At 44.7% G+C, this 134,017-nt stretch overlaps 3 protein-coding genes and 2 long non-coding RNA genes across 13 annotated transcripts; 1 reads left to right on the top strand and 4 right to left on the bottom strand.

The window, feature by feature from the left end:
- Positions 1-44,722: 44,722 nt before the first annotated feature.
- Positions 44,723-56,001, bottom strand: LOC114852588 (retinoblastoma-like protein 2). Its single transcript, XM_055507542.1, has 12 exons — positions 55,963-56,001; positions 55,848-55,859; positions 48,029-48,166; positions 47,853-47,936; positions 47,652-47,762; positions 47,390-47,566; positions 47,243-47,314; positions 47,097-47,154; positions 46,846-47,006; positions 46,600-46,771; positions 45,109-46,520; positions 44,723-44,919 (listed from the first exon to the last, which is right to left on the bottom strand). Exons 1-11 carry the CDS (start codon positions 55,999-56,001, stop codon positions 46,510-46,512), a joined length of 1,035 nt encoding a protein of 344 aa, XP_055363517.1. The 3' UTR covers positions 44,723-44,919; positions 45,109-46,509.
- Positions 55,684-58,370, bottom strand: LOC114852702 (uncharacterized). The gene is made up of 4 exons (XR_003785428.3): positions 58,355-58,370; positions 56,648-56,766; positions 55,963-56,154; positions 55,684-55,859 (listed from the first exon to the last, which is right to left on the bottom strand). It is a non-coding gene; the product is annotated as an uncharacterized LOC114852702 (long non-coding RNA).
- A 6,738-nt stretch (positions 58,371-65,108) lies between these two features.
- chd9 (chromodomain helicase DNA binding protein 9) lies at positions 65,109-118,176 on the bottom strand. 8 transcript variants are annotated; one of them, XM_029145265.3, is made up of 39 exons: positions 118,018-118,176; positions 113,261-114,904; positions 100,264-100,673; positions 91,414-91,522; positions 89,437-89,580; positions 88,914-88,982; positions 88,714-88,769; positions 87,723-87,840; positions 87,284-87,370; positions 86,871-87,008; positions 86,242-86,363; positions 85,230-85,473; positions 83,752-83,928; positions 83,454-83,597; positions 82,623-82,878; positions 82,259-82,469; positions 81,169-81,364; positions 80,741-80,923; positions 79,927-80,112; positions 79,739-79,849; positions 79,380-79,579; positions 79,082-79,281; positions 78,835-78,994; positions 76,386-76,475; positions 75,244-75,347; positions 74,919-75,036; positions 74,772-74,829; positions 74,572-74,620; positions 74,126-74,378; positions 73,821-74,026; positions 72,546-73,418; positions 71,875-72,044; positions 71,492-71,722; positions 70,471-70,648; positions 70,177-70,319; positions 69,864-70,094; positions 69,593-69,742; positions 69,386-69,490; positions 65,109-68,885 (listed from the first exon to the last, which is right to left on the bottom strand). In XM_029145265.3, exons 2-39 carry the CDS (start codon positions 114,794-114,796, stop codon positions 67,902-67,904), a joined length of 9,000 nt encoding a protein of 2,999 aa, XP_029001098.1. In that variant the 5' UTR covers positions 114,797-114,904; positions 118,018-118,176; the 3' UTR covers positions 65,109-67,901. The 8 variants fall into 8 exon arrangements, with proteins under 8 accessions (XP_029001098.1, XP_029001102.1, XP_029001101.1 ...); XM_029145269.3 differs by having other exon boundaries at positions 70,177-70,316; XM_029145268.3 differs by having other exon boundaries at positions 70,471-70,645.
- LOC121202134 (uncharacterized) lies at positions 103,138-104,564 on the top strand. The gene is made up of 2 exons (XR_005897486.2): positions 103,138-103,275; positions 104,373-104,564. It is a non-coding gene; the product is annotated as an uncharacterized LOC121202134 (long non-coding RNA).
- A 712-nt stretch (positions 118,177-118,888) lies between the features above and the next one.
- aktip (akt interacting protein) lies at positions 118,889-123,638 on the bottom strand. 2 transcript variants are annotated; one of them, XM_029145135.3, is made up of 10 exons: positions 123,468-123,638; positions 122,674-122,787; positions 121,856-122,076; positions 121,718-121,782; positions 121,478-121,578; positions 121,227-121,315; positions 121,012-121,110; positions 120,699-120,806; positions 120,495-120,555; positions 118,889-120,368 (listed from the first exon to the last, which is right to left on the bottom strand). In XM_029145135.3, the coding sequence occupies exons 2-10, from the start codon at positions 122,713-122,715 to the stop codon at positions 120,261-120,263; spliced, it is 894 nt and encodes a 297-aa protein (XP_029000968.1). In that variant the 5' UTR covers positions 122,716-122,787; positions 123,468-123,638; the 3' UTR covers positions 118,889-120,260. The 2 variants fall into 2 exon arrangements, with proteins under 2 accessions (XP_029000968.1, XP_029000969.1); XM_029145136.3 differs by having other exon boundaries at positions 122,674-122,784.
- Between the last annotated feature and the right edge of the window lie 10,379 nt (positions 123,639-134,017).

Below are 134,017 nucleotides of genomic sequence, written 5' to 3'. Positions count from 1 at the left end.
CAGATCACTTTTTTCCCCCTTAACTTTATGTTTATCCCACAGCACTGCAGGGCAATACATTTTCCTCTACCAAGTAAATAAAGAAGAGGTTATGTAATCAATCTTTTGGGGGTTTGAAATCATAATATTGAACACAACTGTCAGCCATGCCATTAGCATGATTCATTTCTGCTGTTTTACATTTACAATTTTCCTACAAGAACAACATTGATTCCCCGTGTGTGTGTGTGTGTGTGTGTGTGTGTGTGTGTGTGTGTGTGTCTACAGTATGTGAGCGTGTGTTTGAGCGTGTGCTTTTCCGTCCATTTGTTTGCCTTTGAGTGTGTCCCCGAGTGTATTGTATGTGCATGCGTCTGACACAATTTCCTTCCTATTTTCTTCCATAATTTGAATGAAAGAAAATGTATTAATTTTGCAGGGGTGAGAGGAGCCTCCACAGAGCTAGTAAATAAATCTCTCTTATTATTACCCACAATGCCCTGTCAGGTCCATACATCATCGCAGGACATCATAATTAATTGCACACTAAACTATTCTGTTCAATTAACCATGAGGGAATGGGGAAGAAGGTAAGAGGAGGGTTACACCGCGCTGAGGTTTGTATTAAAGCAGCAATATAGTGATGATCCATTTATTTAGCATTTAGTGTGTTCTGCTCGTCCTGGTGCACATTTCCTTATTTTCCAGAGGACAGGAGACTTGTTCAAATTCCACTTGCCCTTCAGTGCTGTTCTAATGGGAAATGTGCTTATGCAAGGCGATCTCCCCCTGGAGGCTTCACATTTTCCACCAAGGCTCTGTCAGGTCAACAGTCTCATAAAAAAAAAAAAAAAAAAAAAAAAAGTGGAATAACATTATGAGAGACGATAACAGCGAAGAGGGTTTGTTGCGAACACATTCCCAGCGTTGCCTCGGGAACGAAACGCACTTACAGTAAATGCAACTCTTTAAAACCTCAGAAACACTTCCAGTGCAGGTTGCATCAACTCTTCTTCCCGCGGTGAAACGCTGAGGTGGTGAAGTGCTGGGCACATCTGGGGAACGTGCATTGTTTGTCAGTTGATTTGGCCCAGCTCGCCTGCCTGTCAAGAGACAATAACTTCAACATACAGAGAAAGGCGTGAGTCTAAAAAGCGGCATGTCCTGGTTCCTTCGACGGAGGCCTAATTTTGGCTGATAGAAAGCAAGCTGAATGTACAGCTACCCCCCCCCCCCCCCCACCCCCCCCGCCATAACGCAAACCTAACGCAAGCATATAGGTCAGCTCGCCCCCTCTGACTCACCAGCCTGAAATACCCAAGGCTGCAAAGCGGAGCGCGGAGCCTCAGCTCGGACGGGATTTTCTCAGGAACACACAGATGTTATGAGCACTGCAAATATGTAAAAGCAGCGAACAAGTATAAAAGGGAGGATTATAGCTGTGCTGCAGTGAGGACGGGTTTAAGAGTTACATGCTTCAGCAGAACTGGGTCAGCGGCGGATGCTGACGCGCCGTTACTGAGCAGAGGACACTTCATCAATGAAACATGCAGTTCACGTGTTTGTCAAACCTGCCAGATGCTCAGTTTATCTCAGAAAAGTGTTAACGACACAGTAAAGTCTTTCTGTGTTGCTTAAGAATGGCTTGAAATCAGCCAGCTGCTATTAAATAATCATTTTCAGGCAGCTCCTTGTAGTTAGATTCTTAGATTTTGTCCTTCTTGCACCCATTCCCACCTGCCACCTTTTTCAGTTAGCAGGATAAATACTTGTTTCACGTAGAAAGCATTTCTGGAAAAGGATGAAAGTCCCAAAGGAAATTTCATATCTGATGTTCCATTTATCACTGCTGCATGCAAGTCAGAATTTATGGTACCTATTACAGGATCAGTAAATCCAATGTTCTGTTGCCAAAAGCTCTTTTGTTGCTTGATTTAGTTTATCTGAAAAAATACATCTCACAATAAAGTGAGAATATGTCTGAAAAGGCAATTTATCACCGGAGTATCAAAATAAAAGCTACTTGTATGAATTCATAGCATTCTGGGGCGGGAAAATTACAGAGTGTGACCACGGGAGATGGCTAAATTATGTGTTGTTTATGCAATAACTCCAGGAGTTAATAGCATTTCACCGGTGAAATTAAGTTGGCGAAACACCATTACTGTAGAGTATAAACACTATCACTGCTGGCTGAGAGGCCTTCTAATGAATTTTTGTGAAGACAAACGGGTCATTTGGAGCTTCTTCCGCGTATATACTGTGCTCTATAATACAAATACTTCTACTTCTGTTCTTGTACAGAGCCCGCTGTTTCAAAGCATTTACAGGTTCTTTACTGTAAGTACAGGCACATTTGTGGGGGTGCGGGCAGGAATGTCTACAAAGGATCAAACAAAACCTTGCTCGGTGAGCTCAGAGGGCAGAGGGAGCGAGGGTTATGCAAATGTTCCCATTCAGCTCGGCTCCAGATGATTTTCAGTGTGAAAAAAAAACAATAAATTCACCGCAAGTAGGTTGAAAATGAAATAATTAAAGGGAATCACTCCCATGTTGTATTTGCACTGTAAGAGGTGGGGGGGTTGGGGTCTATGTTGGGGCTGGTGTCCACCGTGTCAGCCCACATCTTGATTCACCCACTTAAATTGATTCCTCTATTTAAATTCAATATAGGTTTCAGGGGCCATTTTCCACATTAGCACTAAAAACCTCCATCACGTGTGCGGCGGCTGACATGCAATACAGTGGAAACTCTCTCCCCCTTAAAGATACTGTACAGCTCAGAGCCACCATCTCCACGCAACAACGGTGAGCAGTGGGAGGAGAGGATGTGATTATTATGATGGATCACATGCGCTGTATGGTCCCCTTATCGTGCCAACAGCAGCGTTTCACGTACCAGTGGCACATGGAGTCCAGTGGCAATTCAACTTTGATCATGCTACATTTCTGATTTACATTTGAATCACACTTTGATTGCATCAGATGAATTTTCAAAAAAAAAAAAAAAAAAATCAAGGTCAGAATACATTTCAGCTGAACTTGAAAGTTCCTCCTCTCTTAGCCTGCCAAGCTCTTCAATTTACCATCTCATTATTCAAAGTGAAAATGAAAATTGGAGCCTGAAGCATTTGTATCTGAACAAAGAGAGGGAAGCAGATTATGAATTTTCAAAATGTAATTTCTATTACACTTCCATTATTCTTCCATTAATCACAGATTCATTCTCTCTGTGCTCTTCAAGTAAAACACGCTCATACAGTATTCATGTGAATGCAGGGACAGAGAGAAATTGGCGGTGCTATTTGAAATGTTTAATTTATGGAAGACACAGACCAGTGCTAAAGGAAAGGAGAATGAAAGTGTACATTTTCATCACAGCTTGTGAAAACTCTCTCTCTCTCTTTGACAAACACTCTGTAACTACAACAGATCACAACAAGAGCCTTTAACTCGCAACAATCGATTTTTCCCTTTATTATTAAATCACAGTATTTTTGAAAGGCGTGCGTCTTGTTTTGTTCTCAACGCCGCCTATAGAAAGGTTAATATTCACAAAGAGAGATGAGATTTAATGCATACTGATTACTCCGGGGACCCATAATTCAACTGTGAGAGAAAGCGTCAATTAAAGAGTTTTAAGCCTCCATAAAGTGCACCTTAAACAGCTGATCAACAGCGCACGCCTGCCTCCTGGATTGGAGCGGAGTTTTGTTTAAATGGAGCAAATTCATCTCTGGAGAGAAACCTTGTAATCCCCTTTTAAATCTCTAAGCAGTTGAATAAGTATGCTATTCATACACAATGATTTTTCCCCCTCTCTCGCTCATTCACACACACACACACACACACACACACACACACACACACACACACACACACACACACACACACACACACACACACACACACACACACACACACACACACACACACACAAGCAAAGCAGCGCTGCTTTCCCAGAACAGTGGTACCACAAATACAAATCACACACAGTGACTGTAGTGTTTAAGGAATATTAAACTCCTAGCAGTGAAATATGTCAGCTTGTATACAAATACAGGGAGCGTGCGTTAAAGGAATGCTATCAACGGAGCACAAACCCTCTCGTGGGATATATCTGTTTAGATTTATTTGTCTTATTTATGTATGTATTCATAAGCACTGGGGCATGAATGCATGGAGATATTTTCATTTGTGTGCAATGAGGCTTTGACATTGACCTCGCATTTAAAAAGAAACACACCACAATGGGCGTACAAGCAACAATAACACTTGGCCACGGTTCAACACTGAAGCCAGTGGTTTATTGATACTGGCACAAACAGACCTGTATAAACTGTCCTCATTATTGAGCGGTCGTTAGTTTGATTAAGAGCGCCGTCGTCCCCGGGGGCCCAACCTTGGCCCGGCCCACCAGCGCGCCTCGTCTGCGCACCCTCAACTCTGTTGTGGTCCGACACGGCAAGAACACAAAACCCGCATTCACAGAGCCTCCGAGCGTCGCGCAACAATAACACAGCGGGCTGTTTTTTGTTTTTTTTTACGGTGCTCAATTTTGATCCGGACCAAACGAGGCGTGGGGGGTGGAGGTGGGGGGGGTGAAGCGTTTGGTATCCAGCAGGAGAAGGAGATGTTTAAGACATTGATTCACCTTGGGTTCAGAGCTACACTATCTAATTATAGCCATGGGAATCTAGTCAAGGCCGTGGTATTTCAGGGCCGGAGCGAGACAACGTTCTGCCGTAACTATGCTCTGCTCTACATGAATCATATCCCCTATGTGGTTTGGCCATTAAAACAGAAAAGATGCCCTTTTTCAATCAGAAGCCACGGGCTAGCGCACCTCCATTGCACCCGAAAGGTTAACATTTTCTTGACAATGTCTGAGTGACCAACACAACCCAGTCTCCGACTGGATCAGGGGGAGTAAAACAGACTGAGCTCCTTCACCAGCAATTATGGCCAAAAAGCTAAACGCCAATAAGCTTGTGTTTCATGTGGAAATAATATGATATAAGTAATCACAGCGTTAGGAATGGAGCAGCGAGCGTCGAACCCAGCAATGCCTGGCACCCCATGAAAGTGTTGCTTATGCATATATCAGCTCCATCAAAGAGCAGAGGAGGTTGGGGGGATGGTGTCTTTGTGAGAGTGAGGGGGAGGGGGGTTTCGCTCTGTGAAGCACACAACCTCATTATTTAGTCTATAGAACAGACATCCACTTCATTGTTCTTCAAATCAGCCCGAACTCACTGAGCTCATCCGAAGCCCTCAGAATAGAACAGAGCGGCTTTATGCTTTAAAAGGAGCCGCCGATGACATCTCCAAAATGATCAGTCAAGAGCGCCGCCGCTGCCTTTTCTGACGCTCTTCATCGCGGAGGGCGTTGATATGGTTTCTCTCAAGATCGTTGTTTGTCGTTAGCGACTCAGTAGCTGAGACCCGGCCGGGAGCAGCGTCCAAAGGGCCTCTAGCACTGATGCTAGCTGATGCTAACTAATGCTAGCTGATGCTAACTGATGCTAGCTCATGCTAGCTCTTGCTAGCACACGCGGAGCCGCGGGGCGGGGGGTGCAGGGCGACACTCCGCGGCCTGCTCGCGCTGGTCCTCCCACCGGCGTTTCATGTAAATATGTCCTAACTATTCTCTTTCAGACACATCAATCACGGCAGATATGACACGGCCCCTTTGTTCCGCACAAAGGGCGCAAACACAGCTGGAGCGTGCTGCAGGAACCTTTCCCTCCCCTATCTTGCCACTACACCTGTCAGACACACTGCATCAAAACCTCATTTAGGGCTCTGATTATCCTAATGACGCCCGTGTCTCCTCTCACTCTGGACATTATCAGCTGAATCCACCCTCCCCTAATTAAAGACACGCAGTCAACACATGGTCAAGCACGAAAAGCCCCGTCCTTCCCCCAACACACGAGGGAATCCATCAGCCGCTCGTTCATCATTGGCTTCGTTTTTTTCTCATGTATTTATCAAGGTGCTCACTGTGGTGTGTGGTTTTTAATAACTAGGTAATTTATGTTGTGGAATTAAGCAGAATTAAATATTTATACTCCAGATTTGCATAAATTGCACAGACTTCAAAATATACTCATGGTCACATAAGGAATTATAGCTGTTTAACCCAGTTAAACCCCAGTGATAGTGCAGAGCGATGTGCGGTAGTTAGAGCCATTTCCAATACAATGCTTGTGTGATTATCTTACAGAATGTCAAAGAGCCAGAACAAGTTAACAACCAGATGTGCTCGGGATGCTAAACGTGTAAACAACAAGTCAAATAATTAATAAAGTCTTCAGAATTCATCATTTGCAGACACAAACGTCATGACAATCCATTTTACATAAACATGTATGAATCCAGGTCCTCACGTGGTGACAGAGGCGTGTGCACTGATCACTACTCCACCTCCTCTTCCTTCAGACAACAGCTACACTCACTGCCGAAGCCAAAGGCTTTGTTTTTTGCAAGCAGGCTCCAAATTCAGTTCAGAAAAACTGTGTATTCAGCTAAACGCTGGGCAAATGAAACGGAAAAAGCGATGGACAGGCAGAAGTCCCGCTAACTAGGGTTTAATGGCGTTTGGTGTTTAACATTTAGCCAGTCGCTGCAGTCATCCAATCAGCTCAGCCCAAATAAAGGCGCTGTGAAGTCAATGGTCGCAAGCCTGAGCAACGTGACCCAGTTGACCTTGCAGGGATAATGTACTGTTGCTGATATTGAGAGTATGAGAGTGGAGAAAATTCAATTTTGATTCAGCAGAGTGGTTCAAGTGTTTTTGGTCTAATGGAATGGTGGACTGTTACATACAGAGGTCACCCCGCGCCGACTTTTCCCCTCCGTTGGCGGCAGTCACATTGTTCTTGATGGGATTTGTTCTGTGCTCTCAAAATACCGACGTTTCCTTTGCCGCTCAGCTGCCTCAGGACGGTCTTAACTGTAGAAGTGAGTCCACGTCTGTCAGCATTCTTCTTCTCTCACATCACATCTATATTTAACATAAAGTATACACAGCCCGGTGTTATGACATTCCTAAACTCGTGGTGAAAAAGCAGTAATCCAATAAGGGCAATCACATCACAGCCTTGTATAAATAACCTCTCTGAAACACACATGCCCAAACTGACAGCGGCTTTCCAAGAGTATCTGGCCAGATGTTGAACCGTTTAATCCGCCCTCGATCCAGTCTAGCGTGTATATTTTTGCATGTACTCCAGCGAGGTAGCATTGCATGTCTAATTTATTGTTTCACGCATTCTTCTTCCTTGTCCAAGAAGTTGTTAGCTCTACACTAAGATGCCACATTACAGATCGTTTCGCTTTCATACTGTTATTCAACATTTTTGGATTTTGCTGAAATATTTTTGGATGACTTACAGTACAAGTCCAAAACCTTATTTATTTAGAATCGTATTATAGATTTTCACACAGTACTTTGTTCCTCTGCTGATTGCTTTATCATAAATCCATCAGTATTATATCAAACAAAGCAATATATGCATATTATACATACTGTACGCTGCAGTTTGCAATGATAATTAGCAGATGGTGTAATGGACAGTAAATCGCTGACTGTACCAGTGATGATGAAGGAAGAGTATGAAACTAAAGCCTCCAAAATAAGCCCAACATTGAGCTGACACCTCTCTAATAGTCTACTTTATCACTCCAATATAAGATTTATTGCAGTCTATTATATTAAAATGCTTTTTTTATTTCAACTGGATGTTCTTAATAAACTGTCAGCTTAGTAATGAGCTGCAAAACAAACCTACCAATGAACAGCAATGTAATCTTTCATGCAAATGTTGACATAACTCTGCATTCAATTCACAACTCACAATCCTAAATGTGAAGTGTAGATAAACCACCGCATTGTTTAATCACACACTAGATCTTGTTTTGACGTACAAACACTATTAACTGAATGGTTAATAGTGTTTCACAAAACTCTTTCTAACAACATTTGGATTTACTATAATAGATCTTACTCACTAAATATATAAATGGCAGCACAGTCTGTGTTACAGTAAATGAAAATGCTGTTACCATATTCAAGGCAATGATCCCATTAACTTTTATTTCAGTGGTTTATGCCAATGCAGAGAAGCCGCCATATTAAGTAACTAACCTGCTATTGTACTGTACTACAACAGGCCTCAACCTAAACTCCATGATGATAAGCGTTAGTTATGGAGTTCCACAGGATTCTTTACTTGGACCTCTCCCTTAATAAATGTCTGACCATTAGGAATCACTGAGCTTCTCCTGTACAGTACTTCCTCTTCCTATTTATAAGCCATCACTGCATTTTATTAACTTTGTGTTCTCTCTCTGAGGTCAGAGAAACCTGAAGAAAGGTAGAATCTATTTTCAATGTGCAGTTTTGCTCGACTCTTTCAGTACTTTCCAGCGGCTGCCCTTCCTGACCTGGTTCAGCTGAAGGGTTTCTTATATTAAAGAAAGTTTTTTTCTCTCCACTTCAGTTCAGTCGGTTCGATAAAAGATGCACAATTGCAACACTTCTCCCACAAGTTGCACAAACGTAGTATTTGCCACTGTTAAGTGAACTCTAACACGCTTATTCAAAATATATAAACAAGCAATTAAGGAACGTTTTTATGCTGGAAAACTTACACTTAAGTCTTATTTTCTGACCCCATGAATCATTCCTTAGAGTTTTACAGCAAGTCCCGAGATTCAGAGCTAAGCTGTTAAACATTTCTGGCGCAGTGACCAGGCTGTGAAATTTCAACTTTCACATTTATTATATAACTCACATGGGTCCAAAAACCATTTTGCTTCAGAGCATCACTGCAGTAGGTTTTATCTACACAATATAAAACATTTAGTTAAATTAGTTGGAACATTTATACAATAATAAAATTATTTTAATACGCAACATATAAAGATAGTGGTACAATGATTAGAATGATTACACGCTTCATAAAAGATCACTATCCAGACTTTAAGATGCATTATTTGACTTTGGACCAGCGATGGTATTCACTAGTCAACCTTGCCATTCTTTGTTGTCCATCGCGCTGCAAGCAAAACACAATCAAGCAAAACCACGATCCAGTTGATTGCCATGTGTATCATAAGATGAGCAATACGTGTCAGTACGAAGCCAAGGTCTCAACACACCGGCTGCCATTTCCACATTTCCACCCAGTAGCTCAAAAACAGCCACTGCTCTGATGCTTATACCTCAAGGCCTCTAGACTCACCTCAGCGAGACCTCATCGAACTCTGCAGCTCTATTTACAAATTCTGTTAGGAGACAGAAAGAAAAATCCAATTTTCCACTGAGGAATAGTACAGTAGTTTTTTTTCTTTCTTCATATATTATTGGAAATATGGCAGGAACAAAACTCAGAAAGTCAGAGAAAGAAACTCTCAGCAATGCATACCTGACCACGCTTTGTGAATTATTTACCTTCAGCAGCTCCTTTGAAGGAGGCTGAGAGTGTAGTGTACTGTATGTCCCTTCACATGACAGCTGTGAAGCAATACCCCCAGTTTGCTTTTCACAGCTCTTCTTTAATGCTCTGCTGGTTTGCCCTTTAATTTCACCTCTACTGTGCGTCTGCCTCAGTTCCCATATGAAATACAACTTGACCTGTGACAACTTTGTCAGGGGAAGCAGTGACATTTTTTCAAAGGCAAAGTTTGTAGACAAAAGGTGGCTTTTGATTTATTGAAGCTGAATGTTTATGTTGTCTGTGTCATGATGTGGGACAGGGTGAACTCCAGCATCACTGACGCAGATAGAAAGAGACAAACTACTGTACTGCACATCTATTTTCTGCAGTTGGTTTAACTAAGCATTTATTTTTTACACATTTGCAATTAAATGAACCAACAACACAAGACTTTGATATATTAGAATATAATTAGATGAAAGATTTCTCAAAATGTATTTTTTCATCCTTTCAACATCTGTAAGGTTTGTGGTACGTTGTAACATACTGTACCAGCTCCATGATAACTAGCTAAGAGCAAACGCAGCAACCATCTGCTCATCTGCGTGAGTGTTTTTCCCCAAACAAGCAGTCGGGGATTAGGAGTTATTGCAATTCATTGAGGATTGTGAAACTAATTCTAACACAATCCATCCAAATGTTGCACAGACACCTCGAAGCACAAGCCCGTCAACGCGTCGGTGCCAATAAGGCCAAAGTCATGCAACCGCCAAAGACAGTGGATTTGCTGGGATTTCTCAGTCAGAGCTGGTGATCAACCAACAGGTCATCAGACAAAACTACAGCATGTAGTTGATGTACTTCTATCAGCGTCTGTCTGACTCACGTTGATCCTCTGCTACATTTACCAGCATCCAGCATCATCATGGAATAGGTTACAGCTCCTATGGGGGAAGCTTTGAATCTAACATCCTGCATGCATTCCTTTTTTATTATGACCATCTCAGAGGCCCCGCGCTGCCAAATAAACTGCGGACACACTATTGGCATGTCTGCCTGCACACCATGTAATGAAGTGCAACCTTGCAACCTCTATATAAAATGCTCACTGTGTCCCTTTATTGCCTGGAAGGAGTTGAAAGCATCCCGGTGTTTCGCTTTGAGAAGGGCTTTCTGTTGGGCTGTGTGATTGGGCGGGTGTTGTGGGGCTGATGGCGGCTATCTTTAACCCCGGCCGACAGACACAGGTAAGGACAGAGCAGAGTTCAGCCGAGGAAAAACCAAGTCTGCAAGCAATTTTCATCAAGCGGCCCTGTTTTATCAGCAACTGCTCGTCCTCTCAGTCAAATAAACAACGGCGAAGCCGCGGCGGGTGGGCTTTTCCTGGCGCTTCCTGTGGAAGGACACAATGGAATTTTATTACGTTTGCTCCATCAAAAAATTGAAAAACATGCAACCAGTAAAAACCATAAGTTAATCAGTTGTTTTAAGCCACGTTTGGCTTCTTTAAACGAAGCACAGGCTTTGGAACAGCACACGTCTCTGTAAAATACTTTTGTCGAATTTAATTCCAATTGTGAAATCCTTAAGCTCAGTTGCTTCCTCTAATTCAGAGGCATGAAGAAGCCTTTAAAGTAGAGTGATGGAATTCAGGAGCATAAGGCTGGAGATACCAATATTATTCAAATGAGTACCACAGCCTGCCTGCGCCGATAACATATGGCGCTTCAGACGAGCAGCGCCATATGGACCCATATGGCTGTCGTCGCAGACATAATGACAACACAACCGAATTTAGGGTCATTTCTGAGTGCGTTTGCTTGTGATGGAGAGACGAGCTCAGAACCTGGCTCGGTGTCACGCGGCCCAGCCAATCTGCGACGGCTGGCAGCGAAGGCAGCGGAGATTGTCTCGGGCCGATCAAAGCGACGGAACAATGACAAGCTGGAGTCGCCGAGGGGAGCGGCGGCGTACAGTGGGGATGCTCGGCTCCCAGGAAGGCAAATAAAGCGCCGCTTTCACAATCAAGTACAGAGGAGTGAGAGGGATGGATGACAAATTCAATCAGGTCCTGGGCCCAAACATGACCACATAAATGCAGCCTTTGATTGCCCATCATCTAGAAGTTGGAACCAATTGGACCCTGGCAGAGTCAAGTGTGCAGATTTCTCCCCTAAGCCGTGTAATTGTGGGCCGCTCAAATCACCTTCCGTCGAACGAGCGGCTCTCGTCCTGATGGAGAAAATAACACAGTTTGTAACCTGCCCAGTAGTCGGTGCTCTGCGTGTGGAGGAAGGCTCCACGGGATGACGAACCTCTGGGCTCTGACACAAGCTTGTGTCACATGAACATGTGTTGCACCTGTTGCAGACACGCTGAGTCGGGCTTTGTGCCTCCCGCCCTCCTCCCCCGCTCCCCTCCTCCCCCGACGCTGGCAGCCCTTCAGGCTCGAAACTCAATTTCTCAGCCATTGAATAGACAGCAATTGTACGGAGCTAACTCGATTGTGCGGATAGTGCAGCGAAGGCTCTTGAATAGATTGAGGCCTCAACTTTAATTTAGCAACACTCATGTTGCACAAACAAACACAAAGCTGCACAAAGCCCTTGGAGTCCGACTGTAACACGTCAAACAAACAAATGCAAACATGTTTTAACATTGGATGCTTTAAAAATAACCACACTGTGGTAGCGTTCTTGTTTGTAGCAGCTCAGTTGGGCCACGTTTTGTTCACGGCATCTTTGACCTTTGACCTCTGACCCAGTCATCAAGCCTACACTTGCCTCCTCCTGCTTTAAGAGGCCAGTGCTCACCTGCTGCCTATTATACTGCATCTCACTCCATCATCCCATCACACGCACAATTTCTCCTGAATTTCAGCTAATAACTGACAGAACAATCGATACAAACTAATCAATAGGCACACGCATCACTTTTCATACACAATCAATCCAGGTAGAAGACGAAGAAGCTCACTTGCAAGTCCAAACACACAAACCACGTCACTATTATATCATCACAGTCAATCGGCCTAAAACAACACAACCTCATTTCTCACACTCTCAGACATCCCCAAAATCTTCAGACAGCCTGCGTTGGCAAATCAACACAATGGCAGATTGCAAAGTGTGTTGATAAGCGACGCACAGCAGCCCAGTATCTGCCTTGACATATTGAAAGGATAGATGACGGCACTTGATCACGCAGTCGGTTGCATTTGTTGAATTCCTCATTTACTATCAGCGGCGCAGCAGACAGGCAGCAACAGGCAACATGTCCACAGGTCACAGCAGCAAGGCTTTTATTCTCTCAAAGCATAATTATCTACAGTGGAACAGAATCTGATATTACATCTGTCGTTTCACAAGAGCAGTTGTTTTATTCTTGAATCAAAACTCAGGACTAATCAATAGTCAGCAGCAGTTTGGAGTGGAAATAACTGTATTTTATATAATATTTCTTTTTGATAAGTTGGGTCATAAGACAGTGAAACATCACAGAAGGCAGAAAATAACTTAAACATTGCCTGTTGCTGTAGGAGCTTGTAACTCTCTCAGAGCGTCGGCTGAGGAGCCCAGACAACATATCAAACTTAATTACCTTTCAGGTCACCTCATCAAGTCAGAGCTTCAATGAAGACAGATTATTCGTGTTCCCGCGGAACCTTTTAAAGCCACAAGCAGCACACGGCCCCTTCTCTTATCTCAGCAGCCTTTTTTTGAGCGATTCCCCCACCGCCATCATGGACCCTTAACAGCAACACCTGCTTGATTGAATAACATTTCCATGAGCCGCGTGCCTCATCTTAATATACAGATGAGACTGTCTAACTCTTAAGTTAAAGCAGCCCCGCAAGGTTGTGATTTGGATCACAGCTGAGGAATAACAACATGTTTACCATGTACTAGCAGGGCCATCCTTCAGTTTTATGTTGGAAGTGTCAGTTGCTTTCCTGTTTTATTGGGTATTACTTTTGTTTTATGGAGCAATTTCCACATCCTGCCCTTGATGATAGTGGCCTCGCTCTCCGTTAGCGCCGGCAGAGCAGGCCTACTGATGAACACACAGCATGAAGGGGTGATTATGGAGTGCTAAACTAATGATTGCAGATGAGAAGCTGTTCTCACCACAGAGCAAATTCATTTCTCTGTCACTGGGAGTTAATGGCTCCTTTTAAGGAGATGAAATCTGGTCACCGGGGAAAGAACGGCTGCAGGTAGCTTATTCCATTTGTCCAGAGCCTTGTTTCTGTGACATTAGAGCACACACGCCGTGGATTCTAAGTGGCTGCGTGCAAAAGTCCAGTATCGGCCAGGATTTGACCCCATGCTGGGTTGGAGGCCCCACTATTAGGCCTGCGTAGGACGCGCTCCCCACTCACAGCTGTTACACCAGCGACTGCACATCATGACGAGAAGCTGCACGCGGCCCGGCTGTGGTCAGAGCTCGGTGGACGGCGGCGGCGCTGGTCGGCTGAGCGGCCAATCAGAGGCGTCTGCCTCGCAGATGGCGCTCGCTGCACATTAAACATGCTTAATCAGGTAAAAAGCCGCCGACGGGGCCTCCCACCTCCTGTTTGTTACTTTTCATTATTAATGCAGCACTGGAGTCTTGACTAATGTTGTGGAGGAAGACGTCTTTGCACAACGGCAGTGAATTATACATAAAGATGGATCAAAATGTAATATCATTAACTCGCTGTTAGAATTTGAGTTAACCTGGAATGTAAGACTATTTATTGCATGCTGTTACTAGGCAACGGTGACTACTACAGTAGGGTTGGGAACCAAAACCGGGTTCTAATGCCCACTTATGGTACAGTGTCGAATTCTTTCTTTACTGTACAGACTGGCACTATTCCATATTACTGCTAGAGCTGTAAATATCACTTACTGTAAGAACTTATTGAACTGCCAGAAATCATTATTGGATCCAGTTTCCCTTCTTATTCCCTTATTTCCTCTCAAGGTCCACATACACAGAACAGCAGTGACACAAGCCGGGCGCTGGTGGGGGCAGTGTTTGTGCTTTACTCTATGAGTGTAATACTTTCAGTAAAGAAGTGTGTCAGTACAACTGTGTTTGCTCGCTGCCTGTTTTTATTGCAACCTCCAGAAACACCACCGCTGCTGTGACACTTATGAGATGAAGGCTTCAGCTGCAGCCTGGACCTCCGCCGTAGCTCGCTCCCATATTTCCTTTTTATCACAACCACAGCTTATGACCCCAGCTCTGATTTGCGCTTCGGGGTGCCCTTACGGAAGCCTCAGTAAGCATCGCTCTCCGTCATACTGCCTGTATCCATCTGTGGTAATATGGCAGAGATCATATTTTCATGGCAGATGGATTTCATATAGAGGCATCTTTATGGTTAAACTAGTTTTGGAGCAACAACACATAGGAAATTTACATGTGTTGTTCTGATCACCCATGAAACTGTTCAACAACTAAATTGCTTAATGCACTGGTTCAGATGATGGAACTAATTATCACCCTTAGATGAGCTGCACATCATCAAAGATTTCCAAACTTCTAATGGCCTCCAGTTCATGCGCAAAAATGCACCTGTTGGTAAATGTTTGATAATTGCACCACGTTCTTTCTACACAAACCCCCACTTTTAAGTAGTCCCTATCCATAATTGATACCTTCCATACTGTACTGTATGTTCTGAGAGCTCTGTCCAGATTCATTAGAGTGAGACGCACCTCTCTTCAAGAGAAGAGAGGTGGGTGAAGAGCCAACTAACGCTCAGATCGCGAAACAGAGAAACAAGATACGCTGCATTATTTAGGACGATCGACCACTTTTATCAAATCGATGCGATGGCTGGATGAAAATAAATAAATAAAATATAGCTAATCGCATGAAAGTCACGCTCGGCTCATGGTCCTTTCTGTTTGAAGTGTTTCAGACTTTCAAAAGAACATGAGCGGATCAAAGAGCAGCCAGAGTTGCTAAGATAGAAGGGGAGGTGTGTGTGGATGAACGGAGGAGTTCCTCCTAAAGGGAACGGCCTGGGTCCTCAACACACGCCCCACGGACTGATGGGTAGAAACCAGCAGCACTTACAGCACACTGTGCATAAACAACCGTGGCGTCTGCATTACAACAGCAGAATATGCACTTAGCGTATGTAGAGACCACATGTTAGAAGTTGAGGGGTTGCACTATTAAAGGAAACTGACACCAACAGCTTCAAGAAAATGAAAACTCAAGCTGACGTCGAAGATCATGTTCAACAGGTGTGTGCAGTCGTTTCCTCAGGTTCTGTGGAGTGACATCTACAAATCCACAGATCCAGCAAAGTGTAAAGTAAAGCCTGGAGCAAACTGAATGTTGCCGACAAACAACAAGGCATCAGCTTGACATCACCTTGATTCTACCTGTGATTCGCTGCAACATAAACAATGTCATATATTCTTCAATTAAAGTGTTTTTTGTAAAGAATAGCATTTGGATTGTTGTACTGTTCATGTATCAGTGAACAGAATTACTACACTATAGAACTGCACACAGCTTGGTAAATTTAAGTGCTACAAACCTGTTGTGTGATCAACAATCAAACAATAACCACATACATTCTAGAAATACAGGAAATTCGTCAGCCTAGACAAAACTGTCCACCTTATAATAATATAGTTTTTCTCTATCTAAGGTTTAGATACACTAGAATTATTGCATATTTATATAATCAAGCACCCATTTTTACAAGAGACAGTAATAATTTATTTCTGCCTCTAATAGCCTATACATCACTGGAAGGGTGTATATTTCATTTTCCTAAAGCATGGAGGCGAATAGAAATCTTAATGATTTGCCCCTGCTAGCATAATTTTAATTATGGATTTTCCTCTGCATGATCGATTCGGAGAAAGCCATAGTAATACAAGTTGTACATTCTACTGTATTAAATATTTGATATCAATAAAAAATTTATGATTAATGTTCTGGAAAGAATCAGTTTCTCTAAGCCCCTTGGTTTTATTGCAGACTAAATTAGGGGTTTTACTCCCTTAGTAAGAGATATAGCCACATATTTTACCAAAGCTTTGCGTGTCATGAGAAATGGAGCAATTTGATATTGATTATAAGAGAATTTTAAACCGAGCGAAATGGGACGCCTTAAAGTTGTTTAATGGTTCATATGGTGGGGAATCAGATTTCACCATCATATGTCTGCGACTGCTCTTTTTTTTATTGAACCGACATTTACTTTTAAATTCAATGTCAAAGATTACACACACCAAGAAGTGCCTCCACTTATCCCTTCAAATGAACTGAAAATCCACATTTTGTTAGATATTAGATCAAAAATACACAACTAAGAGAAATTGTGTTGTTTGATGTTTTTTCACTTATTTCAAATCTAATAATGTTCATATTTCCGGTGGTTAACAAACTTTTGTGCACCGACTCCACAGTCATATTTCATTTACAGAGCAGCTACAGTGGCACATCTAGTTTAACAGACTATGCTGATTGTGTATCTGAGCAGGGACGACGGCAGCGCCCGCCTATCTGTGAACGCGGAGGTGTTGCAGAGGAGATACGGGTGGAGGCAACAACAGGAGAATAATGACCCACCAAACCCCGATGCCCGAGTTTTGTAAATCCTAACGATTCCGGCTCCAATTCCAAGGAGAAGCTTGAAGCCAACTTTCATTTCCCACCATAGAATGGTGTGAATCCCATCTTCTAAAAGACTTACCAGCATCACACTCTCCACTGATTGCTTTGCACACCTCTGTCAGTCAAAAGGCAGCAGGAGAAAGCACCTTGTGTATATTATATTCAAAGGAGACACAATATCCTCCAGGTTCAGGACTGTGCATACAGTACATTTGTATATTATCTATTGCAAAGATTAGAATCTGCTCTGTTCAGATAACCACAGGATCACTTGAGAAAGACAGAGGATGCTGTTCATCAAACCACCGTCTGCATCACAACACATACAGTGTGAATGTCATGCGTTCGGTTGGTAAATTCACCTTTCGGGGGAATTCAGGCCTTTGTGCTCCGGAGCTGAACTCACAACAAGCTCCGGCGCCTTGTGTTCGCTTTTTGTGTTCACGTTGGACGAGATTCTGATTCCAAGTGTCACCGAGAGGCAGCGACGCCTCCTCCCGCTGATCTTAGGCGTAACTTAGTCACAACACCCACGACAACGAGGAGAGTAATTGTCACTTCATCTTTGGGCCCTCAGCATCTCTGACAAAATATTTATCTGGCTGTGGCACAAGCAACGTTTTGGGCCGGGCGCAGACGTAAATTGCATTTTTATGTTGCGCTGGAAGGGGCGGGGAGGGACTAAAATGCTATTTCAGAAAATCTTACTCTGCTACATTTACTGCTTACTTGGGATTTCTCTCCAGCTGCCCCTCTTAATATTAGTCCCACGTGACACCTTCCATGCAGTGTTCTTCTGTCTGCAAGTTCATTATCATCAATAAGTCAACTATATTCCATCTTTCATCACCATATCATGCATTCCAACCACAGCACCTTTTTTTGCACTGTAAACCAATTTTTCACCCCTTATTGCAGATAGTATTAAACAATGCCCTAAGAGTAGAGGCTGTCTGAGTGGGAATGATTTATTACAAAGAGAGAAGTCCGTTCGTCGGTTTGCGGAGCTCTGCAGTGTAAAATAACCTCATTTATATTCTATATTGCTCAGGCTGCCTCACTTAATATTCCTGTCAGCGCTCGTATGCCATGCCTTCTGCCAGCTTCGCCTGCAATGAAGCCGCCGCCTTTGAAAAGTGTACAAACAATATTAAACACATTTCATCAGATTAGCGCGGCGCGGTCGGAGCTCCTTCTAATCCAGAACAAGGTCAAGTGAGCCCAAGAGCTCGTTCTGTGACGGGAGATTTCCATCATCGTCGTCATCATCATCATCATCGTCACGCGTGTGAGTATCCTCACATGGTCACAAAGCTTAAGCAACTTCCTGTCTTATAATAAAAAGCATGTAATGTAATACTTGTTTCCTGCTTCATGCTTAATGTAGTACATTTTAGTTAAACTGTGGTCTGATGTTTGGTCTTACATCATCAGATCGACGCACAGAATAATTCTTGTTTTCTCCCCCTTGTCATCGTTTGTCTTCTTTAATTAGCTAAGCCAGATTGGGCTAATTGCTCTTTATGAACCACAAGCCTGTCACTGAGTGCTCCCCTCCCACAACATCATCTCTCACTTCCACACAAATGGATAATTATGACCACAGCTAAATGGCCTGTGAATTGATTTCCTGTGGCAAAGAAGATGTGAAGGAGCATTAGCACAAAGCCAGAATCAAACAGGGGACGTACAGTGCAGACGCTGCAGCAGCAACGTGCAGCTCCACCAAGCCAACGCTGGGAGTCTGCCGTAACCAAGGGTTCCATGATGTGCCTGGCTCATGGGCAGTTTTCATCCACAAGCACGGCGAAAGGCACATGTTGCGTTAAAAATCAAATGTGGTTTGATAAAGCAGTTACCAGAAGGCGCTGTTCTCAGTGTTTTCAGCAGCAGCAGCACAAAGTGGCCGCATTTTCATTTCAGATGACGCGACAACGACACGGCATTCTTTCTGCCACGACGAGGGCCCTGTTGACCTGCTTTCCAGGTGATGAGAGGCAGCTGTGCCATCGGCAACACAATGCCACACCTTTGGGCTGCACAAGAGACTTTTATTCAGCCGCGCACTTTGCTCAAGCCACTCAAGACGAGCGAAGCGGTGCGCGGCCATTAAAACTGGGTCGATTCCCAGTTCCTGCCCTCTTCACAAAGTGTTTAAGAAGGCCAAGCCCAGCGCGTGATTCCAGTTCAGGCCTTCTGCTGGAGACCTCTTAGAACCGAGACAAAGGAGCAATACAGTAGCGGGCCGTGAGTGGTCTCACAGTTAGCATCATAATAAAGGCTTTTAAAGTGACGTAAATAAGGATATGAGGAGAAAACCAAGTGCAACCCAGGTTCTTGTGTTTGCCTGGACCCGATGCAGTGAATGTGTTTTGTTAATGGCATGCGGACGCACGGCCAATGAGTGGGACCCCCGTGCTAATTGGCAGCGTTGGAGCGCTGCTGGTGATGTTCTTCAAGGACCCAGCGGCATCCCACTGGTATTCAAGGTGCTGCTTTTGTGATCCCAGTAGCGACGCCGCACCATTACAGAGAGAGGGACCCGGGGCCCTTCCTTTCACCCAACAGGGACGGTCTCAAGCCCCTCACCAGGCTCCACACGGCCCACTAGCAGCTCTTTCACTGGGGACAAGCAGGCGAATTCCTGCCTGATTGTCATTATTAACACTATATTTTGTGTTTTATTAACACAACAGAAGTTTTCATTGTTCTTATTTATGGTTTTCTTATCAACACTAGGAAAGTGTCTGTGTCTATGTGCACATACTGCAGCATGCTGTGAATGGTTCGGATCTATAATTAAAACTCCATATGACAAATGAAATGCATTTCTTGTAAATCACCGTCTGTTTTTGCGAGTTGTGAAACATCAAACGCTTAAAACATGACGGGTTGAAGCACAATTACGAAATTAGAAAGCTTCTCAATGCGAGTGTTAAGGACTGGTAATCATTAGGTAATTAAGGTTAGTCAGACACAAACAGCACAGAAATCTATGAAAATCAAAATTTTATAGAACGTCTTTTCTTCTTATCTGTTACTGCAAACATCACAATAATTAAACTGAACATAAAATGCACACAAAAGAAAGAAATTGTTATTATTGCTGTTATTCCTGTCATAATGTTGTTATTGCTCCTCGAGCTGCTCGTTCTAAAACTATCCCTACGCTCTCAGCTTGTGATAGAGCAACAACCCTTATCCAGGTCATCGGATCTGGAACTGGAACTCGAATCAGATCCATGTTGTCAGATCAGAGATGAGTTTCAGACGTTACTTGTTTCTTGCTACAACCCAGTTTGTGTTCATTCCGAGGGACAGGACAACATTGTGTAACCTTTGTCGTCCCTTGATACGCACGCGACCCCCACGAGAGGGAGTTTTACCCCAACGTCACAGCCGGTTTTCTGCTGGAGCATCATCCATTTTTGACCTTAAGACTGCTACAAATATGAATATTTTTACGTTGAAGTTTGGTTTTTAACCGGTTTCCATAAAGGTCACGTTTTTTATATAAAAATTCAAAAGGCGGAGTAGAGGTTACTGTAGGACGGAGGAAAGAATGCTCTCTATACATGTGAAATCAACGCATGGGCAACAAGCGTAAAAGCTTTCACACCACAAAAACATCAACAGCGTCTTTTCAGATCCTCTGCTCTTCAGACTGATGCTGGTTAAATGAAACCATCAGCACCTTGTGCGTTTACCACAGGCATTTTGTAAGTAATTCATTTAGAAAGATTTAAAATCCATTGACACAACATTGGTGCAGTCGTACTTGTTACATGTGCTCTCTCCTTATCTCGCTTTTCTTTATTCCAGGTATAAATGTTATTTAACTCTAGAAAAACTTTTCGCACATTAGCTAATTTTCCAAAAACCCTAAAAATAACAAAAGAATTAAGGGAATAGAGAAAATTAGAGCCAGAGAAGGTGTTCGACTCTGGTTTTCTTTGTTGTGAGGTCATTTATTTCTTTTAAAGGCGTGGCATCAACACATGCTACACCATGTCCATACACATGCCTGCACACACAAAAGGGAGATCAATTAAGAAGTCATGTTTGCGTTCAAATCCAAAGCAAGCAGAGGAATCAGCAGGTCCCATAGAGCGAGCGTAAATGCAGCCAACGGGGGACAGAGATGCTTTTGGTGGCATTTTTTATAATCAGACCTACTGCAGGTGAGATCAATCACAGTCAAAAGCCTCACTGGAACAAAGATTGTTAGATTAACATTATTATACATAATGTAAGTGCATGGATTATACATTTTTAAGGGTCTTTCTCTTCATACATGAGTGTGATGTTTTCCCCCTCAGTGAAGAAACAGGCTGCCTGCACTTCTCTTCCATTGTGTAAAAATAATGAACAATAATACACAAAAGGAAAAGAGAGAGAGTGAGATGAAGGAGAAGCCGAAACAACCTGATATCTCTGGAGCGCTACTGGGAACCGTCCTTGTTGTCTTTGCTTTGCTTTGCCTTTTCCATTATGTTTGTGTTCAGAGAAGATTTCAGCGTTGGCTAGAAATGAGAAATAGAACGCACGTACACATCCTTGGGGTAGGTGTTGATTTGAAAGGGGAAGCAAAAAGAAAAGCCTTTGATGTGAAAATAAAGCCATCCGCTTTGCAGCTTTGATGGAAGAATGTCAGGAAACGGCATCTAATTGGTGTCGTGATCACTGAGCGAGAGAAGGTGGAGGTAAATATGAGGCTTTGTGGCCTGTAGCCCCTGACTGGACACACGATTTCATTAAAGTACATGTGAGCTACTGTATACAGCAAATCTATGTATATGCCATTCAGCATTAGCAAAAAGCTACAGGCAAAACAGGATAACTACAAATGCTGTGAGTGGGTTGAGTCAAATATTAACAACTGTGGATCAGGAATCAGGACACTTGATTTTAATGTCAAATAGGACGAACCAGTTGTCTGGACATGACACTAGTCATGGTTCAACTTGATAAAGTTCTTGCAAAGCCCTCGAAAATGTTTCCACCATAAACCATTTGGCTGAAAGCGCCCTGTTGGCTCTTTGTAGTCAGTGATGGCAGCTCTGTAAATTTCACTCATTACAAAACCACACGATGAAAACATGGTCAGTGGTCATTGAAAATGACTCGTGAACGTTTGCGCAGCTTTTTGGGTCAGCTGTTCACGTGAGCAGCTGCACTGGACTAATTCCTGGTCCAGCGGCTTTTTTTTTTTGGATTCCACATTGTGGAAGCAGCTCTTGCTCTCTTCAGCATAAATCCATCTTCTGTTATTTAAATCTTCCCGATGCAGTATTCAAATGGAGTGGGAGACTCTGTGCAACCATTATAACCATTGCAACTGTGATAATTGCCAGATTTTGCAGACGCCAACATCACCAACAGCCTGGGTCTGTGCCCAGTGTGAGCAAATAGGATGAGCATGCAGAACAGAATCGCAGCGAGGAGGCAGAGAAGCTTTGAAGCTTCTTCCTCTGCAACAATAGAGGCAGACATAGTAATTAAGTGAGTCCAGTGAAAACACTGATAGTACAGTAATGAAATCAACCATGTTATGATTGAGGATTCAGAGTTTAGGACAACGCTGTTGTAATTGAAGAGCAGTTGAGTTATCCCGAGCTCCATTAAAATTTCATCACCCTTGCACATTTCCATGAATGGCATTATTCAAATTATGCTAAATCACATCAGCTCGCCTGCTTGGCAATGCAACGTTGCCCATTACAATGGCCGAGGCGAAATTCCCAAAGTCTAAGAGGAGGTCTGCATGTGCTTTAACGGCACGCTTCATATTCTAAACAGATGCCGAACAGCCACTGAGTACTGGCCCTTGGCCTCTGAATATCTGCAAGACCGAGAAATACGAATCCCGAAGCCGGCACATTTGAGAAAAGCCTCTGCTTTATTCAAACAAATATCCGCGATGCGTTTGTGAAATAAAGATGACAAGTATGAAGCGAACCGACCGGGGGAGGCAGCTAGCCATGTTATTTCCAGCATAAATATTCTTTGAACATTTTCATTATGTCAGGTATTTTGTATTCTGTACAATTTTCTGCAATAGAAATATTTAGCATTTGCCTTCTGCATTCATTACATGACTGCATCCATATTTAGTAGCATATCTTAGACTCATGTATGATTAATGTTTAACTTAGTGTCAACAACAGAGTAACGTGTTGTTGACACGGTGACGTAGGTCACTGCGTACACATATCAGTCCAACATTACTTGACCCTCATTTCTCATTGCATGTAACTTGGTTTGCAGTGAAATATTCATCAGGTGGACGGAGCGTCTCCATTCGCTACCATAATAATTCACCTGCTAAGTCTCAGCCCAGGCCACCGTGACTCCATGATACCTGGGTTGTTGTTAACGCACAATAAATAAGTGAATGGCTGGAACAGAGAGAAGCATGTAATAATATGTGACCTGCATTATTAGCACTGAGAGGAACCATTAGGAAGGTACTGTAACCTGGGTTAATGAGGTCTCCCAGCACTGGGAGTGGAGGGAACCCCTGGTGAAGGCAACAAGGGGTGAGTGGGGCCTGGCTTTTGTGTTTGCTGGCTGAAAGACAAGTCTTCAGTTTTCTTAACTGACCGCTGGCTCTCAGTGATGTGCTGCTTTGCAGGTTGGGATTTTGGATTTCACTCAAGCGTCTAACTGGAACTTGAAGCTGCTGAAGCTAAAGTGCACTTGAAAATGACACACAATGTAAAACATACAATAAAACATTTGGCAAGAGAAAGATTGTTTTTGTATAGTATGCATGTCTGACCATCATAATACCATCATATTCTTATTCTCAAATACTGACTCTACACTTTAGGTTTGTCCCAGTGTGTTTAGAGTGAGCACTGTGTGCTTGTAATGGATGCAGAACAGGAGGGGTGCAACATGACAGCAAGACACTGACGCATCCCCACACTTTTCTAGGGATGAGCTCAATTAGTTTTTGGCTTAGACCAACATGGCACCTCCACATTACAGCTCACTCAGCACAATATAAGGAACGCCTTTGTCCCACGTTAAAGGCAAAGTGTGCAGTAAAGCACCTGCAGTATTATAGTTATGTTGTGATATTAAAATCACCCCGTGGAACGAAGGAAGCGAATATAAAAGTGTAATAGCATCAAAGAAGAAGAACAATCGCTGGCGGGAGTTAAGACCAATGCTACGAGCTCCTGCAGCTTTAAAGCAGGATGCATGGGGGGCGCATGCCGGGCCGGTGACGTAATGTCTTAAATATATGAAGCTAATTAAGCAAGTCAAATTAATTACAAGTAGTGTAGCGTCTTGTTAAAGCACTGGTTAAATGAGGAGGGGGGTGTAGGAGGCCTTGTACTGTAGTACACGGTAAAGGGGAGTGAATGATGAGCCCAACTGTTTCAGCCAGGCGTAATATGCTACGCTGCCGAACCTCCAGAGATACTGTAAATGAATATGAAATTGAAACGTGAGCATAAGCACTGGAGTATTTCAGCGTATACTGTATCTTCAGACACACAAACTATGTGACGTGTAGTGATGAACAGCTGCAGCTCTTGCTACAGCCCCCGCTTACACAACGCTCACAGACAACACTCTCGTCTTATTTGCCGCTGTCTGTATCTAGTTCTCCATTACCCATAATGATTTACAATGTGCGCCATGTTTATTTTTACCATCAGTGTGTGAAAAGAAATTAACAGCTGTCTCCCATAACAAAAACAGCATAAATAAGACGACACGGATGTGTCAAGTTTGTAAAGTGACATGTTGAAGTATTGGTATTGTTTGAGGCATTATTTTCTGGCAGAGGCTTCCATTTCGCCCGTAGCTGTCAGGTGATTGACGGTAAGCACACCGTGAAATAAATGTGCCCACCGAGATAAAAAAACCCCGAACCCAAGCACAAAGAAAAATACAACAAATCAATGACACATAACCAATCAAATTGGAAATGAAGTCTTCAAAGAGACACGGTTTGGATTAATTTCAAGACCAAAAAATATTAATATTTCTATATTAGTATTATGGGTAACACCTTAAGGTAATAATATGTTTGGTAATAACAGCTCTGTGAAATACAATTACGTACGTCATTGCATGCTAATTTCATGTTAAATGCTGTAAATGTAAATATATTATGTTAAAGCAACAACATGACAGAAAGATGAATTGCGACATAAGTAAATCTAAATAGCTTCCGTTAGCTTGTTAGCATCAGTACATGCACAGTGATGAATAAGCCTTCGATGATTTGGACTGAACTGTGCGTTTGAAGTCCAGTTTTGTAAAGACCGTTTTACTATTTGTTTTGCCTTATGGTCAAAGCATGTACAACACATTCCGAACTGCAGTAGTTCTGTGTCTGCAACAGGATACTATCCGTTGTGTAAAATGCTTAGAGCCAGAACCGTAATATCCTGTTCAGGCCCATGCTTTTGTTTTGAAGTGCTACTTCCTGTATGTAGAACTAGCTTTTTGCTTAGTGGCAGACAAAACACAAAATAACAGTGCAAACGCTGGTTCCCTGCTTTTTTCCACCAACCTGCCTCTGACGTGTTCTAAGCAGCTGAACACGCCTGGTCCAGACAGTCAGAACCAAGCAGGCCCTGGAGAACCATGGTTAGCGGGTTCTAACGTCCGCAGCAGAGTGCAGTACGATGGAAATTACAGAGCCCTTACCAGGTTATTCCACATGATATTACCTATATTACACTAATACCTTGTTATATCCAGTCCAGTTATGGGACCTATTATCATGGAGGTGTACATTGATATGATGATATGTTAATAACTGTCAGAACCTACAGCGGTAATGGGCTTCCTGTACGGCACAGGATGGACATGCTCTCGATACGAATCGGAATAAAAGAAGAGGCAAAATCCCGACATGTCAGTCATGTGACAAAACCCCATTACATCCACACATCAGCGAAGCTGAGACCCCCCTCATGTGTTTATTACCCGGGGCTTCAGGGAGGAATCGATCTGAAATGTCAGCTGCCAGGTTTGTTCCTGTGGAGAGCGGAGTTGACCTGTACACAGTGGACGCCTCGGCGCCGGCTGTACCTGAAGTGATCCCATCACAGGCTCACTGCACTGCTGCGGTACGGGCTTCGCCAGTGCTGAGGTCCAACAGGAGCCAACGCTCCGCGTCGCCGGCGGAACCGGATCCAGAGACAAAACAAACGGAGACGCCGCATGTGTTTGCGTTGGAGGCGAGAGGCGACGGCGGAGGCAGGGACTGAACATCGACTGCCACAGAGATATTGGCTGTTCATCGAAATACAACACAGGAGTAGGGCAGAAAAGAAGTGTCACAGTGACTCCAGTCACTGCGCTGTGAGCAAATGTTTCAGAAGTCAAATTATCAGCGTAACGCTTGGTGATAAAAACACACGGCTGCTCTCTTACAGCGAAAGCTGCGCCTTAAACGCGTAATTACACTGTAGCTTTCACTGGGGTGGAGAACCCGGCGACTGCACGCAGCCACACTTCCGAGTGCGTTCCACTGTTGCCGGTCTGTGGGGAACGAGCAGCGTCGCACAGCTGTTAAGTACTTTTAGCGGCGCCATTGTTCGGTGAAACAAAACAGCCCATTCAGCTCGGCCGGCTTCCAGAGCGCTCCTATAGCGGCCAAGTGTTTATCATTGTTTTGACACCGCATAGTATGGGACAGCGTGGGGTGTGCCTATAGATAGCTCTGTGTGTGTGTGTGTGTGTGTGTGTGTGTGTGTGTGTGTGTGCGTGTGTGTGTGTGCGTGTGCGCGTGTGCGTGTGGTGTGAAAAAAGGGTGCATTTCTGCACCAGGATCAAATTAGTAGAGTTTTCGTTGGACATTGATGTAACGTATGGAAAGAAGGAGTGGGGGCGAAGCGCTGACTTGGTCATCATTGCAGTAAAATGATATATTTATTATATAAGTATGTTCATGAGCTTGTTTGTATTAGTTCTAAGTCATGCCTCTGCTGTTTCTAAGGGCCCGCCGCCCCCTGTCCTTGAAGTGTCCAGGACCCCGTCGGTCTGTGGCGTGACGGCGTGGGACACGAATGAAAGGTGCTCCATTATCTGCTCCGACTGCAGTCGGATTGCGCCTCCCCTCTCTCCTTATGCATTTAATCTCCCCGCTCTGGCAGCGCGCGCAGCCAGGACAGTTCTGCTTTATTCTAATTGCATACTTTCGATTAAAAAAGCTTGTTTTCCTTGATTACTTTGATGTTGAAATGGGAGCAGGGGAGCAATTCGCATTCATTCGTCTGTATGAACCCCCCCCCCCCCCCCCACACACACACACACACACACACCCCTGCTCTTTTGTGCTAACAGCAGAATTCCTATTTATATATTGGCAATGGAACTAAATTACTGCAAACATCTCTGTGGGCCAGCCAGGCATAACAGATTGGCAGGGTCCTGTATAATGTCAGTGCCCCCTACTGGCCGGCTGTGGGACTGCACCATTGTTCATTCCAGGCACGTATGGCATCAGGGCTCTGCATGGTAGTAACACTGCGGAATGAGACTCTTTGCTGAATGGCTGGAATATTTGCTCAATTAATTCCTCAGGACTGAGATTCCTCCGCTGCAACATGCACGTACCAGGAACTGGTCCAGTTTACCTCCGTGTTTTACCAACATTTTGGGGGGGAGTTCGCCAACACTGAAAAACCTACAGTGCTTTTAGGGTTCTTTTGCTTTTGTTGCAAAGACAAAGGGCTTTTACAGTATTTCTGAGATATGAAGCGAAGCGAAGCGACTGACGGAGGACAGAGACTGAAGCCTGTGGATTCCCTGTCTGTGTTTTGATGTTGCACGCTGCACGTTTACCTGAAGACAGGGGGGTTTCAGCAGAACGCCGCGTACGACCGTCTCAGTGGAGCCTCCTCATACATCTGCAGGCTTGCACCCAGAAGCATGGGCTGACCTTCCCAGCGGGATGCGAGAGCCTCTCCCTAGAGTCCCATCACACACCAGCAACTGCTTTCACAGTGCACCCCGTCTCCATGTCTGCTCAGTGGGAAAAGTTAGCGACGCACGAAGGAGCGAAACGGAGAAACGCCGCCTCATTGGTCTGTGAGCGCTCACTCACAGGTCACTAAAACGGTTGGAACAAGGAACAACAGACACAAATGTAAGAGCCACAAATCTATTTTAAAGAAACGGCGTCATTAGTCGTAAAACCTGCGCATAATTGAAATCATTACAGCAAATGCCAACTAAAACAAAATGTCACAGGAGGTGTGTGACGTCTGAATGATGTCTTCAAACTCCACGCTTCCAACAAACGCATCACAATAATATAACATTGTTTGGAAAACGTTCAAGACACCTGGATTTCTAGCATTCACAGTTCTTCATAGAACCTTTTGATTCGGTGCGACCCGTTGGTGAACACCTTGCTTCGCCGTCACGTTGGGATGAGGGTGTTTGTCTTCATTAGCGTCCAGTGTTCCTTCAGTGTTTTCATTAGCAGGGTCCCGTCCTGTATTTGACGGCCGCAGTGAAAGGCCAGAGACACAACAGAATGTGGGTCACGCCCTAATCGTTTTCACGCTATCGCTATCGCTCGCCGAGGTGTTTGTCTTCCATCAGCTGCTGGGGGGGGGGGCATATTCCCACACAGCGGGGGTTCTCGTGCAGCTGGTCCCGACCCGGTCCAGGTCCAGGAAACAAACAAAGCTCCAGGTTTTTCCGAGCATTCTGTAGCAAAGCGACAGCGATCCAGGCGACGGTTGCTCAACAGACCTAAAGGTCAACTGTACAGTACACACACACACACACACACACACGGGGACCTGTATTCAATAATAATAGTAAAGATGCAAGTGATTTATTTTTTAAAGGCCAAGCAACTGGTAGAGAGGCGTCGCTTTAATGTGAATTGCTTTTATCGTGACCACAAAGGTCATTTTGTCTGACTGTAAACGTGTCTCATCAAAGACTAATTACGCTTTTGCCTCCAACAAGACATTAGGGAGCAGAAAGACTCCAGCGCCCTCACGCTGCTCAACACAACAGCCCTGATGCATAATCATCACACATCGTTACCTCTGATTAAACTATGAGTAACTCTGAGGAGGAAGCGGGCCGCCAGCTACAACCGCGAGTTACCGTCAGCACTTTGAGCCTCTCACCTCCTGTTTGCAGCACTTTCCCGCGGAACCACGCGTCTGGTTTCTCGCGCGAGCTGCGGTGATTAGCAGCTGCGATTTAAGCTCTTTCTTAATTAACCTCCTTCTTTAATTCCCTCCCCCACTAATTTCCAGGAGAGACAATGGAGATGCAGCACGGCTGCTCCTGGGACCGAGCACGTTCTGATGACAGGATGATAAAGATGTGACGTTTCTGACTGTGTGTGCGTTAAGAAAGTCGATTTGACAAAGAAGCAGAGGATTTTTGAAACGATTCAACTTTTATATGCCATTAATTATGGAGCTCTGTGTTGGTTGGTTTTATTTTACATGGCTCTGTTACAGGCACTAACACAAACACAGATCAACATTACAGAGTCAGTCATTGGTTTGTCTAATTAAAGGAATTAGTTTTCTACTTTTTCAAAGCGAGTGTTGCCATCAACTCTATTTTAATGGATGCTGGTTGTAAACAGCAGTTTTTAACGATAAGAGACTTTGATAAGCTTTGATAAGACTTCACCCACTTAGAGGGAATGTGAGCTGGTAATAGAGTTAAACACGTAGCTCTATTGCAATTCAGTAATTAGGAAAGTAACAAAATATAGTGATTTAAGTCTGAACGTATGTGTTTCGTGGACTTGTGGTTCATTAAGTGCTGAGCACTCATATTATTTTGAGACTCGCTGCCTATGAGCTAATGCTATTGATCACTGCCCTGCTGTTCCGTGTTTGAGTGTTTCCAGGCCATGGTGAATTGTTATGATAAACTGATTGAGGCCCATCTTCGTACCAGAACCAGTTTTGTCGTTGTTGAATTAACAATAATTAGTTGCAGCTGATCTGATCACACTTGGCGCCTCTGAGGTAGATTAAAGAAGAAAATGGGCCTGCACTGACGCAATAACATCTAAAGGAGGTCCAGGCTGTTACACAACTGAATAACACAGAGATGCAGCGGACTTAGTTGAGTCTGTGTCTACTGCACAGCTTGATGTAGAAGTGGAGTAGTCCATACAATGGGTGTGATGGAGTAGCCAGCTGAACATGAAGAGCAGGGCGCAGTGAGGGTTCATGAGACGAGCTCTGTGCTCCACAGTTCTGGCTGGAGGCAGCGCATCAGAATCAGGCCAGTGTGTTTACTGATCATCCACCGGGCTAACGGGGGGCTGTGCAGCGGTGTGGGGGGCAGGTAGCCCGGGCCCTGGGCCACAGGCAGCAGCAGCGCCTCACAACCCCCGAAGTTGGTGTTCACAGCTAAAAGCGGCAGCGTCGTATATTCATTGTGCAAGATACTGTATATAGTGTGTGTGTGTGTGTGTGTGTGTGTGTGTGTGTGTGTGTGTGTGTGTGTGTGTGTGTGTGTGTGTGTGTGTGTGTGTGTCCCATCCATGCACTTTCCAAGCCACTTAGTCACCTGAAAACCAGTTACCTACACATTTTTGAATCCAAATTGCATCACGATAGACAAATTAAGAAGATGCAGAAACCCTCCACTGCAGCTTTCACAAATCTCCATTTAAAGCTGCGATGCAGCTGCAGTGAGCTGCCAACATAGGTCTCATGTTGTAACGCGTATATGAGCAGTAAACTGTGGCTTTACTGTATCTTCAGACACCTGCTGTGTGTCATTAGCTCTGATTGCTGGTTAAGCGGAGAAGAGACGACTTGTTTTTCTCAGGATGTAAATGGAAAATTAGACATTTTTCTTTAAGACCGTTTGGTGATGAATTCAGACAATAACAGGTGCTCCGTGTGTGTGTGTGTGTGTGTGTGTGTGTGTGTGTGTGTGTGTGTGTGTCCTCTCTGCATGGAGGTGCTGATTATTCCTATTAGAATCTTGTTGTGTTTCAGGCACAGTAACAGCAGTGTCATCTGCCAATGTTATTTCATGCTCGGTTGGGTGTGAATCAATTTCATTCCCGGGAACAATTACTGAAGATTGCCGATTTTTTTTTCTCCCCCCCTCATCCTTCCAATCATAACATTTGAATCGAATCATTGTGCGCTGCTCAACCTACAGTGCCAAAAATCCAAACACATCAGCTGCTCCGCGCGGCGATCATGTAATATCTGTGACAGGCGCTTTCTAAGAGAAAACAGCTGTCTGCAAATCCCTTCTGCTGCCTCCTATTTAAAACTGCAGCTTCAGTGCCCCTCGTGCTTTTCCCTTCGTTTCTGTGGATCAGTAAGAACCACACGTGACCCGGGTGAACCCTGACTGGGAGTGTTTACACACCGGGGCAGGATGGTCAAGCGGTGCCCTGGATGGATGGGCGATAAGCCTCATCAGCGCACGGAGAGCCCGGTTCCTGGAGCCCGGCCGCCCCGGCGTCTGACACTTATCCCCGGCCTCAGAATTGGAATGAGGCCGGCTGGACGGAGGGAGAAGCCATGCTTCAGCGGGCAAAGAGGCTGATCAGTTTGAGGCGGTGCAGCTTTCGCCGACGTGGAGGTGTCATTCAAGCCCAACTACCTCCAACTGGAGGAGGAGGTTCATCCATGGATCACTAAACAACACAGACGGACAGGTCCTTTCCAATTAGATGGGAGTGCAACGCGTCCGCCCGCTCTTCCACTGGCTTTTAGTCAGACATGGGTAGGTGCAGTGCAGGGTTCGGATCAAGGTGAAAATAATTAAACTGGCAGAGCCGCGAGGACCCACCAGCGCTTAGAGTTAGTTTGTTAGTTTCATTTGGTTCTGAAATGAGACGTCCACCTGCTGCTGACGGGGCCGAATTAAAGCACCGGGCAGCTTCCTCCGAGTTTCAGGCCCACGCTGACACACTGAACTCTAATGAGACGTTCGAGCTATAGTAAATGTTGCTTCAGTCGGGCTGCGTTAAATTTTACAGTTGGGGGATAAAACGCCTACGGTGAAATGTTATCTGAGATCGAGTGAGGAGCCAATAATTGTCGCGCTCGCCGCCAGGGAGATAATCTGTTCTCGTCGCGCGTCTCCATTGTGGGAGAACACCCGGCGGACGCTTCTGCCTTGTGAAGCACTCGCGCCACAGGCCGGGGCCGGGCCCGATCCCTCGCTCAGCCACGCACAACGAGGGATCGACAAAAGACGCAGCTATTCCTGAGCGAGAGCGCGCGAGCGGTGGAACGAGAATGGACGGAGGCTGTGTTTTTGCGGCGCTTGAAGGTGCTCCACGCGGCACATTGTGCGGCGCGTGAACCCTCCGCCCACTCTTCGCAGATCTAAACAGACACCGGGCTTGTTGTTCGTCGTGTTGCCACAGCAATATTTCTATTTATTCTGCGAGACAGCTATACAAATAGATGAAGTGCAACAACATGACATTTTCTGTACTTCAATTACTTCGCGGGGCCCGGCCACGTGGGTTAAAAGCCAACAAACCATAACTTTCCCTGACATTTCCTCCCCCCACCGTGACCGTTGATGGATTCCTCCTGACAAAGCATTCATTATCGCAGAGAACACAGAGTGCACTAAAATCCCTTCTCCTTTCTTCTCCCCTCCATCCTCCTGCCTCCCTGTCCAAAACGAGACGAGCTCGGCCGCAGAGGCAGAATGGGCTCCGACCGCCGCGCGCCGTCAGCGGCGAGAGCCGCCGGATCCGCTGCGGGACGCGCGCCGGCAATCAGGAAGAGTAGATCCTTATTACGGGGCGGCCATTGCGGTGCAGCGGGCAGAAACAACTGTTCGGTGCCAGATCGGATTTAATCCTGCTACAGCGAGGAAGGCTGCCATGGAAATGAGCTATGACGGCATGCCGTTGGAGATTAGCTCCCTTTTATCATTTCAATGCACTGGAGCTCACTGGTCCAGGATGCATCAAGTCACTCTGTGTGACAAGCAGTTCCCCCAGAATCCCTTAGGACGGATGGATGTGTAACGCCGCGACGCCAGGTCTGGGTCAAACATGCGAATCTATTACGTGGCCAACAAGCGCACGGCACCTGTTTACCTGCGTGACACCCCGTCCTAATCACATCCATCTGACAGCAAATGTATGCGTCCGCCCACAGACGGGGGGAGCGACGGTCTGACGGCGTTAGCCTTCCCGGCCCCACCCGCAGAGGAGCAAGGCAGGAATCAGGCTCACTTCAAGACGTGCACGTCACAGACAGCAACACATCCATTCACGGCGGACAGGCTAATAAATAAGAAAGTAACCCGGTGGCAGTAACAAGCCCGTAAAGTATGGCTATGTTTTACAAGTGAGTAAGACAGGCAGCCGAGAAAGATGGCCGCCCGGCCAGAACCGGGCACTTTACAGGGCTCCGATCGACTCAGCTCCATCACAATATGAGGATCCCGGTGTCCTGAGGTGAGTTATGGTGTTTACACTGCAGGGAGAATGAACTAACTGTCCTCTTAGGGTGACGCGCATTTTATATGAAACAGGCTTGAAATACGGTCGGAAGCCGCAAACAAACATCCCAATCCGTCAGCTGCTCCTTCGTGGCGCGTGGTGCACGGGGCCGATATGACATGCGGCTCATTGATTCGTTTTTATTGAAATAGGACTTGGAGTGTTGGGTTGGAGCGTGACACAAACCTGCTCTTTAACAGACTCTAACTGACTTCACAACCAGCTTTCTGCTAAAAAATCTGAAAGGACCAATGAGGGAAACTTGCAAACTAGCAAAAACATAATTACCTGATGTGAGGCATTGACCTAGATCCATTCAGTGACATTAGCCAATAGATGATCGATGACATGCTGCAGTAGCACATGCTGCTCTAATCTGCTCTTTGTGTCTTATCTGGACACGAGAAACACGGACAGACAGAACTAAAGCAGATGGATCAGGGATAAGAGGAATGGCCAAGAGGCACCTGTCTGGCTGTCACAGCACATCCACGCCTGCCGGCCAGAGCGCCCCTGGGTCGGACCGCTCCACGTGGGCTGCAGCGTGCAGATGTCTCATGCCGGTTTGGAGTCGTGTCCGGCAGACGCCGGCCTCTTTGTGTTTCCGAGTTAAACCGGCAGCCTCGATTACAGGGGAAGGTCTGGGCAGCCAAAACAAACCTCCAGCCCCGCTGCAGTCCACCGAGACTGCAATCGGCAGCACACAACACAAACATAAACACATTAGCTTTAATTAGATTGTGGCCAGTGCTTTGACTCCATCAAATCTAATACAGTACATATTATGCTGGATGCGATCCAGCTGGTTCCACTGCAGGAGGGGAGGGGGAGCCGTGTGCTGCTGGGGAAACAGTGATTTGTTTAAGTGGGGTGGGGAGCCTGGGTTTGTCTGGTCCCTGTGTGTGTGTGTGTGTGTGTGTGTGTGTGTGTGTGTGTGTGTGTGTGTGTGTGTGTGTGTGTGTGTGTGTGTGTGTCTATAGGTTGGTTAAGTGTCTTAAATGTTGCCGTGCTTGCAGCCATGTGTGTTAGTGCTTATTTCCAGGTGGTTTAGTGTGTGTGTGTGTGTGCGTGTGTGTGTGTGTGTGTGTGTGTGTGTGTGTGTGTGGAGGCAGGGGGTTGCTGTTTGCACAGATGCATGGCCACGCACAAGTGTGTCGGTGCAACCATGTGTCACATCCAACATATGCTCCCCAGCAGCTCTGCAGGCTGAGCCGAGGCGCGCAGCACAGCGCTCCATGAAGTGATCCGGCGGGACAACATGCTTCTTGGTCCCTGGAGCCGCGCCGCTCAGCCTGGGGCTGGAGAGCGCTGGAGATGGGCTTGTGTCTCGCACACACACTGCTGCAAATATACACATTACTACATAAATACTCAGAATCACTGGTACAAACTGTAGTGGTTCTGAGGTTACACAGACTCTTATATTTGTCATTTTACACCAACACAAGCATTTATTCAAAAATGATGAATTTTCCATCTGCATTATTGATGAGATCAGCTGATTATTCCATCATTTAAGATGAAAAGTGTAAAAATGCTGACTCCTGTAGACGAGCAGGTCTGGCCTTCACGCACATGCACAATCAGTAAACGCTCACATCTGAGAAGCCGGCGGCAGGAAATCCATGGTCCTTTTCCTTGAAAAATGACTTGCACAAAACTTACTAATTAATCCGCTAAGAGTGGGACTTGGATGGATGTGGACGCATTGCGGGACTGATCCATGTCAAGCGTGGCGTTGCCTCTGACGGCGCCCACATCCTTCACCCTCTCGTTGCTCTAACGTGAGCGGGGAGCGACGGGGCAGCAGCAGCTCCTCCTCACAGACGTCTCAGTTCCCCGTCTGGTTCTATTAAGACACCTCAGGCCGGCTCGTCCACAGTTTGGACCGTCCTTCGTATCCATTAGGACCTCCAGGATGAAACCTGTGTCAGGTTTAAAGGGTACGTGTCCTCACTGTCACCTCCATTCTGCTTGTGCGCTTGTGATTTAAACTACATTTTCTGTTGGTTTGGGTCGGCTGCTTTAATCGGGGGTGAGCGTCATACAGGCCTCTAAGCCTTGGACTAGTTCAGCTGCCTCATATTCTGTGTACAAGGGAAAATTTGACATTATAACAGCAAAACAGTTCCCAAATATAAGTATTTGCATTTAGTTTAACCAATTGGACCCCATAAAATCTGGTCTCTGATTGGCTGAACTTTTCATTGTGATCTAGAACGCTCACATGATTCAGCCCAACATTTAGTTTCGCCTTCCTGCGTCACTGTTCGTACTCGTTATTTAACTCCATGTAGTTCTTAACCAACCCAGCTGCACTGGGAGCGTTGGAAGGCGGAGACCTTGAGGCTTCGGATGATCTTTTTGTAGCACGGCACCAACCCTCGAGGAGCAAACCCTCAAATGTCGCCGCCGCAGCCTCAGCAGATCTGTGGCCAACGGGCACAATGAGTGACGCGCAGCGCTGGTGCTGCTGTAATGTGCAAACATCACTGTTTTAGCTGTTCTGGCTCTGACCCACGCTGGTCTCTGTGCCTCCACAAACTTGGAGCGCGGCACCCAAAGCTGTGTGCAGTTACACGTCTCTAATCCTGTAATTACTGGCCCATCAGCGCCTAGTAAAACCATAATTGGAAGCAGCTGTCTATTGGTTTTGTCTTCATCCTGCACCGTGACCAATTTGACATTTGCAAATGCATCTCAGGACCTGCAGCGGAGCCAGGTTTTTTTAACAAGTGGGGACGAATTAGGTCCAAGTTACATTTACCCAGCGCTGTGAGCCAGAGAAGTGTGTGTGTGTGTGTGTGTGTGTGTGTATGTGTGTGTGTGTGTGTGTGTGTGTGTGTGTGTGTGTGTGTGTGTGTGTGTGTGTGTGTGTTGGGGGGGTGTCAAACACGACAACCTTGTCTCAAACATCCCATGATTCCTCTGTTTGGCAAAGTATGAGTCAGGCCTGAGGTCCAGCTGTGCAGTGAGTCAAACAACAGGCCTGGCTTAAAAAATGAATAAAAACATATTGAAATGATGATCAGACAAACACACGCTTAGAGGGAAAAGTAAAGGTTACTAGATTCCTGTTAAGCGAAAACAGAGACAATGAGTAAACAAGTTCTGTGGCAGAGGGAGATGGGAGGTGGGTTCATGTGAGCGTTTCCCAGAAGCAGCTGCTCTCTGGGCAAAAACACGCCAGAGTTCCTGGCTGCTTTTATTTACATTACTTTATATTCTACTTATTCAGCCATGTGAGTTTCTACATCAAAGCTGCAATAACAATTTTCTGCTCAGCAGAAATGACCTTTAGAAACAACTCTGGACTCAGGCCATTTTAAGTGGACGTAGCAAACACAAAGCTGCACAAAGGACATAAGAAAAAATGAATAAAACCATTAGTGACTTACGTCCTTCAAGGCTATACAATGTTTCACATACAGCAAACACAGATCCATAAACAACTATAAACATATAAAAAGATCAAATCCCATCTACTGTACTCACGCAAAACCAACAAGCTGTAGTTCCAATAATATGCACCAGCCCATAAGAGACAACAGCACCACAGGCACATGCAGCTAAATGAACACCACTGCTTTTTATGCCTTACACCAAATAAAACTCTGGAGTCTGCACTAAATGGCTTAATAAAACCTTTCATATGCTCCATGACATGTGGTAGCTCCTGCCCTGTAGACAGTAAGGTGTTCCACTCCGAGACCACCAAACTAGTGCGTATTTAGGGAAGAAATAGTAGTGTTCTAATTGATTATTGCCTGTATTGTGAGGACTCCAAGTTGTTTTACTTTTCACCAGCAACACGTCACCTCACAGGTTAAAACAGCAGCAGCCCACAGAGTATTTTGGTAGTCTCTGCTTGACGTGGATAAGGGTCAGTGCTTCATCAAACCTTCATCTTCACTCTGTTTTCCTTGTGAAGGTCATTGTCTGTATACGTTACATTTCACAGTCTATTGCTTTATTCTCATCTAATGACTCACAGGCTGCTCTGCCTGAGCTGCCAGAAATAAAAGCAGACAAGACAGAGTACTCTGGAGCAGTGCCACACACACACACACACACACACACACACACACACACACACACACACACACACACACACACACACACACACACACACACACACACACACACACACACACACACAATCATGATGCAGTAAAGCTGCACAACAAAACTACATGATTAAAGCTGTTCATGGAATCAAAGGAGAAAATGTCGGTAACTTAATGGGATTATAAAATCTGGTTCTGTAGAGAAGATTCACCAAATTAGGTTCTGATACACTGACAAATTACACATAGCAAGCGTAATGTCGCACAGATCGTGGTTTTATACTTTCTTTTCTCTGCACTGGACTTTCATCATCGTCATCATCATCATCATCATCATCATCATCATCATGCTTTCAAGTGTTTGCTTCCATAAACAGTGAGTGTCTACTGCAATAGAAGCATTTTACTTCATTTAAACCATTTTAATATCTTGAGAGTGGTCACACGTGTGATCCAAATCTATTATCAGTGATCCTTTAGTGAGTTGTTAGGTAAATCTAGTTGTTTTGACCCTACTTAACCTAAGGAAGCTAATAAAACTTTTTAAGAAATTATATTTATATAGTTAAATTACATATATATTTTGGATTTCTTATGCCGTGTCAGATATTTATTGTGGTATAACTGTCACTTGATGCTAATTCAATAACGGTGTTATGCACAAAGTTTGCAGGCTGCTCTTTGTGGCGTGTGACGCGGTACCTGTAGCCAACGGCGCCTGTGGGCTCATATTTGAAATGCTACAAATGCTGTAGACACAGCGGATAATTTAATAGCTTTCTGACTGCCAATCCCCAGGAGCCGACACAAGACAGGGGAGAACGGCGGCTATTCTAATGCGCGCTTGGCTCCGTTCCTTGACTTCCCCGCGACGAGCACTGATAGGAGTGATGGCTTTTATATGTATCGCTCTCTGAGTGGCGGCAGATGTTCCGCGTTCTCCAGCAGCGCTCTGTTCCGGGGGGAAATCAGGGAAACTACGCACTATAAAATTAAACCACTGACACTTCACCGGCCCTGAAACCAAATAGGGCTTGCAGCATCGGCAAGCTGGAGCGAATCCATCATTTCTCATTTTTACAGAGTTCCATCTGTGCTAAGTTTCATTAACACTGGCTGTATCTACAGTGAACTGCTTCATAATAGATAAACACCACACTACTTATTCACCAGGGCCCAGAGTGTTTGAAATCCCATAAAAACATGCAGACTGTACCGGATTATGAAATTCCCATTTGAGTAAAAACCCAATATTGTCTGATCTCATTAAGTGCAACACAGTAATAATTATTTGCATTGGTGTCTGCTGCCGTACGCTTGTTTTAGTGTGTTCAAATGTGTGCGTTCCACTTTGAATAACACATTTCTCGCTGTGAATGGTGCACTTAGATAGAACAGTTTCCTGGCTGCGTCTCTGGAGTTTAATAATAAGCCCACATCCCAGAAATGATTTGTCCTCTTCATAACAGAGGCCCCATTCAAACGTGTTCTGTTTATGCGCTTTTTTATTGCGTTTTAGAAATGTGGTTAATTTGAGTTTGGTCTACATGAAAATGTCCAGCGTGACATGAATAAACATACTGGTTCTCTTGTAGATGCAAGAAAAGGAAGCAGCGGCTGGAATCATTGAAAACAGTAAAACGTGACTTTGTTAATGTTGCTCTAAGATATATATTTCACAAAATATGTTATGAATTCGTTTAAAAACGATATTCGAGAGACATTACTCTGCATCAATGCCATTACCCAGAATTCATTGGGGCACCAATAACATAAATATACAGCTATGTCAGGAAATGCTTTTCCTGAGTGTGTAACTATAACTGGAGACCAGTGTTAAACCCTATCCACCATTTCTTTCTTATCTGGTTTCACGTGTCAGTGTATTCTATCACATTTTGGTATTTTGAGACCTTTAAATTGTGACGTTTCAGCCTCCAGAGCTCCTCCCACCGCAGCCAGTGACTCCCAGTTGAACCTGGATCAGACCTTAGGCATTCTGGAAATAGTGCAGATCAAAAGAGGACCAGCAATGGTCAGCCTGCTCATGCAGGTAGACGGGTGGAACAAAGCCTTTTTAATTACCCTTTTAATTGCCCCTTTAACAGTATGAATTAGCATTTTAATGATGGGTGTGTAATTAGGGTTGAAAAGGCCACTGGAGCTCCAGGCTGCTAATAATGCCTCTCAGCTCAGAGATCACAGCAACAGGAGACAAGAGCAGCTGCACCTGAGCGCCGACACACACTGCGCCACTCAGCCAACAATCAGCAGATGCTACAGACACGCGCGCGCACGCGCCGGACATTGTTTCAGACGTACGGGTGCAGCGATTTAGCGGCCATTGGGGTGAATGTTTGGTGGACAGCCAAACAGGGGAGCGAACACGTTGACGAACATTTTCATATATACACCAGTTCGTGCCAAGTCTGCCTCAGAGGCTAATCAACTCATTAAACGCATTAAATGTCCGCGCGCCTGCGTCATCCGTCACAGCTGCGCGTTGGCGCGTTTGTCGTTTGTTGTTCGTACAGTACGGCGACGACAGGCTGACGCGCGTGCGCACAGCACGGCGCGTAGCCGCGCAGCCGCACAGCGTACAGTGGGTGAGCGCGCGCAGAGCTGGCGAAGCGGCCTCGCGGAAGGAGAGGCGAGCCGCGCGGATGTTTAATTACACCATATGTAACGGCCTCCCGCGGCAGCTCGCGCGTGGAGACTGAAGGATGGTAAAGGATGAGAGCGGTTCGGCTAAAGGCTTTCCAGCTAATTAAAAGACTAACGCGGCTTCCAAACGCCCATTAGGATTCATCAGGCTTGTGTGCAGAGGAGGCAGAGACGTATATCGCCACGCAGATCATTCGGCGCAGTACCTTTATGTGTTTATTTTCAGTGAACATGCAGCTTTTCTGTCTGCATATGTAATAACTTAAATCTGCCTGAATGAAGCAGTAGTTATGTCACATAATGGCGCTATGAGTAAAACAACAGCACATATTATTTCCCTGTGATGAATTCTGCTGCGTAATAACGGCCTCGTGCCGCCGTCCGAACGCTCCCGAGCGGCGTTTTCATTTGTTCTGTGCCCGATCGAACATTAACGCTCTCCTCCGCGTTGACCTTGGTTAGCGTTGGGACGACGGGCGTTCGGAGGCTCGTGCGCCTGCGCGCTAATGGCGGGCCGCAAAACAAGGAAACGAGCGTCAAAGAGATTCAAGGGGACGTTATTCCCGTAATTATCCATGCAGTTCTTGCTGAAACCTGCTCCTCCTCTGGCTCGTCTCGCTCGTAAGTGGCGCTGCCTTGAGATTATTTAGCCAGGGCCTGCTGAGGAAACACGTGGGGGTAAACAAATAGAAAATAATCACAATATCTTTATTTTAACTGGGAGCAAACAGATGTTTTTTCTGTCTGGAGGCATGACTCTTAGTTACTGGATGTGTGCTGAGGCCTTTCTGCAGATAGGTTTGTAATGTTCAGGGGCATTAGGCCTGTTCAGCAAACAGCTGGGGAGATTTAATGTGATCGGAAGCCTTCCTTGCACCAATGTGTTGGTTCCAAGCGGAACGGAACCGAACCAGTGGTCAGCCGGGCCGGTTCTGTCCCAGTGACTGCGTCAGAATCTCTGAACAAGGCTTCAAACCCGGAGCCCAGTCTTTCCAACAGGTGTGTTCAGTTGGTCCTGTATGAACAAACATCCAGCCGCTCCATCGAATAAAACAGTGTATTGTATCGATTGTGAATGTATTCATGAAGGTTATCAACTGAAAACAATGCCTCTAACGCACAACAGTGCGCTTCAGTGCCGATAAGTGTCACCCCGAACCCGAGCCGGCGACGCCGACTTTCTGCTTATCAAACGTGATATTTGACAGAGCCACTCGTCCCGCCATCACAATAGGAGGGGCCGATCCCGCTGAAGGTCGCCTCGACATCCGAGCTGAATGAATGACATTTAGAGTACGATTTCCTCTTTTCCCCCGTTTTCTTTGAAGGACCCTAGTCTGCATGAAGGCACATGTATGTTCACACACACGGAGGTGAAGACACTGCAACATTTACAGATATCAAAACAAACAAAATTCAATTGAAGAGAATCAACATAATGCATAATTATAAAAATAGACATAAAAAAAGACATAAAAAGGATTTAAAAAGGAAGTGTGTGCGTCTTTTGTGTGTGTTTTTTTCCTTTATTTCCAGTATATCAGCGCTGTTATTAAAGGATGGTATTTCTTCTAACCCTGTTGCAAAAGGACATGTCTCTTTGTGCTCCCATCCAGGATAATCAAGTCATTCCTGTCCACATGTCTCCCTGTATCTCTCCTCCAGCGCCCTGACCTTTATCTGCAGCTAAATCTTATTTGCCTTCGGGACTTTATAGTTGTTTCCACTCGTTCATAATCTATTTGCAGCGTCCCGCCGACGTTTCATCGCTATGACATTTGACGAGAAAACTTAATGGTAAGATATTATTATTATTCAGCCTTTTTACTCATTTGCGGTCGACTTTGGGTGAATTCTTTGTGAAGCACTCGGTGGATGGATTGGGAGCAGCTTCGCTCGAGGGATATTTTCCTCAATAGTTCAAAGAGATGACGTTTTTGAACGTGCGCTCCATTAAACTGCTCTTCAAAGCACGAGAACCCTCTAAAGCTACACATACAGTAAATATAGTGATACTACTGTTTATTGACGGAGCAACAAACTCAAATCAGTTTGTGCTGCTGGACTTTTTCCTTTACTCTAAATTAGATAAAGGCTTTTACTTTTTAAGCGGGAGACTGAGGTCCACAGTTCAAAGGCTTCAGGATGGATCATCGTGTGCTTCATCCTGCTGCACAATAACAACATGTTGGGTCGTGGTGATGTTCAGAGAAAAATCATGGAATGGACTGAAAACTAGTTGAATAACATTTAGAGATGGTGGTGATGGGTTGGACACAGGAAGTTAAAGCGTTTAGCTAGTTAGGGGCCTCTGAAGGACACCATTTCCCATGAGCCCCGTGTGTTGGAAGACTAGTTCAGACTGAGCCCTGCAGATGGTTTGTTTGCTGGTGAGTTTCACGAACACGGAAAAAAAACATGCGATGGTTCAAAGATTATTGCATCCACGAGAGGACAAGAATCGGAACATGGAGTAGTTGACACTGATAAAGACGGATGTCATTACTTTGGAGGTGAGCGTGTCCAGGTGTGGCTAATGTGAAGTGATCACGGAGTGAATATTGACGCTAGAAAAGCAATCTGTGAGTGACTGAGGCACTGAGTGGACGCAGCGCTGATCCAATTAGTGACATTCTGCTCCGTCAGAGATCCGCTGACGCGACGCAAGGAGGCGATTGCGTCACACCGACGAGCCTCGCGAGCGCTCTCCTGCCGACGCGTCGCGTGCTTTTTGTTGCCTCTTCATAAATATCTGCTGATTGGATTTTGAAACCCAGAAGAAGACGGAGCGGCCTCTGAAGTGGTGGCGGTGGAGGAGGAGGAGGAGGAGGAAGAGGACGGGGTGGTTGGAATCAGTGACATTCTTCAAGGCCAGTGTAAGATTAAAGACTGGGGCTGTCGTGCCTCTGATCATATATTCACAAAAGATGTGAAGAACATATCTTTAAAGAGAGGCCGGCTGGAAATAAGGCCACTACTTGTGAATATTTGTGGCAGCCCATTATACACATCATATAAATGGCCTATTACTATAAGGAGATTACACCCAAGAGACTTTTTTAGTTGCCTTTCTCATTTTCAGTTTGCCTTTATTTTGTACAAGCGTTCGATCCTTTCTGTGCGGAAAACTCCAGACTCCTCACTTTGGAGTTTCACTGGCAGCGCCGTGCTCTTCATCATACAGAATCACTCCGGCGCCGCAGCATTACGGCACAAAGATCACAGATTTGAGAGGGGGAAAAAGTGCACAGCCTTGGGCGTAATGTGAAACCAGGAGCATTTATGTAGAAATGAAGAATGTCAATAGTGCTTCCTTCCATAATATTGCCTATTTCACTGGCACATAACCGCGGCCGGTGACTCAAGAACATAAATTTAGCGCACAGGCTACAGTAAAACGAATAATGATTAATATAACTTTCATGGTGAGTCCGCTGCGCTTGGTGTGGCCTTGGTCCTTTAATAGTTGTGGCACAGTGGGAAAAAATGAATAGCTCGCTATTCTGCATGTCCTTCAAATAAAACGTTTCCATAATGGATTCTTACTGGAAGACATATAAATATAACATAGACGCATGTTGCTCAATAAGTTGGGTTTCGTGTCTTTGCACAAAAACTCCCAGGATTAGGGCCCCACGGACGCGCTTAAACTGCTTAGATGCATTAATATAATAATCAGGTGTTTCGGGCTGCTCTTAATTCAATTGTCTCTCTTAACATTTCCCGGCTGTGTCAATCAATGCGGCTGCCTCGTCTTTATAGCAACGGAGGAGCTATCCATTCTGACGCCATTAAAACATCAATGTCTCATTTCTGCTAAATGGCAGAGGAAAGATAATTGGCATGTGCGCATGCATATTAATTAACTGATAATGAGACGATAAGGCCTCCTCTCTGTCTGCAGGTGTGGAGCCACTAATCAATTGGCAGTGAAATGGGGTAAAAATGTGCTTCTTTTATCCCACTACTGAAATTAAAAACCTATTTAGTACCACATTTTCCAACAAAGTGCTTTTCATTTATCTTCTCCAGCACATTATTCAATCACACTTTCCATTTGTATAATGGTAATATTTTCATGTAATTTCCCACTGCCTCTGAGATGGGTATTTTTGATATGGCTTTGTGAAATGGCTATTCCATTCCAGCTCCATTCACTAGCTGGTAATAAACTTACAACCTATATTTCAGATTAAATGTCTTGAGCAAATGGAGCCAGCCTCAGATGTTTCCCAGCCGCTTGTGAAGATCACTACTGCGCCCTGGTGGCCGCAGAGGGAACTGCGTCTGCGCTCTCCGTCGCCCCCTGGTGGCGCAGCCTGGAAAGCGCTCCATCTTGGCCTCATTGCATTATTTGCAATATAAAGCATAATTAAACAACAGCAAGAGCCTCTATGTAACCTGCAGTCTACCTGGAGCATAAGCGGACTATCCTGTGTGAGGATCCAAATAAAGGTACAGAGCACAACAGCATACACAGCATTTATTATAAAAAAGCTTCTGGGTTATGAACATGTGAGCTGGAGCTTTTTGACAAGGGCATGTGTTTCATTATTGTGAGTGTGTGAGTGTGTGAGTGTGAGTGCAGCCGGTCCGGGTTGACGGACAGTAGTGCAGCGTCGCCTCCTCCTGACAGGCCCTCCTTCAGCGAGGACAGGCCAATCTGCACACACAGACACACAGAGGCCGGCTCCATCACCACACAGGCCATTTGTCATGTGGAACAGCCGCACTCAGACGCGGCGGTCAACTTATACAGGTGATTGTATCAAAGTGACCTCAATGCGATGCTCATAAATTGCCCGCTCTACTGTACCATGCTCTGGTAAAACTGGCTGGTGGTGAAGCAAACCTGAATGTAGGGAAGGAGTTTGGATGAATCCTGCTTCTTTCTCTCAGCTGGAGTCGTCCGCCTCCCGGACGCTCCCCGCGTCTTTGCTCGCGAATCCGTCGGTTTCCTCCACCGGCGTCTCCTGGGCGGAAGCAGCACTTTTCGGCCTCTCCTCCGGCCTCTCGGACGTGTCCACCGCCGTGGTGTCCCGACTCGTGCTGCAGCCCATGTCTTGATAGAGTCTACTGAGTCCAGCGGGGTGCAGAGCCTTTAAGCGCCTCAAAGCCCGTTCCGTACCTGCGCTCGGACCTCACTCGCCCCAGGTCTCCGTGGCAACGCTCAGACTTCCTGGTGCGTCCGGGCCCTTTAGTAATGATCGCCTGAGCAACGATGGTGGAGGATTAACCACAACATGGTTACTGATAAACACCAACGGGAGGCTGTGTGTCACTCACACGGTTGCTATGGTGACCAACATCTACACAATGGATGTGCTGGAACTTTGTTTTTATGATTCATACTTACTGTACAGGAAATTGTACTTCAATAGCCACCAACAGTAAAAGAGGAGGCGTTAACTAGCAAAGCTTGTTTTATTAAAAGAGAAAATGAGAAAAAACAAGAAAGACACAAAAAAAGACATTTTAAGATAAATGTTTATTGTAAATGTGTCCTGATTTTTTAGTATTTTAATTTAATAAATCCTTTAGATTTCACAAAAAGTTAAACCGGGTAAAAATAAGTCATGATCTGACGAATATGTTCATACTAATGCTTATACATAGTGTAATAAAGAGAAATTACAGCAAGAGCTTAAAGTCCTAACGCGCTTAGACATGTTTAAAATATTTGAAATGTCAGGATTATTACATAAGAAAATGAATACATCCACAGTTTTAGAATGCGTAACAAAATACTGTCAGAATCCAGTCAATCAGAACTAACTCATCACACAGTAAGTGCTGGAGTAACAGACATCACACAACCTCTAGCTGAGGTTCAGTCAGACTCACTTCAGACTTTCTCTTTGTCTGGTACCGTCCTTTTTAAGGACACTTGGTGTCAAAGCCAAGAGCAAAAACACACATAAATCTGGTCTGACTGTAGACGAGCCTTTGAGCGGATGGTTCAAAGAACTTGGCCCAAAGGAATTCCTGACACACTCTCCTCCATCGGCCGACGCCGTTGTCCTGGTTTCAGAAACAGGAGCAGAGTGAGACCTCGCCTCATCGCTACAGCTCTGTGTCTGGAGGCGCCTGCTCGCGGTTGCGCCCGGCGACGCGCTCGCTGGCGACGCCGGCGAGCCGCCGGTGCCGCGCAGAGCGCCGGTCCAGACGAGGCCTCCGGGCCGGCGGGCCGGCGCCGTCCGGGCCCGCGCGGCTCCTCCTCCGGGCGCCGCTCGCTCTGATCATGCGGTTGATCTCACGCAGGCGCTGCGGGAACACGTGACACGCGACATGTGACGCGGGACTCAACTCACGCTGACGCCTCGAGGAGCCGCCGATCACAGACCTCTGATGGAGTGGAGCTGAAGACGTAGCTCAGGCCGGCGGCGGCGCGGCGCGGCGGCGTCTCGCGCCCGGTCAGCGACGTCACGAAGACGCGGCGGCTGCCGGACAGCCGGTGCCTGCGCGGGGACGGCCTCGGCTGGGGGTACGGGGACAGGGGGGGGGGGGGTGTCGCCCTGTGGAGGCGACGTGTTAGAAGGCAGACGCACGCGCGCTGCTGTCGATCGGAACGTCAAAGAGCGGAACTGACCCCCGAGGCCGGAACGAAGAGCGTGGCGAAGTCCCGCATCTTGGCCGTGTAGTCGTGGTTGTAAAAGTGGATCAGGTCGGACCTCTGCTGCGGGGACGGTACCGGGTAACGGGCCGACGGGGTGTTGGGGGTGAGGAACTCAGAGCTGTGGCCTCCGCCGTCTGTAACCAACGAGGCCACGACATGATAATAAGTCGGAATTAAAACCTAATTATTGCATTGGATAAAGGTAAAGGTCTGTCCGGTCCTACTGTGATTCTCAGTCTGTGATTTGTCCTCATCTCCTGAAATCAGCACGTTCTTGCAGACCTGAAGGCAGAAGCAGTTTAAGTCCATCAGACTGTCATTAACACAACACTGTCACAGCAACTATAAATGACTATTTAGCAGAACTTACACCCTTGTCGGCGTGCGGCTGAGACTTGTAGCACTTCATTATGTCCTTGAAGGGAATTTCCTTCTTGGTGATCTGGAAGACGGACGTCGGTTAAAATGCCTGTTCTGTTCTTGGTGGTTCTTGGTTCTTCTCGTTTTGGGGACCCACCTTCGCCATGATGTAGATGGAGCACATCATCATCTGGTCCAGGTGGCGGTCCCTCATCAGGGCGGTGCAGTGGACCAGCGCGTGCTCGAGGCAGGTCCAGATCTGCAGGCGCAGCTCGTCGCCGATGCGCAGCGCGGAGCACAGCTCCCGGAGACGCCGCCCCATCAGGCTGTAGACCTGGAGGGGGGGGCAGGAAGCGCGTGACACCCCACGCGGGGTGGGGCGGAACCCAGCGCGGCGCCGACGCGAGGCTCGGACCGACCTTGCGGGCGAACAGGTGCAGCGGTTTGCTCCCGCGAGGAGGCGCTCGAGCGGCTCCGCCTCCCGGTGGGTTCCCGTCAGCGTTCACTTCCAGCCGCGAGGGAGGGACCACCTGCGGCCGACAGGATGTTTAGAGACGCCCCACGCGGTCGCGGTTCCGACTCACCCCGCCACGGAACCGCCGCGCGCTGGGTGGACCGACCTGCTGGCACGTGGGCAGACGGCCCTCGGCTCGGACGTCCTCCCACAGCGCCGAGTCGCCGGTCCAGGCCACGCTCTCCACAACCTTCTCGCACGACCAGCTCGATCACCTGCGGGGGCGGAAACCACGCCCCCCGCCGCGCGTCGGGATAGTGAGCGCCGAGCGGGCGAACGCACCCTCCAGAAGTGGTACGGCGCCAGGCGGAAGACGCGCAGCAGCGCGGGGAAGTCGCTCGGGAGGCGCGTCGAGCACGTGGCGACCTCCAGGCAACACGCCGCCAGGCAGCGCTGGACCAGGTCGTTCTCCAGGAGGCTCTGCGATATGGCAAGCCAAGAGGGTCAAAAGAACGGCGTTTTTAAAACGCGTTTTGTCAGGTTGAGACGCGTCTCGTAACGCGTTTTGTCATGTTGTGACGCGTCATGTCAGGTTGTGACGCGTCACGAGACGCGTCTTGGTTGTTTTCGAGACGCGTCACGAGACGCGTCTTGTTGGGTCAAGACGCGTCACGAGACGCGTCTCGTTTGGTCTATGCAAATTTTTCCCCACCCATGTTTTCCCACCACCAATACATTCAAAGTGACTTCAGCCAATCACTGATGACTTGGAACAGTCAAAAGTAGTAGATGACTGATACTCACTGACAATGTGTAAACAGTAAAATAGAACTGAAAATAGCCCCTTCCTTGGCTATGTAAGAACATATTCACCAAGTGCTGTAGATAATAAACAAGATAATAAAATAAAGCTAAAAGTTTTAAGAACATGCTTATATTAAGCACATGCATGCTTAAAATATGAGTTTATAATTTTTATTTTTATTTTAGAGCATTCAGTGATTAAAAATAACATTCAAATATAAAAATTTGGTAAGTAAACGCAAAGATTAGTCTCTAATGTCAACAAGAAGAGCCTCATCAAAAATTGTTCATCATTAGGGGTCACTCCTATTCTTCTGTTTTGTGTGGTACACGGCGAGTTAGGGGATTGTGTGTGGGAATGACCATCAATGAGCAGTGCTTTGTGGGGTTTGTGAAGAGTAAGTTGTGCTTGCTTTCTACAAAGGAAGTGCACCAAGAGGTGCTGTTATTTTGTGTCTCTTTACCTGCACAGTGTAATCTGAGCAGCAGACACATGAATGATATTGCCTGTAAATAAGTACAGGATTTAATCGGGCATTCAGTTATTTGGACTTGCTTGCAAGAAGAACTCTTAAAATAATTTAATGTATGTTCCTATAAAGTCTTCACCTTAGCCAAATGTGCATAGTTCAATAAAGAATGAAAATGCATCGGCCATCCTGTACGGTGTGGTCCGCTGGAGCAGCAGCATCACAGTGAGGGACAGGAAGAGACTGGACAGGATCAAGTCCAGCTCTGTCCTGGGCTGCACTCTGGACACGGTGCAGGAGGTGTGTGAGAGAAGGGTCCTGGCTAAACTGACATCCATCATGGACCAGGACTCTGACCCACTGGAAGACTCACTGTCTGCTCTGGAGAGCAGCTTCAGTAGCAGACTGATCCACCCTCGCTGTGAAGGAGAGATATCGTAGATCCTTCCTACCTGCTGCTGTCAGACTGTACAATCAGTACTGTATCAGTGGTTTATGTACCTGCTCTGCACAATATTTGTGTAAATCTGTGAACGATCATGTATATTGTTACCGGTACAAATCTTATACCCATTACTGTGCAATAACCCTGCAATGACCTCATACTCACTCAACTGTACTGCTTTGTACTGTGCCAACACAAACTGTTCTGTAGCTGTACTCTCGCTTATCTGTACTGCTGTTGTGAGAAGTAATTTCCCAACTGCAGGACTATTAAAGGTTTTCTTATTCTTATTAAACTTTCGCCCCGGGGAAGTTACCTGCAAGTTCCCTCGTGGTAACTGGGCCAGATGTCAACCGTTCTGGACAGCAGCAGGTGACAGCAAAGGGCACAGGGACTTGAGTGGACCTACCTGAATCCATGGCTTGAACTTTCTTCACCGTTTTCATAAGTATCACTATGAATCTCTTATGTATCACATGCATGTCATAGCGCGCAAATAAAGTGACAATGACAGTATCATAAATTAGCTGTATGCTTTGATAATATAGAAAATGACAAACATAAGCGATTGCTTCGGAGCAGTAGATTGTGTGTTTTTTGCAACCATCAACCTCTCCTGAATTTTCAGACATGTAGCTTTTAACATAATAAATACACTGCACTAGAACAGTTGTGTGGCTTTACTAACAGGACCAAAATATTTCCTGATGAACCATGTGTAATTCAAACCCACCAGATGTGCAAACCATCAAGAAGAAAAGCTTTAAAGTGAACTGAACTCTCTCATTAGTATTGACCTTAATGGTCTGACCAAAAGTTGAATGATTTATCCACACACTCTTTGGTCCCTTATGGTAATATGTTACAAAATTAAGACAAATGTTCTCAAAAGCAAATCTACAGGAAGGATCACAGTAGGAGCACAAAGCTGCAGTTGTAGCTGTTTAATGGAAGGGACCGCAATCAGAACAAGACTCCTGTTGAATAGTCATCTGCCATGGCCAGTTGTGGTGAGTGGAGAGGTGGGGGGTTGGAAGAGGAGAACAGGTTGGAAACGTCCCGGTCCAGGAATGGAGTCATCTGCAGACAGGCAGAATTTAGGAAAAAAAAATGCACAAGAGAAATCACAAAGTCATGACCGAACAGCATCTATGTAATTGTGGTGGAAATTTCCCATAAAGAAGCAGATGAGAGAGTTGTCCTTTTGTGCGATATATGAAATAAAGAAAATAAAAATAATGGGGAAAGCAAACAAAAAGCATGGATGTTGATCGTGCACATCAACAAACCAAAAACCAGCTGGGGAGATCAGTGCACACACCACGAAGGTGTGATGCAAAGAGCCCACGATCCGCAAGTTGCTTCTGCCTTTTAACCCCTTTCTCTGGCTCTGGTGGAATGTCTCTCTGCAGCAATGGAATTGTTCGTGCCACTTTATCTCGCTGTGAGTGAGAATATTTGCTTTCTCACTTCTGCATCATCATATCTTGTTATCCAAAGGAAGGAACACCGAGCTTCCAAGACAAGATGCATTCGCTTTAACAGCCTTGGGTCTGGTGGGGAGTCAGAGTCCGGGTGTAAAAGACAAACATATCATAAATTACTAGTCAGTCAAATGGAACATCAGATGTTTAGAATTGATGTACGACAGGGCGCAAGAGATTAGTTGTTTGTGCGAGAATGTTCAGTTCAGTATTGCACCTAACCAGCACATGACGACTGTGTTGGATAAGAAATAGCACAAAGGCAAAAATTTTCCAGTACAGTAATATAAACATGTAGGGGAAGGTTTCACATGTGTGACATAAATCTGTTTTATTTCATTGCCCTTAATAAACAAACAAAAGAAGTTTATATACCAAAAACATACGATTTTCAAAAGGTTTTAAGTTTTCAAACGGGTCAATTTGAGTGGTAACCTAAAAGGATGGTTAAGCAAAGCTCTGTGTATCAAGGTGTCTATCAAACCTATAGCAGCATACATAGGACAATGTTCAAAGCGATCTGTATTGCAGGAGATCTCACTACCCTTGCCACAGCTTGTTTAGTCTGCTACCATCAGGAAGGAGAATTAGGAATCCACTACAGACTATAACCAGCAGTCCAGCATCACATACATGCATACGTACCTATTCTTTGATGTTTTGACAATGCAGCAGCATCACTGAGAGGCTGGACAGGGTCATCATGAAGTCCAGCAGGGTCCTGGTTTATGCTCCGGATACTATGCATGCGGTGGGAGAGAGAAGGGTCCTCTTGCTGAAACAGACAACAAATGACAGTCACACGGTTAGAAAACAGGTTATGGGAGAAGATGAGCCATGAAAGAACAAGCAAATCCCTGTCATGAAATGTGCTGGACTATTATATTATATTATATTATATTATATATATAAATAAAATTACTAAAGTGCTTTATATATATATAAGTAGTTAACAGTGCAGTGAGAACCATATCTGCAACCATGTACTAATTAAAATATAGAGAGTAAACACAAAGAGTAAACACATTGTAAAATACAGAGTAATAGTGCAAAAGCAAATAAATCTTTGTCTGCTTAAAAGCCAGTGAAATAAAAATATCAACTGGTATGAGTGTAAAACCTCTAAGACAAAACATACAGAAGATAAGCGCATAATTCATAATGCTATGGTTTACATAGGAGCAGGGTTTACATGTTGCAAGTTAGCAATTACAATAATACAGCAGTAAATAGAAACCTCCTGCATGCGTCATGTATCCCTACCATTCACTATTTATTGCTGTTATGATCAACAGTATCAACATCCTTGTCACCGTTTTCCCTGTTATAATGGCATTGTTTGGTGCATAATAATCATTACTACTATGACCGTCTAAAGTTTTGGATACTTTGCTGATATTGTGTTTCTAGGCTAAGAATTAAGATCTCTACGTGTGTCAACCTAATGCATTTCGAAAAGGGCTGTTTTTAAAAAAAGCAACGCTGACGTGTTTGTTCTGGACCACACTGTTAATTAGCACAGGTGTGCTCACAGCAAGAGCCCGTGCAGCTAGACAGAAAGCAAACTAATAACACGAGGCTCCACGCAAGAGCCGCTTTTCGTACATTTATGTTGCATTCTCGTGTTTGTGTTCTGTGACTGAAACAAGCGCAACCACGAATAAATTAGCAAACAACACCGAACCAAGCTAAGCCCAACGAGTTAGCATAAACGCAGCTAACAGCATACACATACATGTCACACACAGGTAACAGTTCTGATATTGTTCCTGTTCGTAAACGTGTTCCTACCTACAAAGTCGAAAATTATCCAAAGCACAAACGTTCAGCGCACTTCCAGCACACACACGGAGCTTCTCCGAACTAATGTCGCAGCGAAAAAAGCAAACTTTACCGGGCCAAACATGCGGCAAAGATCCCTTATTAGACAAAAATGAGAGCGAGCGCTCACACTGACACGCAATCGCGCTTACAGTACAGAAAGCTCACTCCGACAAACCTTTGGAGCTTTAATTTAATTTTTACTATTATTACTTACCTCCATCGCATCATGTTAATATCCAGTGCGCATGTGTCGTTGTTTGAACTTTTATTGGTCCTCCTACGGACTGCGGAGGACATTCGTCTTCTTCTTTTTTAACTTCCCGATCCACCAAAACATGTAAACAACTTCAACGTTCAATGGATTGTGAAGTACACAAACATAACGATGAAGTCATGTATTATTTTTAATATTCTTCTTTTTCCATTCATATTTAATTTGTGCAGCCACTGGCGTTCTGGCTGCACAAATTAAATATGAAATTTACTATAAATGCCTGCATACATGTTTGTTAAAACTTACTTAAATCTCTTCTTTATTCAATAGAAGGCTTTGGTGTTTGGTCTGTATGATAACCAGTTTACATTAGCCTTTGTTATTGTATACAATAATACAGATGTTGTTTGCTTTGTTTTTGCACTCTTGTGGCAGTAACTTCATAATTCCCTAAACAAAATAACTAAATTTTTTCAGTCTTAAATCTAAATAGCTTTATAAAAGCCTTGCTTTTATAACTAATTTGATATGTCATATATGTTACCTGTGACCTGAGAAGTCATAAGGTGCTTTTGATTTACTGTAAAAATTATTATTATTATTATTATTATTATTATTATTATTATTATTATTATTATTATTATTATTATTATTATTATGCCATGTTAGCACTTCCTTTGAGTTTGGAAGTGCATCACATTGCACCCACAAAGAATCACAGCCACGTGCCTTTGGAGGAGTATGACACTTTGCCTCTCTGTGTGCTGAGAGGACAGCAGCTGACCGGCCTATTCTTCATTATGGAAAAGGCTCACAAAATTCAGGGGGTTAGGTAAGGCTCTGAATGGCATCAGCTCAGGAGCTCCAGACCTCCGTGTAAGGAGATACAGTATGTACCACATGAAAGGCTCTGCTAAGTCACTTGCCGACCACATAAAGAAGGCACTGACATGGCACCTGCTTTAACAGAGTACATTAGATAGGCAAACAATAACCACTCAGCTGGTGGTCTTCCATCCCAGCACACACTGAGCTGCACCGTCTCCCACTAAAAATGTTAACACACAAAATATCCCCAGTTTGGACTTTTAGAATCAGAATCTGAATCGGTTTTATTCTCCAGGTCTGCACAAGAAAAACATGGAAATGCCTCCGGTCTGACTCCATCTTTTTAAACCGAACATTAATTGTTAACACCTATTTACATAAGTTATTAGCATAGAAATAGTAAAATAAAATAGGATAAATAAAAAATTACTGACTCTGTGTCTGGTGGTTCTGGTGAGTATAGCTCTGTGAATCCTGCCAGAGGAAGGGAGTTTGTGTGTTGAACAGTTTGTGTGTGGGTGTGTGGGGTCAGCAGTGATGCTTGCTGCCCGTTTTCTGACTCTGGCCTGGTACAGATGCTCAATGGAAGGGAGTTCAGTCTGACCAGACCACCCGCTGCAGTCTGTGTCTGTCCTGTTTGGTGGCTGAACCAAAACCACACAGTGATGGAAAAGCAGAGGACAGGCTGGATGATGGCAGTATAGAAGTATAGAACAGCTCCAGGGGCAGTTTGAACTTCCTGAGCTGTCTCAAGAAGTACAACCTCTGCTGGGCCTTTTTGTGGACAGTGTAAGGGGGCCCAATTCAGGTCCTGTGAGAATGTGGACCCTAGGAACCTGAATGAGTCCACGGTAGGCAGTGTGTTTTTGTGGATTTGTGATGGGGTGTGTTGCGTGTTGAGCTCCATCTGCTTTTGAAATCCGTTTTAGTGGCAAATTTATGGACATCTGCTCATCACAGGGATGCAATTCTAACATTTGTGTTGGTGTTTATTACTGCTACCCCACAGTGAGAAGGTCTTGGGTTTCACAGTTGCTCCGTGGAGTTTGTAAATACTTCCTGTGTTTCCAGACACTACCCTTGGGGAGTAAAAATTGTCTATAGGTGTGAGTTGTTGTCTATATGTAACACTATGATAAACTGGCAATCTGGGTGTTCCCAACCTTTAATCTAATTGTCAGCGTATATAAGATCATGCATGCTCCCAACCCCTGTGAATTAGTGAGAGAGAGCAACTGATATTTGCTATTATTTATTTTTTATTTTAGCTGTTATAACAACTAGAATGATAAGTTATACTCTTTTGCATACTTTCAGTTTTATAGTAGATCTCTTCATATAATTCTCCTCATATCTTTAAACCATTAATACTCATACAAAAATGTGTTTTAGAAACTTTTGTTGTGCCATTGATAGTCCCTTGTATGTTCTAAAACACAAACACTTTGCTTAAGATTTTTTTCATTGCCCAAAAAAATGATTTATTTAAAAACAGTTCACAGGATTAATAAAACCAGTTAATAAATCACAAAGTAGACTTCATTAATTGCCTAAATATTGAGTAGCAAAGGCACATATGTGTATAATGCTTTAGACATAGGACTAGTTAAACACAATACAAAAAATTAAACGACATACACTATAATGTAATTAAATACCACTTAATATAATACAGTCCATTAATTTGCCTGTGGTTGCCTTGGCTTTGTTTAACTAACATCATCACAGGATGGCATACTGGCTATGCATGTATAGCCATTCTCGATTGTGTTTGGCTGGCCATGCTTAATCCAGCTGTATAGTGTCGGCTGCTGACCAAGTTTGTTCCTGGAAAGCCCCCGCAGCAGCAGCAGCTACAGCTGTCTTCATGTTGCTACAAGTTGTGGTCCTGAGCATACACACAGTCCTGGAAGAGGAGATAGGTGTGGCAGTGGAGTGGTGGACTGTAATACCCAGTGGTGTAGCTGGTCAAGGAAGAAAACAGTTGGTTGATGACACTGGAAACGTGGCAAAGGGGGCAGACCCTGTTAGCAGATCCTCAGAGCCAAAAATTATATCAGCCCACTTCCCTACTCGAGCACTCTTCACTTGCCTGTGAGAGAACCTGCAAGACACAGAAACACAGACTGTTATTGGGTGCTTCAGCTAACATTAAAACAAGACTTGCAGTGCTGTAAACAAAACGTGTTATTTTTTTCAGTACTCACCAATGGGACAAAGGTCTCTGTCTCAAGGCTGCTCAACATTGCCTTTCTGATAGCAATGCAATCTGAGGGATGACTGAACACAGTGCAACTGCTTGTGTACACTCTTGTACTGAAGCCTCTGCAGGTTTGTAATTTCTAAAGAGGGACTAGGCCAGCTTCAGGACATTTTGGTATCCTTAACTGCTCCTATTCCTAAAACGACAAACAAGAGTGACATAAGGGAGGAGGTTAAAAGTTGAGTTGTTAGACTTATCACTGAAAACTTCACTCACTCAATACTTCTTCACATTCCAGTCACAGATATGCTGGAGGTGGCAAAAAGAGTGGTTTACCCTAGACCAGACAGAGAACCACTCACTACCGCACCTACAGAATATTTGTAATCTCCACTAACCTCAACTACAACCTAACCTGACATTTCTGTCATAGATTTTTTTCTGAAAAGCAGTCACACACCTGTGTACAGACCTGTATACAGGCTTGGTGAAATCCTTGATCAGTTGAAAGGACAAGTTTCAGATGCTCAGTCTATCAACCTGGAGCGCTTGTAAGCACTACATATGTCTATATAACAATTACCTGACCGCTCCACTTCTTCTGCTTCCTAGTAGGGCTGCCTATAAGGACACAGCTAGAAAATATGAAAAAAACAGCAAAAAAAGACAACACAATTACTAACACGTACTTTGTGTGTGGGAGCATCAGTTGGGTTATGCATGGTACACAGCCTCAGCACCATCAACAGGTTGAATAGACATCTGTGGCACACAATTTCTCTCACCCTCCCTTGTCTGTGGGTTCCACCTTAATAATTTAAGAAACAGTGAAGCACATACATATATATCAAGTAAATATAATAATCCAGACATTTAGTCAGCTATAAGAAACAAAATCTCAGTAACTGACTTAATACTTATTTCATTACAAATAAATGGAGCTATTCGAATCACTTCACATATGTAATTTAAGAACAAAAGAGCTCACTGTGTGCCCAGTGTTCAGAATCTGACATGGTCCCATTCAGTCTAAACACAATGTAAAAAATCTGTAAAGACATATTACGGTACTTGGTTAAATTCAAGCTAACTCAACTTAATTCTTTCTAACTGTGCATCTTTTCGTTGAAACTGTGATGACGGCAGATTTAGTTCCGGTTGGGGTTTTGTTTTGATGGGGTTAGTTCCGGTTGGGGCAGAGTTTTGATTGTTGGGATTGTTTTCACCTGTTATGAGTGGGTATTTATTCTCTCAGTTTTCCCCTGATCCCTCGTCGGATCGTCGTCGTTAACCACGGGATCACTGACCAGGGCTGCTCAACCGTCGTTTCGGTTCATGAGGTTAGAGATCGACGAGTTGGCCGTGAGTTTTGTTTTTTTTTGATTCATCGTGTGACCAGCGGTCGCGGTTGCCAATGCGCTTTTGGCACGGAGACCTTTGTGGATTTATGTTGGTGGGATTCCTTGATTTGATTATTAGTGATCTGGATGCCAAATGCCCAGGACTGTATGAAGAAGATCGCACCGGCGAAAGTTTATTTGAGACTGTGTTGCAGCGCTAGCCGGGAGCGTCGCATACTGTGTTTTATCCATAGAGCCAAGCGTGGAGTCCGTTCGTCAGCTGTGGTTCTACGAAGGAAAACCTGGACACCAAGTCATCGGTTGTTACCCGGCTAGGTGCTACCCAGCTGCGGCCTCAACCGGAATCATCTTACAGCTCAATTCACCGGAACGCACACTCCTTCACCATAACCTCCTCCACGGTTTCATTCCGCTCATTCTACGCCGACAAACCTTATTACCGCCACCCGCCTACTAACTTGTGCTTCAGTTTCCGTAAGTGACATTATTGTTTTACTTCATCTGCCTGCAGTCCGATAGTAATTAATCACGTATCCCTTTTTCTCCTTAGCGGAGACGCGGCGGTGTGGACGTTCTCGCGCCGCTCTTTTGATTTCGTAACCCGTGAAATAAATTGTTTAAAGTGAAAACGAGTCGATTCTGCAATTTATTCTTGGAGTCCTTATTCGAGCGTGACCCGCTCGCTGTGTAAACCGTGACAGAAACCGACAATGTTTAGACACTACATTTGTTACCAGGCTGGACCTTAAGTTTCATTGAAACATTCCAACTGGCAAGTGATTGTTGCGGCTGTAGACTGTTGACTACTGTTCTGACTTTCATTTTAACTAGCACTATGGAATAACTATAAAGCACGCATTTATTTAATGCCACCGCATTGCAGTCTTCGTATCGGCGTTCAATTTTTAGATATTAAACTATTTACAATGCAGCAAAGTTACACAGGGGACTCCCATCAATGGCGAGTAATACACAGGGTAAAGTGCAGACTATGACGACCTAATTCAATGTTTTAAGAAGGAAAACGCAACAGACCTTGAGACGAACTTGCCTTTTGTTGTCCTGGAAGCGATGTCGAAAACTTTCTTCTGCTTCTTCTTCTTTTTTGCTTTTGTTTATGGGCAGTTTGCGTTCGACAAATTGCGCACTATCGCCACCTTCTGTCCCGTACCAAAATGTGGTATATTTACTTGTTGATGTATGCAAATCTTCGCTGCTTCTGCTTGTACTAATTCTTCTTTTTTTTCTTCCTATTATTAAGTCCAATTGACTGTTGACTGTTGATAAACACCTTCATAATTTAACTATTTGTGTTAATCAGAGAAAATACAAAGCGAAAATCTAAATCCTAAACTAACAGCACTTCCGTGAATTTGAGTATATTAAGTGGATCGAAGGAGAGTAGAAGAAGGTAGAGGGCGGTAAATTAAGTTTAAGGGTGCTCCACGCTCCAAGGATAAGAAGAAGAAGAAGAATCACCAGAGTTAAAGAAGAAGAAGAAGAAGACGAATGTCCTCCGCAGCCCGTAGGAGGACCAATAAAAGTTCAAATAACGACACATGCGCACTGGATATAAACATGATGCGATGGAGGTAAGTAATAATAGTAAAAATTAAATTAAAGCTCCAAAGGTTTGTCGGAGTGAGCTTTCTGTACTGTAAGCGCGATTGCGTGTCAGTGTGAGCGCTCGCTCTCATTTTTGTCTAATAAGGGATCTTTGCCGCATGTTTGGGCCCGGTAAAGTTTTGCTTTTTTCGCTGCGACATTAGTTCGGAGAAGCTCCGTGGTGTGTGCTGGAAGTGCGCTGAACGTTTGTGCTTTGGGATAATTTTTCGACTTTGTAGGTAGGGAACACGTTTACGAACAGGAACAATATCAGAACTGTTACCTGTGTGTGACATGTATGTGTATGCTGTTAGCTGCGTTTATGCTAACTCGTTGGGCTTAGGTTGGTTCGGTGTTGTTTGCTAATTTATTCGTGGTTGCGCTTGTTTCAGTCACAGAACACAAACACGAGAATGCAACATAAATGTACGAAAAGCGGCTCTTGCGTGGAGCGTCGTGTTATTAGTTTGCTTTCTGTCTAGCTGCACGGGCTCTTGCTGTGAGCACACCTGTGCTAATTAACAGTGTGGTCCAGAACAAACACGTCAGCGTTGCTTTTTTTAAAAACAGCCCTTTTCGAAATGCATTAGGTTGACACACGTAGAGATCTTAATTCTTAGCCTAGAAACACAATATCAGCAAAGTATCCAAAACTTTAGACGGTCATAGTAGTAATGATTATTATGCACCAAACAATGCCATTATAACAGGGAAAACGGTGACAAGGATGTTGATACTGTTGATCATAACAGCAATAAATAGTGAATGGTAGGGATACATGACGCATGCAGGAGGTTTCTATTTACTGCTGTATTATTGTAATTGCTAACTTGCAACGTGTAAACCCTGCTCCTATGTAAACCATAGCATTATGAATTATGCGCTTATCTTCTGTATGTTTTGTCTTAGAGGTTTTACACTCATACCAGTTGATATTTTTATTTCACTGGCTTTTAAGCAGACAAAGATTTATTTGCTTTTGCACTATTACTCTGTATTTTACAATGTGTTTACTCTTTGTGTTTACTCTCTATATTTTAATTAGTACATTGTTGCAGATATGGTTCTCACTGCACTGTTAACTACTTATATATAAAGCACTTTAGTAATTTTTATTTATATATATAATATAATATAATATAATATAATAGTCCAGCACATTTCATGACAGGGATTTGCTTGTTCTTTCATGGCTCATCTTCTCCCATAACCTGTTTTCTAACCGTGTGACTGTCATTTGTTGTCTGTTTCAGCAAGAGGACCCTTCTCTCTCCCACCGCATGCATAGTATCCGGAGCATAAACCAGGACCCTGCTGGACTTCATGATGACCCTGTCCAGCCTCTCAGTGATGCTGCTGCATTGTCAAAACATCAAAGAATAGGTACGTATGCATGTATGTGATGCTGGACTGCTGGTTATAGTCTGTAGTGGATTCCTAATTCTCCTTCCTGATGGTAGCGGACTAAACAAGCTGTGGCAAGGGTAGTGAGATCTCCTGCAATACAGATCGCTTTGAACATTGTCCTATGTATGCTGCTATAGGTTTGATAGACACCTTGATACACAGAGCTTTGCTTAACCATCCTTTTAGGTTACCACTCAAATTGACCCGTTTGAAAACTTAAAACCTTTTGAAAATCGTATGTTTTTGGTATATAAACTTCTTTTGTTTGTTTATTAAGGGCAATGAAATAAAACAGATTTATGTCACACATGTGAAAACCTTCCCCTACATGTTTATATTACTGTACTGGAAAATTTTTGCCTTTGTGCTATTTCTTATCCAACACAGTCGTCATGTGCTGGTTAGGTGCAATACTGAACTGAACATTCTCGCACAAACAACTAATCTCTTGCGCCCTGTCGTACATCAATTCTAAACATCTGATGTTCCATTTGACTGACTAGTAATTTATGATATGTTTGTCTTTTACACCCGGACTCTGACTCCCCACCAGACCCAAGGCTGTTAAAGCGAATGCATCTTGTCTTGGAAGCTCGGTGTTCCTTCCTTTGGATAACAAGATATGATGATGCAGAAGTGAGAAAGCAAATATTCTCACTCACAGCGAGATAAAGTGGCACGAACAATTCCATTGCTGCAGAGAGACATCCCACCAGAGCCAGAGAAAGGGGTTAAAAGGCAGAAGCAACTTGCGGATCGTGGGCTCTTTGCATCACACCTTCGTGGTGTGTGCACTGATCTCCCCAGCTGCTTTTTGGTTTGTTGATGTGCACGATCAACATCCATGCTTTTTGTTTGCTTTTCCCCATTATTTTTATTTTCTTATTTCAATATATCGCACCAAAGGACAACTCTCTCATCTGCTTCTTTATGGGAAATTTCCACCACAATTACATAGATGCTGTTCGGGTCATGACTTTGTGATTTCTCTTGTGCATTTTTTTTTTCTTAAATTCTGCCTGTCTGCAGATGACTCCATTCCTGGACCGGGACGTTTCCAACCTGTTCTCCTCTTCCAACCCCCCACCTCTCCACTCACCACAACTGGCCATGGCAGATGACTATTCAACAGGAGTCTTGTTCTGATTGCGGTCCCTTCCATTAAACAGCTACAACTGCAGCTTTGTGCTCCTACTGTGATCCTTCCTGTAGATTTGCTTTTGAGAACATTTGTCTTAATTTTGTAACATATTACCATAAGGGACCAAAGAGTGTGTGGATAAATCATTCAACTTTTGGTCAGACATTAAGGTCAATACTAATGAGAGAGTTCAGTTCACTTTAAAGCTTTTCTTCTTGATGGTTTGCACATCTGGTGGGTTTGAATTACACATGGTTCATCAGGAAATATTTTGGTCCTGTTAGTAAAGCCACACAACTGTTCTAGTGCAGTGTATTTATTATGTTAAAAGCTACATGTCTGAAAATTCAGGAGAGGTTGATGGTTGCAAAAAACACACAATCTACTGCTCCGAAGCAATCGCTTATGTTTGTCATTTTCTATATTATCAAAGCATACAGCTAATTTATGATACTGTCATTGTCACTTTATTTGCGCGCTATGACATGCATGTGATACATACTAAGAGATTCATAGTGATACTTATGAAAACGGTGAAGAAAGTTCAAGCCATGGATTCAGGTAGGTCCACTCAAGTCCCTGTGCCCTTTGCTGTCACCTGCTGCTGTCCAGAACGGTTGACATCTGGCCCAGTTACCACGAGGGAACTTGCAGGTAACTTCACCGGGGCGAAAGTTAAATAAGAATAAGAAAACCTTTAATAGTCCTGCAGTTGGGAAATTACTTCTCACAACAGCAGTACAGATAAGCGAGAGTACAGCTACAGACCAGTTTGTGTTGGCACAGTACAAAGCAGTACAGTTTGAGTGAGTATGAGGTCATTGCAGGGTTATTGCACAGTAATGGGTATAAGATTTGTACCGGTAACAATATACATGATCGTTCACAGATTTACACAAATATTGTGCAGAGCAGGTTACATAAACCACTGATACAGTACTGATTGTACAGTCTGACAGCAGCAGGTAGGAAGGATCTACGATATCTCTCCTTCACACAGCGAGGGTGGATCAGTCTGCTACTGAAGCTGCTCTCCAGAGCAGACAGTGAGTCTTCCAGTGGGTCAGAGTCCTGGTCCATGATGGATGTCAGTTTAGCCAGGACCCTTCTCTCACACACCTCCTGCACCGTGTCCAGAGTGCAGCCCAGGACAGAGCTGGACTTGATCCTGTCCAGTCTCTTCCTGTCCCTCACTGTGATGCTGCTGCTCCAGCGGACCACACCGTACAGGATGGCCGATGCATTTTCATTCTTTATTGAACTATGCACATTTGGCTAAGGTGAAGACTTTATAGGAACATACATTAAATTATTTTAAGAGTTCTTCTTGCAAGCAAGTCCAAATAACTGAATGCCCGATTAAATCCTGTACTTATTTACAGGCAATATCATTCATGTGTCTGCTGCTCAGATTACACTGTGCAGGTAAAGAGACACAAAATAACAGCACCTCTTGGTGCACTTCCTTTGTAGAAAGCAAGCACAACTTACTCTTCACAAACCCCACAAAGCACTGCTCATTGATGGTCATTCCCACACACAATCCCCTAACTCGCCGTGTACCACACAAAACAGAAGAATAGGAGTGACCCCTAATGATGAACAATTTTTTGATGAGGCTCTTCTTGTTGACATTAGAGACTAATCTTTGCGTTTACTTACCAAATTTTTATATTTGAATGTTATTTTTAATCACCGAATGCTCTAAAATAAAAATAAAAATTATAAACTCATATTTTAAGCATGCATGTGCTTAATATAAGCATGTACTTAAAACTTTTAGCTTTATCTTATTATCTTGTTTTATTATCTACAGCACTTGGTGAATATGTTCTTACATAGCCAAGGAAGGGGCTATTTTCAGTTCTATTTTACTGTTTACACATTGTCAGTGAGTATCAGTCATCTACTACTTTTGACTGTTCCAAGTCATCAGTGATTGGCTCAAGTCACTTTGAATGTATTGGTGGTGGGAAAACATGGGCGGGGAAAAATTTGCATAGACCAAACGAGACGCGTCTCGTGACGCGTCTTGACCCAACAAGACGCGTCTCGTGACGCGTCTCGAAAACAACCAAGACGCGTCTCGTGACGCGTCACAACCTGACATGACGCGTCACAACCTGACAAAACGCGTTTTAAAAACGCCGTTCTAGTGACCCTTGGGGCCCGCCATACTGCGACGGGAGCACACGCCTCAGGCCTCACGCAGTCACGGCCCCAGGGGGGCAGTTCCGCGCGTGGCCACACGGGGGCGGCAGACTTACTGAGACGTCGAAGGTGCCCAGCCGTCTCGTCTCCTGCTTGATCAGATTCTCCAGGACCCTGTAGAACCAGGCCTCAGCCTGACGGCAGCATTGGACCAGCGCTGTGTCACACATCACACGGTTCAATTCTGTCATTTCACAACGCTTGTAAAAAGGTCGCCGTGCGAAGAGACGCTGGGGTTCACACACAATGAGCAACGGCGGGGCTGTAAAATCGGCGCTTGCTCACAGCACACGCACCCTCAGGCCTCGGCCCGTCGGCGCTGTTCTTCATGTGTCGCAGGAACAAGTGCTGCATGCGCCTCAGTCTCTCCTCGATGGCCGTGGTTGGATCTCTGGAGCAGGCCCTGAGTCGCAGCAGGCGGAGCCCGTTGTTACCTCTATTCGTTTCAACACCAGAGACAACAGCTGTCACCTGAACACGGCCATCAGGCTGTCGCTGGGTCCGGACCTGGGGGCTCCCGGGTTGTTCTGAGCCTCGGTCGCCATGGAGACCTTCACACTGGCACAGGAGAGGAGTGAGAGCAGGGAGCGATCGTCAGATCCTGTCAGTCGGAGCGGGTCCAGATCACTGAGATCACTTATTCTAGTTGATGTCTCATGATTCATGTCTAATCATCTAATCGATACCTTGACTTTTAAAACGCCCTATTCTTGCCCGTGTTGGTAGCCTCTGTTGTTTCCTGGTTCAACAGGCCGCTGGCAGTCGAAACGACTCAAATAAAAAAAAAAAAAAAGCTGCTGGAAATTTCCAGTTTTGTTCTGGTGGGACGATATTTAAACAACCATCTGCTGTTAATTAACGGTTTGTTGAGCAACGTCTCCCAAGCGGAGCGCGCAGCAGACGCACAGGCGGCCTGCAGCGCCGGCCCAGAGGGAGCTGCTGGAACCAGGTCTCACACGTGGGTCGGGCTTCTCAGTCAGAACAGCACGGGGCGCCCCGACAGCACAGGCAGGAAGGTGCCGCGTCAGCGAGCACACACTCACACACACTCACACACACTCACACAGGTTGTGTGTTCTGAAGAATCCGTGGCCCTTTGTTTGGATCACGTGAGGCGGCTCTGATGAACAGTGAGCTGGTTCAGCGGTGGGAGCGGGAGGAGGGGACCAGGAGGCTGCAGAGCGCCACCAAGTGGAGGCACGAGGGCCCGATATTAACCCTTTACAGCCACCAGCAATTATGTGTACAGTCAATGCCTCCTTTTAGTTCTTGAACTATTTGTTAATATGTTTTACTTGCATTAAAAGTCCATAAGAGCTTTAACTTTCATTCAAACTCAGTAACTAACAGCATCAGTGAGTCTGTTTCAGGTGAACGCCGGAGTTTCCCCCAGATAAAGCAACAGGCAAACGCACACTCAGTTAGTCGGATAGTCAGAAGAATATGTTTAATAAAAATAATTAAACCTCAATTTCCTCTATAGAACTTCATAGAAAGTAATCCAATAAATTACAAATGACTTAAGACACATTTTCCTGCACTACATAAAAGAATTATTTTGACTACACAGATCACAAATTGCAAATATTACAACTGTTCAATGAAAAGAAAAAAAAAAAAAGACAAAAACTGACCAGGTGACAATTAGGATATTATTACGGTTGAAATAAAAATACAAAGCCGATGATGCGGGTTTTATCAGCAGAGTGAGTATGTGAGCACTGAAAGGAAACCTCCCTGTACAGCAGTAGTGTTTTGTCTTTCCTCTTGCATATTGGTCATGGTTTACTTGTGTCTGATGCGGGTCTAGCGCTCGTCGCGCTGCTTCGGGAGACTTAGTACAGTACAACCAGCAACAAAACCAACCCATCTGAACTAAAAGGAAAAGTCCAATGTCACGACTACCAGTTTCTCCTCAATCCATCGACCCATCGCTGCGGCGGCAACGCGAGCGACAGCATCTGAGTCTCCGACAGCAGAAGTTAGCGATGCCTGGGCGTTTGCATAAGGGCACTACAAGTGTAAAGAGAGCAGAGGTGTACATGTACAAAATGACAGTGGCGTGAGTCAGTTCATTGCTCAGACATAGAAAAATACCATACTGTTAGTAATCATAGAAAAATGCAATTGCATTGCAAGCAAACCCATGACCAGGCCTATATATGTGTAGGACAGACAGACAGACAGGAAAGCAACGGGTTTTCAGTCTTTATGTTCAGACTGTGGGGGTCCATGTGTTTTAACCCACCAGAGAACAATGCTACAGCAAGATTTTAGAACTCAACAGTTTCTCCAGACTCCAACATGAGGGACGCGAGGACGCCCCGCCGTCCCCGGTCCAAACACAAACCCATCAGGGTGAAAAGCGCATCTAACAGTCCACTGTGGAACAGCAGTCCTAGAGCAAGCATTGTTGTGCTAGAGGATTACAAAAGGTACTTCGGTTTGAGTGAACTCCAGTGTTGACTCTGCGCGTGTGTGTGTGTGTGTGTGTGTGTCCTGGATACGGCTTAAAATGAACATGTGCAGAAGAGATGATGAAAAAGATAAAATAAAATGCACAAGCATGAAGCACAAATGAGCAGACGCGAGCTGAACGAGAGAGTGAGGTACAGGATAAGGGCACTTCTACATCTAACTGAAGCTCCATTCATCAGCAGAACTGAGCCAAGGACAGAATGAGATGCGTGCACGCACACACACACACACAAGCTGCTATTATTGAGCCCTTCCTGGAGCTAGCCCGCCTGGCACTGCGTAAAAATGGAATACTCGATCAGAAAAGGGGATCTGTTACAATCTCAGCCACCGCTTGAACTATTTTGTGCTTGTGTCGCGTTTCTCTGCTGCGAGACTGTGGTGGAGCGGCGTTCGGAGGTGGAAACGCTGCCGATGGGGCTTCTACGATACGCAGCGTAACATTCAGCGCGAGGAGTGGTGGAAGCGGGAGAGAGCAGGCGCTAGGAGCAGTCCAGCCAAACAAAACAGCAACGGAAGGAAAAAAAATAAAAAAGGCCTCCAACACACATTCCAGCAGAGACGGGGACACGCACAGCAAGAAAACATACCCATGCACAGGTACATTTGCACAGTGAAGCCAATCTATTTAGTAGAGTTGAGGTAAGATGCAGTCAAATACGTCAGGTCTGTAGTAATAATACCCACGTCAACAGGAACCCTCAACGTTTCCACTATACAGAAGTTACAATATTGTGTCAGGACCTCAAAGGGCAGTTTTTGGCACACAGTAAAAGGTTGGTTTCTGTCCCCACAGCTCAGGGGCTCCATAGACTCTGACACTAGTCAAAATCAACAGTTGTGCAAGTGAACATGTTTTTTCTAATGTGGAAATCTAAAGTGCAGCCCCCAGACATGTGGAAACGGAGAGAGGGGAAGATTACATGTCCATGTGAAAGATGAAAACATTTAATTAGGATCCATTTGAAAGGCATTAACCATTAGTTCAATTAAAATGTTGGGGGATAAAAAAAAAAAAAAAAAAAAAAAGAACATTAAAACAATCTTGAAGAGGCAGCGTCACACAATTCTCTCTCGAGAGCGACTCTAGAAGGGAGCTGTTGGACACGATATGACGCTACACGACAGGCGCGAGGCTGTGGGAGGTGTCCACTGGGGTGGAACATGGCAGACAGAATCTACAGCTTCTGTGACATTCATTAGCTGCCCAAGTTATTGCTGACATATCCAACGTATGATCTGCAAAGCAAAGTGTCAAGAACCTGTAAAAGTACTGAGCATTTACAAGAGGAACCAAAGTGTTTGTCAAGTGTCACCCCCCCACAATCAAAATATATTAATAGTACAGCTCAACGAGCATGTTGATGTAGTTTCACTTTTTAATAAAATTAAATCCTGAAATAATTACAATAATGCCTTTTTTTCTCAATTGTACATAATCGTGTGGTACAAGTTCACAGAGTCTGGAAATCTACTAAAGTCTGACATGCAAAATGTCTCATAACAAGACTACCTTGTGAACAAACACTGAAATTTTATTTCAGCTTCTTTTAAGTCAGTTTTTTCCTATTTTTTACGCTTTTTATATCTTTATTACACAACATTTTAGTTAGTTCTTATATTTACATGTAAAGAAAATCGCAACATAAGTGCTGGAAAATCCATATAGGTGTATGTGAATATATGTTTACATTTCTAGGCAATACATAAATAAATTTTTATAATTATATATTCATAGAATCAGTCCTCATCGCTGGAGTCTGAATTGTCTGAGGATGAGGAAGAGCTCCCAGACTCTGATGACGACGATTCCGCTTTCCCTGAACCTTCAGGGCCACTGTTCTCCTTTTGTTCTGCTGACTCCTCCTCCTCCTCCTCGTCTTCGTCCAGTGCTTCGTCGTCGTCCTCCTCTCCGTTCTTCTCTGCCACTGTCCGCTCGGCCTCCAGTGGAGATAACTGGGAGGCTGCGAGGGGAGGAGGAGGGGCGGGCGGAGGTGCGGGGTCATCGTTTGAGCTCTGCGGCTGTGTGGTAGACGCAGGAAGGTTAAGGCCTGGAGTGAGAAGCATCCCTGGGTAAAGCATACTGGAGAGTAACAATGGGTTAAGAGACAGTGGATGACTGGAGGCTGCGGAGGCAGCTGAAGCACTTTGTGGGGTGGCGGCAGAAGAAGTGGAGCTGGAAGCGGAGGAAGGATTCGCGTTCGAGCCCTCTGTCCTTTCTCCTTTGGTGTCTGAGCTGTGAGAAGGAGCTTTCGTGGCAGACGGCTCTCCAGTCGCGCTGCTAGCGGTTCCCTTCGTCTTCTCCTCGGGGGCGACCTTGCCCTCAGGCTTCCCGAGCATGCTGCTCATGCCAAGCAGGTTGGGTAGGCCGGTCATGCCAGAGAGCATCATGGGAAACATGGCCGCCAAGTTGCTCGCAGCCATGTTGCTGGCGTCAGACGGCAGACCCATGAGGCCGGCGGTGAGCTGCAGCGACTGTAAGCTCTGGAGGTTCTGCTGGAAAGCCTGCAGGCTGGGCAGGTCCATCCCGGAGAGGAGGCCGTTGGCCAGCAGGGGGTTCAGGCCCAGAGCCGAGGCTGCTGGGTTGGGCGCCGCCGTCGCTGCTGCCGCCGCCGCCGCCGCCTTGGCCAGGGGGTTCTTGGGTCGACGTCCGCGCCGGCTCACCTCCTCAGGAACAATGGGTCCGGTCAGGATTCTGTCAAACATGCTCTCTGGGAGGTAACCCTGGACAAAACACCAAACACGTCAGTCAACAGCTTCACAAACCGTAGCCAGAGAACCATTACAGGTTCCCAAGGGTCACACTGATGAGACGTCCAGCTTTGTAGCTGTTTATCGATCTCATCTAGATTAACCCTTGTTGAGTCGATCAGGTCTGACCCCAGATGTTCTGCAGGGTGGGGTTGAAGGGGTTGGATGGGACCCTAGGAAACCATGGGGTCTGAGGGGTTAGGAGTAAGAGAGAAACTGCTTCTAAAACAACTAATTCCAGGTTTTAACCCTTGTTAAATATAATATAATATAATATAATATAATATAATATAATATAATATAATATAATATAATATAATATAATATAATATAATATAATATAATATAATATAATATAATATAATAATTAATTAATAATTAATTTATTTAATATTTATTTATAGATTTCTAGATTTTAGCTAGAAACAAGCTGAGTTCATGGTTGACTTGCAGTTGCACTGAATGAAACCTACCGATTGTTTGACCACATCAGCCCATTCTGGTGGAACTCCATACTCTGGGTTCTCCTTAAGGAACCGACACAGATCCTTCAGAGGAGGAGCGAAGGCTCCACCGACCTGCAGGAAAAAAAAAGGAGAGAAAAGAAAAGACAACGTAAACAAATCTGCCCACATGAAAAAAGCAGTTATTCTTATCGGGCGCATCCATTGTAGTCACACCTTGCGAGCATTTCTCCTGTTGATGATCTGGACTCTCTCCTCTCCCGTGAGGCTGTTGACGTCGATCTTGTTGGGGTTCCTGCAGCGGTGCCTCTTCTGCTTGGGCCGGCCATCCTGGAAGTGGAACTGCATTTGCATCTTATTTACCCCCTGGATATGGAATTAAAAATAAAACTCATGTTAAAAAGGAAAATAGCTTAACACAGATATACAAGATATCAGCATGCTGTTCATGAGAAAATCACGGGTGAGGTGCGAGAGATCAACATACAGGAATAAAGGCTCCTGTGTCTGCCACGAAGCCAGGGTGCTCCTTTAGCCACTGTTCAAGATCTATCCTCCTGGGAGCGTCGTCTCCAGCCAAACGGGTGCCGTCTTTAAGGTTGATGACAGGCACTCTGCTGTCTGTGTCCACGGGGACCTGACTGGAGCTCTGACTGTAGCCTGGCACAGGGGCAACACTCATGCCCACCTGGCCAATACCCCCCCACCCCGGAGGCATCTGAAAACACAAACACCCATGTTTTACATCTGCATCAATGACATTTTCTTCAGAGATAACCAAATTGAGAAATTCTGCACACCTGATCAGGAACAGCAGGGACTCTATTCCTGTTCATGAAGAGCAGGTCCATCCCCTCAACGTTCTTCCTCCTTCCCCTTCGCTTCTTAAGCACTGGCTGGCTCTCCAGTGCACCGTTTAGTCTCATCTGACCAGCGGCGCCTGCTGCAGTGCAGAGGAAACCGCCTGGTCAGCAATGAACTACTGAACGAATGGAGTCACCAGAGCAGTACTTTTCTGCCATCTAGTGGCGGTACAAAAAACAGCACAGCTCTGCTTGTAATAAACCCTTGGGAGTATTTTAAACCAAACACACCTGTGGGGAAGCTGCACTGGGGCTGGGTGATGTCAGCCAGGCCCGTGTCTGAGGCGCTCTGCAGCTCATGGAGACGTGCAAGGTACTGCTGCTGGGCATGAGGGCCCTCCTCGGACTCCAGGGGCCTTTTCTGAGGTAGACCCTGTTTCTGGAAGGTCAGCTTCAGGCCCCCCTCCTGCTGTGGACCAACAAAATAGTGTGAGCACGACAACAAAAGCGAGGCTAACAGATTCATAAACAAGGAGAGTCTATTTAAAACTCCTTCCCAGCGTATTTATTTTACATATTGAAGCTTTCTTTGCAATTAAGTGTCTAATACTTAGCTTTCACCTTATTTCACTTTACAAACATATACTGTAACATTTCCGTTTCAGAAATTTTAAGAGCACATACAGGCATTTTCTGGTTATTAGTAGTGGGACACATGGACACGCAGTGGGTAGTGGCTAGCAGGACAGTGGGCAAACTAGTCATAGCTTGGACCACACTGAGAAGCCATGCCGAAGAGAGATAGCTGCTGGCCGCATACAAAGTCCAGGCTCAGTGTCATAAACCCCGGGAGCTCATCCTCCTCAAAAGCGCAACATAAAAGTGAGAAGTACATGGAAGCAAGTCGAGACCGCAAAGTTAATAACCATGTTGGCGCGAAGCATATTAGAGAACACCTACAGCCAAGGTGTTCGTGTCAATCAGATTATAAGCAAGACCCGTTCAGTCTAGAGAGTCTTCAAAGCAAACCTTATTATATTCACATGACTGAGTGATTTGTGCTCATGTAATCACAGCCTCAGAGCCCAATTCAAATTGAGTGTGTGGGAAAAGAGAGGAAGGCTGCTATTAAATTAATCTTTCCACCTGCCAGGCAGTCAAACTACTAATCATACCCAAAGGAAAGAAGGAAGAAAATCAGAGAAACATGCTGAACACGGCAGCTAACACCAGTCATGGCAGCAGAAATGGAAGGGTCCTAGGATTAGGGCGAAGCGGAGGGGGGAGAGGATGAACAGAGAAGTCAACATACATCATTGAGTTTTACTGAGAACTCCTTGTTTTCTGCAACATGCTTGGTCACCTTTGACCCCTGTGGTGAAGAAGAGGGGTCCTCGCACAGGCTGTTGGCATTGTCCAGCAGCTTGGTGGTGTAAAAGGAGGCCACGGCACCTCCGGGCTCGTAGACCCTGCGCGTTCCCGGCCACTTGCCCTTCAACACCGCTTGGCAGATGCTGTCCAGGCGGTTGATGATGACGCGGTCCTAAACAAAAAGCAGCACAGAGCGTCTCAGTCTGCTCTCCCTACAGCCCACACGCTGTAAGGCTGTAAGTTTACACACTTCCTTATTAAAACAACTGTAGCCAAACATACAGCCCAGATGCCAAATACTTGTGTAGTTGTAGGATAATTCACCTTTGGCCAGTAGGATGCAGCGAGCATGTAGCCCCCTCCTTGGAAAGGCAGCGACGAGTTGTTGCTGATGCCATTTTCTGACGCATGAGTGTCCTGTGTTTCATCCTGCGCTGTGCTCAGAGATGCCACGCTGTCCTCATCAAAGCCCTTCACACTTGTTGCTGCAGGCACTGAAAACATGACACAAAGACTGGTGTCACACATAACGTAATGCAAAGACCGATAAAGTGCATGTACAGAGGTCGCAATCTTGATCTGACACATGAATTAACAACTGTTTCTCACCCATCTATGTCTATTCACCTATGTTGAGATTGTTTCTTTTTAGATTTTGTTCTGTGCAGGGGAATAAAGCTCTGTGGGACCAAAGAGGAAGGAGAGCAGCTGGGTTTAGATCGACTTGATTCTAGTGGATGCTAATCCTGCCAACATGGAAGCTACATTTCCACAGAACACACCACACAGAAACAAGTGGGTGCCTGGCTGCCTTCTGCAAAGAGTTTGGCACAATGCAAAAACATTTTATTCAACGCTTGTTTAATATACTTGTAGAGCTAATCACACAGCAGCTTGTTCCCAATGCATTCGTGTTTTTGCCGCCCAGCGTGGTTCTAACAGCAGTGATTCTGCATTCTGTCATGCGATTATCCTCCACATTAGAAGCCACTCACCTTTCTTCTTCTTCTTCTTTTCCTCTCTATCACTGTCACTGTCATCAGAAGAGGACGATGAGGAGGACGACGACGACGAGCCAGAGGAGCAAGACGACGATGAGGAGGAGGAGCTGGAGCCGGAATGTGACGAGGAAGAAGACGATGAAGAGGAGGATGATCGTGATGAGGAGCTGGATGAGGAGCCATCCGAGTCGGACACGGAGCCACGCCTGGCCTCCCTGCGGCCCCTCTTGCTAGCCTTCTTGGGCTTCCTCTCAGAGTTGTTGGGTGTGAGGGGTTTGGTTCGCGCTGCCACCATCTGCCTGTCATTGTCTCTCAACTCAGAAACGGGCTTCTCATCCAGACCTGTGGGAGTAGCCGGTGGCAGAGGCGGACTCCAGGTCTCCCTCAGTTTCTCTCTGCTCTCCTCCCCTTCTGAGGATGGTTCTGCCTTGAGAACCACCCCGCTGGGATCCGAGTCTCTCTGGGCTGCTGGAGGCGCTGGGGAGCCTGTCAACGCGGAGCCGGTGGCCTGGTGTGGCGCGTGTAAGAGTGGGGTGGGTGTGCGCGACTGCTGCTGCGCACCTTTAGTCTGGCTGTAGTTGCGCTGAGCAGCCATGAAGCTGAGGTCAGGGTCTCTCAGAATGTGATAGTCTGTGCGGCTGACGCCATGCTTGGCTGCGCCAATCAGCAGGTCGCGGTCATGGGTGCCGACTTCCCACCACACGGGCAGGTCAGAACTCATCTGGCACAGCGAGAGGCGCTCGTACAGTAGCGCATGTCGAAGGACCTGCTCCCGCACCTGGCGAAGCAGCTCCACTCTGTACAGGGTACGAGACGCCCGCTCCTCTGTGATGGGCTGGATGTTAAGAGACGGGTCCACAGCAGCATCTGGAGGAGGCACGAGGAAGGTGTGAGCCACCGTGTGTTAACAGGGAAATAAAAAAGGCACTCAGGTACAATATTTGGAGTTTGAACAGTTCGCTGTTTGTTTTTCTACAAATGACTAACTTCATAAAACCTTCCACCTCTAAAAGTGGTAGCGACTTTATACCAGAATCGAAACAAATTAGTAAAAATGTATTGAATTACACCTTATCATGAAAAGAGGCAAGATGAGACACAAGGTGGAAAAAATTTAGTAAAAATAGATTAGAAGTGCAATACAGTAGAAATATGAGTTATGGCCACGATTCAATTAATCAAACCTGAATCGTCATTATTCTCATACTGTTTGTTTAGTAAAGGCAGATTGTGTCTATTTGTTAATGAAGAAACAAGCAGGTTCCTGACCTCCCTCCTTAGGTGGCAGGCGGCACACCCGTCGGCACATGGCGGTGAAAGCACACAAGTACTTCTGTAAGCTCTCGTCAGTCTTCTTGTGCAGTCGAGCCATGGCCCTGAACTTGGTCCAGTCGAACCGGCCGAGGTTCGGGTCGAAGACGACGCCAAACGTGGAGACCACCCGGTAGAAGTCAGCTTCTTCTCGCCTGGTCCATCTGAAGAACAACATTAATAATTAACACACAAATCACACTCTGAACTTTCACAAATCGAAAACACCTATTGATTTCATTTCTCAACAGTTACGCTCTGACCTTTGTTGCCTTTCAATCTTAGCAGCCATCTTGGGGTTGAGGGTGTTGTTGAGCGTGGGCGGGAGTGGGCAGAGTGGAGCAGACAGCATCAAGGCCTGCTGGGACTGAGACTGAGTCTGGTGGATGTGGAGGATCTGCCGGCTCTTGGTGTAGCGCTGGGAGGCTGTGATCAGACGCCTCAGCCTGGCTGTCAGCACCGAGGGGGAGGGCCAGTAGGCAGTTTCACCTTCTGTCACCGGAGCCGCATCTGCATCTGCGCGCGGAGGTGCACAAACAACCGTGTTTTTCCTACCATGCAAATGCACAGAACACATTTCGCTACATCCACTCCCTCTTCGGCGTTCAGAAATTTTCTTGATTTCTCCTGGCAGTGTTACAGTAAGCCAGCGTTTAGAGTCATTATAATGATGATAATCCTCGGTGGATTACAAGCGTCAAATACTCACCCCCAGCGTTGTCAGTGACAACCAAGTCTCCAGGAGAAGAGGCGTCATCCTGTTCAGGAAGAGAGTGTAGTGTTTCAAGGCTGTCGTACCCTTCACGGTACAGTAAATCACAGCTCAAATGACCCGGGTGAATTATTTCCCCACAACTCAACATTTAATAGGCTTCATTAGAAAATGACCCACGCTTGATGTGGCCTTACCTCCATATCGTCCTTTAGCAGGGCTGGAGCAGGCTTGTACTCTGGATCGTCTACATCCCTAAACACACGTTTAAGGCTTGTGTCATTTTCATGGAGGTGAGTTTAATCATTCAAATAGTTAAACTGCGGTCCATTATCTTAACCCACCCGTCGATGAAATCGTTGCCCCTCTGTTCTGCAGCGATGGCCTTCTCGTCCGGTCGCCCCACGCGATCTAGAAAGCACAGATTGGGGTCCGCACGGATGGTGTTGTACTTCTCGTAACCTGGCAGAGCACAGGAGGACAAGCGAACGCTGAAGTCAACAGAAGGATCATTCATGAAAACCCACAAATGGACTCTAGGAAATAAACACCAGGTGGTGGATTCCGCATAATCACAGGCGATGAAACGCAAATAAAAAAGGAGGGCGCCATTAATATTGGCCTGAGAGCACACGTTTTATAAAAGCAGCTAAATCAAACTGGACTCACCATGTTTGTAGACACCCAGCAGCAAACACTTGTCAGAGGTGGCATCCCACCACAAAGCAGGCAGCTCTGAATGGTCAGGCTCCGGCACCCAGATCTTTATCTCACTAAAGAGGAGGAGTTCGGACAGGTTTTAATGTGAGAACCTACTGAATGAAAAATCTGACCTTACTTTTAGTTTCTACACATTTTGTTCTATATATGCCTTTCCTTAACGGTCTGACTCGTTGAGCTGCTAAAACAGACAATGGATCAGTCTTTCACCAGCAGGTGGAGCTCTCCAGCCTTATTCCTCATTCAGTTAACAGCTGTTCCTTTCTTCAACAGGTTGATATCATATGCTAATGAGCATATTCCACTCAAGGAAAACACGTGAGTCAGCTCTTTAACCCCTTAACATTTAGGCTGATTCACTCATCTGTACTAGTTAGTAGTAAAATATTTTTAATAATTAAATGAAGAAACTAATTGAGAAAGAGAATATGAAATTATTCAGCTCTTATGAGTATTCGATTATTTGATTTTGAGTAAACTACTGTACCAGTGATACAATATTAGTACTGTGCATTTCTGTCTTGTTTAGCACAGGCAATGTCCCCAATGGGACATGGGGTCTGACGTTCCACAACGTGTGATGGTCAAAGCCATCTCATGTGCCGCAGTCTATCAGGAGATTTTAAAGCACTTCTGTCTGCTAACAAGCTCAATGGAGATGTAGATTTAGATGTAGATGTAGATGTAGATTTAGTTCAACCAGAAGGACCTGCACTGTTAAAATGTCAAACATCCACTCCCTGGTTGCTCACCATGTGACTTAAAACAAACAAAGTCTTGACTGAATGTAGTGAATGCCTTAAACTGCCTTAATGGAATAATCTGATCCGTTTGATTTTCAAGAGTATTTCTTTTACTACATAAAAAATACACTTCACAAAAATTCAATTTAGAATAAGCAGCTTTGTAAAAATAAACATTGTAAATCCTGCAAATAATTTGTCTGAGCACTTTAGAAATTGCACAACCACATCTTCAGTGCAATTGTGTTAGTTACTGTGAATAAAGCAGCACATTATGACACCAATTCCAAAGCGAGGGGAAGAATGGACACGGAAGGTAACATCTGAACAGGTCAAAGTTCAACTCACCTGGAGTCCACGCCGTCCAGCACACTCTGGGCCTGGCTCCCTATCACCTCTTGTTTCAGGTAGTAGAGCATTCTGACCCTGAGCAGCACCCTGCACAGAGAAAATCCACTGGTCACAATAACAAAAAAAACTGGTTGCACACAAACGCTGAGTGAGCAGAACCAACACACACGCGCTTACGCACGCACGCACGCACGCACGCACGCACGCACGCACGCACGCACGCACGCACGCACGCACGCACGCACAGAGATGTGACAATCACGATGCTCCCCAGCAGCAATATAGTCTATATAAATGTATATGTCGAGGACATGCACACACGCAAACACCAATTAACTTGAAAATCAGTGAATCACTAAAGTCAATGATCATGCAGAATTCACAGCGCGTCACAAGCGACTGAATGAACAGATGAGCCTCTCTCCAGTCATCATGCGGTCACGCTCTGGCAGGAGATGGAGGCTGGCAAGTCAAGGCAGATAAGGTAGAGAGAGGCTGAGTCACAGGGGAGCCATTAGTCCTCTGATGCATGATTACGCGTCACAGCCAGCAGGCTCCGAGCACAGACAGTGAAGTGGTGGGAACTGTGGTCTGCTCGGGCACCAGGGACTGTGGTTAACGTAGAGACTGCTCCGTGTAATCATTTACCATCAGGCAGATTCAGTTTGAATTATTAAGTGCTGTTAGAAAAACACAGCTATAGATTAAAAGGGCTGTGTTCCTTTAACGTTATTAGCCATCATACAATTACTCTAATACATACTTGAATATTTAGAAACATCCCCTGAAAACTTTCACACTCACTGAAAAACAATTTATGTTGAAACTATATTTACCAACGTAAATATCTATGCATTATTTTCTAACTATTCTTATATATTATATTGTATTTGTCAATATGGCCTCCACCGTCGAGTCCTTTCTCTGCAAGACAGCTGTTCCAAAGCAGTAGGAAGTAGGTAAAAAAAAAAAAAAAATGCTGCACACTAGGTATTCCATCTTTCTGTTGCTGTAACTTGGCAAAATGCTAATAAAAATGAGCCCAGAATACTTTGCAGATTCACTGGCACAACAAGGAGAAGTGCAGCTCCGTGGTCCGTCCGTCTCTCCGGGTGATTTATGAGTGTTGTGACCTGTCTGGACGTGCAGCTCGGGTAAATCAATGTCTTGAACTTCCCGTCTCTCCCTCCTCCACCCTCCTGTATGACTAGATGAGCCCAGGAGCAGCTGCTGCTTCCTCTGCCTGTCAGCACAGCCTCTCATCACAGACCTTTGTTATTCAGTGGCTGCGCGTGTGTGTGATGTGGTTCACTCGGGCTCTGCAGACAACCAGAACCCGGCAGTAAAATCTTTCCCCAGCTGGTACAATGAGCCGAGCATGTGTAACATGGGGCATTCATAGATTGTTTTATCAGAAACCAGCACAACAGGAAGATTCTAAATCTCAGACACAAATAACACAAACACAATGCTTCACTGCAATTTGCAGAAAATAAATCTCCTTGCACCAGCAACTACTTATGGAACACAATGAGACTTTGACCTTTTGCTGGTCGGACTCTGGTCTTTAGACATCATCACATTTATTTGTATAACTACATAACTTTCCATTACTGTGCACAAACGCTGCCCTACTTTAAAGCCCTGTTAGCGAAGTCACTAAATGACCCCATCGGCCACAGTCGAGGTCCTAGGAGCGAAAAAGCAGGAGTCAGCAAAGTTTGCTGGCTGCGCGTCCCCATTTGCCCAGTGTCACTTATCGGACAATCTCTGGATTCAGCAGTACTAGACCGGGAAACAATAGAGAACTTTCTATGGAAGCTGTAGAGCTCTGCATCCAAAGCCCAGCGGACACAGGCCCTCTTTTAAAAAGCAGCAGCCACCTACAGTGCGTGGTTTCACTTCTCAGTAGACCTGTGTTGTGACAGCAGCCATCTTTTCCTTTTCATCTCAAAGTAAGAAAGATCTATGATGGCCATTAGCCGGGCTGAAGTTTCATTAAGATTTATATCAGTCAGCTGCTTGCAGTGTGATGCACATCCCTTAATGAACCATTGGATTGACTGCTTTAATAGACATCTCAGTGCATCCTAATCACTCTGACTTTAAAAAGGTGCGACAGTTTAAATTTGAGCCACACGCAAATTTTATACGCTGAGGTGTTCATTGTCATTAAAAATAAAACTGATGAGAGTAACGACAACCTGTCAGCGCTTATAATAGCAAAGCTTTAAACGCAAGCATTCACAAACACAACATCTAATCACACACACTGTTAATCCCCATGTGTGCTGCAACCAAGTTAAACAGCTGACATCACATCAGGCTCTTTGCCCAATCACATTATTACGCCTAAACATTTTATTCAGGTTTCTGTTCTATGTACTACTGTAATCCATATTTAAGCTGTGTGTTGGCACATGCAGTAACAAAAAGAAACATGTACTTGTTGCAGTGATGTTTAAGGTGTTTCTTGTAGCCGTCGTCTTGAAGCATGTGCTCGGGGTTGTGCTTTCTTAGCCATTCAGCCTTATGGATGTCAAAAGAGCTGGACTGGGTCTTCATCTTCTTGCCCTTTCTGCCCCGAGGGACGGGGGCAGACAAACCTGGAAGCAAGAAAAAAGGTTCAAAGTTTGAGATTAGACTTCTAGTTCGTAGTCATACATTAAACCTTATCCTAAAATCTCACTCACCCAAGTGATTCTGAAGCTCCTTGATGCTTCCATCTTCTGTAGGGGCAATCAAATCCCACATGAAGCTTTTGATTTTGTCGTCTCCACGGTAATGGACCAGGCAGTAAGCCAACAGGGACCTGCAGATGGATTCGACGTCCCACTCCGTTAACTGCTTCTTAAAACGCCCATGTGTGAGGATATCCTTCCAACGACCCCACCTAAAAACAATGAGTAAGCGTAGCACCAGCTCAGGTATACTGTTTGGAGGACGCGTTGATTGTGAGACATGCACACAGTGGAATTTCGAGCATCTTACCCATATACGAGCAGGTTCTTCTCTACCCTGAAGCACTCGGTGCGGCCATAGCTGTTGGGCCGGTCGTAATTCCGCCTGAGCTTAGGTTTGGTGTCGTCACTGTCGCTTTCCCCCTCTGAAAGCTCCGCCAACTCATCCTTGGTAGCGCTGAATGGTCTCGTCTGCTTTCGGACACGGGGCGTGTCAATAACCAAGCTGTTCTGGAAAGAGGGGATGAATGGTAGAGAAAACATCAGCAAAGAGGTTTTAGATTTTTTTCTGGGGGTTTGTAACTATGGTGGATATCTGGTCACTGGGCGTCTGCGGGAACAACTTTTTGCTGTTTGCGTATGTTGTCTCACTTGAGCTGCACTACTTACTCTTCCATTGACCATATCCATGTCAATGTCAGCCTTTTTGGCCCATTTATCCCAGAAGTTGGGGTCGTCCAGTGAGATGTCTGTGCGGTTTCCAGAAGCCACAAAACTGGCCTGAGAGCAAATACCAGAATCGCATTAAGTCATGAGATGCTCAAGGATGTGCTGTACGAACTTTGTATTTTATTCACCTTAGCAAAGGTGGATCCTCGACCCTCCGACTCAATAGTAATGGTCTTTGTCCTTCGTTGGAGAATCTGGTCAATGTCCTCCTCACAGAATTTGGCCCCTTCGTCCTCCTCATCCATGATGGCCCCATAAGCTCCTCGCCGCAGGAGATCCTCGATCTCCTTCTTAGACAGCTGTTGCTGCGCAGTCTGAAGGGAAAGGAGAAATGGAGTCAGACAGTTATGGTCAAGAAGTGCAAAACAGGACCGTATGGGACATTCGGTATGACACAACACGGATCTACAGAAGTAGTGAAATGCATACACATGCTAGAACATCACAACATCAGCAGCCCAGTATTTAAACTCAGCAGCTGTTTAGTATGCAAATGCGATCCGTCAGACCAGATGTGAAAATCTGCTAATGGCTAAACCTCCCTACAGTTAAGATAATACTGTTCGCACCAACTACGGCTAAACATCCACCTACTCACTTCACACACTGTTGACATACTCCCTCACAAAGCGCAGATTAGACTCCAATGGGATTGGTTACACTTAAAGTAGAAATTTTAAAGAGCAAGTTGCAACTTGGCTTTTAATATTTTTTTTTTTCTTTGTGTCGCACCTCCTTTTTTATGTCATTAGTTATAATGTTCCTTCAACATAATACCAGGGTTAACGACAAATCTTTTCCAGGGCGCAGCTTTCAAAGCAAATTCTATTAATGTAGGGCATCAACACGGAATCTATTTTTAGGAATTCATTAGTATAATTTAAATGTCTTAGGTGTTTTTAAATTCTTATTCTAAATCACTCGTACAATTGTCAAACTTACCCCTCCCCCGGTACTCCCTCCTAGGCTGTTGTCTCGTCCACTCATGCTCTGCAACACCGCTTTGTCCAGACCGAGCTTTAGACTGGCCCGATCAAACATTTCACGCTCGTACGAGTTCCTTGTGATCAGACGGTACACCTTCACGGCCTTGTTTTGGCCAATTCGATGGCAGCGAGCCTGGGCCTGTGACAGAGAGAAGCCCTGGGGTCAAGCACTAGCCATGCACTTAAAGGGGATTTTCACCCATGTTTCACCTAGTTTTCAAAGTGACAAACATCAATGATCCTTTAATATCCATTTTAGATCAAATGTGACCATATATTCTTGGTTGGACACAGTATAAATCACTTTTTGTCTTCTCTGTTGTTCACATGACAAATTGGAAGCTGTCAGCTTGTTAAAGTCGTCTGTGATGGTGTCTGTTGTACCTGCAGGTCGTTTTGAGGGTTCCAGTCAGAGTCAAAGATGATGCAGGTGTCTGCAGCTGTGAGGTTGATTCCCAGGCCGCCAGCTCTCGTACACAGAAGGAAAACAAAGCGGTCAGAGTCGGGTTTACTGAAGCGATCGATGGCGGCCTGCCGCAGGTTCCCGCGGACGCGTCCATCTATCCTCTCATACAAGTACCTGCAACACAAAGCGGCATTATCCATGGTGTGTTAATGACAAAAACTTCAATACTAATGTTCATAAAGCTCTAAGTGAAGTTGATGTTTTTTTTAAAGTAAACTGTCATTATAATGACCCTACTGTTACTCAAAAATGACTCACGACACTTACAAACTGAGCTTTTAAATTCGAGTTGTCATTATGTTCCTTTCCCTGTTTGCACCTGGAAAGTGGCATCCACAAATATAAAGCCCTTTCTCCAAAATGTGGCCGTGCCCTTTCATTGCTGCATCCAATGTCGTCTCATGGCAGAAACTCCTATCCTTTCCAGGGTAAACCACTCTCACCAAGGAGAAGCCCCACAGAACCTCCTGATTGTCTAGCAGCCTGAGGGCGTCTGTACCCTGCTGCTGAACCCTGTCTGAAGTCTGTTCTTTGCAGTGCCTCTCATGTTTATAGTAGTTCGTTGGAGCTGCTGGTGAAGAGTTAGAGGAGAGGGAGAGTGGAAACGAAAGAGTACAAATAACGAAGACAAAGACGAGAAGCAGACACGAGCAGTGTTGCCATTTTGAAACTCTTAAATGCCATTAAATTCTAAAAACAATGCCTGCTTTGCCTCGTTAACAGAAGGGGAAGCAAGGTGAGAGATAATTGATTCCCAAAGCAGAGTTGCACTGTGTTCACAGTGTTCATTACTTTGATGCAGGTTTTTATGCTCCTACTCTCACTTTTACACAGAACGTATTTTTGGCCAGCAGGTCATTGTATGTACAAGCGTCTCATTAAAACTACAGTGTTGCAAAGACTTGATGGAGCAGAGAAGCAAAGTGAAAAGTTGTAGCTATTCTGCTTGATTTGTGGTACTACAGCACTTGCCCACATGGAGTGAAGGATTTTTATTTGGGCGAGTACCTTCTCTGAATGAGGTAGTCTTCCAAGATGTCCAGGCAGCGCACCATTTGGGAGAAGATGAGCACCTTGTGTCCTCCGGCTTTCATCTTGGGCAGCAGTTTGTCAATAAGCACCAGCTTTCCGGCAGACTGCACCATGGCCTGCAAGTGAAAGTCCATCGCAGCGGGACTACATACTTCCCTGAAGTCCTCCAGGATCTTTTCTTCTGCCCCTGGTATATCAAACATATTGATAAATTACAATTACTGCATTTCTTATGCATTTTCTGAGTTTTTTATATATATATATTCTAACAATGTTTAAATGCCTAAGCATCTAACGAATGACTTTCAAGTTACTTTCCATGGAAAATGTGCCACCGTACCTTTGATGAGGTAGGGGTGGTTGCAGCACTTCCTCAGCTCCATCATGGTGTTGACCAGATTGGGCATGTTTGCTTGGCCAGCACCTTTAGCCAGGAAAGAGAAATTTTTCTCCAGGATGGCGCGGTAATATTTCTTCTGAATATTGGTGAGCTCGACTTCTATGATGGTTTCCTCTTTAGGTGCCAGCTTCTTCTCCACATCCTCCTTCAGCCGACGAAGCATCATGGGCTTCAGGATACCTTGAAGCTTCTGTACCTGAAAATGAAAAATGAAAATACTCATTTATCATTGTTATTTTATTCAGTGTTTAAACTGCCATTTCCCACACAACCATGAAATGTTATAAAATCGGTAACACAACATCTCTTGAATATTGTACTTAGAGGTCAAATCAGGAATTACTGTTGATGCAGCCAGTCTTCTCTATTATATAATGCATCCTCATCGATCATGAGTTTAATTATGTGTTGATGAAGTACCAGCAACATTTACTGGCACCTGTTTCTACTTTTCTTACTTTAGTTTCTGCCAATACCACATCCAAGAATGAGCATTATAATACATCAACATTATCCTCTGTGTGTGTACTGACTAAAAGAAGAAAGCCACATTTTGAGGGCTTATCTGTAATGATAGAATGTTTATAAGCTTTGAAGATTTTTTTTTGATGCACTATTACATAAAAACTGCACTGTAAAAATGGGTTTTGGTGCAAATCATTTTAACAGAAGTTGAAATGATGCCGTCTGATCCGAACATCTCTCATTTACACAGTCTAAATACACAAACATGAAAATGTAAGCACATTTTCAGTGCATCTAAAAGCTCACCTGCTCCTCAGTCTTGAGGTCGCCAAACTCCTGCATGAAGGTGTTTTCTGAGGGGAATCGTGCAGGCTCCAGAAAGTGGAGCAGGCTGAACAGCTCTTCCACTGTGTTCTGAAGAGGAGTACCCGTCAGCAGCACCTTATGCTCCTGAAAGAGAACAAGAGGCACAAGATTAGTTATCAAACACTCTCTTCTGCCAATCAATTTGCTTCAGTTATGGTAATATCTATTATTTAGCTTAATGGCATCCCTACATGATCAGGTTATATACTATAAAGAGTAGGAGATTTGGGCACAGTACCAGATTCATGAGCTTGAAGCCCTCCAGCAGTTTGCAGTTCTTGTTCTTGAGGCGGTGGGCCTCATCAATAATAACACAGCGCCATTCAATGGCGTTGAGTTCAGGACAGCCTCCCAGGATCATCTCAAATGTTGTGATAACGGCCTGGAACTTGTAGGCACCTCGTATCACACGGCCCTGAAGAAACAAAGACAGACAGCTCCAGGCTCAGGATTTCAGAGTGATAATTCCGTAACACATGCAGTCACACATGCATATTTATAGTGAACATATGGGATTTTAGGACAACGCTGAGATGGTCTTCCTACTTTGTAACTTGCAGCCTACTCTGCACATGTTGCAGGATAACTAGGACATAATTCTGCTCCCTGCTGGTGAGTGTTTATGCTGTGTGGTTGTTTGTTGGTTTGTCTGGGGAGGCTTTTCTTCAACCCGCCTCTCCATTTGTATCTATTGCCTTGACAACGGTCCTCGAGGGACACTTGATTATCCAGTAACCCCCCCCTTCTCACGCAGCCAATGAGCCAAAAGCCTGCTGTAGAGAAGTCTCGTTCCCTCTGATATGCCTGAGCAGTGGTGACAGTGAGCTCCCCTTGGGGGCTGCCATGACATCAGACAGTCTCGCAGACACGAAAGTGGCGGCTGTTCTCTGTTCTGTTGCCACCCGCTCCTACGGTTCATCTGAATACTAAGAGCTCCTAACTGCCTATTGTGGCACATCACATGGCCTGCCAACCACAGGTCCTTCGCTCAAGATTCACCAACTACTGTACCTTTCGCTCTACTGCTCTAGTGCAGCATGTGTAGTTTTTTTCCCCTCACACCACAAACTTATATTAAAAATTGTGTGCAGCATGACTACAACAGAAGCATTGACAGATCTTTGTGCACAGAAAAACTTTGCCCAGGTCATCACACTATATTTGCCATCATACTCATTTTGTGGTGGACTTGAAAGTACATTTCCTGCATTACGTCACAGTATTTCTGGGATTTGTATCACACGTGGCAGTCGCATTCTGTCTGGCTTTACAATAGCCATCTGCTGGAAGGAGGTCTCCTGCTTAGAAACATGTCATTACATTACTCATAGGACATCATGCTGCTGACACTGTGCCGCTGTTTTCTAAGAGCACTGATTATTTTAATGAAAGTGAATCACTGCTTTCCTTTGTAACGATAAACAAGGTGACGTTGCTCAGCTCAGTTTTAAAATGGGAAATGCCGTCGACGTCACGTTGGACTAAAAATTCTCTCCATTGTGTCGGGTCCATTTGTGTCAGATGTGAGAAAAAAAAAGCTCTGAGCTCGGCTGTTTTCACAGCAGGTGCTTTTAGCCTTTTCTCGAGCTAAAATGTGTAGAAAAACAACTGGACACTTATTAAAAAAGCTGTATTCCATCTAAAAACGGCAACAACTGAAGCCCAAAATTTAAAACCAATTGATTCTTCCAAAATATTGTTTATGAGTCCAATTACCTGTGTATCCCTGAAATACATCTCATACTGCTGGAGCATCTGTCTGCTGACCATGCTGCCATGGTAGACGATGACATTGAGGTGCGTCCAAGTATGGAACTCGCGCTCCCAGTTGGCTATTGTGGAGAGCGGGGCTATTATGAGGAATGGCCCTTTAATGCCCACGCGATGGATCTCTTCTAGGAATGTGATGGACTGGATGGTCTTTCCCAGACCCATTTCATCAGCCAGGATGCAGTTCCGCCTGACATGGAGAGATAATAAATGGTTAGAAGACAGAAAAAAAGGAAACAAATGCACTTAAGAATACAGAATCTGAACAGCTATACATATAGTATTATATTCTTGGTATAAGCTCAGCACATTGTGAGCAGTTTTGTCACCTGTAACAATGCATAGTGAGGGGGGAATAAAGTAGATGTGGATGATAAAACAGAAAAAGCGCTAAAGAGAAAAGCACAAAAAAACAGTGTGATAATAAAACAAGCCGAAAACATCATGAAAGAGATGATACACAAAGTAATGGCAAATGCAACTGCTTCAGCTGCGTGGTGTATCCTGGCAGACCATTTATTCAGCTGTCCAGTGGGTGGGGGTATTATGTCTTGATGCTAATTGCAACGTGCAGATATTCCCACTGGCCTCTTAAGCAGCTCTCCACTTTTGATAAATCTCTCTGCGTAGGCATACACAAACTCCTGCATGCTCAAGCATAACAAAGCCAATTCTCCGGGTTAATGCAAGCACACTGACACTGTGTGCTCCAAATGACTCACAGCACTTCGCTGGGGTTTGTGGGTGGAGAAAAGCAAATGCTGCCGCACCTTGACAGGAATTTTGACCTTATGCTACGGCCCATACATCAGCACGTTTCTTTACAGTTGCATGACTCACAACTCGGTTGCTATTATTTTCATCGGCACCAGTGGAAGCCCCATGTTCATCTACTGTGGATCTGCTCTGGGATGAAGGTATGCATACAAAGCCGTGACATAACAGTGACATAACTGACCTGTTGTACCAGTTGAAGAGGAGCCAGTTAACACCTTCCAGCTGATAGTCTCTGAGGGTGTTGCCATTCCTGTATTCCCTCGACTGCTCTCTTTTCTTCCACATATTTGCTGGAGGACGCTCCTAAATGACAACATTTATATAAAGATTAAAATTTATATTTTTAAACCAGCAGTAGTGCATGTGTGACCAGGACAGTCCATATTTGATCAGTGACCCATTATAAATGTTATACATGTTATAAATACAATGTTCAGGGTTTTAGAAGCAAACAACAAATCTCTCTACCAAACAGTACAAAGGTTGCATCTATAAAAGAGAAGTGGCTAAAATAATCATATCAAGCTCCAGCAGAGTAACTGTAAAGTCAGTTAACCAACAACATTAACAGCGATAAGACTCATCGCTACAGATACAGAGGAAAACATACACTGCAGAAAAGCGTCCTAACATTTAAATGACTGCCTGGCTGTCATTTACCTCACAGGAAGATTCGTGGTTATGACCATGCACACCTGATCACCCATCACCAAAATGATTATCCATCATATTTAAAAGCAATACGTCTGCAGGAAGGACATTAGAGGCAAATGCAGTGAGAAGAAAGGAATGTGGGTGGGCAATGCTTACCATCCTGCGCGAGTCTGGCTTCACTGCCTGCAGCTGCTCAAACTCCTCAATCTTACTCTGATCTACGTCGTCCTTCAGCTCCCAGGTGCTGTCCTCATAAGGCAGCGAGCACCACTTCACCAGGTAGTACACCACCTCCTGCAGAAGGCAGAGTGAAATTAGTCCTGGAAAAGACTCGAGCGAGACCAAGCTCGGCTTTTATAATATTAACAAAGGCTGCGAGGAAGCCCATTAGGATGGCCTTGGGCACTTCTGAGATACAAAGACATCGCTGGAGTGGGAATATATTCAAAGGAACAAAAACCACAAAAACTGAAAAGAGTAAAACATGTTCAGGCACAAAGACATAAATAAACACTTATACACTCGCTGCTCATGGATATGATTACTAAATGAAAGAGGTTTCACTTTACCTCTCGTGTGTCTTTGTCCTGACAATACGACACCTCCAGTACTCTATCTACCTCTACATAGTCAGGGTTAAAGGGCTCCTCCTCCATCTGAAACACAGAGGGGAAGGACAAGACAGAAGCAGAGCGAGAAAAGAAGAAAATAAATCCAAGTGCCCACTCGCCATCTGGAATCTAAGACAAGCATCACTACCGTATCAACTGAGCGAGTAAATAGATTCAAATATATGCGCACAGATGTGTGCCATCCCACACAAACAACACACGAAAAATATATTTAACAACTGCATATACACGCACTAAATGATCACGCGCCCGAAACATAGCCATCCTGAAAGACATCAAATTGTGAAAGCACACACCTGCTTATACTAAATGCCCAAAATATGCGAGCGCACAAAGACTGTATACAGTATGATCACACACAGTCACACAGCCTTACATCTGCAAAGAAGAGTGCCCTCTGCGCTTGTTTCATCTTGAAGCGTTTGATCTTCTGCTGAATCCTCTTGTCCTTATCCAGATGCTGCTCTGTGGCCCATTCACAGTGCAGGTAGGAGCTAATAACGTGCACAGACACACACAGAAAATAAGTCTCTGATGAGAATCCCCCGAAAAACACATTTTAAACCGAATCTGGGGCAATAACTGATGCCAGCAGGTGTGATCACAGGTTGCTCTAAATCCTCCTCAGTCATGTGGTTTATAATATTCATTATCAAAATGTCACGAATGCAACCTTACCGTTAACCGATTATCCACCATGTGAAATGCTTCATAATTATAGTTCATGAATCCTAATTTCTAATACTCTCCTACCGCTTTGCAGATTTGCTGTGGTGACAAATTTAACAGGTATCAGAGAAGAGAAATTATATCTGAAAAAATCGTTTTTATGATAAGGCCAAAATGACAGCTCCTTCAGATACACCTGAAATGCTGCGATGTGAAAGCATAAATACTGTCTTGTAAAAGGCCTCCAGAACATTCACTTTTATTCTAATTTCTCATATTACATTCCCTGTTGGTGTTCTATTACAGGTCTCTAAAATATATTATGTAAAATCTAGGGCTGAAAGATCATCCAGAAACCCTGAATATATGCGCTCACATGCTCGTCTGTGATTGGATTCTATATATAATAGGAAAATATGAAAAAGCAAAAGGGGCGCACTTCTAAACTCCTGGGTGCAACATAAATGTACAATTACATTTCATATAATAGGGGTCCTTTAAATATAAAGCTGGAAATAGATAGGTGTTGTTTTTAAGTCATGTCTGATGATATTCTTTCAAGGTGTCTGTCAGGACTAAATGAGTTTTGATCAGTGTGTGGAAATGTAGATAATATGTTGATTCAGTTAATTTCTTAAACGTGAATTTTACAAAAGCTGTACCTCAACAAAATACTACAACTAAGCAATAAAACTTACTAATTTTTGTATTTCACAAAAAACTCCTCCACCTCCACCAACATTCCTGGAGAGACCTGCACGGGGACAAATAACGTATGCATACATGAATCGAGACAAATGACTAATATATTGCAATAAATTTAGTACAACTTACATCAAGCAAAACATTTACTCTAATCGTGCTGCACTGCATATATTTGAAATAATTAAATTCATACCTCCTTCTTGACAACGCGAGAAGACATGATTTTGTCAACAACAGCAGCATCCTCTTCACTGGGATTCTCCTGCAAATGTGGTAAAGATGAAGAATTTAATGTTAAGTGGACAGGGACCAATCACAGTATTACATGAATAATATGGTCAATTAAAAAGATACAACTAATTTGGATAACAGACACCCTGGTTAAACATGTAGGTCAATGTAAAAATGTTTTTGAAGAGCCTTCTACACAGTATTGGCCCACTAATTCATCTTCTGTTGCCTCTGAATTATTAACAGTGACATGCATCTTTCATCTTTGAACAGAAATGCTGCAGGGGTCCTGATTTCTACATCACTATGTGAGGTGAAAACTACAGTTTGTGCTCTGCTGCCGCACTGCTCTTGTCCAACACTAGTTGGTATATAAACGTTCTTTTTAACAGCAGCTTTGATGTGGAATGGCATTTGCATCATGCAGTTTTACGATTTCTGTACTAATTTGACACTCAAAGGGGCTTTTAGCTGGAATCACTTACCACAAAGAGCTGAAGAGAGGGCTCCCGTGTTGCAGGGTTGGTTTTCTTTGCTTTGACAATAACCTTGACTTCCTCGTCCGACAACCTGGCCTCCAGCTCCTCTGCATACTTCTTTCTTTTCACCTGACGATTGGATCGCCTCTTCTAAATAAATAAAAAAATAACAGTAATTACTTCATGCATCATCATATATCCCATGTGATGTTTTGGTGCTTATCCATCATGTGGTTTTTATTAAAGGAGGCACCTGGAGGCATGACAAACACCCAAACACACAGCTAAAGCCATGATGAACTAGCTTCAGTGATAACATATCTGGCTCCCACAGAGCTCTCCTCTCAGCGCGGTGGAGTCAGTGTGGGAAAACGTGGTATGACACAGCCAAATTCCACAAATGAATCATAACAAGGTCTCCAAAATATGCCTGTGTTACACAGTGGGACGTTACTTCAGCCAATCAGTTTAAAACAACTGTAAATGGTAGTCAAACTAAACATTTATGTAATGTAGTTTTTTTTTTCCTGTTTAACTCAAACTGGCCTGATTTTGTAACACATTCTTACTTTTACTACATAAAACAGTCAGACTAATACTACATAACAAAAACATCCATGTTACTGCTCGACAACCAGCAACGACAGCAGCAGACAACACAAAGTTACACATTTCAGATTGTGTTTTGTTGAAATAGATAAACAAATAAATTAAATTTACACTACCCACGCAGAAAAAAGCCTAAACAATGCAGAATAAAAAGTTATTCTTCATAAATAAAAAACAGAAAATGCAGCTTCCTTCCGTTTCTTCCTAATTATCACACGTGAGCCACTGTACCACGCATCAATACATGAGCCCCTCCTAATGATAATATGTAGTTAATTAGGAATAAATGCCACTGAGCCAAAGTTAATTAGGTATCGAGTATATTCTCCCCATGGAGTCACACCCTCACATCTCCAAACCCAAGCTGACCATAAGTCGGAAAGTTAAATGTGCCACGCGCCACCACAGCAGGGTTGTGCCCCTGAGGAGGCCGTGCCTGTGTTTTAGCAGTCCGCCACGCTATTCTGACTTTGTCCACAGGATCATCTTAAATGAGTCATCAACAGGGTGGTTTAATTAAGGCCAAGGGTGCAATTTAATGAGTGTAATTATCTTATAGGCAGTAGCCTGATAGGACACAAAAATTAGACGCAGACTGGGTTTGGGGTTGGAGGGTGGGGGCAAAGCCACGTCTCACTCCCACTCGCTCAGTTTTTGAGGTGTAACAGCAAATTCATTCTTATGTCACGGCCACATTTTGCGGTTACTTGTTTTAAATGAACTAAATTTGATTACCAGCTCATGTTTGTCACACGGAGGAGGACACGGACGCCTTCTGCTTGCATGTTTTTTTTGCACCTCAAATAATCAACTTTAAATGAAGAAGTGTTCAAATTTGGCACCATGTGTTCTATACAAAAGAAAACCACAAAGTGGCTGTAGTTAATCAAGTTAAGTTAATCAATCAATTTATTTTAAGTGTTTTTATGTTATGACACAGACAAAAAAACCCAGGAAATGTTCACTTTTGCTGGCAACTGTAGCAAAAACATTTCCAAATCAAATAAACACAATGTAGAACATCCGAGTTAATTAATTACTATTAAATTTAAGTATCCACACATGGGTGTGCCGCTTCAAATAGAGAATGCCTCTCATCCGTGTTGACGATAAGGTCTGACAACAAAGAGTATGTAGTTGAGACAACCACCCACAACATGACCTCCACATGAACTAGAGTCAAGGCTCAAAGCCATGAAACCTTCCTTTAGCCTCAGCAGCAACAGTAAAGCAAAGGATGCAACTTCAGTCAATGCCGACACCACAATCACATATTAAAAAGGAAAAAAAACCTACACAGTAAGATGAATAATGATTCTAAGTATCACAGCCCCAAGTTCAATGTCAGCAATTTGTGTACACGCGAGATCTTACAGCATCGTCCTCTTTCGACGTGTGTCGAGAGGGAGGATCGTCGTCTGACTCCTCCTCCGAAGACTCGGGCTTTCGCTTTTTCTTTTTTCCAATCTTGATGACAATTTTCCTGAGGAAAAAAGAAAAAGAAAAAAACATTTTCAGACATTTTTAGTCCTATTAAGTTTGGCTACTAGAGTCAATTTATTAACAGACTAAGATAAATCTAAAAATCCAATCTAATATTAAGTCTGTAACAACAAACTGCACTAGCAAAATACCTTTCAGATATATCTAAACAGAACTAGAGCTGTGGACTTTGTCCGCTCTTATTTGCACTGATATCACCTTAGAAAGAGTTTGTGTTCCAATACAGGAGGTAAACAAAGTGAACACACTGGTAAATTATGGTTACATGCACACAAAAGGCTCTCATTATTGAATTTTCCATTCTCAGAAGAAATGTGAAAAGCAACATATGAATTCTATGAAAACCTGAGCTATTTTAGTATCATCAGTAAGTTACACAATGAAGTTTTACATAGGTTATTTTTGTTGTAAGTCTACATTTAGACACTCAAGCGCTTTTTAGTGGGTGAACATAAAGCTGCTTGGGTAAAAGGCCGATTTAAAGACAAGGCTGGACAAGACAAGACATTAAAGCTTACACTAAGTCACCATGGGAAGTAAATTAATAAGTAGTATTCCACCAAATTGGAATGTTTAAAGCATCCAGAACCAATTTACAACTGTTGAAAACACTTACTACCTATTGGTATTCGAATGTTTGCTGTGAGCATTTAACATCCCAACATGCATACACGTGTTGGAACATTAACATACAATCACAATATCCCCAAAATTCAGTCCTTTGTTAAAACCAAGGGTCATCATTCTATGTGTATTTCTTGTCAACAGAGGTGTTTTGACTGTTGAACTTCTCACCATAACCTCGTATAAACTTGCAGCGTTGAGTCTGGTGGGATGTGATATCAGGAGCCCAGATATCAGCAAATTGCGCAACAAGTGAATGACTAGACGCAAGCGTCTACTTTTTCGCTGTGCTTTAACCTCTCCTCTCTTTCAGACACACTCACCTATTATTTGTGCAACCTTTCCTCATATTCTCTTGCCACATATGTACACATTTCTTAGTCTGTGCCTCTCCACACGCATCTCTGGGAAGCCAGAAGGACCTAATCTGTGTCTTGGTTCAATGTTGCACGCACACGTCCTCTTTTATTCCCCATAATGCTTACATACACACAACAAACCCACCCCCACCCGTCTATAAACATGCTAATTTACTCCACACAATCACCGGCCTGGTGCACGAGTAGATCTGTCTCCATCGAGGAGGATGTGCGCCTTAGGACTTGTTCAAACCTGATCACACTGGGAACCATATTGTATGTGCAAAAAGATTCCAATGATCGCCAATACGTCTTAATTTTAGCCCGCAAATCATTCTGGCAGGCAGCAAATCACTTCCTGAGACACTGGATGGACAAAAACCAGATAATAGAAGACAACCTGCCAACAACATGCACATCCTGTGAGAGGTCAGGGGTCGACATGGTGAAAACCTTATTCAACTTGTTGATGAAATAAAAAAAAGGTTCCAATTTTTTTACATTACTGCTCCCAATATAACATCCTGGTTTCTGGGGAAATCACAAACATATAAAACAGCTTTCACTGTGAAATAAACAGACAAACTTGTTTCGTAATTTAAAAAAAATATTTAAAAATTACCCATTTTTTTAGACAAGCATTGCATTCATTACTGGTAAACAAAGAAATAATAATAATAATAACAATATAATTGTCAGATCATTTAGGCATTGTGCTAGTATTTTAGCGTATCAAGCAGAAAAAAGTACGTTCTTTCAGCTGTCCCCTCGTTTATGGCGTCCCTGCCTCCACCGGATGATATTACATTTCCTATTGACACTTTACAGTTGCCATGCAACATGCCCTTGGGAGTGTATCTGATCATATAGGCGGTGCTTCCCATGGTAACATCACTTCCTGTGAAATGCAACGCCATTGCATAGCTAATGTCACTGAATGGTTCAGAAAAGTGCCAAGTCAGAGTGACGCAATGAGACAAGAAAGAATTTCCCAGCTGTAACACCACGAGAAAAAAAAACAAAAAAAAAAAACATGAAGCAGCTGAAAGCAACTGAACAAAATGTTCTTCCTAGACCAAATACAAATTGACTGGGATACGGGCCTGGCTACATAACAGTGTCGCCGCACCAGGCAGCAGCTCAACAGCTAAAGCATGTAACAGGGCTAGAGCATTTTCTGATCACCATATGGGAAAAACCTGAGCTGTGAAATGAGATACATGAAGCCTGTGTAATTGTGGATTGAGCCCCTGCAGACAGTACCTGGTTCTGCCATCGCATACAGGTTAGAATGAGCCTTCGCTCAATTTAAATAGGGTGACCAAAGCATTAGACTTTCAAATTAGAATGCACTGTAGATCTACTTCAGCGTTCACTGTGACCTCAGGAAAAAAAACCTTACAGACACAACGAACAATTATCCAGTATTTAATTGTAATAGATTGTGCATGTGCACCTAATAATCATGTATAATGTAGATAAATACACACAAACTGAAATACCCAAAGCATATTAGTGACGTCACAGCTGGTTGCACCCTGCTGTGACTGGCACACAGGACTACCCAGGGGCTTGCTTACACACACACACACACACACACACACACACACACACACACACACACACACACACACACACACACACACACACACACACACACACACACACACACACACACACACACACACTGGACACAGACACACACACGACAAAAAATATTCGTCTGCTCGTTCGGATTAAGACGTTTGAACGCGGTCATTTGAGTCTTCAGGGACAGTGTTGTGATAAAACCTGGCATAGCTTCTGCACAGCCAGCGCACTAATCATTTTCACAGACTTGTTTGACTGTGGCTAATAGCCTGACCAAGCTCACAGGGAGACTTTCCAGGGTGCTTCATGTTCTGTTATTAGACTGAAGACAAATCTTCGCAAGGTGTAAGAGAGACCAATTTCACATCAACTTAGGCACATTTGAACAGAGACGACTACAGAGAATGGTGGCCCTTAAAATATTAACGTCTTATGAGGAAGTACAGATTACAACTTTTATGTGACTCAGTGTTTCGAGAACACTTTTTGTATTTAGTCTTCGACAGCTTGGTTATTTGGCCCGCTTTAAGAAGGTTTTGTGGACGTCCTGTCACATCATTATACGCCAAATCGTTTGGCAGGAAGCTTTGAACAACTACTGTATCATTTTGTTTGAGCAAAAAGAATACAAATGTAATCATTAAGTCATTTGTCATCAAAAACCTCCACGAAAACACAGTTCAGGAAGAAAGTTAGATAAGCGAGTGATAAGCAACCAAGTAGAAGCAGTGAGCTGTTAATTTAATGAGCAAATCATTCGTTATATTTAAGAAGACGGAGTGCCAGGTTTTGAAAACTTAACACCACTGGCAGACATTTAATGTTACGATAATTGAGTTAGAAAATCATTGTCTTTCTATAATTAAAACAGTAAAAAGGCACAGGGAAATTGGGGTGTTGACAGCATAGCTATGTTGAATGTTAAATCATTTGTATGCAGGAAATAAACAAAGGTTTAATCTTTCTTTTTGAAAACATCTTTCAATTTCAGAAATGTTTTTGCACACAATTACTTAAATGATTAATGTAATAAAATGCTCTAAACGCTAATTAGTGCTGATACCTCAGTAATTATGCCTTAGTTTAATTTTACAAACTCTTCTGCATTTTCATCTACGTCACGCTGCCCTCAACACTGATCGAGACAATGGTTGAAACCTGCTAGGAAGGCAACGAATCAGAGCCTCCTCCAGACATAATCCAGCATTCTTGCCCCTGACATCAGATTCTTCATGATAGGCTACACACGCTACTGACTAGCATAGATCCCATCCTCCTACTGCGCCAAATAACTTCCATCCCATGTCCTCCCAGTTCTACCCTGCCCTACTTGGAACGCTGCCAGTGGGTGAGAATATGCTGGGGTTTGATTTTAATGGAATCAAGATTTGATAATGCTTTGCAGGCCAAGGCGGCAGCGTGGTGCTTCAGCAGCTCAGAGGCCTTCGCCGCCTCTAAATTGGTCAGGCTCAGAAACGCGGTGATCCGGGAGTGATGTGTGCCCTTCTCATCCTCAGTGCCACCATCACACAACAGTTTTAACTGCACCACGAAGCTGCCTCTCAAAGACAAATAATATATCAGCAGCGTGCACACGGCCACACGGGGGATTTCTGCTTTATTCAGAAAACGTATAAAAATGTGGGCAGCGCACACACACACACACACACAATAAAGCACACACGCTGGCAAGTGCACACGTACTGTATGACTTTCAGCACAAAGACGTGTATACAGGCCCACAAACAAGCTCATATATCACACACGCACACATGGGGGCTCAACTAGGAAAACACTCAATTAAAAAAAAAAAAAACCCACAGCTTTAGCTTCTAATGAAAACGTGAGTGAAAAAGAGATTAGACGGCTAGCAGGCGAGGCCTGAAATATGAACAGCTCCATACCGCAGCATATACGCTAGACTTAAACCTCCATTTTCTATCACGTAATTGATCTCACAAGCACCATTTTGTTTGATATTTTCCTGCTACCCTGCTGCTTTGTAGTATCAGCATATTTAGAACACGGCTGCACCGAGGAAACATCAGATGCGCGGCTCTGAGCGCGCTGAAAGAACAAAATTTATATCAGGAAAAAATGTAAAGGAGGGGGGGGGGGGGGGGGGGGGGGGGATAAAAAAGGATAAAGACTGTGGCGGCGCCGTGCTTTCATCTGATAATTATGTGAGCTTATTTTTCAGCAGGTAGGCCGCCTCGGAAAGCAAATTCCAGGCTGTAGGGAGCTGTGATCAGTCAAGCCTGATCTGTAAAACAACCCCTGCCTCACCCAAGGAGAGACTTTGTTGTGAAATATGTTGATAATAAGATAACCAAAGATGTATCAGTGTCACATTTGAAAAATACATGAGGACAAATGGAACACCACAGTTTGCAGCAACTGCTCTGACTGAAACTGAACAGTGCCATGGAGAAAAACAGCCCAATAGACGGAGTGGCCTTTTCTGTCAAAGACGTGATGGATTTTTGTGTTTTAATTGAAAGAACTTAACTAAAGTGGGAAGAATGTAATGTGTTATTCTTATGGTGGCATACAGCAGAGCACTACTGAAACATTAACTGGGACCTTAGTGATAAAACATTCTCAAGTGGTTGTGTTTTTCCCAAATCCTTATTTGATATTCAGGCACAAAAACATTCTGCAGCGTTTTCTCGGATGTTTCTCGTGTCAATGGTCCTCCTGTCAAAGCAGCTGGTGGACGCATAGCTTTCATTTAGGTTTCTCATCAATCTGACCAATTTTCTGTGTAATGTATGACCTCAACCGGCTTTTCAAATGGCCAAAAAACTACAAAGTCAGCAGAAGCCCAGGTAGTAAGACGAATACTTTTAAAGGCCCCATATTGCGCTCACAACTCAGCAGCCACATTCAGTGGAGGACTGAGCATCTCGAGCTTTCTAAAGCCTTAAGGATGAGTTAAGGCTGCAGAGCCTCAATAAAGCAGGGTCTGAAGTAAATGACTAAAGCGAGTGGTTAGGAGCACCACGGCTGATATAGATCAATGTTTTTAATGGGGAGTTCCTTAGTGGTGCAAACTCTCCAGAGCTCCTGGTCAGAAGATCACCCCACACTGATGAAAATGCAGAAATTCTTGCCCTTGTAATCTATTCGTAGATAAACAAATACATTGTAAAGTGTAAACTAAATTTCTCATCAAAAACAGCCTAAATAAGTCCCGACACTAAAAAAAAAACACTCCATTATTAGTTTGCCCAACTTTGTCTCCAGTTAGAAATATCAACTGACGTCAAGACCTGAACAGGCAAAGGTACAGTTGAAGACAGTTCAAAACGCTTGGCTTTAAAATCATGTTATAATTTGTCTGTCCTTTTAAGTGTAATTGCATTGTAAAAACAATTTTAAAAATTCACACCCTGTTTAGGATGGGTTTTCGACACTGTAACTAAGTCGGTGTTGTATTACGGCTGGAGGCTTTGTTCTGCCAGACTAATGTGCTTCCTCTCATCTGTCTAGTGTCCACCTGTAGTTACTCCCAGAGAGAGATGCCACACTGTACCTGCGCTTGTGTGTCCAATCAGCTGCTTCACCTGCTGCATCTATTGTTTCATGAGTGACGAGAAAATTGTAATCTTTAGGTTTAGATTGTAGAAGTGAAGGTATCCGTGTGTCAGGCCCGCACAGTAATATTTATGCTATGGTTTTATTTTCCTGTTTACATTACAGTGTTAACTGCTGTGACTGCTCACGTTCCGAGTTCTCATGATTTCAGGCCGAGACATGTCTACATCAGTAAAACTGGAATTCTGGACTGAGCACAACAGCCGTAAGTTTTAACTTGATTATTTACAGTTGGTCATTTACAGTTATTCACCTGTAAAGATATTTTTCATGCGTCCTTGTTCAACAGTTATAGTTGAACAGTTCAAGTTATGATTGTTAATTTAACCACAGCTTTAGAAATGCACCATGTGCTACAAAAAAATCCCTCTTCTCCCAATTGTGCAGTTTCCAATTAGCTGAAAAGTAATGAGCATGAGCACTTGCCAGCTATGAATTTTCACACTTCAGATGAAATATTCACACTCTCCCACAAGCCTTTTGTCATATACAGACAGTTATACGTCACTGCCACATTTGTTCCGAGGGTGAGAACATTTGAACTTCTTCTCCATAGAGGAGGAAGAGAACTATAACTTTCTGCATTATGCATGAAACAGGCACCTTGCCACAACTTAAAACTCGTATGACTTTAGATGCACTTTGGCACAAAACACAAGTTCAAATTTAGATTTTCTTTCAGCTAAACTCAACATATTAATATTATGTGGTGCTGCCTGCCTCCAGATCTGATGCTGTTTCTCCATGTAGGCCAAGTTTGGTTACACTCAATTAAAATGGGTTACATAGCTCATTACATCATAGCAAGAGCTGCTATAAGTAACGCGTTTGAATGACAGCCCGTGGGCCAGTTGTTTGCTTCACACACACACGTCGGTGAATCCAACACGGTTTGGAGGAAAGAGGACGGGAGGCGCATGGCTATCTTGCATCATCGATAAATAAAACGATCTAACACAACTCCAAAGATCAGTCCTGAACTCGTTCAGCGAGGAGTCTCTTTGTGAAGAAACCGGCAAAGTTGGAAACCTAGTGGAGCTGTATCACTATGACTGATGCATCCATCATCTCACTACTCTCCCAAACATCCGCGATGCCACGACTTTGTCGTGAACGCCCTCTCTCTCTCTCACACACACCAAGAGTAATCCATTATGTGCTACAGCTTCTCCCTCTCATCTAATTACTAATCAACACAGCTGCTTTCTAGACATTTTTGTTGACCATTGTCAGGCCTCTGTTGTTCTCTCTTCCCATTTACGCAGTACAACCACATTTAAACATTTCCCTTTTGCTTTTAACCACGTCGCTCACATCTGCACCAGCTGAAATTTCAATAGCTTGTGTTGGGTGTGGCTTACAGCTACTCGCTGCATATGGCAGTAAAACAGGGGGATGGGAGGCAAATCGCAGTATCTATACATCAGCACTACTTGCCTGAATACACCAGGCACTATGGTTTTACATGTAAATGCAGCCTTTGTTTACGCCACCCATGTCTGCGCTGACAACCGAGCCTGGTTTATTGTCACAGCGTGCAGTAAATTCTGTTGAACTTTGAGCTTCCATCTTGGCAACCGCATTTAGCGAAGGGAAGCTAGTAAAATGTGTACAGGCTACACCAGCGAACAAGAAGTAGAAGAAATCAGTAAAATAACGCACAGCTTTTGAGTAATGACAAATAGAAAAGCTGTGCATTCAGTCAAATGCATAACATTAAAAGGCATCAGCTGTTATTAGCCCGTCCAAATATAGTAAAAAATGTATGTAATATTATCATCATATTATCTGTACTACATTTACTACTGCACTGTACTACAATGTGTCTACTAATGTGCTTGTACTACAAAGATTTTTTAAACTGAACAGACTCGGAAATACGGAACTCTTAACTTTTCAATACTATCAACAATAGGTCATTTGAGATAAAGACCAAGTCAGAAGCCAAATTCTATCTACCTTAAAGAAACACTGTTGCATTTTTCAGCAGCCTTATTTATTCTGTACATATTAACGCAGAGCGGCTGTGAAAACAAACAAAGAAGTGCAGTCACACGAAAGGTGCGGTTGGCAGCGACAGACAAGCTTGATGGAAGAACAGAAGAACCTGAGAAGCCTCTTGCATCATAAAGTCACATGGTAGACAGAGCAAGTGTGATTTGCATCATATGTGCCCTGAGAAGGCCATGCAACTGGTAAAAGTACAAACCACCGATCTGATGTGTAACTTTAAAACACGGATGTGTCCTTTACAATCAGTCACAGCCTGACTTCAAAGTAGAGACGCTTAATTTAACGATAATACCTAATTATGACTATTAGGGATCATATTGCGATGTTTGTTATAATAAACATCATAATGACAAACACTGGGTTCTAAGTATGATACACTTTAAAATCACCTAATTGAAACCACATTTAATAAACTCTATATGCTGAATTATTTAGAGGTTACGTTTAATAAAAATCAAATGGCAAATTGTTCTCGCTGCTGCTCTGCCTCAAACTAATTGTGAATGGTTGTAGAACGATTTAAAATAATCATACATACCCGATCTTGGACTTCTGTTTGGACTTAGATGAGGGGACAATGCAAGCCTTCCTACACGCCTTCTCTTTGGGCCGTGCTTTCCCATTTCCTTTGTGCTCACAATCGCGATGGGTCTTGTACTGTGAGGAAGAGCTGGGGAAGCTCTCCGGGCTCATAACTCGAGGGATGTTCTTCTCCCCGCGCTGCTGGGCTTTAGCAATAGCCTCTGATATTATCCTATTGGCCTTCTCCTGCTTGTCGTGCAGAGTTGACTCCATCTGTTGATGCGTCCTCCGTGGCGTCCTCTTCTCTGATGAAGAGCTAGATGAGGATGAAGAGGACGATGAGGAGGAAGAGGACGATGAGCTGCTCTTCATAGGGGGGCTGAGGACCCGTATCTGGCTGCCAGGACCATTAGCGTTCTTTCGAGGCTAAAAGAAAAACAAATACAAATGTAGATTTAGTATCATAATGGTTAGAATGCTCTTTCAACCGTGTTATATGTGCTGTACAAGGAACTAGCAACACAAATGTGGCCTTTGATTTATTTTAGTAAAAGGTAAATTTTAATCAGGGCGAACATACAGGTATTCAGATGCTACGTTTACTGACTAATCACCTGTAAGTGCAGCTTAGCCACAAATAGTTAGACACGAGTCTGCTCCCTGTGGCAAAATATCTGGGAACCCCATATTAAACAACGCGCAATCATCCGCATGCTCAATGTGCCCTAATGTTTACCGATAACAGTGGCCTTCTGTGACGAGCAGCCACTAGACGCGAAACATAATATACTCCTGCAAAACCTTTATGGAACGACAATATGCTGTGCTGTGAGCCAACATCTCATCTCATCTCTCGCTCATTTAGAAAAACACAAGCATGAAGGCTGCATGAACCAGTGACAGCAGAGCTTGTTGCTGCCCCCATCACAGATGCTGGGATGTACCGGTCTCACCCTACATGATGTTCACACAAACCCTCAGTGTCTTATGTAAATACCAGTGGCCATTCAGCAAAAGAAAACTCAAAACTCATCCTTTAAGACTTCATTGAGGTCAAGTGGAGAGGGCTGCAAAAGTCTACAAATAAAATTCCTGTAGGTGGAATGAGCTATTCACAGATGGGCTAAACACTGGCTCAGTGTAGCCGGTTACAGTGAGCCTCGCGGACATAAATAATCCAGCCTGCCTGATACATGATAATACGTGAATAATAGATGGCGTGATTGCGGTTATGCCTACACAGGCATCTCGTGGTGGGCCTTGAGCCCAGAGAAGAGGGAACCCATAAATGGATGACCTAATCTAAAAATGTGTTGCGTATGCCTCCATGGCCCAGGCGCGCCTGCTCGATTCGTTTTTTTTACTCCCCACACGGACAGCTAAATAAAGAGAATTAGCCTGAACCTCACCAACAAAGTGGGGAGAGGGATTTGAATAACGAGAGAGTCCTTTGGAAAGAAGAGGATAAAAAAAAAAAAAAAAAAAACAACAACAACATCACACACACACACAAGCTGCATTATGATTTTCACGTGTGCAAGGCTGCTGAGGCTATTAGAAATTTACTGGATCACGCTGGAATGTTCTCATTCAAGTTGATGGCAAAAAAAAAAACGAGCGGGGGGGGGGGGGGTGAAAGTAATGCTCAAGAGCGGAAGAAGATGAAGGTACGTTAAAGCGGGAGCAAGAAAAATATGATAAAAGGCGTCTGTCAAAGAGGAGAGTGAGAATAAGTGAAAGGATAAAAATGCACCAAAACTGAGAGCACTGCAGCTGTAATATGTCTATAAATAACTGAAATTACAGCCTGCCAGCGCTGCAGCGAATGCAATCTCCTTAACAGCACGAAGTCACACGGAAAAGGTGAGGACCATTACGGCTCATGAAAAAAGGTAGCGTAAGCTCCATTTGGGCCGGCTGGCTCTGCCTCTCGTTTCCACATGTAGTGAGACTGACAGGGCTCAACTCACAGGACACACACACACACACACCGATGCTGTGGCCAAACTACAGCGTAGTTTGCAGAAAGTCAAAGCGGAGTCGGGGGCCGACAGGCGGCGGGTGGAGAGACCCCAACGCTGTAACGGGAGAGTGCCTTGATAAAGGTCTAACGCAGCAAATGAGTATGAAGGAGAGGAGGAAAAAAAAAAAAAGCAGCAATGAGTTCAAGATGGCGGCAGTGCAGCATGAGCCAGTAGCAGAGGAGGTTGTTCAGTTCCTGCCGGCCCCTCCTCCTCCTCCCCCCTCTTCCCTCCTCCCTCGCAGCTCTCTGAGCAGCTCACTTACCCTTCCTCTTGGCCTCTTCACTGTAGACATGGTGTTTTTTTTTCCTCCTTCCTCTTTCCTCCCCCTCTCCAACTGGCTAACAAAAGCCTTGCCCTTTCGCCGGGGTTCTTCTCTCTCTCTCTCCGTTGCTCACTCACGCTTTTCTCTCTCGCCAACGGACTCACTCTTTTCCCCCCTTTTTACACTGGCGTTTTCGCTCGCGCTTCCTCGAGCCGCCGCCGCGCGTCCCCCCCCTCCCCTCCCTCGCTCCTCGTTGGCCTCCCCTCCTCCTCCCCGGTCAGCTCCTCTCCGCAGGCACTGGAAGAGCGCTGGAGCCGTTCGTCTCCTCCTCCCCCAGCAGGCAGGGCTCAAGAGGAGTGCATGTGAGCGCTCTCTCTCTCTCGCTCGCCCGCTCCCTCACCCTCGTTTGTCTCTTCACAGGGCGATGAGGGAGCAGCGCTGTGGGCGGTAGAGGAGGTGCGTGGCAGTCCAGGAAGCTCTCATTCTGCTGCTGCGTGCCGCTCCGCCGTTGTCCTGCTTCACCCGAGTCTCCCTCACTCTCTCTCCGAGCGTGTGTCAGAGTTACCTTCCCCTGCCTCCTCTCTCCTCCCCTCTCATTGATTCCGCTTTCCGCCTGCCTCTCGCGTGCGCTCTCAATGACTTTCCGAGCGCTCTCCCTCGTATTCCGCGTCCTTCCCTGCTCTTCCCGCTCTGCCGAGTCCCCTTCTGCGCCTCTCCTCGCCTCCGCCACCAGTCTGGAAAGGTAGGTTACTCCTTTTATTACACACAAAAAGCCTTTTGTTTCTGCTCGCCCGCTCGTCCGGCTGGCAGTTTTTTCCTCCTTTTTCCCCCCTTGCCGTTCTCCTCGTTCTCCCTTGATGCCCTTCCCGTTCCCGTTCCCTGGCCGGGGCGCGCGGCGAGCTCGAGACTCTGGCAGGCAGAGCGGTGGAAAATGAAAGCACAAAGCAGCAAAATGCATCAGCATGAATATTAGAGATGTCGTTAAAACCCAGACTCGTTTCTCTCTCTCTCTCTCGCTCACTCACTCTCTCTCTCTCTCTCTTTGTAAGGAAGTAGGCCAGCAGATGGTGCTAGCAGTTATTACATTAACGTTCACAACTTAACCCCTGAAGTACTAAAATTTTACCCCACGCGTCCAAACTGTAGTTCCAGTCATTGTGTAGGTTCAGAAAACATGCAGAAACGAACTCTAGTAAAACTAAGAATCTATTCTGAACAGACGAAGACATAGCCGAGACCAGCACACTCTGTACTTAATAAACACCGGACACATCAGCAGCCTACACACCCGTCTCCAGTGGTGAATTCATGCACATACAGGGTCACAGCCTGGTCACTTTTCTACGACACAATCAAGACGGAAGCAGAAATGTGCTCAAGGCACACAACCTCCTTCTTCCAGAATAGATCTTAGCAATGCAAGCTAGTCTTGCCTCGGCGTCAGCGCCGTACAGAGGCCATGTGCACCGGCTGGCACATGGTATCGGGAATTATTCAGAGACACATGACTGGCCGGGGGCCAGGTACAGTGCACTGCACCACTGGGTCAGACCTGCGTTACTGACGCATACCTGACCGGCTCTGGAACCACCACTTGGTGTTCAGTCACACAGGCTTTCTACGTAAAAACACTGGTATTTGACAGGTGTCCAGGTAAACCAGCATCACCAACCACATACTTAAGATTAAGAGAACTGGCCAGACTAGAAGCACCCATCAGATGCTAAAAGGCAGAAGCACAGAGGATTATCCGCTGCGTCTATGAACGTAACACAGTAATATACAGAAAAGCTTAGACTTTTTTGAAATGTGATTTGCCTACTACATTTCTTTTGACAGGTAATGGTCAATAGACCAGACTTAAAGAAATGGGCAAATATAAGAAAACTCTGCAGCAAGAAGAAGCTAACACTATTTGTTGTAAGTTTATTGCAATATGGTGTGAAACATGTGGGTGAATGTCTGTGGGATGTAACACAATATGGCTTTGCACATTGCATCTCCAACCTAAATAAACTCATACTGACCAAATGTTATGGTGTGGACAGTGTTATTAGGCGTGTGAATGTATGCACGAGTAGGGAGGAGGGCAGCGGTGGGTTCTAAGGTGGGAGAACCACCAGCACAGGGTCTTCATTTGAACATCTCGCACAACATTTGCTGCCATGCTTGCATAACAATTGCTGTGCTTTCCAAGAAAGTGGCACCAGAGCCTCCTGCCAGGCCGAGACCTTGGAGTTTGGACTTTAAAGCACACCGCATGTTCACTGGAAGCTGAACCAGAGCCAGGTAATACCCACTGGGAAAATGCAGCCAATCAGAGCGCCCGGACAATCCGATGGGAGTTAAAACTTATGGAAAGGCACATGACCCCTTAAAGGGTTCAAAACTAGTCTTGATAGTCTCCGCTGTCAAAATGTAAACAAAGCAGTGTCACCCACTAGACTCACTATGGCATGTTCTGCCCAGAGAAAAAGCAGGCAATTATCTACATGATGTAAAATTTCAAAAGGCCTCCTCGTGGCCTGTGCTTAGTAATATTTGATATATTTTTAAAAATCTCTCATTTTTGCACATTAAAAAAAATAAAGAAAGGAAAATGAACATAAAGCAAAGACGTGTGCATGTTACACATGCTTCAGCAGTCACATGGCATGAAGCCACTGCTTTCTGGCAACTAAACGGTTAATATGCAAACAAGGCTAGCAGCTCTGTGGGGGGAGTGGCTTGGTTGGAGGACATATGAGGGAGGAGGAGGAGAGCGGAGGAAGGGGAGGGGAGTAAGAGCTGGTGAAAGAAGGCAAGCGGAAAAAAAAAAATGTATGCATGAGTGTGTGTGGGTCTGCAGAGGCACAGGTGTCTGTCTCTGAACACTCCATTACTTCCTCATCAAAAGAGGCCGTATTAGTGCACCGCTGCTCTCATTTCTTGCCTGCGCCACCGTGAGAGTCTCAAATAACTCACCATTATGGAAATGAGAACTGAAAGCTAGCAACGCGAGGACCGAGAACGGCTCGAGGGCGACCCACGAGCACCCAGCGGTGCATCAGCATCTGTAGCAAGAAATCCGTGACCAGATTCATCCAAATGACTAAAAAAATCGGATCCCTTGTTTTTAACACTACAGACGATGCTTAGGTTTGATAATTATTATTTAAGTATAAGCATTTTGCATGAATACGTGTTTGCATATCTCCCTTAAACACACTAAACACAAAATGATGTACAAGCTGCATTTTATATCATTTATGAAATGAAAAAAACAAATTGTTTTCCCACATTTTTCTGGAATACCATGTTTAACCCTTATCACATATTTTCCATTTAATAAAGATTTTACAGTGATGTCCAATATCTCATAGTCTCTCACAAAAACAATGTTGCAACAATATGTATACAATCATAATAAAGTCAGCTTCTTGTATGTATCCTCTCATTTAAAATTAGTGAACATCATTATACGAAGACCTGCACTTTCTACAGGTTCACAATTGATTTGTGGGGGTCTGACAACCTACACTTAAGAGTCAGCTGCAACACGATGTAGAACCCAAATCAATAAGTGATTAGCAAAGCACCTAATCTACACGGCTGTGCAGGACTGCTGCATTCTGTCACTGAAATTGATCTTTTCCTACCGAATCCATGCAGAATACAGAATTAAAAATAACTATGTATATTAAAGAAAGTAAAGAAAGAGGTCATAAAATTTTAAATGTATATGAAAAGCAGAATAAAAAAAAGTCAAGTTTCCACATCTGTATAACATCTCATTGACCTCAAATCTTAACTGATGTCTGCTTTATTTTTTAAATTTTGAAACAAAGCTTAACTAGTGATCATAAAAATGATCACAGATGCTTTAGTCTAACAAGTTCTATACTCGTGGTTCTGTTAGGTGTGGAGAGAAAAAAAAACAAAAGGCAGCAGCCACAGGCCTGATAAATGAAAGCAGACATGATGCACAGCAATGCTTCCTCAACCAATTAAATACAGCACCACGCATTAATGACTCCCTATTCAGGGCCAAGAATAACAGTGGCTCAGCTGAGGAGAGTGCCCTCTAGAGGAGCTGCTACAGGCATCATTACTGCACTCTGGCCCCTAGCGTGACCGCCCAGCCTTAATGTGCAGGTGATACAAGTGATCAAAGAGAAACAAGAGGACGTGTGCATGTTAACTACAAAAGCACTGCAGTAGCCTCTGTACAGCTAATATGCTGGGTGTTCTGTGGATTTGTTAATCAAGCAATATCTGTGTTTTATCTTTAACAATGCTTTCGCCTTCAAATGACACAATCACCTATATTAAACAAGGAGGAATTGATTCTGGTGCCATTCTTAGTTTAGAAGCAGTTTCTCAGCTGATGTTTGGTGCGTGTTGATCTAATCCACCATCTCTCAAGATTTGACCCTACAGCAAATGCTAACTGAACATGAAGCAGACACAGCGAAGGTGCACATAACTGACATGCCTTACTTTAAGAGCCTTTACAGTAAGACAGCGAAGAGGAAACACTTAACAAAGACCTGCGCAGGTGAGTCAGAGGAGGCTATCCTCTTCCATTAACAATCTCTAGCTGCATCAAGACAGCAGCTACAAAGGAACACGTTAAACTACAAATTACTTGACAACTGAAACCTACCACCATGGTGCGTTTCATTTTAAAACTAAATGAAATAGTCACCATTGACTAAAAATAAGACACAGCTAAATGGAGATTCCAATGTAAGTCACAAACTGGTTACCACTAGACTATTGCTTGCACACTGAAAGAAAACAGCACTGCTATAAGAGCAGGTTAAAAGAAATGAAGACCGTTTTTGATTTAGGTAGTTGCTCTTGTATCAGCTCTAATATTATCTGGTCTTGAATTGAAATCTTATATAAACATACAAGCTCAGGATGGTAAAAGAGGAAGTAAGGCTGAAATTATTGGCCACTGAAGATAAACCTGAATTCCTTGTGTGCATTTGTGCACATCTTTCTGAGATATTTATAGTAAACACATGCAAACACAGTCAAATGGACAATGATCTAAAAGAAAAGCAAAGTTTCTCCTATCCTACACACGCACTGTTCAACATACATGATATATTTATACCAGGTTAAAAAAAATTAAGTCACTGTTTCTGCTATGGCAAGCATGCGTCACTACAGCCCAGCTGTTCTCAAGTGACGCCCTACCAATATTAGCCGTTATGTAGTCCTATAACGCCCTCTCTATTTTTTTTTTATCAGCGATTCCTGCTGCTGACAAGAGGCTTTATGGTACATGATTGAAATGGTACATTAGCAGAGCAGCAACCCAAACAATAGGACTTCTAGGCTTCTACACTATTCTGACGCAAGTACTTCAATTGCTACTCCTAACTACTATGTTCCTCTACAGTAAGATTTCTGAAATCAAGTGAAATATTTTTTTTTAGAAATGTCAGCAAGTATTAAAAAATTACTACAGACCTTTAAATTACAAATGAATAAATATCACAGCAACAAACACCTTGTGGCCCATTTTGTGTCTCAGCTCACCTTTCATCTTCTCTCAGACTCCAACAAATAATAAATAGAGTTGATTGATGATGGTTTCAGTGTTCTGCAGAATACCAAGTATAGCCTCAGGCTGGCTGTGTGTCAATCAGGCCCACTGACTAGGAAGAGAAGGAATTGATTTTGACCGAGGCCCTTCTTGCATCTTTAAGTGTCGGCTCAGAGGGCAGTGAGTCACTCAGCAGGATGATGATAATATTTTAAGAGATGGACTGTGCATTCTGGCAAGTACAATCCAAGAGGGAATACATTCATCTACAAGGACACCCTTCACAATTAGTACCTGAATAGGGCTGCTAGCATTGTACCCATCAAAAGGTATAACTGGAGCATAGAAAAACAGCAACAATGATCATCAGACTACACTGGTTTATTGTCTTTCCTGACTGCAGATTATTTACATTAAAAGAGCATTTATATGAAAACAAATACTCTTAAATAATAAAACAGACGTGGAAGTCTCAGTTTTGCAGGTGCAGAATAATTAATTTGCCCCAGAGGAATGTGTCTGGCATCTTCAACACAAGGTACTGTGCGCATACTTGATGATGTCATATATGCAATCATGAAGTTTCTCCTTTGAAGCTGGCCTTTGATAAAAGGTTGTTGCAAGTAATGATGTGTGTCTCTGTGAATCAGAGATGGCACAGCAGGTCGGACAACAGGCAGCGAAGTGAAGCCAAAATGTGCAAAACAAGCAAGCTGGATGATGCTATTCATTAACGGGAACATCGGTGCAAACTGAAGAGTGGAACTGAGAGGTGGTCCCTTAGGATGCAAAAGGCAGCGCTAGAGAGACAGCGGGCGAGGAAAGCAGAGGCAGGGAGAGAGCGAGGGATGGATGATGTGCAGGGAATCCAGCGAGGGGCTTAATGCCAGACCTTTACAGCTGCTCCATTATTAAGCCGGTGCAAAGGGAAAGCAGGGCCGATGCCTGCGTAAAGAGGACCATACACACAGAGGCAACGACTCGCATGCGTTCATGAGCAAGACCCGATTCATAGTTAACCTGCAGGCACCATGACTGTCATCACAGTTTGCTATTAGTTCTCTGGAAAAACATTTTTTCATTTTGTCTTTTGGAACTTGAAATAATTAAAAAAAAAAAAAAAAAAAAAAAAAAAGCTGGGTACACGCTGGAGTCAGTCAGACAGTCAAGCACTCACCCATTAACCTAACTGCATGTCTGAGCTCAGGATTGAAACCCAGGTCCTTCTGTCTGCGATGTGACACTACTGCGACAGGAAATTCTCATAGTAAAAACTTACTGTTAAGTCACCAACACAGCTTCTTCTAAATGTGTGGGAACATGGTCTTGCAGAAGGAATAGGCATAGAATTCACCAACGCTGCACTAGCAAACTACTGAATTACAGCAACACCTAAAAAAAAAACACAGTACAGTATTATAGAAACGAGATGCACTAATGCTCTTGAAATGACTGAAATTTCCAAGTTACATTACATTCACATGAGCGTTCATGTAAGATTCACGTCTCAGTGAATGATGCATAAACGACATACCAATTAGTATATTGAAGAATAGTCGAACTGCTTGTCAACAGAAATTAAGTTTTGTAAAACACAACACCGGTCTTGCCTTACAACACGTGGTGCCCATGGTAACAAACTAATGGCTTCCTACTGACAAACCTGTTTGCTGAACTTACAAATCAGTAACCAGTGAGCCAACAGCCGTCTATGGGGACAATATAACTCATATTACCTTCTGTCAAAGTCAAACTAAAAAAGGTACAGAGAATTATACAGTAGCTGGAAGTGTAACAACGGGAACAGAACAACTTTAACGAGGCACATGCCAGTAAGTTTTATTCAAGCGTTGCTTGAAATGAAGATATTTTACTCAATGGTTTTCTCACAGGGCTGCTGCTTCCTACAACAAGAACAAGCAATATGACTGTTAAACACAAGGGCAAGGGGTCGTTATCCAGTCACATCTTGTGTTAGAGGCTAATGTACAAGCAATTTTTATGCCATTACTTTTTGAAGGTTTCCTATGACCAGAGATGCTGTAATAGTCTAACTGCGCAGTTTTTCCACTCGGTCAAAAGGTCAACATGACACGAACAGGAGTTCAGGAGGTCACGTCACGTCCAAAAAGCCTTGCATTTCTTTTTCTCTCTATGTCTCTCTCTCTCACACACACACACACCACATTTGACTGCTGAGTAGAGCAACAACAACAGTCACCAATCACAGAGGGGAAAAAAAAAAAACATTCAAAGCCATATAATCAGTAGAAGGCAGAAAACACAGGATAGGGACACAACAGGACAGTATACTTTCAATTCAGACCTACTGTGCAGTTTGGCCTGGCAACGGTCCCTCATGCTCCTCACACACTCAACCCAAGTGCAACTCCCTCCTCCCTCCATGTCGTCTGACAGGCCCTCCCCTGTGCCCGCCCCTTCTGCCTACAGGAAGGACCACGTGACTTCCTGTTTACCTCTGACCCTTACTTATTCCCCACCCTTCTCTGGAAGGCCTCCAGAACAGACAGGTCGATGAGGCTGGGTGGGAACGGAGAGGGAGCGTGCACGACAGAGCGAGATCACAGAAAGTGTGTGAACAAGACAGCCAATCACCATGTGGCTCCAGCAGGTTTCCCCAGGGGTGTGTATGTGTGGGCAAGTGTGCAGAAACTGAGCATGTGTGTGCGACGTTTGCGGGTGGTGGGGTGAGGGCTGGGGCGATGCACAGTGTCAGGTTTCAGAGCTGATTATGGCAATGCCGGCCCAGTCCGCTCCGCAGTTATATAACCCTCAGAAAGGTCAGTAAGCAGCAAAGCTAGCATGTCTGCGTCTCTCCCTCTGGCATACGCACACACACATCCAGTCAGATAATAAATCTGCAGCAGTGACGCGGGCAGTGACTGAGGAGGCACCTGCTCAGTGTTCCTGCCAATGTCCCTGTAGTGGCTGACACAGCCTCCATCTTTATTCAGCAGTAGAGCCACTGATACAGCGCAATACTGGGTGACTTTCCTCGAATTCACGCATCGGTATGTGTAAATTTGCAACAGCTACAGTAGTTTACAGTAAATGTTTCAGCACAGGGGAAACCTGACGTTGTCTGAACGTCTTTAGATGCCACTAGGCAGATTCAGTAGCCTGGTAGAGAGGCTGCGAACGTTCTTGTTTGTGTTTGAAACTGCTTTTAGCATTTAGCAATGTAGCATCCACACACGCACGCACGCACGCATTAGCTGTCTGGAGAACTGCACATGTCCAAAATCAAACAAAAAACCAAGAAAATAATTAACCAGTGGAGTGTGTGCTTGGCCAGTGTGTTCTTTTTTTTTGCGTTGGCCAACGTGTTCTTAAAACGCACGGTAGGACAAAAACTACACGGTGACTACACAAATCAAAAACACTTCGGCTCTGAAGGGTCTCGCTAACATGTCTGAAGCCTGTACGCTTCCACTACAAGGCCCCAGTACCAGAGTTCAACGCACATCCATTCATTTAACTTTGCACCCGGGCCCCATACCAGTTTTAATCTTAATACAGCAACCCAACCTCTTGAACCATCGGTGCTCATCACAGCTCCAGCTGACCATTACAACCATCCAAATCCTAATTAGCCACATTCACCGCGGGGGAGTGAACAGTGGGCAGCCATCCTCTGATGTCTGCTCAGCAAACACACCATCAGCAGGGTATTCACACATCGGTGCACATGAATAGCACAGTCAGCCTATAAGCATCAACACAGGGCTGGATGTTGACACAGACAGGGAGAGGCTGCTTCATATGGCTGAGGCCCCATTTCAATCAAGGTCCTTTACAGACGGACAAATAGCCTGAGAGGACGAGCTCTGCTTTGGGCAGACCACCCGTTTTTGTCAGTGCCTGTTGCTTCTCCTCGGTTCAGAGCTGAGGCAGCGCTCGTCAGACCGGTTGCGTTTTGTCTCACGGGCGCAAGTTTGGTTTCAGAGGAGGCGACGTTACGGTTTTGTGGCAGCGAGGACGAGTCATTTAGACCATTACTGAAAAATGGAACCCATCATGTGTTCGCCACATGGGCGGAGTGCAGAGCCTGAACATGCAGGCTTGTTAAGAATATGTCAAACAACGCTTCTGTGTTCTCAGTGAAAACGGCAGCGCGCTGTCAGGAGAGGACCAGGACCACCACAAGTGCTCTTATGAAACCAATGCGAATTTTCAACCTCTGCATGCGCTTAAATTGAGATAATGTTGCCTTTAACTAGATGCTCAACCGTCAGTAACGCGGTTTACATGAAAAGCTAACGAAAGCGTTTTGCACAAGGAGCCTGAATGCGTTGAAATTCACGTCTTTCTCCTTTGTGCGCCGTCCGAGATGAGGCGTCTGCCGCTTTTGATGCTGGTCATGTGTCACTCACGGGCCGGGAGGCTGCGTGGATGCTGCTAAGTTACAAGGCAACTGAGGTCTAGGAACCGCCTGAAGCCTGTTACAGCCAGCTAATGCATTCTCCTAACCTCCCCCTCCGCTCCTCTCCGTCATGCTCTTCCTCTGTCTCTTTCTCTCCCTCTCTTTCCTAAGCTCTGCTTTTTCCATGAGCTACCGCTCTCCTCCGAACACCCTCCCCCTCTTTCAAGTGCTAACCACTCTCCTTCACCGCTGTTTTCCTCCTGCCGGCTCTGTCACACGTGTGCATGCGCGCACACACATGCACAGAAACTGTGGCAGCTACCACAACAGCATGCAACCTCCCCCACACTCCAGCGAGGCCGTGTACAAGTGCCTCTGGCTTGCCCTGACCCACATCTTGATATAGCCCTAAGTATGCTTACAGCTAAGTCCTGAAGACACTCCTGCCACTCTTAGCCTAATCAGACCTGACCTGCTGTCGGCCAGATAGACAGGCTGGGGTGGAATGACCATTATCATTTTCAGAAGGCCCTAGGTACCGCCTCTCCACCTTCCCCCACTCCACCACGGATTGCAGCTTCTACCAGTCAAGCACATGTTCTATCTGGGATAGCCAGTTAAACATTACATGAGTGGCTGGCTTCTGTACCATACCAGGAAAAACACATATTCCCATGTGTGTCAGCAAATAAATGCTCTCCATTGGCAATGCACAGATGATGCGCTTTTGATTCCATCTAATTTGTGTCCGCCTATCAATCAAGGTTCCTGCACACAGGTTATACTAAAACAGTAAGGTATTACCTTTTCTTCCTTGTACAGAACAGGTGGTGGCTTCTGCTCATGCCCCCTGTCCTGGCTGGAACTGGTCCAGGAGCAGTTGGAGCCATCATGCTGGCTGAGGGCAGCCTCCAGCTGGGGCAGTAGGTCAGGCAGGAGGTCAGGAGGCTCCAGGTTCTCCAAGTCTCTATCTTGATCCTCGGCCGACAGGAAACCATCTCCCAAACCAGGGTATCCATTAGTGTTGATGGCCCCACAGCTCTGAGGATGCTCAGAGGGCAGTTGGCTGGCCATGCTGTAGCAGCTCATCGATTCACCAAACATCTGAGACGGCTTGCCTTGGGTTTCGCCAGAACACGGTAGAAAAGGACATTCCTCTTCCTGGCTAACGGGAATCCTACTGTGCTGCTGACGCATAACTGCCGTAGGTGGAAACTGACATGTTGTCCCTGAGAGCTCTGGCATTTTTGGAGTGAGAGGGGAAGTGGTGGAGGTGGGTCTAGACAATGAGGAAGAGGACAAGGACTTCTGACCGAGTCTGGGTATTTCTGGCTCTCCAGGGTAGGCTGGGAACTGGGCTGGTGGGTAAGCAGCGCCAGAACTGACTGAGCAAGTGGGCAGGGCGTGAACCATAGATGATGAATGCATGGAGAAAGGCAGGTTGGGGTCCTCTGGCTGAGCTCCAGAGAAGGCCTGCCCCCCTCTAGTTAAGTGGTAGCTTCCCTGCTGCTGCTGTTGTAAGCAAGCCCCGCCGAGTGAAGCATTGTGGCCATCTAGATAAGACTTATTTGGTAGAGCACTTGAATGAAACCTTGGTCCTCCTACGGGTAGTTGGTGCTGAGCCTGCTGCTGAGCGTGTCTTTCCTGGTGAAAGGAGAAATTGTGATGTGGCTGTTGCTGCAGCGACATCGTCTGTGGATTCATTTGTGGGTGCTGGTTCAACAGCTGTTGGTGATGACTTTGCTGTTGTTGCAGCTGCTGCTGCTGCTGCTGTCTGATTCTGTGGTGTTGCTCTTGTTGTTGGTGATGGGAAAGGTGGTGTTGGTGCTGCTGTGCTTGCTGTTGTCCAACGTGAAGTTGTCTGCTACTGTGCAGTTGTTGCTGCGGCTGATGACAAAGCTGCTGCTGCGATATATTGTGGAACATATTACCATTCTGGTCTTGGTTGCCCCACATTGGACTGCCACTGTTACAGAACAGCCCGTTGGACTGAGGTACTTGAGTAATGGCGGCGTTGTGGTACTGTCCATGCTGCTGTGTCATCATGCCACCATTTCCACTGCTTGCACCCCCAGAACCAGGAAAGGCCTGCCCCACAGGATCATGTGCCTTCATGCCAATGTAATGGCCCATCTGCTGACTGTAAGTGGGCATGGCTTGATGGGTAGAAACTGGTGCCATAATCCCTTGATGCTTCTCAGGGACTAAAGGCTCCACTTGAAGGGGATCATACACAGAAGTAAGGTTTAGCTCATCCACAAGCGAGGGTGCTGAGGAGAAGCCATCCTCATCCAGCCCTTCCAAACCTCCAGCAAAGAGGGTGTCATCAAAGAAGTCCATGGCAGAGGCTGGACGGTCACTAGAACCTTTGGAACGCCACTTAATCCAAGCTGGTACCAATGAGCCTCGCTTAGTCAGGACCTATAGCACATCCATTACATTGTGTCCCTGTAAAAGAATGGAGAGAGGAAATATTACAACACATTTCCCCCACGAATGAAATGATGAGACAAGCCGGTGACGTAAAGGCAAAGCCAGGTAACAGCTACGTCAAAAAGGTCTGGGGGAAAGTGGGACTAGATGTCAACGTGGCCTTTAATGTGTGTAGGAAAGCAACTGGTGTAAACCAACCGCTAGCCACCAGCAGGTGCCTCTTCCTATAACCCCCTCTGCTTTAACACACACAAACGCACCTCAACCCCCACCCCCACAACCAATGAAGCTGCCTACCCCGCTGCTGCAGAATGCGTGGGAGGTGCAGACAGCTGATAGAATTTCAACAGCTAGGGACAGAGGCATATGAGGTCCGTGTGTGCGCGCGTGTGTGTGTGTGTGTATTCTGCAACCACAGACCAGCGGAAGATGACAGATGCTTACCTAGGACAGTCATTATATGCTGACTTGCTATGTGCACAGGCACAATTAAGCACATGCATCCTTTCAGTATCTTCTGAGAACGAGAGAATTTAATTCCAATGTAAATATACAGATATATAGATACAAAAATACCGGTAAGTGGTTACCCCAAAAATGAGATTTGTGTTAAAGCAAAAGGTATCTTGCAGAAAAATGGATCTTCCTCAGCCCATTTCATCCTAATCTTTTAGACTTCTAATGAATGAACATTAAATATTTCTTGGAGTGGTTTAGGAGTCATATTAGTTAACAAATACACCTAAAAAGAACAAGGTGCTCTGGCACTGACTGTGTTTATTTGATGTATGAGAATGAGAGTTTAGCCCAATCAATTAGACTTAAATTCAGTTCTAGAGCTGTATTGCAGTATTAAAATTCGTGTAGCTTTTTTTAGTAATATATTCGGTTTTAGCAACAACACTGCTAGGAGCATGAAACCTAACTCACAGCTAATATATATATATCTATATGTATTTTATCCAACAATCCATCCAGCACATGGCACAGAAGTGTTTATCGTGAAAAGCTTTAAACCCGAGTCAAACCTGCAATTTAAAAACCAAACAAGTCAACTGGTTTGCAGAAGTGGACCGTCTTACTGGGCCGAAACCATAAAGCTACCTTACCACTCTGCCCACTAACGACAGTCAACAGGTCCTAATAAAAATGCGTTCCAAGGCATGAAGCCCCACCTGTTTTTAGCCAAGGGTGTGTGTGTGCTTGTGTGTGTGTGTGAGGTCAGGCTGGGCTGCTCATTTCTTAATATATATGTGCGTGCCTTCATGCATATTAGGCAACATGCTAATTACTCGTTTGTCCACCTAAGCGAGCACTTAAGGAAAAAATGTGACCCTGGGCCACAGTTTAGGCCCACAGCAGTTTAAGAAAAATGCAACTTCATACTTTAGTGACAATTAACCCATCTCCAAATGGACACCCTGCTTTAGCTGACAGGTTCCTGTCATCAGGACGTTAGCGCCCTTATAGAATCTAATAAACTTTTCTTTTGTTCCGGTGTGAAAGTAACAGAGCTCCATGATGCGCACACATTTTTACTTCACCTTTGGTAGTGAAGTATCCACAATAAATTAACACATTGACCTTATCTCAGACCAGTCCTGAAAGGTGCTGTGGCAGATGCTCTCTTGTTGCGGATATGCGCACCAAGCGTCATGTTTAGTTAACAGCTCAGATAAAGAAACAATATTGACTATTTAAACCGCTAATCCTGATTAAAAAAAAAAAGCATTATGTGTCCTCTCAACTCAAGTGCAGCGTGTTTGAACAACCACTCGCTTACAGCCGGACCCGTGTGCCCCGGATCGATGCGTTATTTCCCCGAGCCTGCTAGCCCAGCGACGGCTAGCCTTTAAACGCACCATCTGGTCCCTCCACGGAGCCTCCGCCGCCCTCCGTCCTCCAGCTGTTTCCCCCCGCAACCGTGACGCCGTAAACACCGCCCGGCCACGTGCAAGTCGGGCTTAATATCAATAACAACTGCGCACATAACTGCTCCGAGGTCGCCATTGAGGCTGCACCGAGGTCATACAAATGGCCACTTCTGCGCACCTCAGCCAGGCAGCATCAGACCAACAAGTAGCAGCTACGAGGACCTCAGAACCGCGGCGGCGGCGCGAACAATGAATCGCTAAAAGTTGGCCACGTTGCCCCCCCCCCCCCCAAAAAAAAGAAAGTCAGTTCTGCGTTCGCCACGGGCGACATTTGGCGTGCCTCGCGCTCGAAAAGCTTCGCTCAAACGCCTTACTTTTTTTAGGAGACGGACGCCGGCCGCACGCTCGAAGTCGCCAGCATCCTCTTCATCTTCACACAGCAATGGCTTCAGCTGCCGCGACAGCGGCGTCTCATAAGCCACCGGGGCGGCAAAGTGTCGCGCTACTTCGAGAAAAAAAAAATGAGTGGAAACCAAATGGATGCACGTGGGACATATGAGGTTAGATAGCGACTGTTAGCCCCGGGCTGCTGCTGCTGCTGCTGCTGAGCCTGGGCGCACGTGCTCCCAGCCGAGCCCCACTTTTGGAAACCTCAGGATTCAAAAGGTGTCGTGACTCGTGACGTTTCTTCGCTGAAGAAGAGGATGGGGAGGAGGGGGAGGAGGGGAAGCGGGGGGAGGAGGCCGGAGATGGATGGATGGGTGGGTAGATGTATAGATAGGGAGGTCGACAGCGACGTTGCCCGTGGCGAGAAAACTAGTTTGTGATTCGCAACGGAGTTTCGTTTTCATTTCTTAAATAATAAGTAGGGACGTAGTCGGCGGCGGCGCGCGCGGTCAGCGCGTCCGCCTTTAGGTGCGGAGCTCGCTGAGCCGGGCTCGTCGCTGTCAGTTCAGGACCACGATGACCAGAAGCAACCGGGGACTACTTTACCGCGTAGGTCCCCCATTCGTCGGTGCCGGACGAGCTGCGAGGAAGTGCGGCGGCGTTCGCCGTCCTACGTGCGAACTTCGGCGAAAGTAAAGCGGACTAGTTTTACAAGTCGCCGCAGCCGCGCGTCTGCCGGGCGCGCGGCGGTGTGTCATCAGACAGCTGAGGCGAGCCTCGCTGTCACAAGCTGACAGCCTGAATGGAGCGGACCCCTCGAGCCCGACGCGCGCCGCTGAAACGCGTCGAAGAAGTGTTATCGCTTACCTGGGACGAACACTTAAAGCGCCACGCCAGGCGTCAATACACAGAGAGTGTTATCGGCGAAGTTGTTGCTGTGTTGTTACTTGCACTCCTGCCGCCGACCCCGGTACAGCGGATCTACTGCCGCTGCTGACGTGACCGTGATAACGCCCTATTTGCATATTAGTGACCTCGCCTGTGATTGGACCGTTGGCAATGTGCCGCATTTTAACTTTTCGGCGTAACATTTGAGCCGGTTTCGAAGGCGGTAGTACTTTGAAGAGTGTGCCGCCGCAATCAGTGTTAGAGGCTGGTCGAAAAATTCAGGCAATTATTCGTAAAAACCCCATGTTGATAGCGCGCACAAGATGGCCGCGGTGACGTCAACGCCAATAGGAAGAGGTTTTACTTTCGCACATGGACCGGAGTCTCTTCTAAACGCAAACATGAGGGACGCGTGAGAGCTGCTCGTGCACTATAGACACACAGCGCCCTCTGGTGGCCAGTCAAGGGAAATACAGGTGCCCCAGTTAGGCTTGAAGGGCTTTAGTAGCCTTTACAGCAATTTCGAATAAAAACGCTTTGTGAATTTTTGGAGGTACTCGTGCCTTATGACTCTGTCAACATACCCCCTTGAATGATTGACAATCGCCAAATATGTTTAAATAGATCTAACCTTTTAAGAAGAATACCTCTGATGATAAACGTGAAGTAGCTGTGGAACTGTGGAACTTTTCAACATTATTTCCAATACTGGATGTTGCCATCAATGTTGACCTTCTGGCTGGCAATTATATTAACTTTAAAGAGTAAAAGGTACGAACAGATGTAATCAAACAAACCAAGCAAGCATTTTTGGTAAATTTGAGAAGGAAAAAAACCCACCAAGTACAGCTTAACATTTTATAGTTTTATTAATTTCAGAGGAAAGCGTAAAAATCTCATGTCAGCTATGTAGTAATGTCACTCACAAATATGAGCAGGAATGGTTCCATACAGAACATGTTAAAGTCACACGTTTGAGGATTTAGAACAGCAGTGTGTGATCTATGCTGGGATTCCCTTTCCTTTCAGAGAGGTTAGAAATGTGTCAGCACCATATCCATTAGTGACAAAACAACAGTTCTTCCACATTCTTTGTTGAATATTGCATATTCATATTTATACTGATTTAACATTCCTAGCCCTACCTGCTGCTGATTACCTGGACACGAGTGTTCAGCCAATCAGAAGCTGTAAGTGTAGGAATGGTGGGACTAGGACCAGGGTTATCCATCTACCATATGGGTCAACGACGTTGAGGCCTTTAAAAGGTATTATCACAAAGAGTGCATCTTAAAGGTGATCTACTCTCAGGTTTGTGTCAGTCACAAACTAGTTAATGACTGAATCTTAGCAAAATATATACTGTAGTCTTACCGGTTTAAAACAGTGCAACAAGTGAGAACTCACACTGAGTTTTTTGACTTGAAGAAAAAAAAGGTATGCAAGAAATGAAAAATCACCTGGGAGGAAAAGCAAACCAAAACCCGTAAAACCAACCGAGGACTGACGCAGAGGTCTCTTAAAGCCAAACCTTACCACAGCATTATTTACACACCAAGACTTTAATAACCGAAAGGTACATAAAACATTCAAAAGGGTTTAAAATTCAGACAAAATAAAATTAGCTTACTTATTTAAAACTGTACTTCCTGCTTACTTTAGTACTATGTAAGACAATGGTTTACACAGTAAATTTACAGAAAGAAAAATAAGTCCAATAAACATATTAAACCTATGAGGCCGTGCACTACTTGGGAGTTAAGGGAGTGATGATTAGGGGGATTCATTCACAACCGTGTCGGACAACATCCTCATTCTGACAAACAGTCCTGAGCAACCTTCTGTGAGTGGTATAGATTAAAGTCCACTACACTAACCTTCAAACATTGTTTTGCTCATAGTTTTCATGGCATTGTGTATATAAACACACACCCCAACAATTTGGATGGCTCCACTAGTCTAAGTTCTTTGATTTCAACAAATGATGGTATAAGACATCCATTCGTCATTGTCGGTTTACACTATGTATAAACTCCTGTATTCTTACACTAAAGCTGCTTGAAGAGATGCATACAAAGCTGTTAAAGCTGAGCAATATCATGAAGACTTAATATGGACTTCCCCAAATTGTTGTAAGGAGCTCGCTCAGATGAGCCAAGAATGTACTGTGGCATCTGATGCTTGGGCCTCCCTCTAGTGGCCACGGCTGCAACGGTGCAGGTTCAGCTCTGGGGAGGGCTGTCATCTTTGCTAAAAGGCTGAGTCGATCCAGGTTTTACCCAGGACAGCCCAGATACCTGCGTCCCCTTGTGGTGATCCTCAGGCCGCCTCTATGGTAACAAAGCAAATTAGTGGTTGCGTAACCAAACAGCTCAACCAATCAAAGTGCTTATAGCTCTCACTCTAGCTTTATAAAGCCCTTTGGTATAAAATATTATATGGGAGAAGAAACTCACTTTGTGTGTGAACATTCTGTCCTTTGCTTCTTCATGAACAGCTGGGTTCCATGGGGAAAAACTGACCAGTACATAAGAATGACGGTGAGTGTCAAAAATCAACAGTTTCAACTATCATATAAAGTACAAGACCCAGACAATGCCTTGAATCTGCAGTGGAGGTTCTAAAATGTGTGAGGAAGGAAAGCAAGGGCAGTGACCAACCTTATTGCGTAGGGATCATCTATCTTGGGCAGGTCAAAAAGATGACTGTTGCATAGTCTCACACTATCCACCACTTTGCTTTTAAACAACTGAACATCTTTTTCATATCTGAAAGGGGATAAATATTTCAGTTGGCAAAGTACTGAATAATTATTTACATAGTTTTCATGCCAACTGCATGTTAAAGAATCTGTTTTGGTGATAACACCCGCACAGTTCCTGCTGTAGAAACAAATTAAAAGTAATTTTCTCTTTGACATCAAGCACTATAGGCATAGTAATTGTTCAACTACTACGAAAGAACAATACTCACAGCACAGCTGCCTCTGGGTTGAGGGGTTCAGTGGTGCTGATTTTGTAGAAAACTGTGCGAGCATACATGAGGACCTGCCAAATATGGTTGTGATTCCGTCTGCAAGAAATAAAACACATTACAAAAATTCAGTTATGTTCCGATATCATATTAGAACATTGCAGAACACTCTTCGGGGAACTGTAAATCCAACACAATAAAACCGGAGTGCATACCTCCATTTAGTGAAAGCTCTTCTGACGTCAAGCTCTCCGGACGTGGGGTCAACAAGGGGATGGAAGACTGGGATGTCAAATACAAATTTCTGGTAGCAAAACAAGAAAATATCTGTTTACTTACTACCAGATAACCAAGCTTGGGTGTGACTATTGTTGTTTAAAGGAAAAAAGCAGAATTAGCAAAATTACAGACAATGGATGCAAAAATACATGTCTACAACAGATACGTCTGAAGTGACACTACTCACAGGGCACTCTCCATCTGGATAGTTATCTGGAATATACACTGTGAATTTGAAGACTCCATCCTGGTACAAGCCATGTCTGATGAATATGACCCCAAACCACACTAAACACAAGGAAGTGTGAACCCAAATTAGATTCATTAACACAAAAGTAAACAGAAAGGTTATTTAAATGCAGTTTTGGCCAGTTCAGGAAGATCGGATGAATTTGAAAAGTGGAAATGTGAAAGATTGGTTTCTTACTTAGAGCTGATTTGTAGGATGGTTGGACATAAATTCCAGGGAGCTTCTGCTTGATCACCAATGTGCTGTACAAATCATGAATCAGGTCAATCCAAGAGAGGAAAGTATATGAAGCTTTGATGAGAAATCAGTACTTACAACTCAGCCAGTAGAGAGTACTCTAAGTAAAAGGGGCCATAAGAGGCATGTGTGCCATTGGCCGACTGGGCTGGGGTGCCTATTGATGCGGGTTTGGTGATGGGGGGTGCATTCTTAGGAATAGGTGGAAGTTGCTTTTTGCCAAAGGTAAGCCGCGCTGGGCTGGCTCTTTGCTCCCCATGTGCACTCTGTTCCTCATTGTCAGGTCTCTGCTGGGAAACCTTAAGAGTTAAAGGAGAAGAGGAGAAACTTATTTGGCTTGGAGGAAATGGGTTCTAGACAGAAGCATCTATAATTTACCAATACTATTGAAATTAGAATAATTACATCAGTTTCACTACAGGTATTAAACACAGCAATATTATGGAATGTACAGAAGCCAGATTTAACATTGGTGATGACGACTACAAGTATCCTAGGAATGTCACAGAACAATGTGTTACACAACACATCTAGCCTACACATTCACTAAACTCCTGCAATAAAAAGCAAAACATGAAGCCACACTCAAATTAAAGAAACCTTTGGGGTCCTGTGTACCTTAACAAGCTTGCAACAATGTGTGCTCTACTGGTGTTTAACTAGATTCTGACAAAAGGTTACCAGCCTGCGATTGATTAATACAGACAGCTAAATTCATCAGCATTTTCCTTGGCCCTTTAAACAAAGAACACCATTTACAAATGATGCAAAATGACCTTTGAGAAAACCTTTAAAATACAACAGTCCAGTGAACTTGTGTGAGCACTAGTTAGAAAAAGGTGTAACTTAAGCTAAGCCGTAGGGTTAAACCTGGCTGAGCATCATTTCAACTTTACCTTACGACTTGTATTGGCAGACATGCTCCAGAAGGGGTTCATTACTCAGAGGGTCAAAAATGATGGTCCTCTTTATGCAAGTCCCACGACAGGTGCTGTTCAGGCCATCCGCTGCTGTGACAGCAAGAAAACACATTGAACAAATGTTGCTGCAGCTTGGACCAGACACACACAAGCCAATGGCTAATCTAGCAAACAACAATATCTTCGCTTTTCCACTTGACATGAATATAAACATCGCGGCAGTAAGTAATAGAATGGAATCCAGACCGTTGTACTGACACAAAAGGGAAAAAGCAAATGTAGGGCAAATCCACATTCAGTTAGCATTTAGTTTAGCTTCGTGCTAACGCCGCTTTATTATTGTCCACGTTCAAGCTGGGGGGGTAGAAGTAGAAGTCTACATATTAAGATCAATCAAATGTTACTCGTGTCGTGACATTCTTACAAAACGTTCAGTAATGCCTTCTGATTACTGACAGTGCTATGCTAGCAAACGCTGTGGAGCTGCGTTACACAGCTAGCTTGTGAAAAACGGATATCGGTTTTCCTGACAGCTGGAAATCTAACCAACTGCCATCAAAAGCAAGTGAAACTAACATCATTTATAGCTACTGCAACGTCCATACGAGTCAGACGCAGTTCTGTCTGCTAACGTAGCTAAAAAAACAATCACCAAGTTACATCACTAGCTTAAAAAGTTACATTTATTGTTGCTAACAATCTGACCAACGCTAGCGCTATCCCTTTACTTCTAGCCGTTCCACGTATACAATCTTTGTGATTTTACTCACCGTGTCTGCCGGAGTTCTGTAACTGTGCTTTTACATTAGTGTCAACGTGTGTCCCACTTTAATTATCACAAAAAAAACACTCAATTGTTCCCCATTCCTTTGCTTCTCATCTCGGCTAACTAGCTAAATAATTTGACAGACCAGAGATCGGAGTTCAATCTAACCTAATGAGGGGCGGTTCTATGTCACAGCACAGTTTCCCATTGGACGCTGTGAGAAATGACCTCGCTGTTGATTGGCCTAACCTCCCGACACGTGACAGCGAAAGTCAGTAAAAACAAGCTGAAGCTGGTGCGGTTTGTTGTCGATAAAGTGCCATTGCAGCTGAGTGTTGGAAGCCGCTCCCTGTTTAAACAGTGCAATTATTAACAGGTTCTACGGGCGCGTGTGTCAGAAATTTGACCTGTCAGTGACAAGTTGTCTCTGGAAAAACACAGATGGACCTGATTATTAGAAAATTTCTCTATGGCATGACTCTATGGCATGTCAAGGTGTCTGTTGAAAAGTCTCTTGGTTATTAAGTTTGAGCACAGACACGCAAAAAGAAATACTGAATTCCTATTTTATCCAACTCACGTTTTGATTTGTTGATATAATAAAAATACATTTAATCTTGAAATAAAATCACAGAGCATAATTTATACCAATTCATTGACAATTGCTCATTTAATTAATTATAATTTAATTTAATTAGTGCTTTAATTATTATTATTACATATTTAATAACCTTGTGTCAAGGCTGTGAGATCTAATTCAAAAGCAATATTTTTTTCTGTAATAAAAACCACTAATTGGAAGATACACACATTAGTTTGGTTAAGCTTACTATAATGTAATTGTAATGTGATGTAGATACTGAAATACTGTAGTAGAAATACTGTCTTGGCCCATGTCTTTCTTCTGAACCTTCATTTACTGATTTCTTTTCAGAAGTAAATAAAAAATGCCCCAGAAGTGTTTTAGGGCACTTTGATAAACTTTAAACCAATAGATGTTTTTTTTAGTGTTTCAGTGTGCTGCACAGTAAAGTCCCCTGAGGGCAGAGCACATCCAGACCATCTGTGTCACACGTTTGACCACATTTCACTGGCACTTCTTTCCGTTGATTGATTGATTTCCCAACAATTACTATTAATTGTTTTTTTCTTGGGGAGGGAAAAACTAATTTAATGCATGGGTGATTGCATTAATTGGGAGAAATAACGCTGTCCAGGTTCCAAAGTAAATACTAGTTATTGACTCCATAATTGTTATCTGATTGTATATTGTTCCAAGTACACTTCACTGACAAAGGTAATTAGTGTCCTGCTTCTTTATTGGGGCGGCCAACATCGGAAGGTCACCATCACTCTTCTGACATGTACAAATCAAAGACCGCTGCAAAACAAATAAGTTTACGTCTGCTTTGCCTTCATCGACATTGAGATAAACTGTCTAACACAAACAAGGCTGCACCCACAGCCCTGTTTTCTAATGAGTTTTTTTGCCTTTGTCTTCATCTAATCAACTATCAACAAATATACTAATGAATGTAATTAAAGTGGGAAGATTGGATTAACTAATTGAATATCTGATCAGATAAAGCTGGATATCCTTTGATGCATGAAAGTACAAATATTCAAGATATTTTGAAGTTTTTTAAGAGTCAAAATACATAAATGTGCTGGATGTAAATATTTAATATCCGCCGTAAGATGTGTTTCATAGTACTTTAGTGCTGCTGGAGGTTAGTCTGCAGGAAATTCACATTTTAAAAGGCAGACATCCTATGAATCCAACCCTTGTTTAAACCCTATGTGCTATATAGAGTAAAGATAATGGGATATTTTAGAGCCTGATTGTGTCTGTCTAAAAAGATTTATATATTGTGGTTTTAGCAGCAGTTTCCAGTTACACGCCTTCAGCTGGCGCCAGAATTTAAATTTAAGATGAAATATGTTCCCTTCTGTCGGCCCATTGCTTCAGAGAATTTGAAGCCCACAGAGTCAGATCTACAATTTGGTTTAAATGACAGTTAAAAATTACAATTGGCGGTCCCTGGTGAAACCTGTCTTAACAGCACAGACATAAAAAAGTGAAAACAGATGACTCCACATCCACATAATATGTAATAACAATGTTAGTTTGAATAAAGAAGGCCAAATCTAGATTCAAATGCAATATTCATTTTAGAAATATGAACGACTGGGGACTAAAGGTTAAAAAAAACATCAGCCAAATCCTTCATATAGCAATAGTCTTTCCTTATCCCAGAGGCTATGGCCTGGCTAAAACCTCAATGCGCCAATTATTTGCTGTAATGACTGCAGTTCAAATAAGCCTGGAGATTTGATTAAACCAAATGAGAGACTCGTCTGTGTATTATCACCGCGTGATTGACAGTGACAAGTGTTGGGCAGAATCGGATGTGAGCATGATGAAGAAGCTCTCGGCAAAGCTCTCGATAATGTTACCCTTGATAAAGTTCCCCGGAAAACCTCAAACAACAAATGGAGAGCGAAAGCTCCGCGCATATTAATTCCAATTGTCAGATCCACCAGTGGGGGGGGGGGGGGGGGGGGGGGGGGGGGGGGGGGGGGGGGGGGGGGGGGGGGGGGGGGGGGGGGGGGGGGGGGGGGGGGGGGGGGGGGGGGTGATCTGGCCCTCCATTCACTGACTGGCATTTTACACAACTAATGAAAAAGAAATCCATTGTGCTGATCATATGCATAGATTCACTCTATAATAAAGATGAAATAGAAATATTCATAATAAAAGTAAAGGTCATTCGCCGCTGCAGCTAAGCTTCCTAAGCTGCAACCTTTGCAAGAGCAGTAGTTAAGTTCCAGCAATAAAATACGGAAAAGAGAGACGTGTCAAGTTTTAACCCTGAAGAAGCCAAGAGGTGAACCGCTGCGACCGGACCACTGTCTCCTGTCTACTGTAGCTCCCTGCCCAGTGTTTGTCTGCGCAGCCACGGATCCAACAGGTCGTCCTCCTCCGGCGTCCAAACGAGAGTTTAAAGGTCATCCACGCGCTTGTAATTTACATAGGCTCCTCTCCATGTACAGCACGAGGCCTCGCGCATACATCGGTGAGGGATTTGTCTAATCTAGTTAATAAAATATGGGGAAATATTACCAGCCACCGCTCCTCCCGCTGCCCCCTCTGCCCGTTTCTGTAGGTCACCTGGGCTCCGTCAGGCGCATGAGCGGCGTGTCTCACCTCTGAAGGACATCACAGAATTATTATTGCCCGCTGCGACGTCCACGCTGATCCCCCGTCTTCATATGCATCATACATTGGCATTTATTAGTGCTATATGCACTAAGTACAGGCCATGTTATTGAATTTGAATATCAGCTCCTAGCCACATTCACAGGCCCTTGAAATATATTAAGATGAAGCAATCTCATTTAATAACACCCAAACTAATAAAAGAAGAGCAGATTGGAAATTAAATTTATGAATATTGCCTGGCAGCGGGAGTGATCCAAAAAAGCCTGGCTTGGTCTGTCATATGCAGATATTCCTTCAGCTCTAAGCCCAGGTGTTGGAGCAATTTCCGACGTGCTCCCCATGAGTGATGTATTGAGAGAACAGTAGGTATGTTTCAGTCCTATTGTGTTTGTCTTTCTGCAGGCGAAAGCTCAGGAGCCGGGGGCTCCTCCACTCTTACTGGACAGAGGTATTTTCATAAGCAAAAATAGAAATGAAACTATTATTATTCTCACAACTCGTCGCACTGGGTCAAATGCAGGACGATAATCAACACTGCATCTTTCTTCTGCTCTCCAAATCCCAGCCTTTCTTTAGCACCAACCGCATCACGGCTCCGCTTCAGCAGTCGTCACATTTTCCTGCTGCTGAGCTGGAGGTTTACATCAGCACAGAGCCCCAACGCCACAAGTTATTTAAGCCAGTGACACACTGTAAAGAATGTACACGTCTCACCGCCTGAAAAGCCTTTCTTCTGCCCTTTCTCCTAAAATCCGGACGCGCTGGCTTCCCGAGGTGGCGTCGGTCCAGGAGCCGGCCTATCAGCCCGCTCCAGAGCTTAGAACCTCAAATTACGGAACGCCACCTCTTCACTTCACTGACTGAGCTTGACGCGAGCTCATAATTTCCCCCCTTGTGTCGCTGATGGACAACATTCTGTGGGTCAGTGTCTCAGCGTGTGTGTGTGTGTGTGTGTGTGTGTGTGTGTGTGTGTGTGTGTGTGTGTGTGTGTGTGTGTGCCACCTTTTTGCCAAAACACAGGACGGGGCCCGCTCCATCTGTGTGTAAATGTTGACTCCCGGTGGAGCGGTGACTGTCACTCATCACGCAGCCGGTCCAGTGCCAGGCATTGATCGCTACATATATCTTGCTCTCTACTTCCCAAACCTTCATCAACAGATGCGGCTGCAGAATTGATTAGCAGCAAGTCAATGACCAAATCTCTTTGGAAACATTTTTATTTATGTGTGTGTTTATGTGGATAGCTTAGAGGGCCATTAGCGGGATTACCTTTGAGGCTCGGCTGAATAACAGATGTTCAAGGACGACTCAATCAATTTGACTTACAAGAAGCTGCAGTTGCAGGAAACAAGTGATAAGTGTGTGGGGAGCAGGTGTGTGTGTGTGTGTGTGTGTGTGTGTGTGTGTGTGTGTGTGTGTGTGTGTGTGTGTGTGTGTGTGTGTGTGTGTGTGTGTGTGGGTCAGCTCAGTTTGGTAATGCACAGGTGCAGCAGGAGGAGGTAGAGCCTCTGTACGAGCGATTATTTAAAGTCACATTTCTCTCATCACTGACAGCTTTTCTAGGACTAGAACAAACGCTTAACGAACTCAAATCCTGTGTTTTTTTAAAACTGATCTGGAGATTTGATGGTGCTGTTGAACAGTGAGTTGTTCCTCCTGCAACTTAAACTCACCCCATGTTTGTTGTCCAGACACACACCTAACACTTTTACCACGTCTGCTTCAGCTTTTGCAAAAAACCCAGCTTAATATTATAATTATGTTGTATATAGAGAATTCATTATTATGAAATGGATTTCAGCCCAGTAAAATATTTTCAGCATAAGCAGCACCAAACTCTAGAAAGGAGTATTTTAATTTGTGCAGAGTATTGCATTCAATTATACAAGCATCTACTGTATATTGAATTCAAATTCATGTTTAAGATGGATATTTTTATTACATTTAAATAATCTCAATTCAGCACAAAATGTATTATTTCTCAGGGCAGATCATGTTCTTTCATTCTTTTCAATTTCCCCCCCTTCTCCTCTCATGAATCAAATGGCGAATGAATGTGTTGCAGAGACTCGCAATCATCCTCTCACGTTCGCTCTTATGCCTCCTTATCTGCAAACTTATTAAAATTAAGTCCGAACACAAAATGGTATTTAAAAAGTTTAAGTGAAACAATTTGCATTGGGAGTGTGTGAAAATGCTAATGCATGCTTTCACTAAGCCTCACAATCACTGTCATCCAGTTTGAGCTCTGATTGTTTTCCACATGGATGCCTTCATTCATTATTGCAAAATTATAAACATAAAGAATATCTCCGTATTAATATTTCTGCTTTTTGTAAAAGCTCAATCAACCATAATGTCCTAATTTTTTCTCTGTGAACCTCATTTTATATTATCTCACTACTCAAGGAACGGATGTCCCAAAAGGGATTTATTTCATTTATCAGGATTATTGAATTAAATTAAACTAGACACTTAGCGCCAGCCGAACACAGTTACCATAACCTCCTTAAAGGTAGACCAGCTCCTCACCGCTGTTTGGGAAAACACATTAGGCAGCAGATGCCTTTTGTTGGCTGAGCCCCGGTTCCTGCATAATTCATTTGTTCATTACAGAAGTGTTGGAAGTGCTTGAGGTAGGTGGAAAAGGTCACACATTGAATGGATCTGTAATTAAGCTGCTTTAAAACCATCGTTATGTTTGTTAACAAACAGAGTTGGCGTGTGGCAATTCTGTGAATGGAAGAATAAAATGCAAATTATACAACAGAAAGAGGAAATGTTGAGTTGATCCTATTATTAAAAGTTGCTTGAAATCAAGACTGTTTGTAGTTGTGTATATTTTAAGCATATTTAGCGCTCGTTCATCTAATATAACATAAGTCACTTTTTCATATATGGCATATTTCGTTTATAAAATGTCTTGTCGGAGGATCAAACCTCTGAGTAAGGTTTTCATCCGCGTGTCATCCCCGCGCGCAGCAGCAGATGGCAGCCTGTTTCCACTGATGAGCCGCTCCCCGACGCCGCCGCGCGCGCGCTGAACTCCCGCACCCGCCGCCGCGCTCTTCGCCTCCCAGACCTCGGCGGCCTCGCCTGTGAAACGCATTCCCCCCCATTAAACAGGCGTTTTTAAAGCCAGCGCCAGCGCCATAACAATCATCTCCCCCCCCCCCGCACACGCACGCGCACGCGCAGAGCTCGGCGGTGCCACACAGGCAGACATGTGGCGGCTGCCGCAAACAAAGGCGCGCGCTCTCCTCCCCGTCCCTCTGCGCGTCTCCACGTGGTTGCGGGGCCAGTCTGCGGGGGTGCGGGTGGGGGGGGGGGGGGGGGGGGGGCAATCACACCCACGGCCCAGCGTGTGAGGTCTCACCCACACCCCAATCACCACTAACAAGATCAAGGCCGGCTCCGTGACACATACAAAGATATACACCTGCATATAAGTGTGCAAACAGCCATGGACTCTCTCTCTCTCTCTCTCTCTCTCTCTCTCTCTCTCTCCCCCATTCTGGCACACTCTGAAATTATAACACATTCTGAGTGGCTGTGGAAAGTATAGAGCTTTTTTAAGAGCAACAGAAATAACAGGGTGACAGTCATGGTTCTGGACGCGGCTGCCTGGTTTCACTGTAAGTCATCAAGTTCCTGACTTTGTCCCGGTGACACTGCAGAGTAAATACGTCAACGCCGGCATGTGGACTAAGGCTGCTAGCTCCACGATCTCTCGCTCACAGTATCGTCTATCAGTTTCTGTCACTTCTCTTGTCACACCGGGGAAATATCCGACTTGGAAGATTCCTTGATTTCATGCGAGCGACTCACACTTGACCCCCTTATCGGGCCTCGCAGGCGACTGGTGACTGGTGGGAAACCATACCCCTGTACCCTGATACAGCCATCAATACCCACAAGGCCGTGTGTCATGCAGCCTCCTGTGACCCCCCCCCCCCCCCGCTTCATGTCATCACACCCAGCGCTGATGTGGCAGCTTTCTAAATAATTTGTGCTCCTTTACCGGGGGTCATTGGACAGAGAATCCGCTCTGTGAATAATTAATTGAGACACAATCTAAGCAGCCGACTTCTGTTTCTCCCAGATTGTGTGCGTTCGCGCCGGCTTCGAGGTGAAACCCCCGCCGTAACGACTCTGTAGCCGGCGTCTGAACGCAGCGACAGGAGGAGCGTGTCCTGAGCGTGACCCGCGGGATCTCGAAAAAGAAAACCACACACAGCCGCGGAACCTATTTTCATTTCGAGGATAAAAATAAAGCGAAAGCCCATTACGGACGCGGCTTTGTTTAGCGACATAATTGTTTTTCATTATTCAGGGCACATTGATACCCACAGTGTAGGTTGAAAGAGGCGCAGTTGTCTCAGTGCGGCTGGAAATAAGATCTTTTATTGATATAGCGCTGCTGTGTCTCAGATCTGATTCGTACAAATGCCGAGTGATACAGCTGATTGTCTGTCGGCCTCGCTGCATGCTAATGCCGCTCTTCAGGTTATTAGACGGGCTGGCGGCAGACGAGAGCCCGGAGATACAGGCTTGTTAGTGAACGCTTCCTCACTCGCGGAGCCAAAGCGGCCGCACGAGCGCCGAGCGCCGCCGGCTCTTCAAGGCATTATTTGATGTTGGAGGAAGTGTCTCTCTTCCCTTTGTGTGTGTAATTAGGCGGCTCCATTAACAGCTCTAACCTTAGCTCGGCACAAAAAACAAGCATCCGTCACAACTTTATTATTCTATTACATGTTTGTCATTTGATTTATGCACGGAACATGTTTCCCGACAGTTCCACTTAGTTGCCCAGTAAACAAACGGACTGGAACGTACAGTGGACTGAACTGGTTGGCTGTAGTTTGATTAGGTCAGACCAAGTAAGAGTCATTTGAAGCCTCTGAGACATATTTAGATCTATAATCTGTCTGAAAGAACAGGATTTCTGCATTTCAGCATTTCCAGCCTGCTGCTCAGAACTGGCGTCAGTGGGAATCCTGCTGTTCTAGCGACAGGCCAGTAGCCGTGGGTCAGGAAATGGGACCCGTGTCAGTGAGGCGCAGCTCCGTTACTTTAGCCCCCAACATTCCTGTGCGCTGGTTCCTCGAGGCCCTTCTCCTCGTCTACGAGCCCCTGCACTCGTCGCGCGAAGCCCCTCCACGCGTATTCAAGTCCGCCCCCCGTTCGCTTGTTGTGCGGAGGCGCGGCGTGTGATCGGCGCCGATGCTTCGGGATAACGCCGCCCACGACGGATACGGCTCCGACTCTGAGGGGGGACAGTAAAAAGGACAGAAGGAGATAGAGCTCTTTAAAAAAATACACCACGACAGAAGGAATGACACTTAGCCCTTAATCATCTCTGTGTCTGCAGGGATCCCCTGTACTTTTGTGTCTATTGCAGATAATGGTCTTTCCTTACTTGACAGCATGTCTTTGCCGAGCTGCAGCTCTGTAACCAGTGCTTAAGTGTATCAGGGTGACAAAGCGTTGCTGGATTCAGCGGTGTCACGGCTCATCATGTAGTGACACCGCTGACAGCTGTGGCGCTCAGACGGGGAGCTTGTTGAACGGAGGTGGGATGGATTCTAGCGCAGTAGACCCAAGTTCCGTGGCAACGACTTCCCCGAGGAGCACGCCGCAATATGCGATCCAACAGCGGCGGCTGGAACCGCTGGAGGACGGGGAGCGGAAACGCCGGAGCGCAGAGCAAAGCGCCGCTGGCGTTGAGGAGCGGAGGCGTGGAGATGCTGTGGACGCGTCACGCCTCGTGAAGCCCGGCGGCCGCACCGCCCTGCACGCGTCCTCTCCCATCAGACCTCCGCTGACGCCTCCATTACGGCTCCTCTTCCAGCGTTGAGGAACTTCCTGTTTGACGGCGAGCCGGGTAATGACAAACGGTGGCCCATTTTTCCCGGACCCGAAAACGACGGGACGACGAGGAGGCTTTGTCTGTTTCCAAGCACAAAACCGAGGTTTGGCTGCGCTCACTTCATCCACTTCCGAACGGGCTGTGAACACAATCCGCTGCAACTGGGCCATTTGCACAAGCCGGGGAGCGGAGGGCCCGGTTCTGCCACGAGGCGGGTCTGCGAGACCCCACCGCTAGCTGGATCCCAGCGTCCCCCGCTGCTGATCAGAGCACTGGATTAGATTACTGTCGTCGTCTATTAGAGGTGGGGGCAGGAAGAAATAATAACGGTGGAGGCTGACGCTCCCAGTCGTCACATGCAGCTGTATCAAATGATACAGTCTCGCCTGTGTTCTCTGCCGTTGAGGTCTTATTTACCCTGTTTTAGATTCTGCAGCATTTCCATGGCCTTTTATGCTCCAAAGTATAAGAACATAACCGTAAAATATCCCAAACAGATTTTATGTTGCTAAATGCTACATGCTAGGCTATTTTTAAAGCTACTTTGTAGACGCGGGTGCAGCCACATGTCGGGAGCCTGAATGGGAAGAGTAGGAAACCTGGCTGGATCTCTAAGAACGCCTTGTTTAGTTACTGGCAGTAAATACATGCCAACACGCGTCCACCTAACGTCTGGGCAACCAGAGAATACGGTGCTCGTCGGTGAGAGTCGCGCTGATCTGTCTCATTTCTCCGCCATTAGCCGAGCTGCGAACAGGCCTCCGATTGCTCGGTATCTAATTCGCTCAATAAAGTGGGGCTCACGATTACTGAGGCGGAGATTTAATATACCATGGAAAATTAGGTCGACTTTAATAAATTACCCATGCCGCTGAATAGTCCACATATGCTGGCGGTGGAGGAGGGGCTGCTCACGGCGGCTGGGATGGGTGACGTCATGGCATCAGAGACCTCAGCGCTTCCTCCTGTAGCTGCTGAGCGACTTCAGAGGCGAACTAATAACTCACTCATCCTAATGTGCTGTAAACAGACTCCTAAGTTCCACTGTAAATTATCTCCATCCACACACCTTCCAGAAAGCCACTAGTCCTCACGCTGGCACGCTGCGCCTTGTCACGCGGCGGCGGAGTGAATAAAATATGACTCAGTACATTTTCACCATGTCGCACAGGGTGTATTTTACTTTTACAGCAGCATGTTTTGCTCGTGATGGAGGGCAAGCTTCAGAAAAGTTGAAATCCCTCCATAAATCATCGCTTGCGTTCTACCTCAAAAATAGTGCTCACATGATAAATGCAAGTTTACTGGAAGCATTTTCACTCTGAACAATGAGTCTGTGTGTGCGACTGCGCCTGTGTGTGTGTGTGTGTGTGTGAGTGTGTGTGACCAATCTGGAAGCATTTTATGGTCAACCACAGAGGCCTCTGTGATTGGACAAGCTGTGTCACTCCTGGTCTTAAAA

The sequence above is a fragment of the Betta splendens genome, chromosome 3 (genome assembly GCF_900634795.4).
Source record: "Betta splendens chromosome 3, fBetSpl5.4, whole genome shotgun sequence".
Taxonomy (NCBI): Eukaryota; Metazoa; Chordata; class Actinopteri; order Anabantiformes; family Osphronemidae; genus Betta; species Betta splendens.
Note: the sequence above shows the minus strand (reverse complement) of the source record. Positions and strands in the feature narration are given on the sequence as shown.

What these genes read in the sequence shown, in the direction of transcription:
- LOC114852588 (XM_055507542.1), bottom strand. Translation starts at nt 56,001, where the DNA reads ATGTTGAGCAGCCTTGAGACAGAGACCTTTGTCCCATTG. An exon ending in CGCCGTACCACTTCTGGAGG is followed by an intron (nt 47,937 to 48,028) that starts GTGCGTTCGCCC and finishes TCGTGCGAGAAG; the next exon opens with GTTGTGGAGAGCGTGGCCTG. An exon ending in TGCACCTGTTCGCCCGCAAG is followed by an intron (nt 47,567 to 47,651) that starts GTCGGTCCGAGC and finishes CCCCCCCTCCAG; the next exon opens with GTCTACAGCCTGATGGGGCG.
- chd9 (XM_029145265.3), bottom strand. Translation starts at nt 114,796, where the DNA reads ATGGACTTCTTTGATGACACCCTCTTTGCTGGAGGTTTGGAAGGGCTG. An exon ending in AAGAACCTGCTCGTATATGG is followed by an intron (nt 79,282 to 79,379) that starts GTAAGATGCTCG and finishes CATTGTTTTTAG; the next exon opens with GTGGGGTCGTTGGAAGGATA. An exon ending in AAAGAAGAAGAAGAAGAAAG is followed by an intron (nt 72,045 to 72,545) that starts GTGAGTGGCTTC and finishes TCATGTTTTCAG; the next exon opens with TGCCTGCAGCAACAAGTGTG.
- aktip (XM_029145135.3), bottom strand. Translation starts at nt 122,715, where the DNA reads ATGAACCCCTTCTGGAGCATGTCTGCCAATACAAGTCGTAAG. An exon ending in AGAGCTTTCACTAAATGGAG is followed by an intron (nt 121,111 to 121,226) that starts GTATGCACTCCG and finishes TATTTCTTGCAG; the next exon opens with ACGGAATCACAACCATATTT. An exon ending in GATGATCCCTACGCAATAAG is followed by an intron (nt 120,556 to 120,698) that starts GTTGGTCACTGC and finishes TGTACTGGTCAG; the next exon opens with TTTTTCCCCATGGAACCCAG.